The sequence below is a fragment of the Adiantum capillus-veneris genome, chromosome 27 (genome assembly GCF_014529385.1).
Source record: "Adiantum capillus-veneris isolate H3 chromosome 27, ASM1452938v2, whole genome shotgun sequence".
NCBI lineage: Eukaryota > Viridiplantae > Streptophyta > Polypodiopsida > Polypodiales > Pteridaceae > Adiantum > Adiantum capillus-veneris.
The window spans coordinates 37,005,684-37,149,862 of record NC_140957.1 but is presented as its reverse complement, the minus strand read 5'-3'; the positions used below and the strand labels follow the sequence as shown (position 1 = coordinate 37,149,862).

Genomic DNA, 144,179 nt, shown 5'->3' with positions numbered 1-144,179 from the left:
TTCTTCTTTATGGAGTTGAAGTGTGGGGAGGGAGCATCTCAAAGTCTACTTGGAAAGAGTTTGAGAATGTCGAAAAGCATTTTCTTACAAACTTTTTCCAAGTTAATAAACAAACACCATATATGTTCCTACTTCTTGAGTTGGGATCTCTTCCAATTGAGGTTATGGGCATGGAAAGGGTTGTGGAGTACATGATAAAGATGCTTCAAAACCCCTCACATTGACTTCCAACAATTGCATGTAAAGCAAGAAAAAAAGTTCAAAAGACGCATAAAAGCAAGATCTCGAGCATGGGATGGATGCAAGACGTAAAGAAGTGGTTTGGGAGATGGGATGCATTACACTTGCTACATGATGCTTCAATTGACTCCCAAGTGAATGAAGCTTTTCTACAATGCCAATGTATTACGGCTTGGGAGAAATCCGGTGGGTCACGCTTCATACATTGCACCACCCATATTGCCCCAAACTACAAAACCATGTTCTTCGTTGAAAGAGGAAACCGTGCTCACACTACATGCTTGAGCATATTCCCATGTTGGCGATATGCACTATTGCCATTCGGCTTAGCTTCCATTTCCTTCGATGCGAGACAGGGGGTTGGGGCAATGGAGAAGAATCAAATCGATTGTGCACATTATGCTCACTACAAGTTCGAGAGTCTGAGTACCACACACTACTAGAGTGCTCACCTTTTAGTCACATCCAAACTTGCTTCTCTCACATTTTCAGCCATGACTTAGACCTACACACTTTCCTCTCCCAGCCACAGTGTGGGCTCTCTATTGCAACTCTCATCACCACAATTTTGGAGGATCGAGAGTCATTCATCAACCATACACATACTACATCACATGTAACTTTGGTCCCATAGGTCATATTTTCCCATCGAGGATGATAATAAAATCTATCTATCTATCTATTTGTCCCCCCTACCACCCCTCTCTCTTGTTGCTTTCCTCTCTCTCTCTCTCTCTCTCTCATCATGCCCCCGGGGCAGTCACTTATCAAAAGACCCCTATATCACGTGCGTTCAAGAGGTAATTAATAATACCCCAATATACATACTATACTTACACTATGAGCCTATTTAAAAACCCCCACCCCCCTCTATATGTATACATTTTTATACATTTTGGTCTTTTAATAATCCTCTACGGTTAACTCACGTGATATCATACATATTCTAAAAAGTGACCGCCCCGGGATCATGCCCTTGCCCTCTCTCCCTTCCTAGAGTGATCTCCATCCTCCGCCACCACTCTCTCCCCGATGTCTTCCCTCTCTCTCTCTCTCTCTCTCTATGTGTGTGTGTGTGTGTGTGTGTGTGAGACCTTGCCACCATGCCCTTCCCTCCCATCCTTGTGTGTGTGTACTGTAGTTGTTGTACTATACATAATAAGAATAATTGAACTTTTCAAAAGACAACTGGATTTAGAACAAAGGAGATGATAAGTAGAAAACAATTCAGTCTTAGAATTTTTTTTATACAATGATTGTAGGAATGAAGCACCATTCCAATATACAGTTTATCAAAAGTACCTCCCAAGCAGTAGGTACATGTGTAATCCAGTGTTGGATAGCTTGCAAGCCAAAAAAAACTTTACAATATCTAAGATAGAGTCCATACCTGCATCCATCCAAACAAGACAACAATTCAGTTAGCCTTGGATGTGTTTTACAGGTATCAATGGACTATACCAGTTGTTATCCATGTCCATCTGACAAACTCTTTTCTAACTCACGAGCTTAGTCCATAGTATTCTTGTAAAAAGTGTTAGTTTTTTTACCTCTTCTTATCTTTTTCTTTAAAAGAACCCAAAGTTTTTAGTAAACTACTGTCATTTTGATTAGAAGCCCATCACCCCTTCTAATCCAAGTGTCAAAATCCCCCCCTTTTTACTTTATATATTTTCATCAGTTTTTATCAGTTTTATGAAAGCTCTACAGAATGAAGTTTTATCAAAGGTTCCATTTACAGTTCCTATAAAAGTATCACGCTAGTTTTTTTTGTCTGTTATTTATTACATATCCATCATGGCATATGTACTCCAAATCATCCCAGATTTTTCCAATCTCTTACCATAAACTTCTCTTCAAGCAGTTCAAGTGACAAAGAGCCCTAACCGGACCATGAAGTTTTCCTAAAAAGATATAACATGATTTTAAGTTCTAGTACATCATCAATATTCAAAGCTATAAAGAGGAGCAACAACCGCCCAATAAGCATGCAGAAGCAGTAGTGTATAACCTATCTTTAGTAAAGAAAAGACCAAGTATTGCATCAGCGTGCACTCGGGCATAGCACCCTTAAGAACCAGCGTGCAGTAGGAAAGGAAACCATCACTACCCATGTAGATGCCTATAGGTAATCAAGTTTAGTGCACAGTGCATAACAAAAACTAGTGCGCAGTAGGCAAGGAGACTGTCACAACTCATGTAAATCCCTATGGCCAATCAATTTTAGTGTATAGTAGGGTAAAAAAACCACCCATGTAAGTACCAGTGGTGGCTGTCCCATGTATAGGGCCCAACAAGGTTTCTTATTGATATTGCTACAAACTTTATGAAAAAAGACAGTCAATCACGAGGCGTTATGCTGCTCAATAAGCCATGCAAGTAAGATCGGTTACTGTCGACTGAACACTGTAATGTTAAAAAATCGGCAACCAAATCTCTTAAAGGATCTAATGTTTGCTGTAGAGTAACCACCCCCAACAAAATGGTTTATTCAAAGATTATATACCGCAAAGTTGGTACCAAGTGTCGAAACCAACTAAGAACAGTAATCCCGCGTATAATAGCAACCCGAAGCACCCAGTAGAAGGGTAAGCAGGTCATGCCAAAAAATATCAACCTTATATACCTTCATCGATCAACCAATACCATAGCCAGGATTCGTTTATGTAAAACAAAGAATTACATCAAGCATCATCATATAAAAAACAAGCTACAACGTTATTTACATAGAGAGATAACACCCTTCTTTAAAAATCTATCTACAAAAATATGCAAGGGCGGAGAAGCCAACCTAGAGACCTGCGTTGTAAGCTCCATATTTCAAAGTAACACAGCTACGCAGTTTGTACTTAATGTAAGCAGAACAACAAACGAAGCTAAGTGAGGGGTAGAGATGCACCCTCACCTGTTTAAATAGAGGAGGGAGGACGGCCGTCAGGTCAATGTGATGAGCAGAGAGCGCGATGAATGGAGAGACCCCTCACAACTAGCGCAGGCCGCTTAAAGGCAGCCGCCTAAAGGCAAAATGAGAGAGATATTACATGGCACCTTCACGAAAAGTATTTTTAGAGGCAGTAAACCGCCCGGTTTTGTAAAAAATCGCCTGGTCCCCTGGAAGGGTTAATACCCATGGTGGATTCCTAGTGTTGTGAAAAAGGTGTCCGATTAAGCTAATGATCCTTTAGGTAATACACTATGTGTGTGTGTGTGTGTGTGTGTGTGTGTGAGAGAGAGAGAGAGAGAGAGAGAGGGTGGAGAGAGTTGTCCCCCCTACCACCCCTCTCTCTTGCTATCTTTCCTCTCTCTCTCTCTCTCTCTCTCTCTCTCTCTCTCTCTCTCTCTCTCTCTCTCCCCCCCCCCCCCCCCCCCCTCTCTCTATCCCCTTATCGACCTCTCTCCCACTACCTCTTTCTTTTTTCTTTCTTTGCCTCCTATCACACTGTTGCTTGAGTCCCTCCAATCCCAGAGAGAAATGAAATGAAATGGATTGAAAATGTTATACCAAATGTCTTCAAAAGGCCAAAATGACCCATGAGACCAAACTGATACAATCTTGGTAGATCTAATACAATGTTTGTGTACAAAATGAAATGGGAGAGAAGGGGGGGGGGGGGGGGGGGGAGAGAGAGAGAGAGAGAGAGAGAGAGAGAGAGAGAGAGAGAGAGAGAGAGAGAGAGAGAGAGAGAGAGAGAGAGAGAGGGGGGGGGGGGGGGGGGGGGGGGGGGGGGGGGCGGGGAGAGGGGTCATCGAGGGAAGGGAAGGGTTGGCCAGCCGGGGGGGGGAGTGTAGTGTAGTGTCTTTGTGCTTTTGGATGAGTTTTTTTTTTTGGCCTAAGCCTCCCTTGCAATCCCTATACACTCTCCCCCTCTCACAGTTTTTGCCCCCCTTCTCTCTCTCTCTCTCTCTCTCTCTCTCTCTCTCTCTCTCTCTCTCTCTCTCTCTCTCCCCTTCTTAGCAAGATATAAGAAGTGGTTTGGAAGATGGGATACGCTTGCTACATGATGCCTCGATAGACTCCCAAGTGAATGAAGCTTTTATACAACACCAATGTATTACGGCTTTGGAAAAATCTAGGGGGTCACACTTCATACATTACACCACCCATATTGGCCCCAACTACAAAACCATGGTCTTTGCTAAAAGAGGAAACCATATCCATCCTTACATGATTGAGCCGATCCCCTTGTCATCGATACATACTATCGCATCCATTCCGATTAGCTCCCACTCCCTTCGATGCAAGAAAGGGTGTTGGGGCAATGGAGACAAGTCAAATCAAGTGTGCACATTATGCTCACTACAAGTTTGAGAGATAGAGTACCACACACTTCTAGAGTGCTCAACTTTTGGTCACATCCGAACTTGCTTCCTTCACATTTTTAGCCATGACCTAGACCTACACACTTTCCTCTCCCAGCCATAGTGTGGGCTTTTCATTGCCACTCTCATCACCACAATTTTACAGCATCAAGAATCACTCATCATCGACACACAAACTACATCACATGTAACTTTGGCTCCATAGGCCATATTTGACGTTTGAGGATGATAATAAAATCTATTTATCTATCTCTCCCTCCCCTGTTGGCCCCTCCCTTCCCTCTCTCTCCCCCCTTCCGTCTCTCTCTCTTTCTCTCTCATTTGACTTTGTATGCATACATTGTATTAGAACCACCAAGATTGTATCAGTTTGGTCTCGTATGTCATTTTTGCCTCATGAAAACGCTTAATATAGCATTTCATTCCATTTCATTTAATATAGCAGTTCATTCCATTTCGTTTCATATCTCTCTCGGATTGGAGGGACTCGAGGGGCGGTGTGGTGGGGGCAGAGAGAGAGAGAGAGAGAGAGAGAGAGAGAGAGAGAGAGAGAGGAAATGGGTTGGAGGGATCATGAGAGGGGGAGGGGTGAGAGGGTCTGATTATAAAAAAATCCGAAGGCACTAGCAAAATCGCTAATGTCTTGGATTTTCTTAGAGAGAGAGAGAGAGAGAGAAAGAGAGGAGAGTTTTAACGTCATAGAAAAGTAGAGAGAGAGAGAGAGAGGAGAGTTTTAACGTCATAGAAAAGTAGAGAGAGAGAGAGAGAGAGAGAGAGAGAGAGAGAGAGAGAGTTTAAGTAAGCATGAAAGGTAAACCACTTTCAAGCAAGAGCAATAGCATAAAGAGAACAAGAAAACGTTATCTTAGTGTGTGTATGGTCGAGGCTTCTCCTCGCTTCAAGGGATTATTAAAAAAGTGTGTTGACTTAGCTGACTCTCTTCCTTTTCACCTTTACTTGAAGACCACCAATTGCGCTACTTGGAATGATAGAAAGGAATGAGACAAGGGAGATTTATGCTATAAAAAGCTTGAGGGTTAGGAGAAAGGATAGGGAGAGTCGAATGAGAAGGAGAACATCAAGTTATGACAAACTTGATTAGGGGCTTGGCCATGGCTTGGAGAGGGTGTGCGTGTAGGAGATGTGTGTAGGAGGTGTGTGTGAAAGAGGCATAGCTATGACTTTCTCAAGCTTACTTTCGAGTTTGCACCTTGAAAAATGAAGGAGAGAAGTGTAAAATAAAAAGAAAAGCCCTCTTTTTATTACATTTTGGATAAGCTCCTTTGCTTATCTTGATAGCTTATCTTCCTTATCGATACTTTTAAAAAAAAACTTATTTTGATAAAAAAACTTATCTTGCTTTTCAAAACTTCTTCAACAAGTTACTTACTTACTTTATCTTTACCTTCTCTTTTCCTCTTTTCTTTATCTTTTTCTTTATGCTATTTTTCTTGAGATGAAAAGCTAATTTCTCATGCATTGGTTATGTCCATGTTTCCATGGTGTAACCTAAAGTGTCTCATGAGTAAACTTTGGTGCTTGGATTTATCCAAACTTTTTTTTTGTTTTTAAAAGTAGATGGCCTAGAGGCATTGGTCAAGAGTAAGGGCTTGGAAGAGGCCCTTACACTGTGAATGCTATGAGCTATAAAGAGGCCTTGTGTTGTGTGTTGGGTGTGTTTTCCCATTCCCCCTCTCCAATGTGCTCAAAGAGACGTCAATGAGATACAAGCAAAGTCACAAAACTTAGCTCCCTATGGGGAGTAGAATGCTCTCGACAAAGCACTAGCACTCTCAAGTGCTAGTCACACATGAACCATATGCATCCAAACTCCCACTGGTACTGAAATGCCTGTAAACACTTTTCCTTATGGAAAATGCTTGTTGATCTGTTGTGTTAAGAGAACTTGTGATTGTCATTGTGCATGTAAATCTGTAAATGAATGGCTATCTTTAAGAGGCCATCAACGGGTATGCTTAGGCAATAACACATAGAGAACATACATCATGGCCAAACACATGGAAATCTAGAAAACCACTCTAAAAAATTCATATAACTACAAATAGAAATCTAGATCCTGCCTCTTTTATTGTCGACAAGTTGTCTCTTTGTCTTGCTCTCTACAATCCATAGAGCGTGTGAAAATCCGTAGTCGATGTCGTCAAAGTCGATGCCAATGTGGGGTATCATTCCTCTATGATAGAGGCACCTCAACTATCCAGGTGAATGTCAAAGGATAAGCTGATGCCATTATCTGGGAAAACGGCTTGTCAATGTCAAGAAAATTGGGTGTCAATGCTGATTTCTGTCGTCGAATGGAAGTGCCATGCATGCTGGAGTCGCCAAAGCTGAAAATTAGAGTGTGAGTGTGAGTATCCAATGCCGAGAGGATAACTTGCGGATGTTGAGTGTGTGTGTGTGTGTCAAAAATCACACACCCTGCTTCTCTTTCTCCAATGTTGGAGAAGAAGCACCTAATCTCTTTGTGCTACAAACGGAGGCACGGTGTCATGTCAAATACCCAAAATATCACACTGCAAGCCATAAAACATAGAGTTGGCATACATGATGGATCGCACACGCACATAATGGAAGTTATGCACAATCTGAGAGACAGAGAGTGTAAGAGAGGGAGGAGGGACGCGTGCCAGTGCACCTCCTAGAATGGAGTGCTACACAAGCACAGTCAGAGAGGAGATGATAGAAGAGAAGAATGACACAGACATTGGGTTCAATCTCCCCCCGTGCAAGAGTGAATATTTTCCTCTTGCACGTATTCATTTATAGATTTCTTGAATGCTCAAAGTGAATACATACTGGCCACCCGGACATTAAATGACCATAGTTTATAAAGAGCACTTAAATCACAAAATGTACATAAAATGTATACCTTTTGCATAGTCCATTAACTATTGATGCTTTGACCACCTGTCAGCTGCAATAAATAGATAATGATCAATTTCCATTAAAGAGCACTCCATTAGAAAGCAATTGTCCTCACTTGCAAAGATAAGGATTTGCAAACCATACATGTCAAAAACAGTGGTTAGTATTGTGTGTCAGAAATATCACAGAGTAAAAGAAAATTTTTAAAAACTAAACAACATTGCTTATGCCTACCATCATCCACATAGTGCATATTCTAATGTCCCGTACCACTAGAATAAATAGTATATGTCATACCCTGATCAATCAGGATATCATTGGTCACACTCATCATCAATGTTCATAAAACTCAAGTCAAATTTTGCAAACACTATTGCGACAAGAAATCATCATATGCCAATTCCAAATCCAATTTCAAAGATAAGTCCAAATACCAATCACTTTCATTATTTATGCAAGTTAACAAAATCATACCAGTTAACTATACCAATTACACGTGCTGCCTAAATCGGTGAATCTGCACTAATGTTGCCTAAACAAGTGGATCTGCATTAAGTTTTGTGATGCCTAAATTGGGAATATGCACTTGATATTGTGTAAAATAATGAATCTGCAATTTGTCGGGTGTGCCGCCTAAATCAAGGAGTGGGCACCAAGACGAATATTTACACACTGCCTAAATCGACGAATCTGTGTGCACGTGACCAATGGGCTAGACAAGGCATAAAAACAAAAGATTCACTAATTATTTGATGGAAAATTGGAGTATGTTTGAGTAGCAAAAATACTTATAAACTATTATTCACTGTCTCAAAGTATCTTACCCAAATGCATTTAAAAATATGCAAGTACCTATGGGTTCTTGTGGAGAGAGTTATAGTAGCTGAAACAATCACAAAGTGGAACAAAGGGTTTCGTAGACAAAGTTTATGTAAAAGCCAAAAAGTTGCAACCAACAAACGCACAACAAAGCATAGTTAATGAGGTTAGAATGTGTCAATTTGATGAAATAAAACAATATGCCATGTTGTTGAGCGGAAATTAGTGCACGTCAAAGAATATTTGAAAAGAGTAGCGGTGTCATTTAACCTAGAAAGAAATATGAGTGTACAAAGAGATTGGAGATTTAATAGTGAGTTTGATTGCATACGGAGGACTTGTCTTTATTAAATCTATATAGGACACAATTTTAAAAGAAAAGGATTAAAGATATAGACAAACATTTCTTTTGATGGTAGGCATGACTTGTGACTAATTAAAAGCAAAATAGTATTGTTCTTATATGAATACCTCTCGAATTATCTTTGTAGCGTTTGACATAGAGCATTGCAATAAACTATTCACCCAACCATAGGAATCACATAGAAAATATTATTTGATTGTTCACACTTGGTTGGACATGGACTACCTGACAAGCACTATGGTACACCAAGCTCTATCTACACATGTAAAGTGAGATCCACGGTTCTATTTCCTATAAGTGACATAGCAAAAAGATATCTATTTAGGCACATAATCATTGTCTCTAGGTGGAGAAGTCTCATATATTTCCTCTCCATTTACATGTCTGCATTTTCTATAGGTAGAATCTGCATGTGCGATCAATTTTGAGTTTTTAAGTTACAATCAATGACATTATCAAAAACGCATTGTAGCAAAAACACTTTGTAATTGCCCTTCTTCAAGTTAGATTTTCTATTTTCGTACTCATAATTGTGAGTGGAGATTATTGGTACTCATAATTTTCAATGAAGATTATATATTATATATTTATTTAACCTTATGAATATCATCATAAGGTCAAAAATTATAAAGCTATGGAATAAAAAAAGGGTTAAAACACACTCCCAAAAAGAAAAAAATTCTACCAATATCTCTAAAGAAGAGCAATGCCATGACTTTTTGAAATACTGCAAACACGACTAGTAATTTAGTAAATAACATTTTAGTTTCCCCACCGACAACCAGATTAGTATGTCCCATATCAAAGGATACTAATCTCATCACCCATCTTGCAGAATATCAATCTCACCTTTGGGATAGATGATACTAGCAATTACAAATAACTCCAGTTCTAAAGAAATTCTAACTTCAAGTGACTTGTATATATTATTTTGGATGGTGAACCAACTTTGAAAGTAGGCACAAGATATTTGAGAGAATACCAATAACTAGAAGAGAGACCCATTGACGGGCACATCGGACCTTAATCGCAAGCTTGTTACTAGTCTTCAGCCATCCTATATTCTGAGCTCAACAAAAAAGCCTGCAAAATGGAACCCGTGTAAGAATTTATCTATACGATCAGTGTGCAGGACTTTTCTCATGCGATGAGTCGGTTGGTTCTTTTGATTGAAGATCCCATCAAGCTTCCACTATTGGTGTGGCACCTTCCACTATTGGTGTGGAACATCCCACAACCATCGCATCCAACTCCGAAATGAAGGTTCCCATCCATTTTCAAATCCACACCATCACAATCAGGAGAAGGAGTACTCTCTGCTCGAGCCGCCTGTTTGTGTAGGGACTGTACAAAGTGATCGAGATCTAAACATACAAGAATAGATCCCAAGGGATGAGGATCAAAGCTGCAAACTGGGCAATGAACATTAAATTGTGCATTTTCAAACAAGGTTCACAAAACACATCACCACAATTTAAGACTGCAGGACGGTATAGCAAGCCGTTGCACAAGGCACAACAAAGGTCATCCTTTGTTAGCTTTACCTACTTGGAGGTGTCTTCTACTTCTTGTGCATGTAGACATTTGTTGTTGCCTTGAAGGGAGCTTTGCATATCATGGGCATTTTCTATAACAAACCATGTATCAATGTCTGTTGACATGGTAGAAACGCCATCATGTTGATCTGAATCTTTGTGACATCGAGCTTCGCAGTCCCTTCTTGCGTATTCATCAAGGACTGCTTTCATAAGCATGAAGTGTAGCATCTTACAAAGTCTAGGAAAATACATGAAAGGACACCTGTAACAACCGGCTTGTACAAAAGCTCCAAGAAGATGTTGCACGTGAGGGACCCCATGGCTAGTTCCTTGCAGAGGCCAACTGATGAAAGCGGATGACTTTTGTAGTGAGAGGCATCATAGTTCGCCATTGCCAATTGTCTGCCTCTCGTGGATGGAGACGGAGGTAGAGAGAGAGAGAGAGAGAGAGAGAGAGAGAGAGAGAGAGTCGCAAATCTGATGAGGGTTGCATGGCGGCTGAAGAGGCTACAACAAGAGAGAGCGAGGGGAGAGCGATGACTGAACAATGGTGGTTGGTGAGAGAAAGTAGAGAGAGAGAGAGAGAGAGAGAGAGAGAGAGAGAGAGAGAGAGAGAGAGAGAGAGAGAGAGAGAGAGAGAGAGAGAGAGAGAGAGAGAGAGTAGGTTACTAGGAAGTTACAAGATCAAAACACCACTTTAACCATTAAAACACAGAGGTCACGAATGCTTAAAAAAACTCTTATCGAAAGCCATTATAATAAAAATGCTTGTTTACAAAAAATGGAGAGAGAGAGAAGATTAAACTTTGGGAGCTTGAGCTAGATTGCAATGTTTTAGCCAAAGGAAGACCCTGTTACCTGTCACCATCACCGTCAAAACAAACATGAAAATGTTAGTAAAAAATGGTGGAAGGCAGGTGTCATAGGATTATCCTACATGTCATAGATGCCAAGCTAAAAAAGAACATTCAAAAGCAAGGATAAGCTGTTACCTGTCACCATCACCGTCAAAACAAACATGAAAATGTTAGTAAAAAATGGTGGAAGGCAGGTGTCATAGGATTATCCTACATGTCATAGATGCCAAGCTAAAAAAGAACATTCAAAAGCAAGGATAAGCTACAAACGTGAGAGGAAGATTCCATTTGAGCAAAGTGGTGAGAGGGTGTGGTGAGATTTCTCTTTTTTGATAGCTTGTTTGTGAAATAAAAATGTCACCTTGAAAAGGACAACCAATCCTCCATATTTATAGGCTAGAGAGAAAGAAGGGGGAAACCTCAAAAAGAGAGGGAAGCCCAAAGAGTGCATGGTTAGGGAGGGGTGGAGTGGGGGTAATGGAATTTTGATGTTTTTTATAAAAAATTGGGGGGTGAGATTGAAGTAAAGGGTACATCCATCCAAAATCTTGTTACCCTATGAGCATCTTGGTCTAGGCTCTAAGGGGTGCACTAGATTAGTCTTTAGAGGTGGTTTTTGTGCTACTGAGAGAGACCCTCCTCCGCCCACACTAGGAGGGATGAGGATTTATCCAAAAGGGGTCACTAGCCCCCCCCCCCAAGGGGTCCTAGTGCCCTCCAAAGTCTAGCAAGTCCAAGAGGAGACTGGGGTGGTATGAGAATCGTGAAGCTGAAAACTCTGAAAGGAATCTTCTCACAAGTCTCCAAAGCTTAGCTCTCTCGAAACCATTTTTACAAAAAAAGTCCACAAGCATTTTAATGTCTTTAGCGGCTTTCGTAGCATTGGAGCTACAAAAGAGTATTGGTTTGAGCTGTGAGATAATGACCTTATGTGTCCACTCAGAAGGTTGGTTGCTAGATCGTTTGAGGTATCTTATGGGTGTGCAAGGGAGTTTATCTTCTTTTGGTGTAAAGCTTTTTGTGAGATAGCCAAATTGGGTAGACAGATGGAGGTTTAGAAATTTGGTAGAGTTACCAGTGGTGGTTTCAATGGGCAAGCATCTGGGGTAGATTTTGTGTTGCTCTATGAAGAATGATGGGTTTGTAGAGTTTATGAGTAAGATATCATTGTAATATCTAAAGGGATGGCCTAAAGTTGAGAGAATCTCTTTAGCATTATGTGTGTTGAGAGTGTCAGAGAGGAACTCAAACTCTAGGGAGTGGAGGTAGAGATTGCACCATGGGGGGGGCATGCAAGTCCCATTGAATTCCATTGGTTTGCCTATAAATTTTCCCTTGACATTGTAAAAACATGTTATTAATGAGCCAGTCCTTTATTTGGAGTACTTCCTTGAGGTTAAATGAAAGGCTTGATTTGTATCTATAGGAAGACCAAGTGCCTTCTATGCATTTGGAGGGGGATCTTTCGAAAGAGATGAACGTTTCTAAAGATTTGGAGAAGGCGTGGGAAATTAACAAGGTGAGATGATGGATTAGGCCTTGTACCCTTGAGTGTGGGATGTTCTCGAAGCATCTATTCACATCCCCTGAGTAGAATTGTGTTGCATGAGAGGGGAGGTTGAGGATGCAATCATAAACTGAATCTACAATCCGCCAAGATTGTAGATGAAGATGGTGACATAAAAGTGCTTTGTTGTTAAGTTTTTTGGCTCATTCCTTGAGTAGTGGTATGAAAGTTTTTAGCAAGCAAGCCATAAGTGTAGAGATTTCTAAGTAACAACAGGCAGCCCCACCTGTTATCCATCTAAAAGAGGCCTTATGCAGCTTGTATATGCCGGTGAGATAGGGGAGGGAGTGGTGTTCGAGAAAAGTGTATTGAGAGAGAAATGTTAGCACAATGGTGGTAACCCCCTCAATCTCGAGAAGATATGGTGTAAAATCGTTGCCTTGTAGGTGTTTTTGGGCTTTAAGAAGAACAAAGGCCTTACAAATGGTAATCACATTGCTCGGAGCTTTGCCAATGCAAGTAAGAAAGAATTTGTTCCTTAGTTCTTAATTTCTCTTGTGAGATCATTATGGATGTGGTGTTGTATTTTAGAAGGGAGGAATTTCCCACAATAAGATGAGAATGCATTAGTTAATTCTCCGTGTGTTAGGTTAGAAGGTAGAGTGATGCAAACAAATTTTATGAGATACAAGAGCTCTTGATTTAGCTCCTCAAAAGCTTCTATGAAGTTAGGTGGATTAGTTGTTGGTATCTGCCCAAGACCGTGGCCACAAAGGTGAGCGAGAGCAATACTCATAAAATAACAAAAGTTCGTGGAAATTACATGTTGTGCGGTGTTTTCCAAGTTACAATAACACTCATTGAGTGTGAGAGAGGTGAAAACTTCCTTTGCATTACAGAGTGTTACTTTCAAAGGGGGGTCAAAAGCCCAACTAAAAATGCATTCATCCCATAGTGGAGTGGTGGAAATGCCAAGCCCCAAAAAAAAACAAGCTAAAGAAAGAGGTGAGATTTTTGATATCTAGCAAGGGGTTGACAAAATGAAGGGGTACAAAGGTTCCCTTCGCGTTGCTCTTGGGGATGAACCGAAAGCGTCCATGGACATCTTTGGAAACCTGCATCGATCATAAAGGAGGGATTTAGCACTAGTTACGGATGCTTGAGTAAAGGTGGTTTTGGTTTTTGGAGTTGGGATGGGGGGTGGGGCAGAAGCTTGTGCGAAGAATGGTGGGAAAATGGGGGTGGGGTGTTGAGGGGTGCCGCTACTAGTGGTGGATGGCTGGGGAGGCTGTTTTCCATCTTGGAGGTGTAGTAGAGGTATTCGAGCGCTGAGAGGGGAAGTCCTTTCCTCTTCTGTGTGCGGTTTGATTCCCTTCTCCGCGTGCTTTCTTGGCCGAACGAGTATCATAGGGTGCCTTCGAATTTGGAGCAACCGCCGCATTCCCAAAAGTATCCACTTTCGAGGATGAACTGCAAGAAGGTGCCGTGACACTAAACAAAACAGAATGAGTGATAGCATCTTTTAGCTTTTGCCTGTAGAATACATGGAGGAGGAGAGCTTTAATCACTTCTTGGGCTTCTTTAGCTACCCAACTCATAAAGGCAATAGTAGACCGTTTAAGGTTTGAGCTTGGGAAGAAGAGAGGTAGTTGATTGAGAACCAGCCATAAAGCATGATCGAGCCACAAAACATTGTTATCCAGGCAATGATCCCCTTGCCCAATGTGCTCGCAATCGCACTTCAAAAAAGGTCGGTGCACACCATATTTCTGTAGTATAATTAGTATCTTGGTTTGTGGTAGAGATGACACCCTTGACCCCTACCATGCAACCAAAAGTTTCATTACAACGGTGTGGTTTGAAAAATGACATAGAGAAGGGGGTAGCGATAAGAGTGTTTTCAAAGAGGTTGGAGTTATTGCCCTCAAGAATCTACATAAGACCTTGCTTGACTGCAGTCTTATCATGATCATTAAGTAGAGTAAGAAGAAGATTCTCGAGGAGGGGAGCAAGTAAAGTAACATTACCAAAGGACCAAGCCTCGTGGTGAGCTTTTCCCAAAAACATTTCCAAAAGCCGGCTCAGGATGAAGGGAACGGTGTAGGTTTCAAAGGGCTTTGTGGTGAGTCTTCGACTAGGTGTAACGATGGTCAAGTCTTTGTTTGCAAATTGCTCCTCTTTGTCAAGATCCAGAGTTAAAAGTGAACTTCCGGTAGCGGTTGGTGGCGTTGTGATAATCTCTGAAAAACCATTAAGCAAATGCCTCTTTCGTTGTCGGGCTAGTGGGTCGTTTCACAGCCGCCGTTTTGTAGCCGCTTTGCATTACCCTCCATGAATCGACGCATCAAATTTGGTGCATGCTCGAGCCACTCTTTCCGCTCACGCTCCTCTGCATCAATAGTTGCGGACAGATTTGCAGCCAAGTTACGTAGGCGCAGGTGGGTTTTCCCGTGCCATGGCATACAAGCAAAACCATGCGGGAAGGTCAAGAGTAGATAGGATTGTGGTATCTTCAGCCTGCTGAGAAGTGATGGCACCATCAAGTTCAAGCAAAGTGGATTTAAAGCTAGGGTCGCTAATACAAAGGAGCAAACCCTGGACAATTATAGGGGGGGGGGGGGGGGGGGGGAATTTTGTGCAAAGTATCCTGGAGGCATAAGGCTCTCATCCCAACCTGAGTAAGCCACAGCTAGCTGTAAGGCATGGAAAAAGAAACTAAGATGATTCCCAGAAATCCAATGCTCGTAAAACTTTGAGTCTGCAAATATAGCAGTTGTGCAGAGATACATAAATTTTAAGAAAAGAATTCTTGATTGTGTTAGATACTAGGTAGAATAAGGGGGAACCATGCTTACAAACATAAACGTGTAGATTTTGCAGATAAAGGGAGGGAGAGAATAGAAGCACGCCATAGCCATAGATTTCCTTGCTGCAGGGAGGCAGATGCGCAGTTTGGTCAACCCAGCGTGCGAACAAGCCGGAGTCGTGTCTCCTTGTTCTGTCCAAGAGAAGGTGGTTCTATAGGGTAGGTCATAAAATAAGAATTGCGGTAGTGGAATGCCTTTGGAGATGCCGACACTGGCCACCATCTGAGGAGAGATAGCTAATTAACTGTTCGTATTTCGATCAGGCTTGTTAGAACCTAAAAAAAGCGAGACCTTCCTTGCTGTGTGCGTTCAGATCAATAAGGAGGAGGGGAGATGAGAGCTACCCGGGTGCCACAGAAGATGAGGTTGGACTGGCAAGAAGAGTGTAGGGAAGGCTAGCAGGTCCTAAAAGATTGAGTGGCATGGATGCTTTGATGAGCGCTTCAGCAGATCTTCTCGCGTGCTTGTCTCCTTGTTCTGCCCAAGAGAAGATGGTTCTATAGGGTAGATCATAAAATAAGAATTATAGTAGTCGAATGCCTTTGGAGATGTCGACGCCGGCCACCATCTGAGGAGAGACAGCTAATTACATGTTCGTATTTTGATCAGGCTTGTTAGAACCGAAAAAAGCGAGACCTTCCCTGTTGTGTGCGTTCAGATCAATAAGGAGGAGGGGAGGTGAGAGCTGCCTGGGTGCCACAGAAGATGAGGTCGGACCGGCAAGGAGAGTGTAGGGAAGGTTAGCAGGTCCTAAAAGATTCAGTGGCATGGGCGCTTTGATGAGCGCTTCAATAGATCTTCTTGCGTGCGTGCAACAAGAGAAGTTGAAGGGTGTTAGAACATTGAGGGCACGCCTTACTTAGGAAAAAGGAAGGGTAATAGGGTATGTATGAAGCACGTGTGCATCAAAAAATGGCGATGGCTAGAGAGAGTTGCAGGGAGGAAGGAAGAAACCGCCAATGTACGGAACTAATCCCTAGCTTTCTACACCTTGGGAGGGAGAGAGACTAGCTACCTATAGGCTCGCCTTCTCACAGCTATAAAGTATGTCCCCGAGTAACCCTTCATCGATTAGGTGCGGTGCCCCACTACCCAGAGAAGTGATAGGTAATAGCTTTCAAAGAAAAGGTTGAACCACAGGTGGGTCCAAACTCCAAAATGCCAGCCGAGTGACATTATTTTTCAAAAGGTTGTGTGTGTGACAAAAGGGTACCCAGCTTTCAAAGGAGAAAAAGTGTAAGAACTAGGGAACTAGGCCTTGAGATCCTCCTCCCAACCTCCCTTTATATAGGCGGGCTCCTAGCCCCTTGCCCTAGACGGATCCTCCCTCCACACTGCCTAGCCCGGCCCTTGGCCGTAGTCCGTGACTAACCTAGTTCTTAGGGTACAGGACCCTTGTCCTAACATTACTTCCCCCTTAAGGAAGAGTTTTCATCCTCGAAAACACAAGTAGTAATATCTTCTTAAGAATACTGATGTTCTCTTTATTGACGTCAGTTGTCTGTATGACCGATAATTGGTGCAGTGAGGAGGTTCAATGAAACCAAGAGCAATATCTTGATTTTCAACATTGTTGTCCGTTTGCAACCACTTGGGTCTAAATGGTAACTCCATTTATAACTCACTTGAGTGCTGTAAAGAAGTAACCACAACTAAGAGTCACTTGGGTTTAAATGGTAACTCCATTTATAACTCACTTGAGTACTGTAAAGGAGTAACCACAACTAAGAGTTGTCCAAAGGCATAACCAGTTTTCAAATCTTCTGAAGGTACTGGAATAATGCAAGGAAACCTTGGTGTAACTTTCCATGCAGTTGTGAGCCAGATTTCCTACTCTCCTGAGTATCTTGAAAAGTCCGTAGATAGGGAATGTCCTTGTGTTAGAATTCTGAATAGTTTGGAACACAAAGAACTACATGTTCATCCCTAATGCAGGTTACTTGCCAACATACTTTGTCAGCACACCTGGTAAGTCCTTGACGTATGAAAGTATTGACACAATCTCCAACCCCACCACAAGAGGTGTTCAAAGTCGAAAATCGTACTTAAGCAAATTCTAGAATAAGGAGAAAATCATCTATTCAGAAACGCGTTGTGCTAATGTATGCTCTTAGCAGATCCTTTAGCACAAGATTACTCTTTGTAATCTGCCTATCCCCTTGGATAACTGACAGTACTGAGGTGTGTTTTCCTCACGGTTTACAGACAGTCGTCCTAGATGACTGGTAAACAGGGAATCACAGTATTGTTTAACATTGGTGAAGAATCAACAATGTCCGAAATAACCATCGTGGTTAACTTGAAAAAATCCACAAACACCCAAAACAATCCATGACCTTTATTGGTGATTAGTGGATCCAAAAGTAATCTCATAGAGATAGTGCACATAAAGTGCAAAATGCTTCATAAGCAACAACCTGAGGAATATGCATGCCGTCCAAATCAGCCTTTGCTAAACACTAGGGCCCATAACACCTAGTGTGCATGCATTTAGCAAAAACTAACCCGAACCTGTATATCCATAATGAGCCTTGCCAATACTTATGGCAAAATGTGATGCGCGTAGCACACATTAAAAAAGAATGTAAATAGTTCTGAAAAGAAACTAAATACGTTCAGGTGCAATCTTTTGCAAGCCTTGCTGAAACGTCTGAATGGCAATAGAAGGTAAAACATTGATCACTTCTAGGTACACACAATGAAACTTTTTCATTTACAACTTATAGCCTTGCTATATGTATAAACAACCATCTGTAATGTTGTTTAGCAGAACTTGTACCTTAACAAGTCATTCTAAGTATCCGACAATTTCTGGCCATGAAATTGCTCCTGATACGTCGTGCTAAAAATGGTCTAGAAAACAGATGTGACCAGCACCTAGGGACTTTGTCGTGACACATAATTGAAATAATGGCACCGGTGTCAGTCCAGAGACTCATATTCTCCACATGTGGAATATGTCTCATGTAAGGATGTATAAAAAAGAACATCCTTCAAATACATGATGTACTTGTGTGTGGAGGTAACTCTAAACACTCTGTGAGACAAGAGTGAGAGGGACCCTCATTCATTGCTCCACACTGGCTAAACCGAATGCCTTGAGTTCCGAGACCATGTTGTATCCCATGTGACAACATGTGCCAAACTGAACCCTACAAGTAGGTTCGTAACAGCATAAGGCAGAAAGATAGATTGGACACTTGGCCCAAAATACTTTTTACCGACTTGCCCTTGGCATGGCTCTATAACATTCAAGCACACTTATACGTCTTGAAAAACCAAGCAAAGCATACTAAAAATGGAATAACACCAAATCAATAGATGCGTACTTGGAGATTTGTGCATAATGTACACTTACCTGTATTCAAATGGAGAGGAGCACGTCCCCTACCTTGAAAAAACAAACAGCATTGCACTGGGAACTCTGGGTGTTGTCTTTGCAATCCAAGCCCTTGGATTAGAATCTACGTATTCAAACCCTTGGTAAGACTCTTTGTAGAAACTGCTCAACTAGCTGATAACAGTAACCAACATAGTCAACCGTGTACAGAATGATTGGAATCAAGTCGAAAAGTGCTTGCATCCGCTACCACATGGTAGATTGCGGAATTCTTTCCTTGAAAGTATAACTGGGAGAGATCAACTGTGATCCTACATGAGCGTGGGATGATTTAATAAGCACTCGCGGAATTGTACCCCAAAACTAGGACACACTAAACATCCGTAATGACAAGACTCTTGCTTGTCCATTAACGTCGATGTGTACTTCCTTGGGTATATCTTGAAAACAATCACCCAAAGAATGCCAATAGTTGGGTCTTACCCTTGTCATGACATCGGCTCTTAGCCTGTTTGGCTCCACAACACAGCTTCGCAGTGGTTCACTTTTGATGCAAGAGTATAGCCAATTTTCCATGTTTTGTAATCTCAAGGAGATTAGCACATCCTACTGCTTCACTTGATGCAGGAGGCAAGTTCTTCGGCATGGCCGACTCCTTCTCCATGTCTCTAGAAGCTGCCAGAGGATGCTAGCCCAACATTACTGTCTGATTTCAGTTAAATTGCTCGACAAGGTCGATTATTTATGTCCTTTTGTATGTCAACAATCGCCTCAATTGGCTATCAGCAAGGCTTCAATTTATGCATCTTGCAGTGAAATTGCCCACGCTTGGCATATACTATGAGCATACACAATGCGGAAGGAATAGGCAAGGTGTTTGCAGGTGGATTCAATTTTGCAGGTTATGGCCTTATGTACTAGACGTGTGTATAGGACATATGAGGGCGTCTATGTAGATATGGCTATGGGCCGTTTTGGAATGAGTTTTTCTCCCAACTTTCATGACAACTGGTTGCAACAACAACGACCAGGTTAGCCGGGTCTCATCCAAGAGGGTGTACCAAAAAGAAGGGGAGGTTCTCTGTATGAAGGGCAAGAAAGGACCGGCCAACGGCTGAGTAAAGGGTAGGTGTAGGTGAAAGTGGAATCTATGACACCAAATGGAGTGTATAGGGCATTTAAGGTGTGAGAATATAAAAGAGGTCCTTACAGATAAGAGGTAGCCCTTTTAAAAAAATAGGAATAGAATAAAAATACTAGCTAGTGGGCTAGTGAAGGACTACTCTGACCGCTAGATGTTACCATATACATGTGGTAGTGATGTGTGTGAACACACTAGGACCGCCGGGGCATTTTTTCCCTCTTTAGGAGGTTTTTTCCCCCGTGCATTGTATATACGCCCATCACTCTAGGGCTATCTATCTTTCCATTGCACACTAAGGAATACACTCTCTATTGTGTGCCTTGAGCTTCCTTCGTCTTCTCCAAGCTGTGTGTGTTTCTCTGCAACCCTAATTCCAACAATTGGTATCAGAGCAGGTCACGTCCTCCCGGGCTTAGTCGCCAGCTGCTCCAGCACACGCCTGCTCACTTTCTCCGATTTCAGTGAGCTTTGGCAAGCGTTCGCAGGTCGACAAATATTTTGGGTGAGCTCGAAGAGCTCGGTCTGCTCAGAATTTTGATTTGGGCTCATTTCGGCCTCCGTTTCCACTACGGGCAGTACTGCACAGGCTATTTCGTCATTTTGTGCAGATTTTCTGTCAGTGCCGTTTTCTGCATAACAGGTGCCTTATAGTCTTCTACGGTTTGTGCTATATAGCACAAGTTGTTCCCGCTCCATTTCTCCTATTTTCGGGCAGTTTTCACATCAGGTGCAGCATTTACCATGGCTGACAACAACAACACAGATGTGTTCAAGATGTTTGCTGCTGAGGACAGGTTGGATGGGGACAACTACCCTATGTGGGCTTATATGATGCAACACGTTCTTGTGTCAAAAGGTGTCTGGAACATTGTGCAGGGCATTGATGTACGTCCTGGTTCTGAAGATGTAGGCGATATTGAGGATGTTGCAGGTCTTGCTGCAAGGATTGCAGCTGTTAGAGTTGTTTTGCCTACAGCAGAACAAGCTCGTTGGGATGTTAAGGATGCGCAGGCTCATGCATTGATTGCGTTGTCTGTGAAGCGCACCATTATTCCTCACATCCGTTCAGCAAAATCTGCAAAACAGGCTTGGGATATTCTAGCAGGTCTTTATGCAAGCCGCAATGAGGCTAAAATTGCTTTGCTGCGTAAAGAGCTAGAGTCGAAGATTATGCATGAGGAGGATGATATGGACACTTTCCTTGCTAGTGTCAAGGATATCAATGAGCAACTCATTTCTGCAGGTGAAGTCATTTCTGACAGTTCCCTTGTGCAGACTGTTCTTGATGCCTTACCAGATTCCTACCAGACTTTTGCTAGTACTTGGAGACTGATGACCCAAGGAAATCCTGAAGTTGTCAAGTTTGATGCATTATGCACATTGCTGTTGCAAGAGTCACTTTCTAGAAAAAACAGGACTAGGCAGCGTGCAGTTGAACAGGCTTTTATTGCTTCTCAAAGAAAGGGTGGTAACAGTAATGCAGCCACTTCTTATGGTTCTGCTGCGAGTGGCAAAAATTCTGTTCCTAATGCTTCTGCTGGCAGCACTTCGTCTGGAAATTCTGGTGATAAGGGCAAAAAGAAGATGCGTTGCCATTATTGTAAAGCCAATGATCACTTGATCAAGTCGTGTCCTAAGTTGAAGGCCAAAGAGGCTAAGAAGAAAGAGGGTGGTTCCACTGCAAATGCTGGTTCCACTACAAATGCAGCCATTGTTGAGTCTTCTGTGAAAGGAGATTTTGATGCTGATGTTGATGCAGAATGGGCTTTTAGCGCAGAGTGCACTTACAATCCTGCTGTCCATGATGCATGCTTGTCAGTTGCTGCAGATTCACATGTGTGGTATTTCGACAGTGGTGCTACAAAGCACATTACCTCACATCGTGAATTGTTTACCTCTCTCGAGTCTGTCCCTCATGGGAATTCAGTCACTTGTGCCAACAACGCCTCTTATCCAGTTCAGGGAGTTGGAAAGATTGTGCTCACTGCTGCTAATGGCAGTTCCTTCACACTTGTTGATGCACTTTATGTACCTGGGATCAAGAAGAATCTATTGTCTGTATCCGCACTTGCTAGACTTGGACTTGTAGTCAAATTTGTGGATGACAGATGTACAGTTCATGATCTCAGTTTTGGTGATGAAATTGTTGCATCTGGGCTTTTGTGCCGTGGGCTGTATAAGCTCACTTTGTATGACAAGTGTGGACAAAATTTTGCAAATGCTGTTGCAGATTCAAGGGCTATTTCAGATGCAAAACTTTGGCATGCACGTTTTGGTCATCTGAATTTTGCCAGTTTGCTGCGTTTGCAGAAATCTGATATGGTTGCTTCTTTGCCGCCTCTTGAAGCACCTATCAAACATGTTTGTGAAGGCTGTATTCTGGGTAAAATGCAGCGTTCTAAGTTTCCAAAGGATGGTTCAGTTAGGGCCACATGCAGGTTGCAGCTTGTGCATAGTGATGTTTGTGGGCCCATGCAAACTCCGTCCTTGGGCAATTACCTGTACTTCGTGACTTTCATTGATGATTACTCTAGGCATGCATGGGTATTTCCGCTTAAAGCGAAGTCCGAAGTTTTTATGTGCTTCAAACAATTTTTGGCTATGGCTGAAAATGTCTCAAAATGTACTATGGGCACCCTCCGTTCGGATCGAGGGGGGGAGTATATGTCTCATGAATTTAATGCATTTCTGGCTAGTCGTGGGATAAAACACCAATGTACAGTGCCTTATACACCTCAGCAAAATGGTGTTGCTGAGAGGAAAAATAGGTCACTAACGGAAATGGCACGATGTATGGTCAAAAGTCAACCTTTGCCGCATTCTTTTTGGCTTGAGGCCATCATGTGTGCCACTTATGTACTTAACAGGTGTCCTACGAAAGCTTTGCAGTCTATTACTCCATATGAAGCATGGCATGATAGAAAACCTTCTATTGAGCACATGCGTGTTTTTGGCTGTTTGGCATATGCTTTGGTGCCACAAGTGCAGCGCAGAAAATTGGATGATAAGGCTGTCAAATGTATTTTTGTTGGTTATAGTGCTGAAAGCAAAGGTTACAGGTTGTATCATCCGCAAACAAAACGTATTTTGGTTTCACGGGATGTAGTGTTTGTGGAAGATTCTGTTCAACCCTTGCTGTCATGTACTAGAGACAGTAATGTAAGCTCACAGGACATTTATGACACTTTGTTGCCTCTTTTTAGTGGTGGAAATACGAATGTAAGTTCCAATGAGGCAAATGTACAGCCTATGGGGGTTTCTGAAAATGTTTTAGAACAGCCTATTACTGATGCAGATGTACATGATGTACTTGATGAGGAAAGGGCTGAAAATGAGCAGGCTAGAGGTATGCCAAAATGGCTGGTGCACACTTTGCGTGACAGTAAATTGGATGCACCTTTATCTAGTCGTACTCGTTCAGGCTCTCGCCATGCATCTTATGCATCAGATTGTTATGCTTTGGCTGTGTCTAGTTTACATGATGTTGAGGAGCCTCTGTCTTTTGATGAAGCACAGAATTCAGAAAATTGGATTGCTGCCATGAAATCAGAATATGATGCACTTATAGAGAATGACACATGGACTTTATGTGATTTGCCTCCTGGCAAAAAGGCCATTGGTACGAAGTGGGTTTACAAGTTGAAACGCAAGCCGGATGGTGAGATCGATCGCCATAAGGCTCGACTTGTTGCAAAGGGTTATGCACAACAAAAAGGCATAGATTATGAAGAGACTTTTGCTCCCACTTGTCGTATGACTACTGTGCGTTTTCTATGTGCATTGGCAGCTCATTTTGGTTGGGATGTACATCAATCAGACATTGTTACTGCTTTCTTGAATGGTGACATATTTGAGGAAGTTTATGTAACGCAGCCTCGCGGTTTTGTCATAAAAGGACAAGAGGACAAAGTGTGCAAATGTAAGAAGGCTTTGTATGGGTTGAAGCAATCTCCTCGTGCTTGGTATGAGAAAGCTGACACTCATTTGGTTAAACGAGGCTTTCGTAACAGTCCAACAGAAAGCACATTGTATGTAAAGCGTGAGGATGATGTATTTCTCATTGTGGTTCTTTATGTTGATGATTTGCTGATCACTGGACCAAATGAGAGACATATTGCTGAATTTAAGGCTGATTTGAATGCTACTTTCAAGATGAAAGATTTGGGGCTGTTGCATCATTACTTGGGTATACAGTTTAAGCAGTGTGATGGTGGTATTGCCTTGTGTCAGAAAAGTTACATAGAGACATTGCTATGTAAGTTTGGACTTGAGGATTGCAAACCTATTGCCACTCCCATGGAAACAGGTTTGAAGTTGAGTCTACATGATGCTGGCGATCCTGCTGATGTCACTCTTTACCAAACTGCTGTTGGCTGCCTCATTTATGTATGCAACACGAGGCCAGATATTCAGTTTGCAGTCTCGCAGGTCAGCAGATTTATGCATAGCCCAGGGTCTAAGCATTGGCAGGCTGTCAAGAGGATTTTCCGCTACCTTAGTGGCACTTTACATCTTGGCTTGTTTTATCCCAAGGGGGGATCATTGCCGCCAGACTTACATGCTTTTTCGGACTCAGATTGGGCTGGTTGTTTTGACACGCGAGTGTCCACAAGTGGTTTTTGTTTCATGCTTGGCAGTTCATGTATATCATGGTTGAGCAAGAAGCAACCTACTGTGGCCACTTCGAGTTGTGAGGCTGAGTACAGGGCAGTCTTCACAGCTACGGTTGAGTGTGTATGGCTCAGACGCCTTATGGCTGACTTGGGTGTTGGACAGGACACTGCCAACACTATCTACACTGACAGTCAGAGCGCATTGGCAGTTGCGAGGAACCCAGTTTTTCATGCTCGCACAAAGCACATTGAGGTGCATTACCACTATGTCAGGGAGAGGCTCTCAGCAGGAGAGATCAGCTTGGCTTATGTGCCAACACAGGACAACCTTGCAGATCTTTTCACAAAGGCATTGTCTCGTGAGAAGCTTGAAGCTTTCCGCAAAGCTTTGGGCTTACTCCCCTTTGTGGACTGATCCTGTCCTCAGGGCATGGCACTTCCCTTTACTCATGTGCCAGCTCTCGTTCACCGCATCACTCCAGGGGGGATTTGTTACCATATACATGTGGTAGTGATGTGTGTGAACACACTAGGACCGCCGGGGCATTTTTTCCCTCTTTAGGAGGTTTTTTCCCCCGTGCATTGTATATACGCCCATCACTCTAGGGCTATCTATCTTTCCATTGCACACTAAGGAATACACTCTCTATTGTGTGCCTTGAGCTTCCTTCGTCTTCTCCAAGCTGTGTGTGTTTCTCTGCAACCCTAATTCCAACACTAGAGAGAGAGTAGGTTACTAGGAAGTTACAAGATCAAGACACCACTTTAACCATTAAAACACAGAGTTCAGGAATGCTAAAAAACACTCTTATTGGAAGCCATTATAAGAAAAATGCTTGTTTACAAAAAATGGAGAGAGAGAGAGAAAAAATTAAACTTTGGGAGCTTGAGCTAGATTGCAATGTTTTAGCCAAAGGAAGACCCTGTTACCTATCACCATCACCATCAAAACAAACATGAAAATGTTAGAAAAAAAAGTGGAAGGCAGGTGTCATATGATTATCCTACATGTCATAGATGTCAAGCTAAAAAAGAACAATCAAAAGCAAGGGTAAGCTACAAACCTGAGAGGAAGATTCCATTTGAGCAGAGTGGCGAGAGGGTGTGGTGATATTTCTCTTTTTTGACAGCTTGTTTGTGAAATAAAATGTCACCTTGAAAAGGACAACCAAGCCTCCATATTTATAGGCTAGAGAGAAAGAAGGGAGAAACCTCAAAAAGAGAGGGAAGCCCAAAGAGTGCGCGATTAGGGAGGGGTGGAGTGGGGGTAGTGGAGTTTTGATGTTTTTTATAAAAAATTGGGGGGTGAGGTTGAAGTAAAGGATACGTCCACCCAAAATCTTGTTACCCTATGAGCATCTTGGTCTAGGCTCTAAGGGGTGCACTAGATTAGCCTTTAGAGGTGGTTTTTGTGCTAGTGTGTGTGTGTGTGTGTGTGTGTGTGTGTGTGTGAGAGAGAGAGAGAGAGAGAGAGAGAGAGAGAGAGACGGTGTGCATGTGTGTGGTTGGATGACACCATGCATAGTCGCTGCTTATGGTGGATGATTGAGGTTGAGAAGAGTGAGTTGGTAGTAATTCCACGACGGCTTAACAACATGTGGCGAGGGATAGATAGAGTGAGAGATGGTGGTTGGGATGGATGGTGGGCGGCACTTGCAGCATGCCGAGGCCGAGACAACTGGGGGAGGGTGGTTGGGGTGAGTTGGGAAATCTGAACCGTACAACTTTCTTCCACCTTTGCATGCAAGTGGAGATGGGTGATGATGGCCCTTAGTCGACTCCTAGTTGTGTTGATGGTGGTTCAATGACGGCGTGAGGAGGTGATGCGGACGTTAGTGTCATGTGAGTTTGGACAGTAGAGTTGGCGACCATGCTGTTGGATGGCGTTGTTGAAAGCCGCAATGGCCTCACGAGTGGGGCTCTGAGCGTACACAGAGGGAGTAGGAGAGGCATCTCTTGCTGGTCTAGTGTCGCCTAGATTCCCCTTGTCAAGCTGCGTAGAAGTAGCAAAAGATGATAAAAGGAAAACACACTAGTATTATTATTCTTTTTTTTCTTTTTTCTACATCAAACTTGAGATATACTTAGCAAGGTCTCTTGGGGCTATTTCCTCCATCCTTTTGAAGGGACTACGGTTCGTTGGGGTTGCTTCTTACAAGGCAAGCATTGCAAAGGTCCCTTGCGACCTAAAAATTTATCCTCATTATACTTATTCTTCATCATCATCTTCTACAATCTTCTTTTACTATATAGACTTTGTGATCTAGTTAGGTATCCTTATTTATCATACATAACACACACGCATCCTATCATTACAAGCTTTGACTGCTTTGATCGTGCTTATGTATGTATATATATCTATATATTAATACTATATAGATTTTGATCATGGTATAAAATTATGATCTCTACTATCATAATTAGTTATCTTTCACTAATTACCAAGTGAAGGAGGATTAGCAGTAAGTTGTTCAAAGATTTGCGAGTAACAATTATTATCAAGGATGTAAAAATCAAATAAACTACAAAAATTTGGGTAGATGCACTTATCTTTGGTGCCTAATCGCATAGATCTTTGCTTGGATGCCAATTTTGGGATCTCTTTGATTAACTCTTTCAAGAAGGTAGCTCGGGGCTCTAATACCACTGCTACAAATGAAGATGAGGTGTCCCTACAAAATACCCAAAATAGCACATTGCGAGCCATAAACCATAGAATATGCATACTTGATGGATCACACACACACATAATGGAAGCTATGCACAATCTGAGAGATAGAGAGTGTAAGAGAGAGAGAGGAGGGACGCGTGCGCCAATGCACCTCCTAGAATGGAGTGCTACACAAGCACGATCCGAGAGGAGATGAGAGAAGAGAAGAATGACACAGACACTGGGTGCAATCTCCGCCCATGCAAGAGTGAGCATTTTCCTCTTGCACGTATTTATTTATAGATTTCTTGAATGCTCAAAGTGAATACATACTGGCCGCTCGGACATTAAATGGCCATAGCTCATATAGAGCACTTAAATCACAAAATGTACATAAAATGTATATCCTTTCTCATGGTCCATTAATTGTTGATGCTTTTACCACATGTCATCTGCAATAAGTAGATAATTATCAATTTCTATTACTTGCATAATCAAAACCAATGTCGAATATCGGAGAAGCATCGAGAGTTGAATCTGATGGAGAAAACGTTGAGTGAAAACTAGCTTATGTTGGGTTGCTCAAATGGAGATTTTGAGCGCATAAACGGTTTGAAAGGGGGGAAAACCGTAGGATGCTGGATGAAAATACTCCTCTCACAACAAACAAGCTGCAAGAACAATTGGAATCAAAATCCGTCCTAAAACTATGCGCATACAAATAAAAAATCTAGCTCTCTCTCTCTCTCTCTCTGTCAGTCACACACACACACCCTTGCTCTGAGCTCTCCACTTCACTACTGTGTGCTGGATTCAAGCTCTAAAGCTCCTCTGTTCAAGCTTTTGCACCGTCTGCAAAAGCTTTCTATAGTGTATAATATTGCTATTTCCTTCACTTAAGGCTACAAGCCTTAGCTCGTTTTTGAAGCTCATGCAAGCACGGGGATGGAAGACACCATCGTAGCTTTGCTACCACTTGTGGAGTGCACAGTGTGTGTAGAGTGCTAGGGAGAAGAAGAGCAGACACAGAGTGTTGGTGGAGCTCAATGTGAGGATTCTACCTCAATGCCCCATATTGTTCTACATTACCAATGAATACGATAAGGCTAGTATAGTCAGTATGTATGATGGGTGCCCACCCAGTTGGCTTGAACCCTAACATGACACACCTTTGTCATGATAATTTGGTTCTCATAAATATATCATTAACATAAAACATTTCCTTGAATGAAGTACCCCAAGAAGCTTTTAGCATTTTCCACTAGACAAACCTTCGAGAAGTTTCTAGCTTCTATACCTCATTCATATCCTGTGAGGTCTCATGCTACACATATTGTATCCCAATATTATTTACCCAAAAATGAACATGTGCAAAGGGCTTCCATCCACCCTTGTGCCACTTTCAAGCAATTTTCCAAAGGTTGGATACTAGGCTCTAGGTGGAACTCGCAAATCACTTGAAGGTTCATGAACAATTTCTGCAGGTCATTTATGTTATTCATGGTATGCTGTAAACAAATCTAAAGGACTCGTGTGGAAAGGTACACCTTGAAAGGGTTTTACTTTCATTTATGTTATTCATGATATGTTGTAAACACATCTAAAGGACTCACATGGAAAGGTACACCTTGAAAGGGTTTTACTTGCATACATTATTCAATGCTCGTTGAAATGTGTGGCAATCATAAGACTATGATACAGAGTAGGTGGACAAAAAGAGGACAACGGTTACCTGTAAGAAACATATTCATGTTTTCCTACGGAATGGGTTAGTACCAAGTTGTCTCCTAGGTATTGTGAACCATCTTAGAAAGCTCAAGAAGGTAGGTCAAATTGCCTTTAACTATAATTACTTTTTATTTTGAGATTCCACTTACTGTCTCTTGTAAGTCATTAAGAGAAATGCCTCAACACTTTGGATATTGTTGTTGACAAAGGCATATTGATGTTCATTATACCTCTAGGTTAACCCCATGGGCCAAAATTTATTACGGATTACATGAGTGGCATACACGATGTGAAGCGCGCCCTTCGCCCTTAGGGCCCCAATGGCTTCACTTGGGAGAACATTAGTGCCATCAGAGGACATTTGCCACATTCTTTCAACGAAAAAAACCTCTTCCACAAGAGGGGAATATTATCAAGACAAGGGTCCTTGGGAGACAAATCATAGAGGAGACTTGGCTAGAAAGGAGCTATGTATAAGGTAAACCTATACATAGGCAAATTGAACGATGTTTCACCAGTGTCAACTAAAGCTCTAGGGAGATGCTTGGAGACGAAGGCCACCTATGGACGTAGCATAGCCATTGTAATGATACACCACATACCCACAAAAAGTGCAATATAAATATATAATAGCAACAACATTGAGATTGTTCTAAAAGTTTGTTTTGCTTGATGAGAGACTTGTTCATCAACCTAATCTAGTTTGATTGTTTGGAAGCTGCTTAGACTACAAAACTATAGGAAAATTCATAAATCCTTCTTATCTATCAATGTGTTTGGAAAACATATAAAAGGACCTGTAAGAAGGTACACATGCAAGTTCTTCTCTTTGTTCACAAGCGGAGACAAATATTACGATCTGCAACAAATGGCCTTATTTTAATAATTATAATATAGTATGTTACTTTCAAAAGTGCTGCAATCATACTATTTTACACAAGACATACAATTTTTGTGAAGTTGCATACATGAACCTGCTTTTGATGTGTAATCTAATTGGAGTAATATCTGGTTTGTATTCTAATGGCGATGCACATAAATATCTTTCAGTAAGTCTCCTCATGAGGGTGACATTCAATTGGTGCCACATATAAACATCTTTCATCAAGTCTCCTCATGAGGGTGACATTCAATATAGCATAAATCGTGCATTGTGACAAACATCTTTAGCAAACATACCTCGCTTGGGTATGAACTTGTAGTTTCACCAAATGCACTCCTGTTTCTTGATTAGATAGGATCTTGGAGATTCTTCCTTTGCAATGTCTTCTAGGGGTCTCTCTCACCCATTTTGGCTGCCTACTTGATAGGTTCAAATTCACGTGCATGGATGAACAATGTCGTAAACCACCTTACCTTCATCCTCCACCTTTCCTTCCCATTCAAATCAAGGCATCTTTGTAGATACCTCGTAACAAAGCCCAAACCCAAAATTTTGCCCACCTATTTTTGAGGGACCTCAAATACTCCTCTGTGTGTGTGTGTGTGTGTGAGAGAGAGAGAGAGAGAGAGAGAGAGAGAGAGAGACGGGGGTAGAGAGAAGAAGAAGAAGAGAGAGCGCTCATGGTGGTGACCAGGACAAGGAAGCCGTGAGAGGTAGCAAAGCTGCAATGGGTCAGACGAAGATTGTTATGAAGCGCGCCCTTCGGGGCCTGTACGCTGGACGCCATATCCAGTTTGGAAACATGATCTCCGAAGACGGAGGTAATAAGTAAGTCCATTCTTGATCACTTTCTTCTGCAAGCATGCCCGTCTGTAGTGCATCTCTTACCAGTTCTTGAAGCGTCCCTGACAGCTTCTGTCTGGGGTAAATGCGGTTGAATGGATTTGTGTTGATATGAAGGTCCTCACGAATAGGCTCACAATGGACACCGCTCAGTGATTTCCTGCTGCTTCTTTGTTATGCATGGGTAAGAACTGGCAACCGGCTTGTGTACTGTACTACTTACGATGACCGTGTTGACATCTTCATCAAACGTCTTCTGCAAAAGACACTACCCCTTCACTTGAGCTCATTGGATTGGTTCCCCGTCAACTAGCTGAGAACGGATGTTAGAGTTTCACCTCTTGTCCTAAGGTAGCTCAGGTATATGGTAGCAACAGATTAGGGAGTGTGTGTTGTTTTGTCATGAGCACTTCTTAGGCTGTTCTAAACCCTAGAAGTAGGAGTTAGCTTTTCCACATGCACATGGGGTTAGATGTGCATGACATCCAGTTTGTAGGAGACATTATTAGCCTTATTGATAATTTGGAATAGCCCACAATATTGCGAAGATAATTTTGAGCATTGACCGATATGGATTGTTTCAGATTCCTTAGATATCTTTAGTACACCCATGTCCCTTCTGGAGGTCACGAGGCTGTCGATGCTGGTTAGCGTAAAAGGTAGCCCGATCTTTGGCAGTCTTTATGATTTTTTTAGCGATCACGAGCAATTCTTGCATGTCATGCAAGAAATTGGGTGCGGATTGCATTTCGATGCCTTTGAGTCTATTTGTGATAGGTGGTTTGGACTTATAACTATACATAAGCATGAACGGGCTTTATCTATAAGCTAAGTGCTCAGTTTTGTTATAAGCAAATTCAATCTGTGGGTGATGTTGTTCCCAATTAGATTGATGATAGGAGATATGCATGAAGCATGTCCTGCATTTTGTGATTAGTGCATTCGGTGGTCTATCTATCGGTTTCAGGACGGCATTGCACAAATGGGTCTCCAAAATCTGGAAGAACGTTTGCGAGAAATTACTAGTGAACTTGGGATCACAATCATTGACAATTTCTGTTGCTAAATTGGCTTTACATGACAGAAAAATAATTCTAAATGAATTATTGGATTTATAAGTGAGAGGGTTTTCTCGCTTGGAACACAAGGAAAAATAATTCTAAATGAATTATTGGTATTTTAAGTGAGAGGGTTTTTCTCACTTGAGACATCCGGGTACAGATATTTCTAGTGTGTCATTCAAAGTAATGACCGGAGCACTGTGAACAAGAATATCTGTAAGGCCACCAGCAACGGGTACTTCTGATGCGCCACATCTCTTTCGGGGAGTTGCTTTTTCGAGAACCGAGCTGCATCTCGAGTGTCGAGACCTCGAAGGTAATTCTTTTCATGTTATGATCTCTGAGTGTTTGTTTGCAAATGTACTACCACTTCACGAGGGAGTAGGAGTAGAGGAAGGCATGGGCCTCTGGAAGAGAAAAGCGCTCTGAGGAACTAGGGCCAAATCAGCCCAAGGGTTAGGTGCAGCGGAAGTGGAGGTTGAACTTTGCTCAAGATGTGTGCTCCGAACTGTGCTCAAGGGTTCTTTTTACTTAGGGAAGGGAGAGCTGTAACAGACTTGGACACTCCAAGTCAAGAATCAACCACGACAGCACCAAAGAACCACTTCAAAACAATTCACAGATCACAATAGATTTGCACTGGCCTGGCGGAGTTCCGTGCCTAGAGATATTGGCCCCAAAGACTGGTGCCCCTTTCGGTATTTCTTTTTATATTAATCAGTTCAAAGTACAAGAGAGTGGGTCGGGATTCACTCTCAGACTCTGCGTCCAGATGCTCTGAGAAGTGAGGCCCTCACCACTAATTTAAAGGTTACAAGGGATGCCCAAAAGCAGAGCCCCAAAAGCTTGAAATCAAAAGCAACTGCTCTATCTCTCACAGAGAGTCAAAACGTGAAAGCAAAAGCATTCTCTCTCTCTTTCTCATTGCATAGAGAAAAAGCAAAATTTGCGTCGCTCATTATTATTAATATTTTTTTTTTCAGTCTCCGTAATTTTCGGAATTTAGGGTTTTTGGCAAAAATTAGGATTTGCAGGAATTTTAGGGTTTCTGGCAGAAATCAGGGTTTCTGTTGTTCATAGCCACGTCATCACTTTGTGACATACCCCCCTCTTGAAAGCATTGTAATCGACCACGATTACGTCTGCAAAACCGACAAAAGCCATAAACCGTCTTAGCAGACACTGTTGTTAGTACCTACGTACTAGGAACACACTTCTAGCACATGTACAAAATCGACAGTCACATCACACGACATCACAGGACATCACCAGACATCACAGGACATCACATGACATTCGACATTCATTCGGATCTTAGACCATGATTTATCGGCTATGTAGCTAGCAATCACATCTAGGTCCAATCGGGACCTCATCGATGTCCGATTGACTAACCCCTATTGCAACCATGTCTATTCGAGATCAATCAGACCAAAATGCTGCAGTCATTTCGGCTATGAGTTCCTGCACTCACAAGAAGTCAAGAACAAATCAGTATCATAATCAGGAATTCGATTTTATAAAGTTATCCAGCAGAATACTGTCAGCTCTCAGTATCCCTGAAGCTCAAAGAGACATCAGTGACTTTAGTATCAAAATTAAGGCATCTGTTGACAAAGGAGCGGAGTAACTCCCCTCTTGTGCATCCCACTGCACTAGATCTTCGGCCAAGCTGAATTTCTGGGTTCCGTTTGGAGTAGACTATGCTAAACCAAAACATTGAGGTAAAGTTTCACAATCCGAGGAGTATCTGCTAGGTCCTCCTCCTCTGTCCACTTCGCATTAAATGCAGGAAAATTCTTCAACTTAACCAAGAACCGCCTTCAAGACTTTACCTTTCTTCGTATCCGTATGTGCCAAAATCTCTTCAGGAACAAGGGTCTCCTTGTTTTCTTCCAATGCGGGTTGCTCATCAGGTTCATCAGGCACATCACCCTTAACAGGTTTCAAGAGACTCACATGCAGTGCATTGTGAATCCTCCAAGTATGTGGCAGTTTCAATTGGAAGGAGACATCATTTATCTTTTTAGTTATCTGGAAAGGTCCGTAGTATCGCATACTAAGCTTTGGTAAAAGCCTCTCCTTTCCCTTTTTCTTTCTTAGGCGTGCCTTCTCAAAAGTAAGAGCACCCAATCATCCTCCTTCAGTTTCAAGTCGCGACGATGGGGATCCGCTGCCTTTTCCTGTCGTGCTTGAGACTCCTGCAAAGTCTTGCGAACCTTGGCAAAAGCCATATCCAAATCTCGCGAATATTCATCCGCTTCAAATATCTAATCTTTCGTGCTCAGGAAGGATGGAACCTTCGCAGCACTTTCAACAATCTCAAATGGCGTCTTCCTCGTTGAAGAGTGTATCTTGTTATTGTAGGCAAATTCCACCAAAGGTAAGTTCTTTTCCCATTGAGTCTTCTGATCCGAGATACAAGACTTCAATAAATCTAAAACCACTGAATTGGCAATTTCAAATTGCCCGTCAGTCTGCAAGTCGAACGATGACGAGAACTGCAAGTGAGGGCCAATGTTCTCCCAAACAAACTCATAAATCTGGGGTCTTTGTCTGAGACAATGGTCTCAGACGTGCCATGTAATCGGAAAATCATCGTGATCATTCTGTGTTCTTGGGAGATCAAAAATGAAATCCATTGCAATACTTTCCCAGGGGTGGGTGGGTATGGGTAAAGGCTGTAACAATCCCTGTGCCTTATGCCTGTCAAACTTGACCCTCTGGCATACCAAGCAACTGCGCACAAACTCTTCCACATTCTTTTTGAGTCTCGGCCAAAAGAAGTATCTCTCTACCCCCTTCATGGTGGTAGCAATGCCGCGGTGACCCGTAAAAGGTGGATAGTTGCATTCAGTCATAACCTTTGCCCTCAACGGTTGTGTAACGCACAACATAGTCTTTTTCATCAAGTAGCCTTCCCGAAGGGAGTATCCAGCTACTGTCTCCCCATCCCGTATCCGTGTGAAAATATCTGCAAAATCTGTATCTGTGGCATACTGATCGACCATATCCTCAAAGCTCCTATGATGTATCGCGGAAAAAGCCAGAACCAACGGTTTCCAAGACAAAGCATCTGCCACCACATTCTTTTGTCCTTGCACATGGACAATCTGGAAGTGAAACTGTGATAAGATGTTCGCCCACCGCATTTGCTTTTCCGAAAGTTGCTTCTGTGACAAGAAGTAGCGCAAACTCTGATGGTCTGTAAAGACAGTGAAATCCGCTCCGAGTAGGTAATGCAGCCACTGAGTAAGAGCATGGATAACTGCCAAAAGCTCTTTCTCATAAATCTGTGCTGTCATCTCCGGCCTAGAGAACAAACGGCTCTCGTAAGCTATGACATGGCCGTCTTGCATCAAGACCTCACCCAGACTACGACCATAAGCATCACAAAATACTTCAAATGACTTCTGCAAGTCCGGCAAAGTCAAATCTGGTCCTGTAGTCAATTTCTCTTTCAATGTCTGAAAGGCAATCACCTCTATGGATCCCCACAAGAAAGGGACTCTTTTTTGTATCAAGATATGCGAAGGGGAAGCAACTCTGCAAACTTTCGAATGAACCATTTGTAGTACGAACACAGTCCCAAGAAGCTTTCGAGTTCATGGACATTCTTCAAATCGGGCCAATCATGGATAGTGTCTATCTTGGCCGAATACACTTGCACTCCTGCTGCTGAGACAAAGTGTCCCAAAAAGTGTATCTCTGGTAGGAAAAATTCACTTTTCTTTGCATTAATCACTAACTTGTGATCTCGTAATGCCTGAATGACCTGAAGCATATGATCTCTGTGTTCTGCCTCATTCTTGGAGAAAACAATGATGTCGTCAAAGAAAGTGCCAACAAATAGCCTATACTCTCGAAAAATCCTGTCCATCATCCGGTTAAATGTCGCAGGAGCATTGGTTAAGCCAAAAGGCATCACCAAAAACTCAAATAACCCAAAAGTCGTCCGAAAAGCTGTCTTGTAGACATCTCGTGGCGCTATCCTGATATGATGATATCCACTCTTCAAGTCAATCCTGCTAAAGTACGAGGATCTCTGTAACCTGTCGAATATATCATCGATCCTAGGAATCGGAAATCTGTCCTTGATGGTGATTTTGTTGAGAGTGCTGTAATCGATGCACATTCTCCAAGATCCGTCTTTCTTTAAAACCAACAACACTGGAGAGCAATACGGTGAAGTACTAGGCTGGACAAGACCCTTTTCCAAGAGGTCTTTCACTGGGTTCATAATCTTTTCATTCTGTACTCGGCTCACACGGTAAGGTGGTCGATTCGGTGGCGTGCTTCCAGGTATCAGATCAATGGTTTGATCTTCAGGCCCTCTGAAAAGCAATCGGCATGAGTGTGGAGAAAAATCTTGGCGTTCTTTTGATCAGGTCAAAACATATTCAACCTTTATCCATCGTTCAGTTCTCTCCCAAAAGAATGAGTAAGAAACTGAAGTTCATCAAGTACAATCTCTTAGCCCTTCATTTATCAAAGTGGCTTTCTCGGCCCGGTAGTCAACCACGGTGTAGTTCTTGTGGTACCAAAGGATCCTGAGTAGAACGTCACTCGCGTGCCCTAAACACCCATGTCGTTGCAAACGAAGTTTGCCAATGCTCGGTGTAATGGCAACATCCCATCCAGGTGCCAGTCGAACTACCTTCGCCTGTGGCATCAGTCTGTCGGGTGTAATTTCCAAATCGAGCCGCCAATTCCAAGTGAAAAGAAGTTGGCCTAGGCTCCTTCAAAAGAGCTTCCTGATCCTTCACTTTGCCCCAAAAGCGGCAAAGTTTGTACTTTCATTCATTAGATTCGGTGCAGGTTCCACGCCATGTGGTACCAATTTTGTTTTTCTATCTGCCTTTTCTGCCACATTCCTCAGCTGCCCTCGAACTCTCAGGCCTGTCGTCGTCTTTATCATTCTGTTCTTTCTGTGCCTTTTTAGGGCACTTCGCGGAGATATGTCCATGTTTCCCGCATCCAAAGCACTTCCCCTCTCTAATAAAGCGAGCTCTCTCCTCAGGAGTAAGCTTGGGTCGTCCATCTTTTTCTCTGGGTTGCTCTCTTTCTTTCTACTATCATTCTCAAAAGTCTGTTCGGCTCGTTGTGTCATGGCCTCATCTGTGGGGTAGGTCAGACTGCTAGAGTGAATGGCAAAGCCCCGCTTTGCATGACTCATCAACTCCTGAATAGAAGCTGACTTCTGTTCCAAGCAGTGATCTCGGATCTCTGTAGGTAGACCCAAGGTAAACCGCTCAATCTGTTCTCTGAATGAGATCTTCTGGAATGAAGAGGCGGGTAGAAAAGAGCTCCAGAATCTTCACAATAAGCATTGATTGTATCTTTCTTTGTCATCCGAAGATGGTTCCAAGCAGCTCGTATATCTCGTTCATATTCTTGCGTCAACCAAGAAGAAAGCTTCTTAAATTTCAGCCATTTAACTGGCGCAGTCTTGTTTAAAAGAAGTGTGGGCCACCAAGTACGAGCATTCCTCTTAAAGTAAGAGGTAGCTCTCTGAATCTTGGAGTGCTCTGAATAGCGTCCTCCCGCGAAAGCGATGTCAAACTGCTGTATAAAAGACAAAGCCTGGAAGCATCTGAGTATTTTGAAAAAGTATCAAACTTGATTGAGTGGCCACCTTCCTTAATCTCTCGGACTTTCTTGCTTTTATCTTCGAGAAAGTCATACTGGTTAGCTTTGTAAAAAAATTTCTTCTTGTTCGCATAAAAGTTTCCGTCATTGGAATTTGAGCTGTCTGTAGACGAGTCCTCAGTAGAACTGTCAGTCTCTGGGCGAGATTTAGACTTCTTTGCCTTTCTCTTGCCCTTTCCGAAGTGTTGCTTCTTGCTTCGCTTTTTACCTTTTCTGCCTTCTTCGCTCTAATCCGAGGAGCTAGAAGAACTGTCAAAAGAAGAAGAAGAAGAAGAACTGGGTACTCCTTCAAATCGAACACGCTTCTTCTGTTTCTTTGCCTTGTCAAATGTCGACCGACGACCCAAATATCCCGAGAAGTCAGTGCCTTTCTTCTGCTTTTTGCCGTGCTTTTTGTCTTTCTTTTGCACGTCGAAAAGCTGAGCAATCCATGCATCAACCACGTTCTCCAGTTCCTTCTCCGTATGTTTCTTGGAGGCAGAAGGTTTCTTGTGAGCAGGTTTCGGGAGAGGTTGTGGTTCTCTGCCACTCCGTCTGTACCTCTTCCAAAGAGGTCTGGTTCATATGTTTTGCCATCTTCGGGTCCTTGGCAAAATTGAGCATCATCTTTGTTGCATCGCCAATCAATTGACGACGCTTCATCTCTTGTTGCTCCGCCTGAGTAGGCCTAGGCGGGCCATACTCCGTGCTGGAATCTTCGTTGTGATCCCTGCTCGCATCTCCAGATGCAGAGGGAGTCGACTGATCCTTGCGTGAAGCCATAGGTGCCGCGGAAAAAAAAATTGGGGATCGGATTTCCCGTAGAAGAGAAATCGGCCGTGCTCTGATACCACTGTAACAGACTTGGACACTCCAAGTCAAGAATCAACCGCGACAGCACCAAATAACCACTTCAAAACAATTCACAGATAACAATAGATTTGCACTGGCCCGGCGGAGTTCCGTGCCTAGAGATATTGGCCCCAAAGACCGGCACCCCTTTCGGTATTTCTTTTTATATTAATCAGTTCAAAGTACAAGAGAGTGGGTCGGGATTCACTCTCAGACTCTGCATCCAGATGCTCTGAGAAGTGAGGCCCTCACCACTAATTTAAAGGTTACAAGGGATGCCCAAAAGCAGAGCCCCAAAAGCTTCAAATCAAAAGCAACTGCTCTCTCTCTCTCTCTCTCTCTCTCTCTCATAGAGAGTCAAAACTTGAAAGCAAAAGCATTCTCTCTCTCTCTCTCTTTCTCATTGCATAGAGAAAAAAGCAAGATTTGCGTCCCTCATCATTAATTTTTATTTTTTTTTGAGCCTCCGCGATTTCCGAAATTTAGGGTTTGCAGGATATTTAGGGTTTCTGGCAGAAATTAGGGTTTTTGCTGTTCGTAGCCACGTCATCACTTTGTGACAAGAGCTTTCCGTTCCTTTAGTGAGAGAGTGCAAATGATCACAAAGAAAGTGGTGAACGTCTGGAATCCTGGAAAGAACTCTTCGCCAGCCCACTGTGAGACGTGGGTCATGCGACTTGAACTTCATAAAGCTCTGCAACGCTTGCTTCTTTGGGCCGCGCCGAAAGCGACAATGTCATCTATGGCTCCTTCAATGCTTCAACTTCGTCGATAGTCATGCGTCTACCTTCTTCAAGAATCTCCGAGGATGAAAATTCATGAAACCACTTCCAACACAAAAACATGAACATACCCATTTCATGTAAAGTGACTGGAAAAATTCTAGTCTTCCTAAAACACTGTGCATGCAATGTAGTTGAACATAGAGATGGAGTGCCAAACCGTTCATCAAACACACGCAAACAATGGATTTGAAACTTGTCTTTCTTATCTAAATCAATCAACTGTGGCAAATCACAATGGAAATGCCGATGCTTGATGCTCGATCCTTCTTGTGCTCTTTCTGAGACTGTGTCGGGCCAAGGAAGAGACATGGAATGTAAATTCCTTGAATGCAAACATTTCATCTTTTCATAAGTAATCCGCATACATCCGTGCTCATTCATGAGTGAATCGTGCTCATCGTACAATATGTCATGCCTACGGAAAGGGATCACATAAGGACGGTGACTAAAATACAGGAAAGCATAACGAATGAAAGACTCGAACAATGCGTGCTGACTAATCATTCGAACACATAATACTTCCTGTGGAGGTGCTTGGAACCTCGACTCAAGAGCCAAGATCGGTTCTTCGTGATCGATCGTATCTGCAACGAGGTTAGCTTCGCTAGAAAAAGCATCAACTAAACCATCATCCTTGTGAACAATCACATCTTTATCCTGCAAATTATCATGCTTGTGAATAATCACATCTTGATCATGCAAATCATCATGCTTATTATCTCGCTTATCATTATCATGCAAATCATTTGTGTCGTTCTTTGGAAAAGAAGAGACTGAGAGAGTCTCCTTCTCTTGATTCTTTTCAATCTTCGCCTGTACATTAGAAATGAGAGATGAAGAATGAACATCTTGCTCTCCACGAATGACAATTGGAGTCACTTTCGGCATTGAAAGTGAACGTATTTTCTGCCCAATCAATGAGAAGGTTATGCTCACGAAACCATCAAATGCCCAAAAGCATATCACATCTTGAAAGAGGAGACTAAAATTTTTCTGGGGAAGGAGGCTTGCTGAACAGTGAACAAAACATCAAGGCACTCTTGCGTGATGAGAGAGTCCATATCGAGAGAGAAGCCTGACACCTCGAAAGGAGATGTCTTGCTAACCTCCAAGCGGGCTCTTTCGACAAGAGAGTCACTAATCAAATCATGCATACTGCCTGGGTCAAACAATACGACAAAACGTTGACCCTTCACATGACCATAACACTTAATGAGAGACTCGTCAATGGGAGGATCATGAGAAACACTCGTGTTCTCATTTATTGCATTGACAGAGGAAGTGGGTTCTGTGGGTTCTTTAGATTCATTAGAGTCAAGCTTAGGACATGTTCTTTTAATGTGACCCTTGATGTGACAATGATAACAACGACCGTCCTTAGAATAAATGCTTTGTTCTTCCGACGTGATGTATCCTCCTAAAATTCCTTGTTTTGCCTTTTCATCTGGAGTGAGCTTAGGTTTAGCAATTGTGTTTGCTTTACCCTTAGGTTTATTTGGAGAGTTCTTTTCTGAGAGACTAGAGGAAGATTGGTTAGCAAAGTTACCATTCTTACCATTCTTTCGTTCTGAGAAGTTTGAGTGGTACTTGGAGAAGTCTTGTTTTCCTTAGGCTTTCCCTTGTTGTGCTTCATCTCCTGTGCGAGAGCAATCGCTACCACCTTGTTGAGGTCGATTGGGTCGAGTACCTCGACATCAAAATTGATATACTCGTCCAATCCATAAAGGAATGCCTCCTTGCGCTCAACATCCGATTTGCGTAATTGGGTGATGTCACGTGCACATCTAATCCTATGTGTATGTGGACAAGCTACTTCATGGCAAGCATTCAATTCAATTCAGTTAGCCTAGCTTAGGAAGTGATCTAGCACTTTTGTGAGTCTGTTCGCAGACCGTGCATGTCCAGACACTTAGAATAGATGCATATTCTCTAGTTGCACACAACATGATCATCAGATTTCCATCAGAACCCATTAGGAGCATTTTTACAGTGCATAGACCTATTTTCCCTATTTTAGCCAATTTTCACTTATTATTTTTAAGTGACTTTTGTTGTGAACTAGGTAGGGCAAATTTAACAAGCAAGTACATAAGAAAAGCTAGCACTAGCACTTTCTGGCAGAAGAGGCAGCGGGAACCAAGGTTCAACAGGCGCCTTCTCAGCTAGATCCCACCCAAACGGCAAACCTAGCGTTTTGTAACTTGCAGGCCTAGCGTTTTCAGCCATCCCAATCCAACGTTTTTGCATTGCAGCCTGGCGACAACAAGACCAGCAGAAGCCTAGTGTTGTTGCATCAAGAGGGAATTCAGCCTAGCGTTTTTGCATCAAGAAGGAATTCAGCCCTAGCGTTTTTGGATCGGCCTGACATCTCAACGTTTTGGAGATTCAGAGCGACAGAACCGCCAAAAGCACCAGCGTTTTCAGTTTTCAGCACATAGACATCGTAGTAAAAGCCCCGAATCTCGCAGATCTCACTTTCCTGCAGCTTGTGACATGTCCAGGCACTTAGAGTAGTTGCATATCCTCTGATTGCACACCCAGTACCACCCATCATATGCATTGTTCAATCAGAAGGTCCATTTTCCAGGCTAGTTTTGGGACTGTACAATTTTCTAGGCATTTTGGCATTTTTATTAATTAAATTATCAGTTTCCTGGGGTCGTGGGCTGTAGGGGAACTGCTTGACCCAACTTTCCTCAGCTATATAGGCAGACATGGGGCACCCAGTTTTAGCAGAAGAAGTTCTAGCAACTTGTAGTGCCCTTCTCAGCAAGACCGGCAGAGAGCCTAGCGTTTTCAGCCAACAAGATCCTCTGGCGTTTCCCGTAGGAGATCATTCCCAGCGTTTTCTGGCGTCTTTCCTGCAGCAGATCAAGCCTAGCGTTTGCAATTCCACAACGCCAAATGAGCCCAGCACATCAGCGTTTTCAGTTTTCAGCACTTAGCCACAGTAGATCCAGTCTCTACCCTCGCAAATCTCACCTACCCCCGCAGGAGATCCTTGCCGTACTGTGGAGTCAGCCACCGTTTACAGTTTCAGCACGCTTTTTTGAATTTTCAGCATCTGCGTTTTCAGCGCATCGTCGGCGAGGAGTCGTCATCGCCATCCTCGCCGGCACAGTGTCAGAGATCAGCAGAAAGTCAGTGTTTTGCAGATTTCAGCAGTTCAGCTGTAACAAACCTGGACACTCCAAGTCGAGAATCTACCGCGACAGCACACATAATCACTTCAAAACAGTTCACAGTTCACAATTGATTCGACACTGGCCCAGCGGAGTTCCTTGCCTAGAGATATTGGCCCCAAAGACTGGCGCCCCTTTCGGTATTTCTTTTTGTATTAATCTGTGTTCAAAGTACAAGAGTGCGGGCATGCGCTCACTCTCAGACTTTGCGTCCAGATGCTCTGAGTTGTGAGGCCATGTCCACATATTTAACGATTACAAAGGGATGCTAAAAGCATAGCCCCAAAAGCTGGTAAAAATCAAAAGCTAAAGCATGTTCAATCTTTTTATCTCTCAAGCCATACTTGGCAAGAAAGCAAAAGCTTTTTAAATAAAATCTCTCTCTCTCTCTAACTCCTTGCGTAGAAAATAAAGCAAGTCTTGCGTAGCTAAAAACAGTCCCAAAACTTCCACAAAAACAGCCCACGCAAAAGCTATCACGTCAGCTGTATGGTTCTCCGTGATTTGCGCCGCAAAACGCAGGTCTGTCTGTACGGTACAGCCACGTCATTATTTCAGTCCCTCCTTTTCCCGGGACCAGCAGGGCGTGGGTATTGAGCAGCCACGTCACCAGTTTGTGACGTACCCCCCTCTTGAAAGCATTGTAATCGCCTCGATTACGCCTACAAAACAGACCGAAGCCATAAACTGCCTTAGCAGACACTAATTTTAGTACCGACGCACTAGGAACACGCATCTAGCACATGTACCAATCGACAGTCACATCACACCACATCACAGGACATCACTAGACATCACAGGACATCACATGACAAATCACATTCAACATTCATTCGGATCTTAGACCATGATTTATTGGCAATGCAGTTAGCAACCGCTTCTAGATCCACTTAGGACCTCATAGATGCCCGATTGACTAACCCCTATTGCAACCATGTCTATTCGAGATCATTTAGACCAAAAATGCTACAGTCATTTCGTCTATCAGTTCTTGCACTTAAAAACAAGTCAAGAACAAATCAGTTTCATATTCGGGAATTCCATTTCAAAAAGTCATACAGCAGAATACTGTCAGCTCTCAGTATTCCTGAAGCTCAAAGAGACATCAGTGACTCTAGTATTCAAAAATTGAGGCATTTGTTGACAAAGGAGCGGAGTAACTCCCCTCTTGTGCAACCCATTGCACCAGATCTCCAGCCAAGCTGAATTCGGGGTTCCATTTGGAGTAGACTATGCTAAACCAAAAGCTTCAAGGTAAAGGTTCACAATCTGAGGAGTATCTGCTAGGTCCTCCTCCTCCATCCACTTCGCATCCAATGCAGGATAGTTCTTGAATTTAACCAAGAACCACCTTCTTACTTTACCCTTATTCTTTCTGTCCTTATGTGCCAAAATCTATTCAGGAACAAGGATCTCCGCGTTTTCTTCCATTTCGGGTTGCTCATCAGGCTCCCCATCTTCAGGCACATCACCTTTAAAAGGTTTCAAGAGACTCACATGAAATGCATTGTGAATCCTCCAAGTGTTAGGCAGTTTCAGGCGGAAGGAGACATCATTGATCTTTTCACAGATTTGGAAATGTTCGTAGTATCGCATACTAAGCTTTGGAAAAAGCATCTCCTTTCCCTTTTTCTTTCTCAGGCTTGCCGTTTCAAAACGTAAGAGCATCCAATCATCCTCCTTCAATTTCAAATCGCAACAATGGCAATCTGCTGCCTTTTTCTCTCTTTCCTGAGATTTCTGCAAAGCCTCGCGGACCTTGGCAAAAGCCGTGTCCAAGTCGCGCGTGTACTCATCGGCTTGAAAAATCTTATCTTTCGTGCTTAGGAAGGGTGGAACCTTTGCAGCACCTTCAATAATCTCAAATGGCGCCTTCCCCGTCGAAGAGTGTATCGTGTTGTTGTAGGCAAATTCCACCAAAGGTAGATACTTTTCCCATTGAGTCTTTATGATCCGAGATATACGACTTCAATAAATCTAAAACGACAATCTCAGATTGCTCGTTAGTCTGCGGGTGGAAAGATGACGAGAACTGCAACCGCGTGCCAATGTTCTCCCAAATTGCCTTCCAAAACAAATTCGTAAATCCGGGGTCCCTGTCGGAGACAATCGTCTCGGGCATGTCATGTAATCTGAAGATCTGGGCCACAAACAGTCTCGCTAAGTGATCCGGCTTGACTGTTTTCTTTACTGGAATAAAATGAGCCTGCTTGCTAAATCTGTCACTAACAGTCCAGATATCATTGTGACCACTGTATGTTCTCGGGAGATCAAAAATGAAATCCATTGCAATACATTCCCATGGGGGTGGGTATGGGCAAAGGCTGTAACAATCCTTGTGCTTTATGCCTTCAAACTTGACCTTCTGCCATACCAAGCAACTGTTTACAAACTCGTCCACATCCTTCTTGAGTCTTGGCGAAAAGAAGTATTTCTCTACCCCTTAGGTGGTAGCAATGCCGCGGTGACCCGTAAACGGTGGACAGTGGCATTCAGTCATAACCTTTTCTCTCAACGGTTGTGTAACGCACAACATGGTTTTTCTCATCAAGTAGCCATCGCGAATGGATTATCCCGCTACTGTCTCCCCATCCCGTATCCGTGTGAAAATGTCTTCAAAATCTCTATCTGTGGCATACTGATCGACCATATCCTCGAAGCTTCTATGATGTATTGTGGAAATAGCCAGAACCAACGGCTTTCGAGACAAAGCGTCTACCACCAAATTCTTCAGTCCCTGCACATGGATAATCTATAAGTGAAATTGTGACAAGATGTTCGGCCACCGCATCTACTTTTCCGATAGCTGCTTCTGTGACAAGAAGTAGGGTAAACTCTGATGGTCTGTAAAGACAGTAAATTTCGCTCTGAGTAGGTGATGCTGCCACACTGAGTAAGAGCATGGATACCTGCCAAAAGCTCTTTCTCATAAATCTATGCTGTCAATTTCGGCCTTGAGAACAATCGGCTCTCGTAAGCAATGACATGGCCTTCTTGCATTAAGACCGCACCCAGACTACGACCACAAGCATCACAATATACTTCAAATGACTTCTGCAAGTTTGACAAAGTCAAAACTGGTCCCGTAGTCAATTTCTCTTTCAATGTCTGAAAGGCAGTCACCTCTGTGGTCCCCACGAGAAAGGGACTCCTTTTTGTGTCAAAACATGCAAAAGGGAAGCAACCTTTGCAAACTTTTTAATGAACCGCCTGTAGTACGAACACAATCCCAAGAAGCTTCTAACTTTATGGACATTCTTCAAATCGGGCCAATCATGGATAGTCTCTATCTTGGCCGGTTCCATCTGCACTCTTGCTGCTGAGACAGTGTCCCAAAAAGTGTTACGTGTCTCCTCTCTCAGGATATGATATGATTTTGAGCATTAGATGGTTTCTTGAGCATAACCCTCTCATTGATTGGGCAGACAATACTCTCACTCTAAATGCCAAACTGACTCTCTCATGATCATTCGTGGTGGGGAGGGTCTGCATTCTTTACCTCCCATTTCTCATGTGCAGGCGAAGTGTGAATTACGAAGAGGAGCACAAGCGATATTCATTTATGCCTCTCCAGTTACCTAGAGTATTAAGGCTCCAGACATGTATTCAGCTTTGTTTACGAAGTATGAGCACTTCTTTTTGCAGGATGATCTTCCACCCCGTCTCCCTCCCGAGCGGCCGGAGGACCATTGCATCGAACTCACGGAGGGGGCACAGCCAGTCAGTAAGGCTTCCTATCGTTTGAACAAGACTTAGGAAGAAGAGTTAGAGCGGCAACTCACATAGTTGGTGGCCAGAGGATTCATACGTCCTAGTGTAAGTCCTTATGCTGCTCCCATTTTATTTGTCCCCGCAAGAAGGATGGTTCGTCTTGTTTGTGTGTTGATTACAAGGCATTGAACAAGATGATTGCCGTCAAGAACAAGTTTCCGATTGCTCGCATTGAGTATATTATCGATAGGCTCAATGGGGCAAAGGTTTTTGGTAAGGTCGATTTCAAAAGTGGATACCATCTAAGTCAGAGTATTCAAAGGCGACATCTACAAGACCGCTTTTCGCACAGAGTGAGGGCAATGGGAGTATGTGGTTATGCCTTTTGAATTGACAGGTGCCATGGGTACATTTATCTGTCGCATGGTAGGCCGTTTTGGCGATATGGTTGGTGATATGCTCATTTTTTTTGCATCGTGAGAACAACATGAAAAGGATATAGAAAGGGTTTTAACCCTTTAGATGAGTGTCATCTGTACATTGCAGTTACGAAATCTGAGTTTTCTCTCATTGAAGTTACTTATCTGGGTTATATCATTTCTGCAGAAGACGTCAAGCTAGATCCTACGAAGGTGGAACATGTACGTAATTGAGATTTGCCCAAAACTGCATATGACGTGCGTTCTTTTCTTGGTTTATGTCAAGCATATAGTTCGCACATAGAGCATTTTTCACGCATTGCCACATCCATGAGAGAGGTTTTGAAAGGAGTAAAGACTCGCCGACAGCCCGTGGATTTGCCCGAAGCAGCCATTGAGGCTTTCGCAGCTCTCGAGGTTGCGGTGATAGAAGCGCCGTGTCTTATCCTTGCCTCTTGGGATGTTCCCTTTGAGGTATGGACGGATGAGAGCCGTAGGCACTGTGCTTCAGTAGCATGGCCGTCCAGTTGCATTTCTTAGTCGGAAGTTGAATAGTGTAGAAAAGAACTATTCAGTTTATGACAAAGAACTTCTATCTGTCATTCACTCTCAAGCATTGAAGCATTTTTTGTATGGTAGAGAGTTCACAGTTTGCACAGATCACCAAGCCCTCAAGTGGCTCCAGTCTATGCCTAGTGCACATTGGAGTGATTGCCAAGCACGATGGTCACAATTTTTTGAGCAATTTGGAGGTTGATTGGGTATGTGCTTGGTAAAGCTAACCCTGTTGCAGATGCGTTAGGTCGCAAAGGATTGATCCTGGCTCTTTAGTCAAGATCCACAGTTTCTCTTTAGGGGGTGTCTTTCGGCAGCATGAAGAACTAGTATGCAGATTCCGAGTTTGATAAGCAATGGTTGCAGGTTCTTGCTTCTCAAGGGCCTAGCAACTATCTCATTCGTGAAGGTTTGTTGTATTTTCGTCACTGTCTATGTGTGTTGCCCTTTCTCAGGACAGCCATATTGCACGATGCTCATGACTCTCTCACGGGTAGGCACATGGGAATGAACACCAACTTGGAAAAAATAGAAAGATTCTTTGATTGGCCTAAAATGTGAAAGTATGTGTTTCGTTATGTCACAGAGTGCACCATTTGTCAAGAGGTAAAAGCTCCTCGGTATAAGTAGCAAGGCCTCTTGCTTCCGTTGCCTATTCCCGATGGACCTTTTCATGATATTTCTATGGATTTTGTGACTAACCTTTCACCTAGTGTACATTCAAGGAACACTCAATGTTTGACAATTGTCGACCGTTTCAATAAATTTTGCATGTTGATTTCTTGTAAGGCCACAATCACCGCACAAGATGTAGCACGGTTTTTCATAAAGCATTGGTATCCCCTCTGTGGTCTGCCAAAGTCAATTGTTTTAGATAGGGATGTTAAGTTCATGTTCAATTTTTGGCGCGCACTCTTTGAATTTTTTGGCACTAAGTTGAATTTTTCATCCGCTTTTCATCCACAGTTAAATGGTCAAACAGAAATTTACAATCAGTTGACTTTGATGTTTTGAAGTCATATGTGGATGATCAACAGTCTCATTGGGAGCTCTATCTCCCTTTGGTTCAAGCAATTTTGGACGACTCTTATTCCTCTGCCATGGGTAGAGCTCCGTACGAGGCAGCTTTTGGCCGTCCATTCCAGTCACTTTTGACTCGCTCGGTCAATCAAATGTCCGATGCCAATGTTGAAAGTCAGTCGTTGGATGAGATTTCTGAGAGTGTGAAGCTTCGGCTAAGCAAGGCTCAGAAGTCTTACTCACGACAGGCTAACAAGCATGATCAGGATGTTTCTATCAAGAAAGGGGATTGGGTTTATCTAAGGATCATGCAGCAACGTCTTAAACAAGTCGGGAAGAAGTGTCTTAAGTTGTCTTTCAAAATGTATGGTCCATTTCTTGTTATTAAAAAGATCAATGAGGTTTCTATGAAATTGCAATTGCCTAACTCATGGTTAATACACAACGTTTTCCATGTTTCTTGGTTGAAAGTGTTTCAGGGTACACCTCCAAAGGACATTTCCGAAGAAGAAGAGCCGGAGATCATCAATGAAGCTGAAGTCATGGAGCCGGAGCAAGTGTTGTTGCATCGGTTTCGCCATGACTCAAAGAAGCAAGTCAAAACAGTACTTTTTGAAGTTCAAAGATCGAGAAACCCACGAGGTAGTGTGGGTCGATGAAGAGATTACCCAGAGTTGTTGGCGGACTACAAGGAGCCATGCAGCTCGGTACGAGTACCTCACTTTGAAAAGAGGGGATGTCACGTGGACATCTTAACCCTATGTGCATGTGGACAAGCTACTTCAGGTCTAGGGTTCAGGTCATCTTAGGAAGTGTTCTGGCACCTTTGTGATCCTGTGAGCAAGCCGTGCATGTCGAGGCACTTAGAGTAGTTGCATATCCTCTGATTGCACACCCAGTACCACCCAGCATATGCATTGTTCAAGTAGAAGGTCCATTCTCCGGGCCAATTTTGGGACAGTACAATTTTCCAGGCATTTTGGCATTTTTATTAATTAAATTACGAGTTTCCTGGTGTCTTGGGCTGCAGGGGAATTGCTCAACCCAGCTTTCCTCAGCTATATAGGCAGACATGGGGCGCCCAGTTTTAGCAGAAGAAGTTCTAGCAACTTGCAGTGCCCTTCTCAGCAAGACCGGTAGAGAGCCTAACGTTTTCAGCCAACAAGATCCTCTAGCGTTTTTTTTGCAGCAGATCAAGCCTAGCGTTTGTAGTTCCACAATGCCAGATGAGCCCAACACATCAGCGTTTTCAGTTTTCAGCACTTAGCCACAACAGATCCAGCCCCTAGCCTTGCAGGTCTCACCTATCCAGAGCAGATCCTCGCCGTACCGTCGAGTCAGCCAGCGTTTACAGTTTCAGCCCCTTGCTTTCAGTTTTCAGCATCTGCATTTCCAGCGCATCGTCGTCGAGTCGTCATCATCGCCATCTTCGCCGACACAGTGTCAGAGATCAGCAGAAAGTCAGCGTTTTGTAGATTTTAGCAGTTCAGCCCTAGCGTTTTCAGTTTTCAGCCCGTCCTCGTTGTCGTCATCATTGCTGTCGACATTGTCAGCAAGTCCATTGCATCTAGACCATTGTACCAGATTTGTGCAATCTATACCATAGACCTCTCTCGCCATACAGAGGGGGGCCCTTGGAGGAGGGTGTGAGAACTATCTAGTGTCGTATTCTTCTCTCTCTCTCTCTCTCTCTCTCTCTCTCTCTCTCAGTCTCAGCACCTTCATTCATAGTAGCATTCACTTTGTTTGTGATCATTGCACTCTCTCACTAAAGCAACGGAAGGCTCTTCCTTCCATAAGTAAAAGGAACCCTTGAGCACGGCTCGGAGTACTCATCTTGAGCAAGGTCAACATTCACTTCTGCTGCACCTTACAGTACCCGTCTCGTCGATATCATCGTCTTTGACGTAGACCAACAGTACCCGTCGTCGACATCATCGTCTTTGACATAGACTAGCAGTATCCGTCGTCGACATCATCGTCGTCGACATAGACCATAAGCACCTCGTCTCCGACATCATCGTCATCGACATAGAACCTCAGTACCTTTGTACCCCTTCAGACCTTAGTACCTAGTACTTGGCATCAGTAGCATGAGTACCCATTAGCATCAGCATCATTGTAGTAGCATTTGTGCAGAATAAAGAAAGTACTTGCTTTGGCAACAGAGCAAGGGGGCCCTTGAGGGTTGGGACCCGACATCCTTGTTTCGTCTCTTTTCTCTTTCTTGTCTCTCTTTCAGTTCAGTTCAGTTCTTTCAAGTGAACTAAAGTGTCTCTTGTGTTTGTGTGCGGGGTACTAGATTCGAGCTAAATCCTTATTTTCTTTCGCTACACCTGACATTGGTATTAGAGCTCAGTGTGTGCTTCGGCTTCGCGAACTCAAGGAAAGGATCAAGAACTACCAAGAATCCAAGAACCCAAGAACCATCAAGAACCCAAGTTGAACCAAAGAACCCAAAGAACCTCTCCAAGTTTTTTTTTTCTTGAAGAATCTTTGTGTCCCGATCATGGACTTATTAGCTCCCATCTTCATCACCATGCCTTAGAAGGAAGCTCGACATCGGATACACGAGGACCAAGATCTTGAGTACCATGATCTACTTGCCTCTTATGCGGACATGGATGGAGTATCACCTTGATCTCTTTTCGCTATCCCTGCATTAGGCATTCTGTTCTTGGCATCTAGTTGCATCCATTTTCCTCGTCATTGACCCTTTGGAGAGGCCTCTAGAACCAAACTTCAGTCCATGAGCACCGGAAATGTTTTCACCACATATTTTTTGGGTGTCAGTAATGACCAGCTAGAGTGGAGTCGGTATCTGGGAAGAAGCCCAGACTGGCATCAGTATCCAACACGAAGCTCAGGCTGGCGTATCTATGGCGGCGGTCGCAGAAATTTGTTGGCTAGTAACCCTTATGATAGGTGTTTTCATCTCTAGCAGTATCCATAGAACCCACAGTACAAGCAGAACCCACAACATCAGAAGCATTCATCATTCAACATCAGAAGTACAAATAGAAGTTCGGCAGCTGTGCCTCACTTTGAACAGGGGGATGTCATCTGCGCACTTCACTTGCGCACGTGGACATGCTTTTGCCATGGTCTAGCATCAATCATGGCCTAGCTTAGGAGTGAGCATGACACTTTGTGAGCCTCTAGTAGGACGTGCATGCCCACCGGTCAATGGATTGCAGACCCTCTCTTGCACAGTACAATCATTTCAGCATGAGCATTTTCCATAGCATAGAACCCTTTTCGCCAAAGTACACTTTTTACTTATTTATTAATAAGTGACTTTTGTTGAAAAAGTAGGTAGGGCAAATTGCTAAAGAAACTATAAAAGAAAACCATTGGGCACTCAGTAGAGGCAGAGGAGCAGAAGTCCAACAACAGAAGTCCCAGCAGCAGCTAGCGTTTTGCATCCACTGCAAAGCCTAGCGTTTTTGGGCAGTTTACAACATCAATGTTTTTGCATCCCTTTAGCCTCATTGCATCCCCAATTCCATTCTTGGCAACAGATCCTCGTCGGAAAGCCATCCCTCGCGACAGAATTCAGTTTTCAGCCTTAGCGTTTTTTAGCCTCATCGTCGCCGTTGTCGTCATCGTCGTCGTCACGGCACAATACCGCATTTTTAGCCCCTTACATCAGCGCCAGTGTCAGCCCTACAGATCAGCCAGCGTTTTCAGTTTTCAGCCCTTAGTAGGCGTGCGCAACAATTGTCAATGCCACGCAACGGTCGTCGTCACCACGACAATCGTCGTCGACCTCATCGTCATCGACATAGTCTCAGATTTCAGCAGATTCTTAGCGATAGTAGATTTCAGCCCTAGCGTTTCGAGATTTCAGCCCTAGCCTAGCATCGTCGTATTACGGCGACATCGTCGTGTCCGTGGACGACCGTTGTCGTCGTCAGCATCGTCGTCGTTGTCGACATAATACCTCCAGCATCTCAAGCACCCTGAGCATCTCAAGTATTCACAGCTTGACGAGCATGACCCCGTCGTAGACCTCCTTGTCCTCGACATAGAACCCGCATGACCTCATCGTCGACTTCATCGTCTTCGACATAGACCAACAATACCCGTCGTCGACTTTGCTGGTCTTTGACATAGACCAGCAGTATGCGTCGTCGACATTATCGTCGTCGACATAGACCATCAGCACCTCGTCATCGACATCATCGTCATTGACATAGAATCTCAATACCCCTTCAGTACCTCAGTACCTAGAACTCGGCATCTATAGCATCATTACCCAATGTATCATCGTACTTGTAGTAGCATTTGTGGAAGAATAAAGAAAGTGCTTACTCTGGCAACAGAGCAAGGGGGCCCTTGAGGGTTGGGACCTGACATCCCTGTGTCGTCTCTTTTCTCTCTTTCAGTTCAGTTCAGTTTAGTTCTTTTAAGTGAAGTAAAGTGTCCCTTGTGTTTGTGTGCGAAGTACTAGATCCGAGCTAAATCCTTATTCTCTTCCGCTGCGCTTGACATTGGTATCAGAGCTCTGTGTGTGCTTCGGCTTTGCGAACTCAAGGAAAGGACCAAGAACCACCAAGAATCCAAGAACCCAAGAAGCATCAAGAACCCAAGTTGAACCAAAGAACCCAAAGAACCTCTCCAAGTTTTCTTTTTCTTGCAGAATCTTTGAGACCCGATCATGGACATATTAGCTCCCATCTTCATCACCATGCCTTTGAAGGAAGATCGACATCGGATACACGAGGACCCAGATCTTGAGTACCAGGATCTACTTGCCTCTTATGCGGACATGGACGGAGTATCACCTTGATCTCTTTTCTCGATCTTTGCATTAGGCATTCTGTTCTTGGCATCTAGCTGCATCCATTTTGCTCATCATCGACCCTCTGGAAAAGCCTCCAGAACCAAACCCGAGTCCATGAGCACTGGAAATGTTTTCACCACATATATTTTTTGGGTGTCAGTAAAGACCAGCCAAAGTAGAGTTGGTATCTGAGAAGAAGCCCAGACTGGCATCAACATCTAAGACGAAGCTTAGACTTGCGTATCTATGGTGGCGGTTGCGGACATTTGTTGGCTATAACCCTTATGATAGGTGTTTTCATCTCTAGCAGTACCCGTAGAACCCACAATACCAACAAAACCCACAATACCCACAGTCACCTGTTTTGGAGGAATTTTCATTGGTGATGCATCCACAACATCAATAGCATTCATCATTTAGCATCAGAAGTACAAATAGAATTTCGGCAGCTGTGCCTCACTTTTAACAGGGGGGGATGTCACGTGGGCACTTCACTTGTGCCAAGTGGCATGCTTCTGCCACGGTCTAGCATCAGTCATAGCCTAGCTTAGGACTGAGCATGGTGGCACTTTGTGAGCCTCTAGCATGACGTGCATACCCAGGCGGGTCAATAGATTGCATACCCTCTCTTGCACAGTACAGTCATTTCAGCATGAGCATTTTTCAGAGCATCGAACCCTTTTCGCCAAAGTACACATTTTTCACTTATTTATTAATAAGTGACTTTTGTTGGAAAAGTAGGTAGGGCAATTGCTAAAGAAACTAAAAAAGAAAATCGTTGGGCACTCAGTAGAGGCAGAAGAGCAGTAGTCCAACAACAGAAGGAGCCTCTCAGCAGAAGTCCTAGTAGTAGCTAGCGTTTTGCATCCACTGCAGAGCCTAGCGTTTCTCGGCAGTTTTCAGCATGAGCGTTTTTGCCATAGTACCATCCCTTTAGCCTCTCGCATCCCCAATTCCATTCCCGGGAGCAGATCCTTGCCGGAAAGCCATCCCTCACGATAGAATTCGGTTTTCGGCCTTATCATTTTTCAGCCTCGTCATCGCCGTCGCCGTCATCGTCGTCGTCACGGCACAACACCACATTTTCAGCCCCTTACATCAGCCCCAGTTTCAGCCCTTCAGATCAGCCAGCATTTTCAGTTTTCAGCCCTTAGTACGCACGTGCAACAGTCGTCATCTCCACGCAGCAGTCGTCTTCGCCACGACAATCGTCGTCGACCTCATAGTGATCGACATAGTCCCAGATTTCAGCAGATTCTTAGCGATAGCAGATTTCAGCCCTGCATCTTCAAATTTCAGCCCTAGCCTGGCAATGTCGTCGTCACAGCGATATCGTTGGGCCGTCGTCGCCATCAGCACTGTCGTTGTTGTCGTCGTCGACATAGTATCTCCAACACCTCAAGCATCTCAAGCACCCTAAGCATCTTAAGTATTCACAGCATGACGAGCATGAGCCGCATGACCCCGTCGTACACCTCCCCGTCCTTGACATAGAACGCGCATGACCTCGTCGTCGACTCCATCGTCTTCGACATAGACCAGCAATACCCGTCGCCGACATCATCGTTTCGACATAGACCAACAGTACCCATCGTCGACATCATTGTCTTCGACATAGGTCAATAGTACCCGTCGTGGACATCATCGTCTTCGACATAGACCAATAGTACCCATCGTTGACGTCATCTTCGTCGACATAGACCATCAGCAGCTCGTCGTCAACATCATCGTCATCGACATAGAACCTCAGTACCCCTTCAATACCTCAGTACCCAGTACTCGACATCAGTAGCATCAGTACCCATTAGCATCAACATCATTGTAGTAGCATTTGTGCAAAAATAAAGGAAGTACTTGCTCTGGCAACAGAGCAAGGGGCCCATGAGGGTTGGGACCCGACATCCCTATGTCGTCTCTTTTCTCTCTCTTAAATCTAGCTTTCAGTTCAGTTCTTTCAAGTGAAGTAAAGTGTCCCTTGTGTTTGTGTGCGGAGTACTAGATCCGAGCTAAATCCTTATTCTCTTCCGCTGCACTTGACATTGGTATCAGAGCCCTGTGTGTGCTTTAGCTTCGCGAACTCAAGGAAAGGACCAAAACGTACCAAGAATCCAAGAAACCAAGATGAACCAAAGAACCCAAAGAACCTCTCCCAGTTTTTTTTTTTCTTGAAGAATCTTTGAGTCCCGATCATGGACTTATTAGCTTCCATCTTCATCACCATGCTTTTGAAGGAAGATCGACATTGGATACAATAGGACCCAGATCTTGAGTACCAGGATCTACTTGCCTCTTATGTGGACATGGACAAAGTATCACCTTGACCTCTTTTTGTTACAAACTGGTGACGTGGCTGGCCCCTGGACACACTTTGAGTGGGGCAGCAGATACACACACACACATCCCCCGGCTGGCAGCACCGAGAAACGCGGGAAGGATGTTGATGTGGCAGTTCCGGGTTTCACGCCGTGACTCCCGCTGACAGGCTGACGTGACATGTGTACGGAAATTCCGTGATTTGCGGGCAGCTGTACGGAAAATGCTTTTACGCAAGCTGAAAACTCTACGCAAGCTAATTGAGAAGCTTTTGGGAATATATGCTTTATTTTACAAGCTTTTAAAAGTTGGTAGCTTTTGAGGCTCTGCTTTTGGGCATCCCTTGTAACCTTTAAATACGTAGGTAGGGCCCTCACTCCGTAGAGCATCTGGATGTAGAGTGAGAACCCTCTCACTTTCTTGTACTTTGAACTCATATTAATACAAAAAGAAATACCGAAAGGGGCACCAGTCTTTGGGGCCAATATCTCTAAGCACGGAATTCCGCTGAGCCGTGTCGAATCAATTGTGAACTGTGAACTGTTTTGAAGTGAATGTCTGCTATGTCGCGGTAGAATCTTCACTTGAAGTGTCCATGAATCCGGCCTGTTCAATCCAAAAAGGGCGGTAGACTTTACTTCAAACCTTGATTTAGCTTTCACCCATTATTAGTCGTCTATTTTACCTGTACTTTCAAGACACAAGAGAGGGGAATGGGATACAGATGCTAGAATGCACCTGTATGAGAAGACCGACACCAGATTGGCCCCTAACTTAGGCACCCCTTTCGGTATTTCTTTATTGTTTAAAAGAGGGAATAAACGCTGTGGTTCTTTCCAAGCTGCCCCGCACAACCTTGGCTGAATTTTGACTGTTCTGGCCTGATTTCGGCAGCATAACTGTACTAGAACCCTTCACAGTCAGTATTCCCACGCATTGATTGACTTTCCCGACGCATACCTGGCGAGAATCTGCAGCACGCTGAATTCTCTGTTTTCAGCCCTGAAAATGCGCCAGATCGCCTGTACAGCGGTCCCCTTGCGTCCCCGAACCTCCTGGGGGTATTAGGGTCCGTTTAGGGCCAAAACCCTAAACCTGCAAAAATACACAGCAGGCTGTAATTTACTGTTTTGGGCTCCGTTTCGCGTGCCGGTCGCATCCGTAGCAAGTCCTCGAGCTCCCGCACCTGTAGGGCTACTTGCCCTTTGAATCGGACGAGATTTCTTGCGTGAAACCTCTCCGAATTCACCTGTACCTACGGGGGGGATTAGCCGCTTGCTAATCCAGTACCTGTGCAAGAGGCTCTTGCCTCGGCAATCGCGCATGAACCCACACAACTGTACATTGGTCAAATGAAGAGCCCACTAGAGGGGCATAACATACTGCCAAAGGGGAGAGAGAGGGCAGTGCGTAGCGTGCAGGGCATCACTCCTGGCACCGCACTGTGCATAAGAGGGAAAGCAAGCACTCCATAGCTCTTTAACCTGTGACAAAAACTGAAAATGAGCCTCTCCCAGCTTAAAAATCAGCGCCTGCATGAGGAAAGTGCACAGAATTGTGCCACTTGGCACATTTATAAGCATTTTCCCGTTTCGGGGTTGCCGCCTAAAAATCTCCCAACCGGCTGCCCAGTTGACTTCACGGCAGAGTAAGAAAATGTTCCCTTTGTCATTCCGGAGGTAATCACGTCAACACATTTTCAGGTCCCAAAATAGCAGTTCCCTAAATTTTAGGAGATGCTGCCATTGTATCTTTGTAGGTCATCCGACCCTCTTTGTACACTGCGGCCACATCCAGAACTGAAATGTAGCCTCTGTAGCAAAGGATTCCACTTTGGCTAGTCAATGACCCCACTTGGCTAACCATAGTCCTTGTCCAACCTTAGTGCTCTCTTGCCCTCAGGCCTGGACTCCCTTTGAATAGTTCCACACTAGCTATGCAATGCAGGGCAGTTAGATTTCCCGAGGGGTGTTTCCAAAAAGTGAAAGTAAATAGATAATAAGAAAGAAAACAACAAAAAGGATAGATAGTAGTCACACGCTGGTGACATACCCCCCTCTTGAAATCTCAAACGTCCTCGTTTGCATCTATGTCGTACATGCTTACTGTCAACACTGATGTATTCAACACCTGTCGACACATATACGACACATACATGCTCATTGTCAACCTTGGTGTATTCAACACCTCGTCGACTCATGTATTGCCTGCGTGTGAACCCTGTCCCAATGACATAGTGGTAGCTTCGCACTCTGCCATTGCTTTGAGTCACTAACTTTCCAATGACAAAATGGTAGCTGTACATTTTGCCACTGTCTTATAGTACACGTTTGGATCCCGTAACACTTTCGAGCATACCCAAACCGACAGTTTAAGAATGCAGTTACACATGTACTCTTTAATAGAAGCAATTACTGTATTCTTGACAAACTTACAAGAGATACTCACTTCTATAGCACTAAGCACACTTTTGGACATTCCATAAGAGCAATTGCCAAACTGACAATCTGTATAGCTCTAACATTCATGTAACAGGTATTTCATTTGAGCTCACTTTAAATACCATGTACATCATTTGTTTCAAAAGCCATTGTCACACTGACAATCCATGTAGCTCTGAAACTCATGGGGTCAAGGTAGGTTGCAATTCGAAGGCTTCAAGGTAAAGTGATAACACAGTTGGTGATTCTACAAGTTCACCTTCTTCCATCCACTTAGCATCCATTGGTGGATAGTTTCTGAACTTTACCAAGTAACGCCTAGCAACCTTGCCTTTCACTTTCCTTTCTTTGTGTGCCAAAATCTGTTCCGGGACCAAGATCTCGTCAAGTTCCTCGACTTCCGGCTGATCTTCAGCTGGCATATCTTCTGGCACATCACCCACATAGGGTCTGAGAAGACTCACATGAAACGCATTGTGAATCTTCCAACTGTCAGGCAATTTCAGCCTATATGCAACATCACTGATTATGTCGCATACTTGAAAAGGCCCATAGTAACGCATGCTGAGCTTTGGAAACAGTCTTTCCTTGCCCTTCATCTTCTTTAACCTTGCCTTTTCAAAGCGTAAAAGCACCCAATCACCAAGTGAATATACCACTTCACGACGGTGACGATCAGCTGCTTTCTTTTGCTTTGCCTGAGTCTTTTCTAAGGCCACTTTGACCTTCTTGTACATTTCATCCATGTCCTGAACATACTTATCTGCTTCAAATATCTTGTCCTTTGTATGCAGTATGGGAGGAACTTTCTTGCCACCTTCAACTATCTCAAAGGATGCCTTGCCAGTTGATGAATGCACTGTATTATTGTATGCATACTCCACCAATGGCAAATACTGCTCCCACTTTCCTTTATGCTCTGACACATAACACTTCAGCAGATCTTGGACAATAGAATTTGCCTCTTCTGACTGCCCATCTGTTTGAGGATGAAATGACGAAGAGAATTTGAGCGTGGTGCCCATATTCTCAAACAAGCCTCTCCAAAACAAACTCGTCATGCGTGGATCACGGTCGCTAACAATCGACTGTGGCATGCCATGATACTTGAAAATATTGCTCATAAACAAGCGTGCCATCTGATCTGGTTTTATCTTCTTCCTGACAGGAATAAAATGAGCCTGTTTGCTGAATCTGCAAATAATGGTCCAAATACCATCGTTTCCTGTCTGCGTTCTCGGAAGATTAAAGATAAAATCCATAGCAATACTTTCCCATGGTTTATCTGGGATAGGTAGTGGTTGCAATAGCCCTGGTGCCTTTTGCCTGTCAAACTTGACCTTTTGGCATATTAGGCATTCTCGCACAAAGGCATCCACATCTCTTCTCAATGTAGGCCAGTAGAAGAAAGTCTCAACCGCTTTAACTGTAGCATCGATACCATGATGCCCTGCATATGGTGGGACATGACTCTCTTCCATCACTTTGCGTCGCAATGGCTTTGTGACACACAATCTGCCATGCATCATCATGAACCCATCTTTGAGAAGATAGTGTTCATGACGTTGTCCTTGCATTAGCTGCTCAAAGACCCTTGCAAAATCTTCATCATTTTCATACTGTCCTCTCATATCATCAAGTGCATGATGATAAGGAATCGACACAGCTGAAATTTGTGGCTTCCTTGACAAGGCATCAGCCACAACATTCTTCTTGCCTTCCACATGCACAATCTGAAAATGGAACATGGACAAGATATTTGCCCATCGCATATGCTTCTCAGATAACTTTGTCTGTGTCAAGAAGTATCGCAAGGTCTGATGGTCCGTTTGGACAACGAAATCTGCACCTAGCAGGTAGTGTTTCCAACTTAAGAGCGCATGAATCACAGCCAGTAACTCTTTCTCATAGACCTGCATGGTCATCTCTGGCCCTTGCAAAATTCTGCTCTCATAGGCTACTACCCTGCCATCTTACATTAGCACTGCACCAATGCTACTACCGCAGGCATCACACTGGACCAGAAATGACTTCCTAAGATCTGGCAACACAATGACTGGATCCGAAGTCATCTTTTCCTTTAAGAGATTAAAAGCTGAAATCTCTTTCTGTGTCCATCTAAAGGTGACTGCCTTCTTTTGAAGAGCATGTAAAGGTGAAGCAATCTCATCGAAATTTCGGATAAACCTTCTGTAATAGGAGCATAGTCCCAAGAAACTTCGGACATCGTGCACCGTCTTCAAATTTGGCCATGACTTGATCGCTTCAACTTTTGCAGGATCCATTCTGACACCATCCTTTGAGACAATGTGTCCGAGAAAATGAATCTCTTCCAGAAAAAAATCACTTTTCTTTGCATTGATGATCAACCTATGACTGCGAAGCTCTTTGAACACAATGGCCAAGTGATGCCTATGCTCCTCTTCATTCTTTGAGTAGACTATCATGTCATCAAAGAATGTACCAACAAACTACTGGTGTGGACGGAAAATTCTGTCCATCATCCTATTGAACGTAGCAGGAGCATTTGTGAGACCAAAGGGCATCACTAAAAATTCGTAAAGGCCAAACGTCGTTCTAAAAGCAGTCTTGTGCACATCCTCTGATCTAATGCGGATCTAATGGTACCCACTCTTTAGATCTATCCTGCTAAACATAGCTGCTCCTTCTAATTTGTCCATAATATCATCAATTCTAGGTATAGGGAACCTATTCTTGATGGTATTCTTGTTCAGTGCACGGTAGTCGATGCACATACGCCATGAGCCATCCTTTTTCTGCACCAACAACACCGGAGAACAGAATGGAGATGAACTGGGCTGAATCAGCCCCTTTTCTAACAGCTCCTGTACTTGGCCCATTATCTCTTTCTGCTGAGCCGCACTAACCCTGTACGGAGGCTTATTTGGTGGGCTACTGCCTGGCACCAAATCTATCGCATGGTCCTCGGGTCTCTCTGGCGGTAATTGAGACGGTAATGAATCGGAAAAACAGTCACTATACTGTTGTAAAAACATTGACCTTTCTTTATCTAGCACAAATAAATTTGATTCATCACAATCTGACACTTCACATGCAAAAACCAAGTACGCAGAAAGATGCTTTTTCATTACAGAAGTAATAGCAGAAGCTGATACAGTGGGAATAGACTCCCCTTTAAGCTTTACATCGAGAATGTGAGTCTTTCCCCTGCTCTGTACAGTGATCTTTTTGTTGTAGGCATCCATGATTCCCTGTACACGAAACAACCAAAGAATACCTAACAACACATCACATCCGTCCAGTGGCATGATGTAAAATTCTTCAGCATCTACATAGGACTGGATATGTAGGCGCAATTTTCCAATGATGGGTGCCACAGCCTCTGTATGGCTAGGACATGCCAAACCTGCCTCTGCTGTATACCCCATCTCTTTAGGTCTGATTCCCAACTTTGAAGCCAATTCTGGGGAAATGAAGTTGGCTTTGGCACGTGGATCAAAGAAGATAAGCACTGTTTGATCCCTGACCTTTCCCCATGCTTTGCAAACATCACTTGCATCTGAATTTGGCTTGTCGCCCACCATATCTGGCACTAGACCAGCATGGGCTTCTTTCCTTTCTTGTCTTCCTTGCCATCAGAACCATCTGGCCTTTTCTTTGTAGGACAATTGCAAGCAATGTGGCCAGGCTGCTCACAAATAAAGCATTTGTTCTCTGTCCTCAGGACCTTCTTTTGCTCTTTTGTCTTGCGAGGAAAACGCCTTTTCCATTTCTTTGCTGGCCCCTTTTCTGATTCAGCCGTAGCTTTATCTTTCCCTGCGTTTGCTGACTCTTGAGTCCCTTTAGGAGCCTCATTGGGAACGTGCTTCTTGGCTGAATTTTTCTTGCCTGATCCTGCCTTGACGCCAGTGTTAAATTCACAATCTTCTCCCTTGAGCAAACCATTGCCAGTGTTTGCTACCTCGATGAGTTGCGTCAAAGTAGTGACTTTTGTCTTCGTACAGTACTTTCTCAATCCTTTAGGTAGGCCACAACAGTATTTTTCAATCCGTTCTGTCAATGGCACAAATCTGTAGGAAGTTACTGGAAGTAGAGATTTCCAAAACTTCCGATTGTAATCATCCAGATTTCTGCAAGTGGCAGCATTAAGCTGGTGCCATTCTGTCATGACATCTGCTTCAAAGTCATCAGATAACCATGCTGCTGCAAAAATCTGCTTGAAGTAAATCCATGTGGACGGAGCTTGCCCTTGAAGCAATAAAGTTGTCCACCATTGTCCCGCATTCCCTGCCAAGAAAGTGGCTGCCTTGCGGACCTTCGAAGCCTCTGTAAAGTTCCCCCCTTCATAGGCCTTGTCAAACTACTGGAGGAATGAGAGAGCCTTCTTCCTGTCATCAAACCCTGTAAAGGTCGTGAAAGACACACCTTTGCCACCTTCTTTGTACGGAGTTGGCCTCTCCAGCGGCGTCAAATTGTCATATGGAAGTGACTGAAACATGGGAACACTGTTAGGGTTCATTTGTGTTCCCTGGCCGCAATTAAGTTGACTTGGAAATGCCATATTTGGCTGCTGATTTGTAATTCCAGCCATACCAAAATTTGCCTGTGGCATCCCAAATTGGCCCTGAGTGCTTTGAAACCCTGGTAGCATGCCCGTGACACCATACATGGGGTTAGGCATCAACGTTTGAGCACCCCCGAACACTGTTCCTGGCGTGTAAAACTGATTTCCAGGTGCATGACCAGCCATGCTCTGGAATACCGATCCACCTCCAAAATAGCCAGGGTGTACTGAAGGTGGTGGGAAGACTTGTTGCATAGCCTGTAGGTTGCTTCCCTGCCCATTAGAACCAGCTATAGGCTGCTGAAAGGTGGCGGGCTGAACTGGTACAGCTTGAAAGACTGGCATCTCAGCCACCTGTTCTTGCACCTTAGGCATAGATTGTGGAGACTGTATGTTCTCCGTCAAGTGTACAGGTGTTTCCATTGACTGTGCGGTATGAATCACCTGTGCTCGAGCCTTAACAGGCTTTTGAATATGATCCAGTGACCCAACTTGCTGAGACGGAACAGGAGGTTGCAGAAAGGCTAAAAACCTCGGGTTCTGCATTACTTGTGTGAACATAGCCACAGCAGTAGCCAACTGGGTCCTGAATATATCATCATCTGTCTGTGGTGGTCTTGAGGACTCACCCACTTCATGTGTCTGTTGACCCTGTAAGGAAACCTCTTTAGTCACATCATCTGGTCTGTCAGCCATAATTGCTATTTCCTGTGTCTGATCTATGATCCCCTGTGTCTTCAAGCCCAACCTGACCAAGGCTCACTTCTATGGGAAAAAGTGATTTAATCCCGTTGATGGAACCATGAAACCGGCCTGTTCAATCCAAAAAGGGTGGTAGACTTTACTTCAAACCTTGATTTAGCTTTCACCCATTATTAGTCGTCTATTTTACTTGTACTTTCAAGACACAAGAGAGGGGAATGGGATACAGATGCTAGAATGCACCTGTATGAGAAGACCGACACCAGATTGGCCCCTAACTTAGGCACCCCTTTCGGTATTTCTTTATTGTTTAAAAGAGGGAATAAACGTTGTGGTTCTTTTCAAGCTGCCCCGCACAACCTTAGCTGAATTTTGACTATTCTGGCCTGATTTCGGCAGCATAACTGTACTAGAACCCTTCACAGTCAGTATTCCCACGCATTGAGTGACTTTCCCGACGCATACTTGGCGAGAATCTGCAGCACGCTAAATTCTCTGTTTTCAGCCCTGAAAATGCGCCAGATCGCCTGTACAGCGGTCCCCTTGCGTCCCCGAACCTCCTGGGGGTATTAGGGTCCGTTTAGGGCCAAAACCCTAAACCTGCAAAAATACACAGCAGGCTGTAATTTACTGTTTTGGGCTCCGTTTCGCGTGCCGGTCGCATCCGTAGCAAGTCCTCGAGCTCCCGCACCTGTAGGGCTACTTGCCCTTTGAATCGGACGAGATTTCTTGCGTGAAACCTCTCCGAATTCACCTGTACCTGCGGGGGGGATTAGCCGCTTGCTAATCCAGTACCTGTGCAAGAGGCTCTTGCCTCGGCAATCGCGCATGAACCCACACAACTGTACATTGGTCAAATGAAGAGCCCACTAGAGGGGCATAACATACTGCCAAAGGGGAGAGAGAGGGCAGTGCGTAGCGTGCAGGGCATCACTCCTGGCACCGCACTGTGCATAAGAGGGAAAGCAAGCACTCCATAGCTCTTAACCTGTGACAAAAACTGAAAATGAGCCTCTCCCAGCTTAAAAATCAGCGCCTGCATGAGGAAAGTGCACAGAATTGTGCCACTTGGCACATTTATAAGCATTTTCCCGTTTCGGGGTTGCCGCCTAAAAATCTCCCAACCGGCTGCCCAGTTGACTTCACGGCAGAGTAAGAAAATGTTCCCTTTGTCATTCCGGAGGTAATCACGTCAACACATTTTCAGGTCCCAAAATAGCAGTTCCCTAAATTTTAGGAGATGCTGCCATTGTATCTTTGTAGGTCATCCGACCCTCTTTGTACACTGCGGCCACATCCAGAACTGAAATGTAGCCTCTGTAGCAAAGGATTCCACTTTGGCTAGTCAATGACCCCACTTGGCTAACCATAGTCCTTGTCCAACCTTAATGCTCTCTTGCCCTCAGGCCTGGACTCCCTTTGAATAGTTCCACACTAGCTATGCAATGCAGGGTAGTTAGATTTCCCGAGGGGTGTTTCCAAAAAGTGAAAGTAAATAGATAATAAGAAAGAAATCAACAAAAAGGATAGATAGTAGTCACACGCTGGTGACAGTCCAAGTTTGTTACAATGGTATCAGAGCGCGGCCGATTTCTCTTCTACCGGGAAATCCGATCCTTTTCTCCTGGCACTTATGGATTCCAACAATGAACGGTTGACTTCCTCTGCATCTTGGGATGTGGGAAGAGATCACGAAGAAGATTCTGATGAAGAGTACGGCTCGCCTTAGCCTACTAAGGCGGAGATTGAAGAGATGGAACGGCGACAATTGGTTGACGACGCGACAAAGATGATGATCAACCTTGCGAAGGATCCGAAATTTATTAAACTTTTGACTCAGACATCCTTCGACAAAGTGCACAACCAGTGGCAGAAAGCCACAGAGCCACCCCTCAAACCGACACTCTAAAACCTCCTACTCCGAGGATGTTTACAGAGCAAGAATTGGAAGAGGTGGTCGATACACAGATTACTTAGCTTTTTGACGCGAACAACAAAGCCAAAAAGCACGACAAAAAGCCGAAGAAAGGAACTGACTTCCCGGGTTATTTAGGTCGTCAATCTACTTTTGCCTCGGCAAGAAAGCAAAAGAAGCATGTGCGATTTGAAGGAGTATCCAGTTCTTCTTCTTCTTCTTCGTCTTCTGACAATTCTTCTAGCTCTTCAGACTCGAGCAAAGAAGACAGGAAAAGGAAAAAGTGAAGCAAAAAGCAAAGCTTCGGGAAGGGCAAGAAAAAGGCAAAGAAGCGTAAGTTTCGCCCAGTTTGTGAGAGTTCTACAGAGGACTCGTCTTCAGATAGTTTGGACTCCGACGATCACAGATTTTACGCGAAGAAGAATCATTTCTATAAAGCCAACCAGTATGACTTCCTCGAAGATAAAAGCAAGAAAGTTCAAGAATTTAAAGAAGGTGGACAGTCAATGAAGTTTTTCTGGATTCCGAGATGCTTCGAGGGCTTTGGCCTTCATACAGCAGTTTGATATAGCTTTCTTTGGAGGGCATTACTCAGAGCACTTAAAGATTCGAAGGACTACCTCTTTCTTCAAGGGAAATGCTCGAACATGGTGGTCCACTCTTCTATTGAGCAAAAAAAGCGCCAGTTAAATGGCTGAAATTTAAAAGGCTTTTATTTCTTCTTGGCTGACTCGGGAGTATGAACGAAATATACGAATTGCTTGGAATTATCTTCGGATGACCAAGAGAGATTCTTTGGATGCATACTGCGGGAGATTTTGGAGCTCTTTTCTACCCACTTCTTCATTTAAGAAGATCTCGTTTAAAGAACAGATTGAGCGGTTTTGCTGCGGACTTCCTACAGAGATCCGAGATCACTGCTTAGAACAAAAGTCAGATTCTATTCAAGAACTGATGGGTCATGCGAAACGGGGTTTTGCCATACATTCAGGCAGTCTGACTTACCCCACAGATGAGATCATGACTCAGAAAACCGAACAGACTTCTAATAATGAAAGTAGAAAGAAAAAGAGTCCCCAAGACAAGAAAGATAAGGATGCACGACCTCCGCTCACTCTTCGGGAGAGGGCCAACTACATCAAAAAGGGAAGTGTTTTGGATGTGGGGAACATGGGCACATCTCCGCGAAGTGCCCTAAAAAGGCACAGAAAGAACAAGATGAAGAAAGGCGAAAGAGTTCGAAAGTAGCTGAGGAACGTGGACGAAAAAGCAAGATGAAAGCAGCACAGAAAGAACAAGATGAAGAAAGGTCAGAGAGTTCGAAAGCAGCTGAGGAACGTGGATGAAAAAGCAAGATGAAAACAGGATTGGTTCTCGATTGCATGGGTACTGACCCAAGCATGATTGGCGAAAGTACAGAACTTTGCCGAGCTTGGGGCAAAGTGAAAGATCAAGAAGCCTTGATTTTCTTTGATGGAGGAGCCAAGGCCAACTTCATTTCACTTGAATTGGCGACGCGGCTCAAGATTACACTGGATCGGATGGGACCACAAACAGAGGCAGTTCTAGTGGCACCCGGCAGGGACATGGCCATTACACTTGTCATTGGCAAACTCCGGTTGCATTGTCAGGGGTATTTGGGGCACGAGGACTTCTACATAATGCCCTTGGAAGGTTGTGATGTTCTCCTAGGAGTCCCTTGGTACCATAAGAACAACGCCGTGGTTGATTATCGGGCAAAGAAAGCGACATTCACCACTGAAAATGGCCGAACCATTGTACTTGATGTAAAACTTACGGGCGAGTCTGTCCCTATTGTATCGGCTTCGGTCGTTTCAAAATTGACTATAGAGCTCTCAACAAAATCACCATCAAGAACAGATTTCCAATTCCTAGGATCAATGATATCCTTGACCGACTATAGGGATCCTCTTGTTTCAGCAGGATCGATTTGAAGAGCGGATATCATCAGATCCGAATCGCACCAAGAGAAGTCTGTTATAAGACGGGCACCACGTGCCAATAGAAAAGAACAGACGAACAGACTTTTAGCACTTCAATAACAACTGAACTGAAAGAGAGAGACGACACGCGACACGAAGTGCCGGAATTCCACCCCAGAGAGTATTGTCCCCAAACCTTGGCACCCCTTTCGTGTTTCTTTATATTGCATCAACGCAGTACAAGCCGGTACTCCATACTCTGCACCTTCTCTAGGAAGCATGGCAGAGAATGAGCCCTTACCTCATATTTAAAGGCCCTAGGCTCCAAAAGCAGTTTACAGTAAAAAGCCTTCAAGCTCAAAAGCTTCTGGTCCAAAAGCAAAGCCAAAAAGGTGCCAGCGCAAATCACGAAAATCCGTACAGCTTGCCACGTCATTAGCCAGCGCAAAACGCGGAAATCCGTACAGCCTGCCACTTTATCACGTCAGCGCAATTTTTGGAAATCTGCCACGTCATCAGTTTGTGTGTGTGTGTAGGTCTTGCTTTATTTTAATCCTTTGTTACTTGGGGCCCAATCGAACGGGGTCCCCATAAGTTGGTAGGACATCTTCTTCTGTTACTTGTTCTTCTTAGGGTTTAGGCCCCTCGGCCGACATCTGCAAGTTGGCTCCCTTCTTTAGGGCTTTGACACGTCAGCAGTTTGTTACATGTCTATAAGACAACTTTTCGGACGACCTTCGGTTTATTCGAATTTTTGGTGATGCCTTTTGGCCTTACCAATGCTCCAGCGACCTTTAACTGAATGATGGACAAGATTTTTAGAGAGTACAAATCTTTTGTTGGCACTTTCTTTGATGACATTATTGTCTTCTTCAAGGATGAAGCAGAACATAGAGAACATCTGCTACAGGTCTTTCAAGCATTGCGAGATCACAAGTTGGTGATTAATGCAACGAAGAGCGAATTTTTCCTACCAGAGATACACTTTTTGGGACATATCGTCTCAGCAGCAGGAGTGCAGATGGAACCGGCCAAGATTGAGACTATATGTGATTGGCCCGATTTGAAGAATGTTCATAAAGTTAGAAGATTCTTGGGCTTATGTTCTTACTACCGACGGTTTTTTAGAAAGTTTGCAGAGGTTGCTTCCCCTTTGCATATCTTGACACAAAAAGGCACAGAGGTGACTGCCTTTCAGACGTTGAAAGAGATATCGACTACATGACCAATTTTGACTTTGCCGGATTTGCAGAAGTCATTCGAAGTATATTGTGATGCTTGTGGTTGTAGTCTGGGTGCGGTCTTAATGCAAGAAGGCCATGTCATTGCCTATGAGAGCCGATTGTTTTCAAGGCCAGAATTGACAGCACAGATATATGAGAAAGAGCTTTTGGCGGTTATCCATACTCTTACTCAGTGGCGACATTACCTACTCGGAGCCGATTTTACGGTCTTCAAAGATCATCAGAGTTTACGCTACTACTTGTCACAGAAGCAGCTTTCGGAAAAGCAGATGCGGTGGGCAAACATTTTGTCACAGTTTCACTTCCAGATTGTCCATGTGCAGGGACATAAGAACTTAGTGGCAGATGCTTTGTCCTGGAAGCCGTTGGTTTTGGCTATTTCCGCGATACACCATAGAAGCTTCGAGGATATGGTCGATCAGTATGCCACTGTCTCAGATTTTGCAGATATATTCAGTCGAATACAAAATGGGGAGCTAGTAGTGGGATGTTCCATTCGGGATGGCTGCTTGATGAAGAAAACGATGTTGTGCGTTACACAGCCGTCGAGGGAAAAGATTCTAACCGAATGCCAGTGTCCACCATTTACCGGTCATTGCGGCATTGATACCACCTTGAAAGGTGTGGAGAAATACTTCTTTTGGCCGAGACTCAAGAAGGATGTGGATGATTTTGTACGCAGTTGCTTGGTATGCTAGAAGGTCAAGTTTGACAGACATAAAGCACAAGGATTGTTATAGCCTTTACCCATACCCACTTGCCCCTGGGAAAGTATTGCAATGGATTTCATTTTTGATCTCCCGAAGACACAAAGTGGGCACGATGGTATCTGGACTGTTATTGACAGATTTAGCAAGCAAGATCATTTCATTCCAGTGAAGAAAACAGTCAAGCCGGATCACTTAGCGAGACTGTTCATTGCCTAGATATTCAGATTACATGGCATGCCTGAGACAATTGTCTTTGACAGAGATTCCCGATTCATGAGTTTGTTTTGGAAGGACATTTGGGAGAACATTGGCACGTGGTTGCAGTTCTCATCATCTTTTCACCTGCAGACAGATGGGCAATCTGAGATTGCAAATTCAGTCGTACTCGATTTATTGAAGTCTTACATTTTGTATCAGAAGACTCAATGGGAAAAGTATTCGCCGTTGGTGGAATTTTCTCACAATAACACGATTCACTCTTCGACGGGAAAGGCGACATTTGAGATTATTGAAGGTGCTTGTAACAGACTTGGACACTCCAAGTCGAGAATATACCGCGATACCACAATAAATCACTTCAAAACAGTTCACAGCTCACAATTGATTCGACACTCGCCCGACGGAGTTCCGTGCCTAGAGATATTGGCCCTAAAGACTGGCGCCCCTTTCGGTATTTCTTTTTGTATTAATCTACGACTCAAAGTAGAAGCGAGTAGTCGGGACTCACTCTCATACTCTCCGTCCAGATGCTCTGAGAAGTCAAAGCCCAAACTACTAATTTAAAGATTTACAAGGAATGCCAAAAGCAGAGCCCCAAAAGCTGAAAATCAAAAGCCTTGCCAAATAAAGCAAAAGCTCTCTCTCTCTCTCTCTCTCTCTCTCTCTCTCTCTCTCTCTCTCAAAAGCAAAACAAAAGAGCTCTCTCGCTCTCTCTCCAATTGCGCAGACTTAAAGCAAAAGCTGTCAGCAGATTTCCGTGAAAAGCGCCGCAAAAAGTGGACGTCCGTACAGGCTGCCACATGGCAATTTCCGCAACTTTGTGCCGCATTTTTCGGGGCTGCTGTATAACCAGCCACGTCAGCATTTCAGCTGTGTGTGAGTACTCGCCAGCCACGTCCCCAGTTTGTGACATACCCCCCTCTTGAAAGCATTGTAATCGCCCTCGATTACGCTTACAAAACATACAGAAGCCATAAACTGTCTTAGCAAACACTTACAGTTACTACCGACGCACTAGGAACACACATCTAGCACATGTACCAATCGACAATCACATCACACGACATCACATGACATCACATGACAAATCACATTCAACATTCACTCGGATCTTAGACCATGATTTATCGGCAATGCAATTAGCAATCGCATCTAGATCCACTCAGGACCTCATAGATGCCCGATTTACTATTCCCTATTGCAACCATGTCTATCGCGATCATTCGGACCAAAATGCTGTAGTCATTTCGTCTATCAGTTCCTGCACCTTAACAAGTCAAGAACAAATTAGTTTCATATTATCGGGAATTCCATTTCATAAAGTCATACAACAGAATACTGTCAACTCTCAGTATCCGTGAAGCTCAAAGAGACATTAGTGACTCTAGTATTCAAAAATCGAGGCATCTGTTGACAAAGGAGCAGAGTAACTCCCCTCTTGTGCATACCCACTGCACCAAATCTCCGGCCAAGCTGAATTCGGGGTTCCATTTGGAATAGACTATGCTAAACCAAAAGCTTCAAGATAAAGTGTCACAATCTGAGGAGTATCTGCTAGGTCCTCCTCCTCCATCCACTTCGCATCCAATGTAGGATAGTTCTTGAATTTAACCAAGAACCGCCTTCTCACTTTACCCTTAATCTTTCTGTCCTTATGTGCCAATATCTGTTTTGGAACAAGGATCTCCTCGTTTTCTTCCACTTCGGGTTGTTCATCAGGCTCCCCATCTTTAGGCACATCACCTTTAAAAGGCTTCAAGAGACTCACATGAAATGCATTGTGAATCCTCCAAGTGTCAGGCAGTTTCAGTCATCATTGATCTTTTCGGAGATCTAGAAAGGTCCATAGTATCGCATACTAAGCTTTGGAAAAAGCCTCTCCTTCCTCTTTTCCTTTCTCAAGCGTGCCTTCTCAAAACGTAAGAGCACACAATCATTCTCCTTCAATTTCAAATCACGACGATGGCTCTGCTGCCTTTTTCTCTCTTTCCTGAGATTTCTGCAAAGCCTCGTGGACCTTCGCAAAAGCCGTGTCCAAGTCCCGCGTGTACTCATCAGCTTCAAAAATCTTATCTTTCGTGCTTAGGAAGGGTGGAATCTTCGCAGCACCTTCAATAATCTCAAATGACGCCTTCCCCGTCGAAGAGTGTACCGTGTTGTTGTAGGCAAATTCCACCAAAGATAAGTACTTTTTCCATTGAGTCTTCTGATCTGAGATATAAGACTTCAACAAATCTAGTACCACTGAATTAGCAATCTCAGATTGCTCGTCAGTCTGCGGGTGGAAAGATGACGAGAACTGCAACCACGTGCCAATGTTCTCCCAAATTGCCTTCCATGACAAACTCATGAATCTGGGGTCCCTGTTGGAGACAATCGTCTTGGGCATGCCATGTAGTCTGAAAATCTGGGCCACAAACAGTTTCGCTAAGTGATCCGGCTTGACTGTTTTCTTCACTGGAATGAAATGAGCCTGCTTGCTAAATCTGTCAATAACAGTCTAGGTACCATCGTGACCACTTTGTGTTCTCGGGAGATCAAAAATGAAATCCATTGCAATACTTTCCTAGGGACGGGTGGGAATGGGCAAAGGCTGTCTGGAATGAAATGAGCCTGCTTGCTAAATCTGTCAATAACAGTCCAGATACCATCGTGACCACTCTGTGTTCTCGGGAGATCAAAAATGAAATCCATTGCAATACTTTCCAAGGGACGGGTGGGTATGGGCAAAGGTTGTAACAATCCCTGTGCTTTATGCCTGTCAAACTTGACCTTCTAGCATACCGAGCAACTGCGCACAAACTCGTCCACATCCTTCTTGAGTCTCGGCCAAAAGAAGTATCTCTCTACCCCTTTCAAGGTGGTAGCAATGCCGCGGTGACCCGTAAAAGGGGATAATGGCATTCAGTCATAACATTTTCCCTCAATGGCTATGTAATGCACAACATGGTTTTCCTCATCAAGTAGCCATCTCGAATGGAATATCCCGCTACTGTCTCCCAATCTCGTATCCGTGTGAAAATGTCAGCAAAATTTGTATCTGTGGCATACTGATCGACCATATCCTCGAAGCTCCTATGATGTATCACGGAAATAGCCAGAACCAATTGTTTTCGAGACAAAGCATCTGCCACCAAATTCTTCTGTCCCTGCACATAGACAATCTGGAAGTGAAACTGTGACAAGATGTTCGCCCACCGCATCTGCTTTTCCGATAGCTGCTTTTGTGACAAGAAGTAGCGTAAACTCTGATGGCCTGTAAAGACAATAAAATCCGCTCCAAGTAGGTAATGCCGCCAGTGAGTAAGAGCATGGATAACCGCCAAAAGCTCTTCTCATAAATTTGTGCTGTCAATTCTGGCCTTGAGAACAATCGGCTCTCGTAAGCAATGACATGGCCTTCTTGCATTAAGACCGCACCCAGACTACGACCACAAGCATCACAATATACTTCAAATGACTTCTGCAAGTCCGACAAAGTCAAAACTAGTCTCGTAGTCAATTTCTCTTTGAATGTCTGAAAGGCAGTCACCTCTGTGGGTCCCTACGAGAAAGGGACTCCTTTCTATGTCAAGATATGCAAAGGGGAAGCAACCTCTGCAAACTTTCTAATGAACCGCCTGTAGTACGAACACAATCCCAAGAAGCTTCTAACTTCATGGACATTCTTTAAATCAGGCCAATCACGGATAGTCTCTATCTTGGCCGGGTCCATCTGCACTCCTGCTGCTGCCGCCGAGACGACGTGTCCCAAAAAGTGTATCTCTGGTAGGAAAAATTCACTTTTCTTCGCATTAATCACTAACTCGTGATCTTGTAATGCCTAAAAGACCTGGAGCACATGTCCTCTATGTTCTGCCTCATCCTTGGAGAAAACAATGATGTCGTCAAAGAAAGTGCCAACAAATAGTCTGTACTCTCGAAAAATCCTGTCCATCATTCGGTTAAATGTCGTAGGAGCATTGGTTAAGCTAGAAGGCATCACCAAAAACTCAAATAACCCAAAATTCGTCCGAAAGGCTGTCTTGTAGACATCTCCTGGCGCGATTCGGATCTGATGATATCCACTTTTCAAGTCGATCCTGCTAAAGCACGAGGATCCATGAAGTCGGTCAAGTATATCATCGATTCTAGGAATCGGAGATCTGTTCTTGATGGTGATTTTGTTGAGAGCTCTATAATCGATGCACATTCTCCAAGATCCATCTTTCTTCAAAACCAACAACACTACGTGACTACAGTGAAGTACAAGACCCTTTTACAAGAGGTCTCACTTAGTTCATAATTTCTTCGTTCTGGGCTCGGCTCACACGGTAAGGTGGCCGGTTCGGTGGTGTGCTTCCAGGTATTAGATCAATGGTATGATCTTCAGGACGAGCGGGTGGTAACTCGCTTGGCAGGCCCTCTGAGAAGCAATCTGCATGAGTGTGGAGAAAATCTTGGCGTTCTTTATCAAGTTCAGAGATATTTGTCCTATTCTCATCATTCATCTCTCTCAACAAGATCGAGTAAACAAACAGATTGGATTTCATTAATTTTGAAATGGTCGAAGCCGATACAATAGGGACAGACTCGCCCTTAAGTTTTACATCGAGTACAATGGGTCGTGCATCCTTTTCTTTCTTTTCTGGGTTGCTCTTCCTCTTTCTACTTTCATTTTTCGAAGTCTGTTCAGTCCTTTGCGTCATGATTTCATCTGTGGGGTAGGTCAAACCGCCTGAGTGAATGGCAAAACCCTGTTTTGCATGACTCATCAGTTCCTGAATGGAAGCCGACTTTTGTTCTAAGCAGTGATCTCGGATCTCTGTAGGAAGACTCAAGGTAAAGCGCTCAATATGTTCCTTGAACGAGATCTTCTTAAGTGAAGAGGCGCGTAGAAAAGAGCTCCAGAATCTCTCGCAATAAGCGTCCACTGTATTTTTCTTGGTCATCCGAAGATGGTTCCAAGCAGTTCGTATATCGCGTTCATACTCTTGAGTCAGCCATGAAGAAATAAAAAGCCTTTTGAATTTCAGCCATTTAATTGGCGCTGTCTTGTTTAATAGAAGTGTGGACCACCAAGTTCGAGCATTCCCTTTGAAGTAAGAGGCAGCTCTCCGAATCTTGGAGTACTCTGAATAACGCCCTCATGAGAAAGCTTTGTCAAACTGTTGTATAAAAGACAAAGCCTTCGAAGCATCTCTATAACCAGAAAACGTGTCAAATTTAATTGACTGTCCACCTTCCTTAAACTCTTGGACTTTCTTGCTTTTCTCTTCCAGAAAGTCATATTGGTTGGCTTTATAAAAATTCTTCTTCTTTGCGTAAAAGCTGTTGTCGTCAGAGTTTGAACTATCTAAGGCGAGTCCTCTGTAGAACTGTCAATCACGGGGCGAGATTTAGGCTTATTTGCCTTTTTCTTGCCCTTTTCGAAGCTTTGCTTTTTGCTTCGCTTTTTACCTTTTCTATCTTCTTCGCTCGAGTCAGAGGAGCTAGAAGAACTCGAAGAAGAAGAAGAAGAAGAAGAACTGGGTACTCCTTCAAATCGAACACGCTTCTTCTGCTTTCTTGCCGATTCAAATGTAGACTGACGACCCAAATAACCCGGGAAGTCAGCGCCTTTCTTCTGCTTTTTGTCGTGCTTTTTAGCTTTGTTCTATGCATCAAAAAGCTGAGCAATTCGTGCATCAACCACCTCTTCTAATTCTTGCTCTGTGTACATCGTGGGAGTAGGAGGTTTCTTTAGAGCCGGTTTGAGGGGTGGTTCTGTGGTCTGCCGCCACTGTGAGTGCACCTCATGGAAAGAGGTCTGACTCATATCTCTTCAAGCTCCGCCTGAGTAGGCTGAGGCGGGCCGTACTCCTCGCGTGAATCTTCGTTGTGATCTCTTCCCGCATCTCCGGATGCAGAGAAAGTCGACTGATCTCTGCCTGAAGCCATAAATGCCGCGTAAAAAGGATCGGATTTCCCGTAGAAGAAAAATCGGCCGTGCTTTGATACCACTATAACAGACTTGGACACTCCAAGTTGAGAATATACCGCGACACTACAATAAATCACTTCAAAACAATTCACAGTTCACAATTGATTCGACACTGGCCCGACGGAGTTCCGTGCCTAGAGATATTGGCCCCAAAGACTGGTGCCCCTTTCGGTATTTCTTTTTGTATTAATTTGCGACTCAAAGTACAAGCGAGTAGTCGGGACTCACTCTCAGACTGTGTGTCCAGATGCTCTGAGAAGTGAGAGCCCCTAATTTAAAGATTTACAAGGGATGCCAAAAGCAGAGCCTTAAAAGCTGAAAATCAAAAGCCTTGCCAAATAAAGCAAAAGCTCTGAGACCGGCCCGTGGTGGGGCGGTAGGCGTTGGCTTTCACCCGATATTCTTTACAGAGCACTTTGCAAAGAGAACCAATGACGGGAATTAACACTTGAATACACACACGTCTCGGAAGCTAGAATGCTCTGAGCAGACGCCGACAACTTGTAGACCCCAAAATTGGGGCCCCTTTCGGTATTTCTTTATTCTTTGAGAGGGTAAATTACAAAGTAAGGTCCTGGGAATCCTTTGTCTATATCCAACTAGATACCACTTGATTTGGCCAAATTTTGGCAGCATAACAGCCCCAAAACTTGCGCGAAACCAATTCCCCTGCTGGAACTCACTTCCACTGGCATAAACCCTCTGATTCCTGCCCAAAAACAGTAAATTCAGCATGCTGTATTTACTGGTTTTTGCCGTGTTTTCAGTCAGCCCCAAACAGTCCCCTAACTGTCCTCTGCCAGTAGGGCACTATTCCCAATGGTTTTGGCATCCGTATGGCTGAAAAACAGTCAATTTACAGCGCATACACAATGCTGAAAACGCACCTGTACGGTGAGGTTATGACCCTCACCGGTGCCTGCTTTGGAGTAGCAGTTAGCTACCCCTGTTCCTGCTCAAGGAGGCTCTTGCCTCAGCACAAAAGCATGAAACCACACAACTGTACATCAGTCAAGAAAAACCCTCTTGTGGGGCATCACATAACTGCACATAGGGGAGAGAGAGAGAGCAGTGTGTAGCGTGCAGGGCATCACTCCTGGCACCACACTATACATAAGAGGGAAAGAAAGCACTCCATAGCTCTTAATCTGTGACAGGTTCTCAATGAAGCATCCCCCCAGGATAAATCGAGCGCCCCCTTTGCTGCCCTTGACATGTAATGCATCTGTGAACAAATAGATGCAAAAAGGGAAAGATCTTCATGGCTGCCAAAACCTGCGTATCGCTGAAAACGCAGCAAAACAGCCCTGCATCTGATGCCTTCCAATGCTGAAAATGAGCTCCTTGGTCCAAGGTAAAGTCAAGCTCAAAAATGGAGAGAAATGGTTGAAAATCAGAGTTGACAGCCTCCAGTTACGAGTTCTGTTTTCCCAAACTTGGTAAAGTGATCAAAAAGTGCCACTTGCATGCAATTTCCCCGCATTGGGCTTCCTGCTTAAAAATCTCTCAACTGGTGCATTAGTTGACTTTGCGGCAGAGTAATAAAATGTTCCCCTGGTCATACCGAAGGTAATGACGCAAACACATTTCATGGCCCAAAATAGCAGTTTCCTAAATTTTAGGAAATGATTCCATTGGGCTCCCTGTGGTCATCTGACCATCTATCCTCATTGGGACCGCATCCAAAAGTGCAATGTGGCCCAATTGTCGGATACTTTCTGTTGGTAGTCACACCTCGACTTTAGGCCTTTATTGAGTTCACTTCCTAGTATCCACCAACTTGCTAAATGCGACGGGGGGACCTATATGATCTTGCTCTGAGCCTAGACATCCTCTTACCATACAAATTCCAGTGCCGACCACTATCCATCTGCGGGTGAAACTACCGTTCACATTGGCCATGCAATGTCCGACCGTTTGCTACTTCAAGAAGAGGGTCTCAAAAATAAAACAAAACCCCTTGGAAAGAAACCAACAACTAAAGTTAGCAGTTGCCACGTCCTCGTGACATAGTTAACAGTTGCCACGTCCCTGTGACAAGCTCGCTCTCTCTCTCTCTCTCTCTCTCTCTCTCTCTCTCTCTCTCTCTCTCTCTCTCTCTCTCTCTCTCTCTCTCTCTCTCTCTCTCTCTCTCTCTCTCTCCAATTGCGTAGACTTAAAGCAAAAGCTGCAAGCGGATTTCCGTGAAAAGCGCCGCAAAAAGAGGACGTCCGTACAAGCTGCCACGTGGCAATTTCCGCAACTTGTGCGACACTTTTCGGGGCTGCCGTACAGCCAGCCACGTCAACATTTCAACCACTTTTCTCCGCGGGATTTGTTGATGTCAAAACGGGTGTGTGTGTGTGAGTACTGGGCAGGCACGTCACTAGTTTGTGACAGTGCTTCGAAGGTTCCATCCTTCTTAAGCACGAAAAGTAAGATTTTTGAAGCCGAGGACTTGAACACTGCTTTTGCCAAGGTCTGGGAGGCTTTAGAGAAATCTCAGAAAAGACACAAAAAGGCAGCAAATCGACACCGTCGCGATTTGAAACTAAAGGAGAACGATTGGGTGCTCTAACGTTTTGAGAAGGCACGCTTGAGAAAGAAAAAGGGAAAGGAGCGGCTTTTTCCAAAGCTTAGCGTGAGATACTATGGACCTTTCTAGTTAAAAGAAAAGATAAATGATGTCTCCTTTAGGCTGAAGCTGCCCAATACTTGCAGGATTCACAATGCTTTTCATGTGAGTCTTCTGAAGCCTTTTAAAGGCAATGTGCCCGATGATGTGGAGCCAGATGAGCAACCCGAAGTGGAGGAAAGCGAGGAGATACTCGTTCCAGAAGAGATATTGGCACATAAAGATAGAAAGATATAAGGTAAAGCGATAAGGTGGTTCTTGGTTAAATTTAAGAACTATTCCGCATTGGATGCGAAGTGAATGGAGGAGGAGGACCTGGCAGATACTCCTCAGATTGTGAATCTTTACCTTGAAGCATTCGGTTTAGCATACTCTACTCCGGTAGAGCCCCGATTGTCAGAAGACGGGCACCACGTGCCAATAGAAAAGAACAGAGTGAACAGATTTTGAGCACTTCATTAACAATTGAACTAAGAGAGAGAGAGACGACACGCGACACGGAGTGGCGGAATTCCACCCCAGAGAGTATTGGCCCCAAACCTTGGCACCCCTTTCGGTATTTCTTTATGTTGCATCAACACAGTACAAGTCGGTACCCAGACTCTGCACTTTCTCCAGGAAGCATGCCAGAGAATGAGCCCTAACCTCATATTTAAAGGCCATTGGCCTAAAAAGCAATTACAGTAAAAAGCCTTCAAACTCAAAAGCATCTGGTCCAAAAGCAAAACCAAAAAGTTGCCAGCGTAAATCACGGACAATCCGTACAGCTTGCCACGTCATCAGCCAGCGCAAAATGCCGAAATCCGTACAGCCTACCACGTCATCATGTGAGCGCAATTTTCAAAAACCTGCCACGTCATCAATTTGTGTGTGTGCATGTCCTGCTTTGTTTTTAATCCTTTGTCACTTGGGGCCACATCGAACGGGCTTCCCATAAGTTGGTAGGACTTCTTCTTCTGTTACTTTAGGCCCCTCGGCCGACATCTGCAAGTTGGCTCTCTTCTTCAGGGCTTTGACATGTCAGTAGTTTGTTACATCTCCCCTTCTTGAAAGAGAGTAATCGTCCGCGATTATAGCATATTTGCAAAACAACTCAAGTTAGCTCAAAAATTTTCGAGGGACATTCCGAGGGACAATCAATTTGCTCTTTTTATTAAGGAGTTAGCTTCTCCTTTCTGCTCTTTTGATCAAGGAGTTAGCTTCTCCTTTCGGTTGTTTTGATCAAGGAGTTAGCTTCTCCTTTCTGCTCTTTTGATGAAGGAGTTAGCTTCTCCTTTCGTCTAGATCGGAACACTTAATATTCCGGTGTCGTAAAATTAGCCATCACACCCAAACCGTACTGATCTTCCACGAGTGTCTTGATGCACTAAAAAATTACATACCAAGGCAATCTCATCCAATTAGGAATATTTAGTAATTGGCACATCTCAATGCAACACAAATGCTTACATATGCATGTTACAAGACACAGAAACATAAAGTCACCGATGAACACTCCTCCCGCATAACCTAACAAGGTCCGGGCTGGGAGATATTCAACGACTGCCTCATCACTCCTCCCGCATAACCTAAAAAGGTTCGGGCCGGGAGATATAGAGGCCTTTTACAACCCCCCCCCCCCCCCCGACCGCAGCCTGCGTTGTTTGGAGGTGCTCAGAGTAACCACTGCTCAGACTTCTTAATACTCCTCCCGCATAACCATCCAGGTCCGGGCCGGGAGTGGGAGTCACAACAACAATTATTTTACAAGCATGCAACCAAACGCTCCCCAGGCATCGGCCTGCGTCGTTTGGAGGTTTCCAAACATACAACGAAACGCTCCCTTGGCATTAGCCTACGTCATTCCGAGGTTGAAACAATACCAAAACAGTATTTCTCACTTCTCCACCCGGGAGTAAAAATCACCAATCATTGAAACCAGTATTTAAAACCAGAGTCAAACAATTCAAATCGGCACCAAGACAAGTTCAAAACAGATACCATCCATTTCAAACAAGATCACCAAACAAGATCAAACAGAACTCAAGCTTAAAAAGCAATCTCGATATTAGTCGAGCTCGAAATGTCGACTGACTTTTCATCCTGAAATCTGTACCAAAAATTAGGGTTAGGTTCATTCCATAAGGTCGTGGCCGAGCACAACATGGTCCATTAGCTCTTGGACAGACATTGTTTTCTTTGGCGGCGATGGTAGTCCCAAGATAGCAATCGCACTGGACCTCCAAGGTCATCTGATCGTGAAGAGACATCTACTGAGAGGTGTCGAGAAATTTCAACTTATAATCTGTTAGGGTTTCCATGGCAAGCATTTTAGGATACCCCACTTTGCCAGAAGCTGCACTCCGAAGGAAGATGTCAGAAACAATATAACTTCGGGCAAATATGTTTTTTCTTCAAAGCTTGCCAAGTCCTTGGAAGTGTGCTGCTGGGTAGCTATAGACATTTGCATGGTACTGTCTTTGAGAAAAACAGTAGCTCAAAACAAATCTTGGATCCTTCTCTTGCAAGTGATCTATCACGTGACACATCCAACCCTATGTGTCCGTGGACAAACTACAACACCACAAGGGTTCAGTCAATCCAATCAGTTTAGATTCAGAAGTGATCTGGCACCTTTGTGAGTCTGTTTGTAGACCGTGCATGCCTAGTCACTTAGTGTAGATGCATATCCTCTCGTTGCACACAACATGATCATAAGCATTCCCATCATAATCCATCAAAATCCTTCAGGGGAATTTTCCAGTGCATTTAGCCTATTTTCCCTATTTTTGACATTTTTCACTTATTATTTATAAGTGACTTTTGTTGGAAAGTAGGTAGGGCAAATCTAGTAGGTTTGTATATAAGCAAACCTAGACTAGCACTAAATGGTAGAAGAGGCAGTAGGAGCCCAAGCTCAACAGGCAACTTCTTAGCAAGAACCCCTTGGTGGTTTCTCCTCCAAGCAAAGAAGACTTTCCCTAGCGTTTTTCATCAAGATCCCTTGCCACAGATTTCCCTCTTGGCTAGCGTTTCCTCAGCAGATACTCATCGCCAAGAAGACCTCGGCCTAGCGTTTTTGATTCAAGCCAGCATCGCCAAAGATCTACTTCTTGCTAGCGTTTTTCCTCCATCGCCAAGAAGACCTCGGCCTAGCGTTTTTGATTCAAGCCAGCATCGCCAAAGATCTACTTCTTGCTAGCGTTTTTCCTCCATGCAGCCCTAGTTTTTCTTAGAATCCCCAAATCGCCCCCATTCCCATGGCGTTTTTCAGCAGATAAGCTCCGACAGATTTCAGCCCTAAAGACCAGCAGATTTCAGCCCTAAAGACCAGCATATTTTCAGCAGTAAGGACCAGCAAACCTGGGTTTTCCATAGCGTTTTCAGCAGTAGCAGAATTCAGCCAGCAGCGTTTTTGGACAGCAGATAGAAAGCATCAGATTTCAGCCATTTGCGTCTTTGGACAGCAGTACAAAGGCGTCAGTTTTCAGCCCTTAGATTGGTCTCGCCACCCCCGTCGTTGTCATTGATCTAGCCTAGATTGCATCAGTCACATGTATCCACCTTGTACCAGTTTGTGCAATCAATAGTAGACCACTCTCGCTGACGAGAGTGGGGCCTTCGGAGGAGGGTTTTACAACGTCCCTGGTGTCGTATTTCTCTTCTCTCTCTATCTCTAAGTCTCATACACTTGCAAGCACAGTGTCCATTCACTTTGTTTATGATCATTGAACTCTCTCATTAAGAACGGAAGGCTCTCCCTTCCATAAGAACAAAAAGAAACCCTTGAGCACAGTTTGGAGCACTCATCTTGAGCAAAGTTCAAACATTCATTCCGCTGCACCTTACATTGGTATCAGAGCTTTGGCAGTGTTCTGTATCACTCAAGGAAAGAACCACAAGAATCACAAGAATTTTTTTTGCTTGTTGTGGTCGCACGAACCCAAGTTCGCTTGGGTGTGTCGATTCCTAATCGTGTTTTTGAAGAGTGACAGGAATCCAGGAAAGAAGGGCTTGTCAAGCCTCCCCTTGTGCCTCTTTTCACTCATTGAGAGCGGACCGTGCACTTAGTGGCCGGCCAATCGACGTAAGGTGGAAAAAAGCAACCTTGGTGTGAGCGTAAGGCCGCCAGGGGTGCGCCCGCAGAAAAGAGCAGAACTCGGGTGAAGAGAAGATCCTTCTCAAACACAGATTGCAAGCGAAAGAAAACCTCAAGAACCTCAAGACCCTCAAGAACCCAAGTTCCTCGTGAACTTAAGAACCCAAGACCACCAGAACCCACAAAAACCCAATACTTCAGTGGATGGTCATCACTCGAAGCGGAATGGATACTTTGCTTGGAGGTGATGAGCATGAGAGAGGCGAAGAAGAATTTTCCCCACCAGGAGGTTTTTCCGACCCTCCTCCGTCCCCATCTACGTCAAGGATTGCACTAACTCCTATGAAGGAGTTGCCGCAGTTGTTGATGGACAAGAAGTTAGACCGAAAAGCAGAAATAGAGTGTGAACACGAAGAAAAGATGGCAGCCATAGAGCATCAATACACAGAAAGAGTGGCAGCTATATATCGCGAGAACAAAGCAAGACAAGCAGAATACGACCGCGAGACCAAAGCACGACAAGAGAAGAGCGATCAACAAATGAAAGAAGTCTGGCGACTCTTTTCTCAAGTCCAGGCACATATGCAAGAGATTTGGGAAAAGGAGACTCTCTCAGTCTCTTCTTCTCCAAAGCATGACACATAGGATTTGAATGACGATGATTTGAATGACAATGATAAGCATGATGATTTGGATGATAATGAGGAGCATGATGATTTGCATGATCACGATGTGATTTCTCACAAGCATGATGAGTTGCATAAAGATGACGTGATTGTTCACAAGGATGATGAGTTAGCTGATGCTTTTTCTAGCGAAGCTAACCTCGTTGCAGGTTCGATCAATCACGAAGAACCGATCTTGGCTCTCAAGCCTAGGTCCAAAGAACCCTCATCGAAAGTATTATGTGTTCGCATGATTAGTATGCACGCATTGTTGGAGTGTTTCATTCGTGATCGTCTCTTGTATTTCCGTCAGCATCTTTATGTGATCCCTTTTACTAGGCATGACATATTGTACGTTGAGCACGTTTCTCTCATGAATGAGCACGAATGTATGCGGATTGTTCATGAAAAGCTGAAAAGTGTGCATTCAAGGATGTCACATTCCATGTCTCTTCCTTGGCATGACACATTTGTAGAAAGAGCACATGAAAGTATGAGCACCAAGCATAGGCATTTCCGTTGTGAATTGCCACAGTTGATTGCTTCAGATCAGAAGAGAAAGATTCGATCTCATTGTTTGCGTGTTTGTGGTGAACGGTTTGGCACTCCGTCTCTTTGTTCATCTACATTGCATGCACAGTCTATTAGGACGACATGATTTTTTCCACTCACTTTACATGGAATAGGTATGTTCATGGTTTTGTGTTGGAAATGGGTTCAAGAATTTTCAGCCATGGAGATTCTTGAAGAAGAAAGAAGCATGACACTCGACGAAGTTGAAGCATCAAAGGAGCCACAGAAGACTTTGTGTCGTTTTCGGCGCGGCCCAAAGAAGCAAGAGTTGCAGACCTTTATGAAGTTCAAGTACTGCACGACCCACGCATCAGAGTGGGCCGGCGAAGAGTCCCTTCCAGGATTCCGGATGTTATTGGTGCTCTCCCTCGACGCCATACAGTTGGGTACCAGTACCTCACTTTGAAAAGGAGGGGATGTCACGTGACACATCCAACCCTATGTGTCCGTGGACAAGCTACAGCACGACAAGGGTTCAGTCAATCCAGTCAGTCTAGATTTAGAAGTGATCGGGCACTTTTGTGAGTCTGTTCGCAGACCGTGCATGCCCAGTCACTTAGTGTAGATGCATATCCTCTGGTTGCACACAGCATGATCATAAGCATTCCCATAAGAATCCATCAAAATCCTTCAGGGGAATTTTCCAGTGCATTTAGCCTATTTTCCCTATTTTTGACATTTTTCACTTATTATTTAAGTGACTTTTGTTGGAAAGTAGGTAGGGCAAATTGAGTAAGTTTGTATATAAGCAAACCTAGACTAGCACTAAATGGTAGAAGAGGCAGTAGGAGCCCAAGCTCAACAGGCAACTTCTCAGCAAGAACCCCCTTGGTGGTTTCTCCTCCAAGCAAAGAAGACTTTCCCTAGCGTTTTTCATCAAGATCCCTCGCCACAGATTTCCCTCTTGGCTAGTGTTTCCTCAGCAGATACTCATCGCCAAGAAGACCTTGGCCTAACGTTTTTGATCCAAGCCAGCATCGCCAAAGATCTACTTCTTGCTAGCGTTTCTTAGAATCCCCAAATCGCCCCCATTCCCATGGCGTTTTTCAGCAGATAAGCTCCGACATATTATAGCCCTAAAGATCAGCAGATTTCAGCCCTAAAGACCAGCAGATTTTCAGCAGTAAGGACCAGCAAACCTGCGTTTTCCATAGCGTTTTCAGCAGTAGCAGAATTCAGCCAGCATCGTTTTTGGACAGCAGATAGAAAGCATCAGATTTCATCCATTTGCGTCTATGGACAGTAGTACAAAGGCGTCAGTTTTCAGCCCTTAGATTGGTCTCACCACCCCCCTCGTCGTCATCGATCTAGCCTAGGTTTGCATCAGTCACATGCATCCACCTTGTACCAGTTTGTGCAATCAATAATAGACCACTCTCGCCGATGAGAGTGGGGCCTTCGGAGGAGGGTTTTACGTCTTTGGGGTCGTAATTTCTCTTCTCTCTCTATCTCTGTCTCATACACTTGCACGCACAGTGTCCATTCACTTTGTTTATGATCATTGCACTCTCATTAAGAACGGAAGGCTCTCCCTTCCATAAGAACAAAAAAAAACCCTTGAGCACAATTTGGAGCACTCATCTTGAGCAAAGTTCAAACATTCATTCCGTTGCACCTTACATGATCTCAATGGCTTATGCCTTGTAAGACATGAGCGGTGAAGACGGGAGCGCGTCCGATGCGCGATGAAGTAAGGGTTGCTGTGGCTAATAAGTTCGGGAGCTTTGTCTGCTCTTTGTGGGACCGGTATGCTTTCAGAAAAGCACACGCTTGATGTTCTAATACCATTGTCACAAGACTGGCACCATGTACCAATAGAAAAGAACGGACTGAACAGACTTTTAGCACTTCATTAACAATTAAACTGAGAGAGAGAGATAACATGCGACACGAAGTGGTGGAATTCCACCCCAGAGAGTATTGGCCCCAAACCCTGGCGCCCCTTTCGGTATTTCTTTATCTTGCATTAACACAATACAAGCCGGTACCTAGACTTTGCACCTTCTCCAGGAAGCATGCCAGAGAATGAGCCCTAACCTCATATTTAAAGGCCCTTGGCCTAAAAAGCAGTTACAGTGAAAAGCCTTTAAACTCAAAAGCATCTGGTCCAAAAGCAAAACCAAAAAGCTTCCAGCATAAATAACGAAAAATCCGTATAGCTTGCCACGTCATCAGCCAGTTCAAAGCGCGGAAATCCGTACAGCCTGCCACGTCATCATGTCAGCGCAATTTTCGGAAACCTGCCACGTCATCAGTTTGTGTGTGTGTTTTTTTTAATCCTTTGTCACTTGGGGCCCCATCGAACGGGGTCCCCATAAGTTGGTAGGACTTCTTCTTTTGTTACTTGTTCTTCTTAGGGTTTAGGCCCCTCGGCCGACATCTGCAAGTTGGCTTCCTTCTTCAAGGCTTTGACATGTCAGCAGTTTGTTACACCGATTTCAGCATGGGTGGAATTTGGTGCAACGGGTTTGCACAAGAGGGGAGTCACTCCGCTCCTTTGTCAACAGATTGCCCCGATTTTTGATAATAGTCACTGATGTCCCTATTGGGTTTCAGGGATACTGTGAGTTGAGAGTATTCTGCTGTAATGAGTTTAAGATTTGGAATTCCTGATAATATGATAGTGATTCGTACTTGACTTGTTTAAGTGCAGGAACTTATAAACGAAACGACTGCAGCATTTTGGTCTGAAAAAGTCTCTATAAACATGATTGCAATAAGGATTAGTTAATCGAGCATCTGTGAGGGCTCGACTGGATCTAGGTGCGGTTGCTAAATACGTTGCCGATTAATCATAGTCTGAGATTTGGATTGAGTTTTTGAATGTGATTTGTCATGTGATGTCTTGTGATGTGACTCTCGATTGGTACATGTGCTAGATGTGTTTTCCTAGTGTGTCGGTACTAACAGTCAGTGTCTGCTAAGAGAGTTTATGGCCTCTATCTGTTTTGCAGGCGTAATCGAGGGCGATCACAATGCTTTCAAGAGGGGGGTATGTCACAAATTGGTGACGTGGCTGGCCCGTGGACACACTTTGAGTAGGGCAGCAGATTACAGGCACACCCCCCCCCCCCCCCCCCCCCCCCCCCCCCCCCCCCCCCCCCCCCCCCGACTGGCAGCACCGAGAAACGCGGAAGGATGCTGACGTGGCAGTTCCGGGTTTCACGCCGTGACTCCCGCTGAGACAGGCTGACGTGACATGTGTACGGAAATTCCGTGATTTGCGGGCAGCAAAATGCTTTTACGCAAGCTGAAAACTCTACGCAAGCTAATTGAGAAGCTTTTGGAAATAGAAGCTTTATTTTACAAGCTTGTAAAAGTTGGTAGCTTTTGGGGCTCTGCTTTTGGGCATTCCTTGTAATCTTTAAATACGTGGGCAGGGCCCTCACTCCACAAGCATCTGGACGTAGAGTTTGAGAGTGAGAACCCTTCCACCTTTTTGTACTTTGAACTCATATTAATACAAAAAGAAATACCGAAAGGGGCCATAGTCTTTGGGGCCAATATCTCTAGGCACGGAACTCTGCCGGGCAGTGTCGAATCAATTGAGAAGTGTGAACTGTTTTGAAGTGATTGTCTGCTGTGTCGCGGTAGAATCTTGACTTGGAGTGTCCAAGTTTGTTACACTTTTCCTGATCCTTGCATTAGGCAGTCTGTTATTGGCATCTAGTTGCATCCATTTTCCTCGTCATTGACCCTTTCGAGCAGCCTCCAGAACCAAACTTCAGTCCATGAGCACCGGAAGTGTTTTCACCACAGATATTGTTTGGGTGTCAGTAAAGACCAGCCAAAGTAGAGTACGTATCTGGGAAGAAGCCCAGAGTGGCGTCAGTATCTGAGACGAAACTCAGGCTAGCGTATCTATGGCGGCGGTCATAGGAATTTGTTGGCTAGTAACCCTTATGATAGGTGTTTTCATCTCCAGCAGTACGTGCAGAACCCATAGTACCAGCAGAACCTACAGCATCCGTAGTCACTGGTTTTGGAGGAATTTTCATTGGTGATGCATCCACAACATCAAAAGTATTCATCATTCAGCATCAGAAGTACAGATAGAAGTTCGGCAACTATGCATCACTCTTAATAGGGGGGGATGTCACGTGCGCACTTCACTTGCGCCACATGGAGATGATTCTGCCATGGTCTAACATCAATCATAGCCTAGCTAGGACTGAGCGTGGCACTTTGTGAGCCTCTAGCAAGATGTGCATGCCTAGGCCGGTCAATAGATTGCATACCCTCTCTTGCACAGTACAATCATTTCAGCATGAGCATTTTCCAGAGCATAGAACCCTTTTCGCCAAAGTACACATTTTTCACTTATTTATTAATAAGTGACTTTTGTTGGAAAAGTAGGTAGGGCCAATTGCTAAAGAAACTATAAAAGAAAACCATTGGGCACTCGGTAGAGGTAGAGGAGCAGTAGTTCAACAGCAGAAGGAGCCTCTCAGCAGAAGTCCCAGCAGTAGCTAGTGTTTTGCATCCACTGCAAAGCCTAGCGTTTTTGAACAGTTGTCAGCATCAGGGTTTTTACATCCCTTTAGCCTCGTCGCATCCCCAATTCCATTCTTGGCAGTAGATCCTCGCTAGAAAGCCATCCCTCGCGACAGAATTCTGTTTTTAGTCTTAGCGTTTTTCAACCTCGTCGTCGCTGTCGCCGTCATCGTCATCGTCATGGCACAATACCGCATTTTCAGCCCCTTACATGAGCGCCAGTTTGAGCTCACAGATCAGCCAGCTTTTTGAGTTTTCAGCTTCAACAAACTTGTACACTCCAAGTCAAGATTCTATCGCGACACATCATAGATTCACTTCAAAACAATTCACAATTCACAATTGATTCGACATGGCCCGGCGGAGTTCCGTGCCTAGAGATATTGGCCCCAAAGACTGACGCTCCTTTCGGTATTTCTTTTTGTATTAATCTGAGTTCAACGTACAAGAGAGTGGGAGGGTTCTCACTCTCAGACTCTGTGTCCAGATGCTATGAGTTGTGAGGGCCCTGCCCACTTATTTATAAGTTACAAGGGATGCCCAAAAGCAGAGCCCCAAAAGCAGTAAGCTTAAAAGCCTTTTAAAATAAAGCATCAAGTTCGAAAAGCTTCAAAAACTGCCAAATTTAGCATACGTAAAATTCAGCCAGCTTTTCCATACGCATTGTCACGTCAGCAGCTCGGCGCAAAAAGCGGAATTTCCGTACAGCACTGCCACGTTAGCACCTTTAGTGTTCTTTGGAGAAACTCAATCATAAAGTGAAGAAAGCCGATCCCAAATCAACATCGCATCTTTCATCTTTCGTATGTGGCTAATACATGATGGTGTACTGTTGAGGATAATGAAAGACCGGATTCGAGCATTGGCACGCTCTCATAACTTTGCTACCGCAAGGTCCTTTGACTTTTGAAAGTTGCTCGAGACAAAACCTCCAAGCTCATAAGAGTCAAAGACCGGTATCATGGTAGCTTTCCAAATGTCATAGTTGTCTCCATTCAATTGCCGATCCGAGGGAAAAATAGGAACGGTAGGTATCTTGATTGGTTGATCACCTACGCTGGAGAGAACTGGGACCAATCTCCCCCCTCCTCGTTGACTGTTGGTTCATCACCGCCGATCTCATCCTCATGATGTACTTCGTCATCACGGGCTGAACTTGTTTCAGAGTCATCACTCTTCTCCATGGTGTTGGAGAAATTAGGCATGTGATATGGCTAGGTCGAGGTAGAAGAGAAAATCTGCATATCTGTCCACTACAGCCAAGATCAACCCCAAAAGAGTGAAAAACGCAGAAAAAACAACAAACCATCTCTTTTCGTCGCGAAAAATCAGCATCAAAAACTCGCACAAATCACCAATCCAATACAAAAGCACTCCGTGGCTCTGATGCCATGTCAAAGGCGCAAGGGAAAAGGGTGAATCGGGTGATAAACTTGTCTGCAAGTGCGAGCAATCCTCCTCTCTGTACCGGGCAACCAATAGATCTCAGATCTATCGCGATGGATCTCCTCGTTGTCAAGCTCCTGGCATAGGAACTCATTGCACGCAATGCCACACCAAGAGGGTGTGCACACGGCAAGGATGAGGGAGCGCTAGCTGTAGGAAGGGGGATCGTTGAGGGAGAAATGCTAGAGAGAGATCGATGGAGGTGAGAGAAAGTGCTAGAGGGAGAATATGGCGCACACAGAAAACTCTATCAACATCAAGATGCTAGAGAGAGAGAGAGAGAGAGTGTGTCCAAACGCTGGATCTTTGCACTAATAACACATGCCAAAAGTACAAGGGGAGGGGTTGTATATATAGGCAAATCCCAGATTTTCCCTACCTACTGCAAAACCCTACGATCCCAGATAAATGGTCTAAAATGCTAACAAATATGTGAACTCACTAAAAGTGACCTAGCACACATATTTAGTAGCAGAATTGCAGAAGACTCTAGACTCTGACCCTGGGAAACCCTAGGAACGAGGGTCTTGCCTCATGCCAGCCTACCGGGTGAGCAACACCGTGAAGTGCACCACCGTGAACAGGTACGTCTACCTAAGTACGACCGGGCATAGCCACAAAACAACCCTCACTCCCTAATCTGCTCTTGGGAGATACCGGAGCTACCACCGGACATTAATCTAAACTCTAACAGAAAGATGCTAGAGCTTGAGAGTTGAGACTCGAGAGGGTAGAGCTTGAGCCTTGGCCCTTGAAAGCTTGTGTGCATTGTGAAGGTAAGGGGTGGGGTGAGGGGCATTTTATAAGGGGGAGGCTCAGAAGATAGAAAAACCAAAATCTGAAAATTTGGCCGTTCCGCGCCATCCGTTTCGGTATCACCTGCTTGTTCGGAACGGCTGGCCGTTCCGAAATGTTCCAGAGATTGCCAGAAACTCGAAATGCCGTTTCGACATTCCTCCCCCCCTAGATGGGCGTTCCCCAGTAACACTCTCTTTTGATGAAGCAACGCTGGCACTTTTCATGGAAGGGTCATAGATTGGGAGTTATTTAAAAAAAGTTATCATGCCATCGCTTTTTCACTATTCTCCAAATTTAGGTCAGTTTGATTGACTTCAGGGAAAAGCATGCATGCCCGTTGTGTGTATTATTAAATATGGGCATTAAAGATTTATTCTAATCCTTTCATCTTTAGTTCAAATTACAGTCGGGTGGATGAGCTCCTTCAATTGTAGCTTGATTATTTAGATGTAGGAAATCGTTTCTCCTACATATGTCTCTTATCTTCATCTCTCTAAAGTTCTCTTGTTTTGCTATTGTGCTGTTAAGATGGTGAAGCACATTACAAGTGATATCACAGCATGAATCAAGCTCAAAATTTGCATGCATCTGATCTGTTATCCACCTTTAAACATACATCTTTTGTCTCTTTAGTCACGTCACGGTCTTCTTCTCGTAACCATGTGACCTAACTTCTCATTTGTAGAGGAGTGATAATTTTTTTGCTAGTACTTTGGTAGAATGCCTGTCATCGCTTTCCCGAAACTTCTCCTCGGTTAATTAGGAAGGCAAGATCTCACATTCATCCTTTTCGTCTGCTTCTATACGTGCAAGTTAGTTAGAACAATCTCCATTTTGTTCCTAATGTCATCTTTCTCCCTTTTCGTCTGCTTCTAAATACTTGAGCCGATTATAACTGTCTCCCTTTGGGACAATGCTCAATTTTAGTCCCGTGTCCTTGAGTTTATGTTCAAGGTCTTTTTTGGCCTCCCTTCAATCATAATATAAACCAAACATTGGCTCCAAAAATGCTCCTTCCAGACATGTGCAAGTCCCATGAGGTCTATGTCGTCTGGGTACTCTAATGTCACATCAGGAATGATGGTCATTGACTCCCCATCAGTTAACTGAGGAGCAAATTTTGCTGCTGCTCCTATTTTCTGCATTCAAATTTTTGATTTCTTCAAGAAAGGATTTTGTGCCTAAACTATTCATCTCTTGTTGTCAGTTGTATATGTTGCTATAATCAAGAGACTTCTCAGTTCTTTGCAAATATTTATGCCAAAACCTCATTTATTTCTGCCTTGTACTTGAGCCACTCTTTCTACTTTTGTAAATTTGTTTGACTCGCATCAGAATTAATGGTGTCACTACACCTGCTTTTTGGTGCAGACACTCCACCTGAAGACCGTAGTCACCATAAATAAGTGAAATAAGTCGGTGGTGCCAATTTGTTATTTGATTATCAAAAATCACCTCGCCTAGCTTGCTACTTCTTTTCAGCAACTTTTATAAGTCTAGACTCTATAATTGTAGACCGGGCGTACTCTAGAAGAATGTCCAAATCGGTCATGCCATCCTTGCACTGACGCAAAATCTCTTTTTACTCAACTTTGTGCATGTACTTGAAAGAGTAGTCCTCGCTTTCTGATGTAGGCGAGACCCATTTCTCATTCAAAATAGCACAATCTTCATCTGATTGTGACGCACTCTTGGCAAGAGATAATCATATGGTAAAAGACGATAGCTTGGGGTACATTGCTCCCACTTTGACGAATCTAGCTCAGAAAATGGTTTGCTGGAATATTTGTTGCTGTTGGTTGTAGGGGAGGACTTGTTGAGGGGATTCTTCATGGGTGGAGAGTGTCTCATGCTATTTTCCTCTTCCACACTCTTGTTGCTGGTTGCATGGCAAGACTTGTTGTGGGCATTCTCCTTGAAAGAGTGTCTATTGTCAATGCACTGCACCACGCCATCGGTGCTGGTGACATGGGAGAACTAGTCATAGAGATTCTTGTTGGAAGAGGGTCTGTTGTAATTTCCCCTTTTGTCCTCTTCTTGCAGGTAACACGGGAAGATTTGTCGCTGGGAGTCTTATTGGTAGAGTCTTTCATATTCATCTTATCCTAGGCTCATGGTATAAGGAGATTTGCAATGGGGACTTCTCTTGCTTTTCAAGTCCTTTCCATAACCACTGTGCAAGCAGCTTTGAGGTTGGGCAAGTGTTGCTTGATGGCCTCGTTCTCCTGCTCAAAGTTTGCCTCCGAAAAGTAGGAGGCTGCCTTTTGCTCTTTTGATGCTTGCCTTGCTTACTCACAAACCCTTTAGCGAGCTTACAAGGATAAGGAGGGAGTCTATACCGAGTTCAAGAAAGTCATGCGAGATTGCAAAGCAGGAAGCATCAATGTCCTTGAATTAGTGGCGGAAGCGAAGTCCTTGTTAAACGATCGTCATGACCTCATTTTGGAGTTTAAGGCCTTTGTCTCTGAAGGCAATGTCACATGAAAACGTGTTCCGCTCCTTCGAAACGAAATGAAACATGAAATGCTTGAAACGTTTTGAAACAAACTTGAAATAGGGAAGGGAGGAAGTGTTACATCCCTAGACATCAAGATGGGTGCTTGAGCAATGCCTTGCTGGTGTGAACTCGCCTTCTGCAGGTGAACACACCTTTAGCTGAGGGGAGGTTAAAGAATCCTATAAATAGGACTGTGGGCTCATTTCTGATCTATGAGGCACTAGGCCAGAGTAGCTGCAGGCTCCCAGGCTTGGGGGTGAGCTAGTGAGGCTCTATGGCTAGGAGGAGAGTCGGATGTCCTTAATGTGGATGTTTGGCTTGTAACCTGTTATGTATGCAGGATGGATCCTTGTGATGGCTCTTGTGTATGAAGCTTTTAGGATTAAAATGAATCAAAATGCTCATGCATCCTGAAGTCTGATTCAGTAGAGTATCTATAGGCGATGGTGTAAGTTAACCAGAACTTCTCTCTAGGGTAGTCATACTTAATGAAAAGCAGGATGCCATTGGATGATTGATTATGGTACAATACAAGACTGTACGGTGTGTAAGTACCCGTTGCTCATCTTTTTTGTTATGGTGGTACACATTTTTACAATTGTTTCATGAAACAGACTCTGTGTAGCTGTTGTCACTTATTCTTGTTTTTCTTTCCTCCTAGAGAAAATTGATAATAAAGGGTCTTTGATGTTAGTGCAACCTTAGTAAAGTGTGCAAGCCTTATTACATAAACTGGACTTTGCAAGCCTTTAAATTGATAATTGTCTTTGGTGAGGACAGGTCCCGCAGATCTTGGAAACCCAATAGACAGAAAAAGCGGCTTTTTAGCTTTGGACTGGATGGATATATTCGATTGGATGTAACCACTCATGCTCTCAGGTGCATGGATCGAGTGGGTGGGCTGGATGAGTATTTGCTCAAACTTCCATTAAAAGAAATTCATTCTGAGAAGCTTCTTGAGCTAAGAAATCGCATAGCGCGACATTATGATAAGAAAACGATGGTTCCGAAAGGTCTAGAGGAGAAGATCAGGGCTGTGATGGAGTGGAGTGTGGAGCAGAAAACCAAGAAGGCAGATGGCGTGGCCGAAAAAGGAGACAAGACAGATGACGAGAAGGTTGCTGGCTCAATTCTGGAATCGAGTGAAGAAGACTATTTGGACAAGTTGTTTGCCAAGTTTACCGTGAAGCAGGAGCAGGAGCCACCACCCACGCCTCCAGAAAAGAAGGAATCGTCTCCTCTTGAAGTAGCTCTTAACAACTTAGGTGATTCAAGTACCAAACCAACTCCTCGTCGTAGCCCTGAAGAGTTTCCAGACACTCTTTTCAGTTAATAATCTTCGTAAGGATTTATTTTGGTTTTGAGTCGTTTTCAAGGCGGCAAGCATTTGGTCACATTGGTTAAGCTTGAGCAAGAAGAGGTGCAGACATGATAAGCTGGGCAAATTAAATGTCAAAAGAGCTAGAGTAGAAGGTGGTCATTTAGCATTTCTCACTAATTTTCTTGTGAGGCTACGGGTCCCACATGCCACGGCACTCTTACCACATGAGTCGGCTTAGCAATCTTTATGTGTTTGAAGTTCATGAAAGGTAACGTTGAAGCTAACATTTCATTGCCGAATGTTTACTTGCACTGCCCAATGTCTTGGGGGTACGATGTGTGTGTGTGCACACATATGGATGCGTGTGTTAGCGCATGCATCCAATGTTGGGCATCAATGAGGTAATTGGGGATTTTATATTATCTTCTATGAGCAATGGGGCTCATGATTATAACGCATTATGGATGACTACCGTGAGTGGATAACTTGTCGTGAATTTGGGCTTTTCTTAGATTCATCTAGGTATATGTCAGCTTTTGGTGAAGGCTCACAGGTTCTTGTTAAATGTTATAAGGAGTCCATATTGACAACGACATGCATTTATACATTTGATGAGCTGTCTATGACAAGGGCCATACTGGTGTAACGAGTTCCAATCAAGGACCATTCTAGTCTGTTCATTTTCATCCAAAGGAGGGAAAAAGAGAAAAAGTAAGTGCGTGTCTCGTGTGTGCAGTATATGTGTGTGTGTGTGTGTGTGTGTGTGTGTGTGTGTGAGAGAGAGAGAGAGAGAGAGAGAGAGAGAGAGAGAGAGAGAGAGAGAGAGAGAGAGAGATTGCAGTATTTTTCATTGATTCATTCAATTAATGCTTCACATAAAGCACAACATGTTTGAGAGAGGAATGTATTATATTTATGTTTGTAAGTTTAAATGCTGCTGGGATGTCGATTCATCCAATTAATGCTTCACTTAAAGCAGAAGTTTGAGAGAGGAATTTATATTCAGGTTTCTCATCTTTCTTCCTTGTTTTTATCAACATGTTTTTCTTGTGGGTCTTTAAATACCGTGGAGAAAAGGATCTGGGCCTTGCTTTGCAGAATTTCTTTTATATAGAGTGATGCTTCCATTTTGTAGGAAAAGGTAGAATACGAGAGCTCGGTCTCAACATGATGATGACAAATCTATCATGGTCTGTATTTGCTATCAGAATTCTGTTAGACATACGTTAGTTTGATTGGAAACATGCAAATTTGCAATCTAGTAGATCTGATATGTAGTGCGTAGATTGCTTATACAAGTGCATGAGAAACCGGATAGCTGTAATTGTAGCATATGTTCCAAGAGATATCAGTGTGTGAGGTGTCTTTATCCCTATCCTAATAGACTCCTTTTTGATGACATGACTCGACCTAAACACCTGTCGTTTGCAAAGCAGGTAAATCCTTTGTTATTAAATCAAGCATTATCTGTCAGTATGGATTCAAACCATTACAGCATGCACAATTTAGCCACAGAATAAAGTGGACTAGTCGGTAGGTATTTGCATGAGCAGGCAATCAAGAATTGGGCTCTATAAAAGTTGTAAATATATTTTTAGAGATTTGAGAGATTTTTTGAAAGATCTCTCTCTCTCTCTCTCTCTCTCTCTCTCTCTCTTCCCCGCCTGCGAGGCCTGTGGTTGAAGCTTTCTGCTCATGAAGCTCTAAAATCCAACATCTTTTTGGTATTTTCAATTCTCTTTTGCTGTAGAGGTGGAATATAATAGTTTAGTGGTGTGTTGTAAAGAGTGCTTGGTTGGCATTAGGTTTCTGAGCTTTTTTTCTCGTTAATGATCTCTTCAACTTTGCTAAATGACAACTTTCTAAACTTACAAATGCAAAGAGAGCTAGCTTTGTCGTCATTAGAAAAAAAATTCACGAGTGGTTTGAGTTTTGTAACGGGACATTAGATAATAGCCAAAAGAGCAAACCATTGTTCAGTAGTCAATGTAGCCTTGTAAAGAAAGGTGTATCAATCTTTCTTGCCATCTTCTTCGGGTGCACGTACCATCATTTGCATCTTCAAGTTGTTTTGACCAATTTGTGTTGAATATGACCTCGAGAAACGAAGGGGAATATTTTTTGCCTCCTAACCAAAGAGTTTCAAAGTTATGAACAAACATCACTAGGTTGCGGCAAATGGTTCTCTTAGGGGGTCCATTAGATACTAGAAGTAATGTCCGTTAGCACATGACTTTATGACTTCAAATGCTTTGAGATCAATACAAGATAGGGAGCAACGTTTTACCTTAGCGGTTGAAAGAATCTTTCACGTAGTGCTTGCCTCCCACTTGTAAATTCTATCAGCCCATATATCATCGGATAGCTCTTGACAAGTAGAATCTAGATTTTCACTAAGGTGAACATAGACCATATCGATTTGGTATATCATGGTGTGGATACTTTTTGTAAGGAGATGTAAGAAGCTGTAGGTCTCACGAAGAATCTTAGTATGCATATGATGGGAGTGGAAGGGTCAAACTTATGGATATGGTCGTGGCTATGGAAATAATGAGAGCTTTGCAAGTGGTAGAGAAAGAGGAATGCATGGAGAAGTGGATACGTTCTAGTGTTAAATTGTGTTGAATGGGGACATAAAAGTCCTCAATGTGACAATACAAAGAAATGGGTGGTGACATTTTTCCTTCCATCACAAGCTCCTTGTGATCACGATTGTGGTATTAAGATCAAAGGGGAAGTAGGACCAAATGGCTTCACGGTTGAAGAGAAAGACAAGACAAGGGTGGTGACTATAATCCATTTGGAGAAAGATAAGGATGATTCAGGATGTATGGTGGTACCTTTAGGATAGGGGGTTTTAAGGGATCATGAGATGAGTGACGTAGATTTTACACACAAGAGAGGGAAACATGTGATACATGTATAAGTAAAGAGAAGAAGAGAAGACTTAAGTAACATTATAATGCATCCAAATTTCCCTTAAGAGAAGGAGAATATAGCTGAGGTGTAATTTGGTGAGAAGAAATTCCTTAAGTTAAAAGTGGCAATGGAAGCATGTGGTCAACCTTATGGAGGAGCTTGCAAGGGAATTTGTGAGAGTCTTTTCAAATGAAGTACCTAACATATGTCCTACGGTGGATGCTTATCATACGAGGAAGTACACTGGAGAGGTTTACATTTATAGAGGGGCACAACTATGGGTTATCATTCACTCGGTTTATATTGATGGAGGGGCATAGGTATGGGTTATTACTCAAGCTTGTGTATCAAAGTTATAGGACTCAACATGGTGAAGAACTCAAGTTTTTGTATAAAGCTTGCAAATCAAATAAGGTAAGGTGTTTGGGCATCATAAAGGACTTGGAAGTGGAACTCTTTGATGTTATAGTGATGGGTCAATTGTCATGTTATACCCATAGGTATCCCTCTCATCCTTGAGAGGCCATGGCTACATGCAACCAAAGCTGTACAAGATTGGGCATGTAGGTACTCCCACTTCCTACAATTGAATGAGTGATAGGAAGAGGTTTGATATGGCTTGTAAGAAATATTTGGATGCTGATTTTGATGAAGAAGATGATGAAGAAGAGGGCAATGGGGATGATGACAACGAGGTGGTTGATAATGGTGATAGTGATGTGGATGTTTCTTTCTTGTTATTAGAAGAAGAGGATAAGAAAAAAAAAAAAAACTCATTTACCTTATGGAAAGGGAGGACACTTTTCAATGCTATGAGAAAATTGAAAAGATTTTGCAGCCTAAAGTCCAACCTTATCCTAAAAGGAGCCGATTCAACGTAAATTGTTTCCAGATTTCACTAGTCATGAGAAGGGTAAGTACCTACACACGATATAACAGTTCCCAAATTTATTCATCATTGATTATGAGGAAACAAGAGGCTTTAAGAGAGAAAAAAAGGGCATTACAATAGAAAAAGAAGATAAACCCATTTACCAAAATTTAAGGAGAACGGGGTAGGCATAACTAAACACCTTAAAGAAGAAAGCAAACAAGATTCTTAAAGATTGCTTCATTTATCCTATGAGTACTGTTGAATGGGTGAGTTCAGATGTTCTCACACCCAAGAAGGATAGAAAGTGGAGAATTTTTGTTTATTATAAGCCTGTAAATGTAGTCCTGACAAGAGATCCATATCCTCTCCCTTTCATAGATGACGCACTTGATTCTATTGCAGCCATACGAGATATAGTGTATGTGATGGTTTTTCTTAATGTTTTGAACCCACTTTGGTTTTTGAGGATCAAAGGAAGACCACTTTTATCACTACACAGGGATACTTTTGTTATCGTGTGCCTCCTTTTGGTCTTATGAATGGATGTTTTAGTACCAAAAGTAGGTAAATAATGTATTCTCTCCCTGTATAGACAAATTGTGAGGTATTTATTGATGTGTAGCTCTAGAACAATCGTTCTTCAAACCTTGAGATTATATTCAAGAAGTATGACGACAGTGATGGTCAACTCAATCCAAAAAGTGTCATCTTGCTCAACCAAGAGTGAGTTTCTTGGGACATATAATCTTGAAAAATGGGGTTGAAAAATCCTCACAAAATGAAGGGAGTTTTCTCAGTCTCACGAGATCCCTTTTCTCATTAAGCTGGATGCAATGAAGAAGAAGCACATGGAAGCTCCTAACATTGACAATGCCTATTTATTATTTTTTGAAGGTGAAGCTTCAAAAGGCATTGTGATTTATGATCCTCAAGAAAATTTGGTGACCAAAAGGTGTTTGAAGCTTACAACACAAATGAACTGTGAAACCTAATATGCTACTTTGGATAAAGGACCACATCTTTGCCTTGAGCTTGGCATCCATGGTGTGAAGGTAAAAGGTAATGCTTTCTTGGTGGTTAAGCAAGTACATGGGTTGCGGATGTGCACCCAAAAGTGTACAAAAGGGGGAAATGAATGCTAGAACTATTAACGCTATTGAAATAAGTGAAATAAAAGGAAAATGCAATGGGAAGGACTTAGTAGGATGAGCTAGTCCAAAGGGGTCACCATTTTTGTAAAAGAATTTTCTCAAAAGCCACTATCTTGTCCAAAAAGTGATTGTGTAAATATCTCAACCCTATTCATAGATGTCCTGTTCAACTTTGTGTATGTAGAACATATTTTTTTGAGCTAACTAGCTTTAATATAATATAGAAATGGTTGGGTAATTTTCTAATAATTTTGTACTATTCATAGAATCTTAAATTATAATCGCAATTTAGTTCGTCATATATGAACCCCAGTTTCATAAGCCCACAAAACCCTCACACACCTTGCAAATGCAACATTCTCCCATCGATTACGACTAGGATTAAGAGTAAGATTAAGACTATGATGGAATTTAGAGTGGGTTAGTAGATTAGGAATGTGGGTCGAAAATGTCCCTTCTACTTTTGGTTCTAGTTAGGTGCACCTTTCCTTAAAGAGATTATAAAAACCTTGAATTTTCTTTATTTTTGTTTTCTAACTTCCAATACAGGTGGTCAAATGTCAACATCAGCACTGGGCGTGCCCTAGGAGTGAAATTTTTATTAGTAGTAGACGAGCGTGACACAAAAATCATGCTCTATTGCTCAAATGATTTGTAAAACCTCATATTATTTTGTGTAGAGTCTTACCATACACTGAGAAAAATTTATCGAGCGAATGGTAAAACCGAGCAGATCCACCATAAAGAATGCAATTGAACACTAGTTTCATACAAGATATCCTCCCCTATGTCCATGCTTAGGGTGTGGACCTATGGTTGCAACACATCGAGTGCCTGATTTAATTAAAATTTTGTCCATGCTTAGGGTGTGGACCTATGGTTGCAACACATCGAGTGCCTGATTTAATTAAATAACTTTTGTTCAAACTCTACCATATGAGTTGACAATAGGTCACTCTAAGTGAAGCATGTAAATCCTACTCGCCCAAATGTAGGCACACCACTTACTACCACTCTCTCTTCTTGATTTTTCATGGAGCTGCGACAATCAAACATCACAAACATTCCCTATGACCCTCCTCCAAGGCTACCAGGCCCATAGTACTGGACCACTGCTACGTAATAGAGATTTTTGAAAAACGGCGTGATGATCTAGAGCGATGAGAAAGGGCATAGGTAGATTTTCAATCATTGAGTGGTGGTTTGCTTGTTGAGTTGGCGTGTTTGCTTGTTAGGTTCACTTCTTGAGATTGACAACCTCAAAGAGTCTTCGTGTCCCATCCGAGTCGCTTCCTTGAGTATTGATATATTATGTTAGTGCCAGAAAACTATGCTGTAGACGTTCGATCGCGACGAATTGCGAACATTTATAGAGTTAATCTACTCTATGTTCCTTTTATATATATAATCTGTGAGAAACACAGTAAAGGTTCGACTAATGAGGAAAATTGTGAGATAGCCCATTTAGGTTCAGATCCTTTTCAAGATTCCTTTTTACCAAACAATTAGAAGATTTCCTTGATTAAATCACATCTTCCTCCCTTATCCAATCTCTTCCTAGATCCATTTTCCTTCCTCCATTCCTGTCAGCATCAGGCCTACCCAGACTAGGCTGATTTCCATATGTATCCGTGGGTCCTCCCAACAGGCTGGGACTCACTCCCATCAATCCCAATTCAAGGGCCTTGAATGAACCAGAGCTCAAAATATAGACAAAGGGTTATCAGTCCTAGCCAGAAAAGACCATCCCCCATTGCATCCCATAGATAGACACCTGCGTCGATCTTTTTCCAAACATGTGAGGTAAATTTTTACACTTAAAACTTCTATTTTATGCTAGGGCTATCCGCGTCAAATCTTCTCGGTAAAGTTTTAATCCTAGTTGAAATTTTCCTTAGGCTCATTGACTTATAATTCCTTAGTTCCTATTTCCTTTTAATGACTACTCAAACAAGACCTTAAGAAAATAGCAAGTCTCTTGGGAGATTAAGGTTTTGTCTCGATGTAAGTCTTAAGTTAACCCCGTCTTGAGCAAATCCCATTTGTTTTCTTTACATCATTTGCCATCCATGGGAAATCTCCATGGAAATGATGTGAGTTTTATGTTCAAGCAACACGGTCATCTTCTCTATGAAGCTATCCCCTTACTCCCCCCTTCTTCGTAATTCCAAAACAAACATAAAAGTAGACAAACTACAATGCATATGCTCTCTATGTTGACCTTTGCCTTGGTGTGAACCATGAGTTGTGAACACAATACCTTAGAATGTGTCACTTGTAATCTTAAGGCAAATAATCTTAAAACTTCTTTTGAATGATTATGCAAGATTAGATGATTGTTTATGCAAGAGTAGAATCCTTCAATGAATGGTAGTGCAAGAGTAAAATGCAACATTCCTAAGAGAAGAAATACTAGTTTCGTGCAAAACGCTCATGCAATGGAGTATGAATGATTAACAAATTCTTCTTTAAGATAGGATTTAGGCTTACCTCTGCTTTCGTGGAGATGATTAATCACATAGCAAGGAGATGGTCAAAGATTTTGGATTTTCCAATTGACAAGAGGGGATATAACCTTACTTGGAGTAGGAACCCTCTTGATGTATGTATTGTAGAGTCTTTCCCTTGCTTTGCGAGATTATTGAAGAAGTGTGTTGACATAGTCATCTCTCTCCCTCTTCACCTTCACTTGAAGACCACCAATTGCTTTGAGAGATTATTGAAGAAGTGTGTTGACATAGTCATCTCTCTCCCTCTTCACCTTCACTTGAAGACCACCAATTGCACTAGTTGGAATGAGAGAAGCGAAGAGAGATAAGGGAGATTCAAGCTATGGAAAAATTGAGGGTTAGGAGAAAGGAGACGGAGATTGTAATGAGAAGAAGAAGATCAAGTTATGGCAAGCTTGATTATGGCTTTGGCCATGGCTTCTCTTGGAGGGGGGATGTACATAAAGAGGTGTGTGTGAAAGAGGCTTAGATATGGCTTTCTAAGCTTTCTCTACAATTTACTTTGTAATTTGCATCTTGAAAATGGAGGAGAGACTTGTGTAAAATGAGAAGAGAAGCCCTCTTTTTATGCTTCTTTTTGATAATTTCCTTTGCTTATCTTGACAGCCTATCTTCCTTATTGATTGTGGAAAACCTAAAGTCTATCATGTCTACACCTCTTCAATGCATTGTAACATTGGGTGAGTCAAACCACAACTATGGAAAGATCTGCAAAGCACTTTAGAGAAAGTGGGGATAACATGCTTAATGAGAGAGAAAGCCAAGGAGTTGCACTTACAAGAACCTTGAAGCGTCAAATCCATTCCAACGAACAAAAAGTGGGGGATTACTGTGAGGAAAATGAAGGAAACACACTCTTTCAATGGAGTATAATGATGTAACCACCATGGTAGTACTAGAAAGTGGGACGAGCATTGCCATAGCAATGAAAGCTGTATAGGAATCCCAAGGATGTCCTAAAATTAGGGAGATAATAATGAAGCTATAATTGGTAGATTGTCATAGCAGACAACCCATGGGATTGTTGCAAAACATGATAGTCAACTCATGTGGATTGACTAATAGCACACAATTGGCATTGTAGATTTTGGAAAAAAAATTGAACGACAAAATCATTTTGGGATGACCTTTTATGAGACAGATACAATTGATCCAAGGCTGAGGAAATGGTTACCTATACTTGAAACAAGTTAGTTCACACATGTAAATATGAAAGATCACTCTTAGAAGAATATTCTAAAAATACCAATCCAAGAGCTTGATTCAAGAACATTGGCTAAAACAAAATTGCCATCATGGCTGAACAAAGACACTCCTATCTAGATGTGTAGAGCTTCAAAGGATGATAGTTTATTATGAGAATATTGCAACTTGGATCGGGATGTAAAGAATGCAGATTATGTACCAGAACCTTTTCTTGAATTTTTTTTCCAGACATTATTTGGACTCAAATTTTGGCTACCATGGATGTTAGCATCAACGAGTCTACACCTACCCTATTCTACAATGAAGCAGGCTACGACATTGTTCCAATTCAAATGGTAACCATTGTGCCATTGAATAACCAAAAACTTTTCTTTGATCACTATTATAATAATATAAATGGCCAAAGGAGAAAAATCTTGCCACATAAAAATCGACTCATAAAAAGAGCACGTTAGAGAAAAAATGTTGCTATGAGGAGGACAAGAGAAGTTTTTTGGATTTCTAATCAGCATCAAAGACGATAATAGAGATTAAAAAAAAAAGAGAGAGAATAGACAAAAAGGAAACCCAGATATACCAAAATCAGAGGGCAAGACACAATTTTTGATTGACGCAAAGGATTGTATGAAAGGTAAAATCAACGATAGATAAGAATGTGAAACCAAAATAAAACAAAAAGTGCAAAAGCAAATGAGACAAAAGAAAAAGAACTCCTTCAATGACAAAAACAAAGCAAAAACCTAAATACAAGGAACTGAAAAGAACCTTGAAAGAAGTCTGGACCATCACTGTGAAATGGAGTCTGACAATGATAAACAAGGGACTACTAGTTCTCCATCGCACTACAAAAACCATACAAGATTGAAGGATTGTTGTAGAGAAACCGATAAGACAATATAGGGAACCTGGGAAATCCTTTGAAGGTCAAAAGTCACCAGAAAGATTGAGGTAGCAGGTCCTAGGGAAGAGTCAAAACTAGCTCACATGGAGACGGATTTGTCTCAAGAAGAAGAGAAAATCCTCATAAAAAATCTAAATGAATATAGGGATGTTTTTGCATGCTCTTATAAAGATCTCAAGGGAGTAGGTCCTGAAATTTATCAACACACTATCCCTATGCGAGATGATGGAAAAGCAAGTAGATAGAGGCACTATACCTATAATGAGACATTTGCCAGAAATATCAAGGAGTAGATTGAGAAACTCACGGAAGTGGAATTCATATATGAAATTGAACATACCGACTGGGTGTCACAAAAGAAGTGACAAGAAGTTGAGATTGTGTGTAAACCTTGAGAAGGTGAATGTTGTGACTATACAAGATAACTACCCTCTTCCTATCACCAATCATGTTTTGGAAAGAGTGGCTAGAAAATAACCTTATAGGTTGTTGGATGGACTCTTTGGTTACAACTAGCTAGCCATTGATCTTAAAGATCAACACAAAATGACTTTTTCCATTGAATGAGGGATATTTACTTATAGAGTCATTCCTTTTGGGTTGACAAATGCTCCAACAACATTCCAAAGCCTAATGAGCCATGCTAAGTAGAAATATTTGTTATTTGGGACACAAATAATATGCGAATAATGGGCGTATTATTCGTTCTCCCATATTAGATGCCTGAATTATACGGTGCCACATCAGTAGAGATGGGGTGCCATATAACTTCCGAGTTTTTTGATTGAAAACATTTTGATCAAATTTTCTTTTGATCTAAATAGTTTTTGATCAAAAAAATGGGCAAAAACGGTTGCGTTGGTCACTTGGTACATTTTCCACTTGAGTAGGTAATCAATTTTTGGAGCAAAAATTACAAATAAAAAAACTCTTGATTTTTGGAATCAGATCGCAAATCAATAAGCTAATTTAAAAATAAGATTTATATTAAAAATAATTTAAGTTCATTTTTTTAAAATTTTGAAAGGTAATTTTTTTTTGTTTCATGGTTAAATAGTATAAGCCTTAATGTATGTTGTGTAGAGCTTGGTCTATCACTCTATGCAAGGTGTTTGTTTATAGGAGTCATTTTCCATGTGCTCAGTTAGCTAACACTTGAATTAAAGTGAATCAATCAAATAATTTAGGGTATAACCGTTGTTTACAGAGTGTACTCTCACATGAGGCAATTGGTTTAGAAATATAACATAATAAAGGTTAGTTTTACTTAGTTTAATGTTCAATTTTGATGTGCAGAGATGCATATATAGATAGACATTAATGTGTTTTGTGTAGAGCCATTCATATTATGCTCTCATTGGAATACAAATTTAGGAATAGCATGTTTAAAGATATTGATATTTAATTATTTTTATTTGGATTGCAAGATCTATCGTACTGTGTGAGAGCATACATATGCTTGCACTGTAGATAGAATAAGCTAAAAACTTGTGATGCTATTAATACACATCTTGAATACTACATAAAAAGCTAAATTATGCTACCCTTATGGCCTCAAGACCATAGGGTCCTTTGCAAGTGTATACTGTAAGAGAAATTTGGAATTGAACTATAACCTATGTACTTATGCAAAGGGAAGGATACAAATAATACTAACAATAGTTTGTAAATTGCAAAGGAGAGCATTGAAAAGAGAATCAACATTGGCATTGTAGGTGCTCATTTGAAACAATAGATAGATTTCCAAGTCTTCAATTTCATGTTTTTCTTGAATTTAAGTCACATGAACACAAAAATTTCTTTTGTATATTATTAAATTTGATAACACATTTACTTTTCTCGTTGTTATTAATAACCACTTATATAAATTTGGTTGTCTCACAAAATCCTCAAAGTATTGGATGCAATGGTGCTTTCAAGGGGCAAGAAGCCTTAGTCACTCCCTTAATTGGGAAATTGAGGCTCCATGTCCAAAGCTATGTGGACAAGGGGATTTCTTTATCTCTCCTCTGAAGTGCAAGGATGTAATCCTAGGGGCACCATGGTTTGATCGCATGGCTGCCAATGTAAATTCCCTGAAAGGCAAATATTCTTTAGTTTCGGGGAAAAAGATATGTACATAGATGCTAAGGAGTTGGGTAACACCATACCCATTGTACATACGCAAGCTTTCAATAAGTCAATAAAGAGCTCTATTTCCGTGTACATGATTTTTGTTAAAGATTCTCAAAATGAACCAATGATTCTCAAAATGATTTTTGTTAAAGATTATCAAAATGAACCAATGCTTTAGCAAGAGAAAATATAAACAATCACAACGAATTAGAGTCATCCAATTTTCTCAAGGGATTTCAAGATGTTTTTATTGACGACATCCCTTGTGAACTACCTCCTAAACGAGGCAATGATGACCATGCAATTGAACTTCTTCTAGGAAGTTCACCGCCTAATAAACCTCCTTATAAAGTTTCTCAAGCTAAAAAAGAGGAGATTATGCGGCAAGTGCATGAGTTATTTGAGAAGGGTATGGTTAGGCCTAGCTCATTTGGTTAGGCCTAGCTCATCTCCATTTTGTTCACCGGTTTTATTAGTGCAAAAGAAAGACAACACATATCGTATGTGTGTCGACTATAGAGCACTAAATAGGATCACTATCAAAAATAGGTTTCCCATTCCACGGTTGAAGACCTCTTTGATAGGCTACAAGTCTTGACCTACTTCAGTAGGATTGACCTAAAAAGTGGCTACCATCAAATAAGGATAGTAGATCAAGACATTGTAAAGACCACATTTTGCACTACGTTTGGTCTTTACGAGTACATTGTCATGCCTTTTGGCTTGACGAATGCACCAGCCACATTTAACCGCTTGATAGAGAAGCTATTCAGGCCTCACCGAACCTTTAGTGGAGTGTTATTTGATGATATAATCATCTACTCTAACTCACTAGACGAACACAAGCAACACCTCCAGGTAATATTTCAAGTCTTACAAGAGAATAAACTTTATTTTAATCGAAAGAAAAGTGAGTTTTTCTTACAAGAGATCCAGTATTTAGGTCACATTATCTCTCAAAATGGCATCCAAATGGATCCATCAAAGCTAGAGGTAATAAAAGGATGGCCTAACCCAAGGAATCTACATGAACTAAGAAGCTTTATAGGTATGTGTGCATACTATAGATGCTTCATAGAAAAGTTATCACAAATCGCGGGACCATTACATGACTTGACAAAGAAAAATGTTAGGTATACATGGTCTGCCAAGGAGAACAATGCTTTTGAAAAGCTTAAAGAAAAACTTATCTCCTAGCTTGTGCTTACACTGGAAGATCTCTCAAAGCCATTTGAGGTCCAATGTGACGCTTGTGGTGATTGCCTTGGAGCTGTGATTGCCTTGGGCATGCCATAGCCTATGAAAGTCGAAGGCTTGACCCTGTTGAGCAAGCTCTAGGCATATATGAAAAGGAACTCCTCGCAGTTCTACATGCCTTAGACTCCTGGAAGCACTACTTATTGGGGACTCGTTTCATTTTGCGGATGGATCACCAAAGCCTTAAGTACTCGTGACGCAGACCAAGCTCTCTGACAAAAAATGAAGTGGGAAAATTTCCTTTCTCAATTTCTCAAGACGACCGAGAGTGAATGCGGTTTCCATAGCAACTCACAATGATCTATCTTCCATGATAGATGAATACACTTTGATCCTGATTTTAGAGATGTGATTTCATCCCTTGCACTAGGGAAGAAAGAATAACCATTTACCTTACAAGATGGTTATCTTTTCTATGGAAATAGACTATGTGTTACTAACTCACTATGTGAGAAAATAATGTATGAATCTCATGCTCCTCGTTATGCGGGGCATAGAGGGATTCAATCTACCCTAAAAGGGATAGAGACATATTTCTACCGGCCTACCATGAAAGAAAGCATACAAGAGTATTTTTCAAAATGTGTGGCAAAGTTTGATAGAGGGAAGCAACCTAGATTGCTTCAGCCTTTGCCAATCCCTAATTCACCATGGGAGAGCATATCCATGGATTTTATCTTTGGATGCCCAAGTCTATCCATGGGAATACAGGAATATGGATGATACACTACAAGAGGTTGTGTGCTCTTGTGACGCTTATAGGCGACGAAAATACACTGGGTTTTTTAAACCCCCGACGTCGCTAAAAGCGTCTCTATTAGTGTCTATAAGAGAACGTCGCTATAGTAGTCGCTATTGACGTCGCTACAAGCATTGCTATATGCGTCGCTATATAGCGACACATATAGCGACGCTGCAGGGCCATAGATAGCGACGCTTATAGCGACACTGTAGAGCCTAATATAGCGACGCCCGAGATTAAATTTTTTTGGGGGCAGGGCATTTGAATGTTTCATTGGTCTATTTACCTTTGAAAAAAAGTGCAAAGGTAAATATAGACCCAAAATAGTCACCCACAAAGACAATATAATCATTAACTCCAACATCCATAGTACGTATTGTTTGCAAAATAAAGATACAAAAATGACAAGCGTGAATTGATGGAAGTAAATAAATGACAATTGTACACAGTAGCAAAATCACTTGATTGTTAATCATTGCAAATGTAATAGTTACAAACCATTGTCATTATTTAAAAAATATACATGGTTTTCAAAAATACATAGTTACATGGTCTCATGATACATAAGCTAGGACAAAAAGAAACTAATGCTATCTAGCTATGGCTAAACTGACGTCGTCTAATCAGACGTCTCATCGCGTCCAAGCGGCATATCTGTCGGATTCTGCAAAAAAAAACAATAAGATAGCCCATTGTAAGTATAAACATATAGCGAGCGACGTTTATAAAACAATACAATAAATAGAAAAGAATAAACCCTAATACTAACCATGCTGCCGCGAGAACTGAGAATGTCCATCAGGGCGTTTAAGCCCTTCCTGCCTGCGTACTCGCGCTCGTACGGTATGGGATCACGTCCTGTCATCGACCACTCTCAAAACATACAAAGATTTCATTATGTTAGAATTAAAAAACTCATAAACCCTAAACTATCGAACCTAGATGCAAAAACACTTACAAAATCGGCCTCAAATGATGCCCACCCGCCGCTCCCCAAGTGGTGCGAGCTCCCTGTCTCTACTCGCGCTCTGGCAGCCTCCTTTTGTTGCTTTTACTTGTCGGGATTCTCGCGCGCTTATTTCTTCGCATGCTTCCAATCTTCTTTGACCAGCCAATCTGGTCTGTTCCATCCATGCTTGATTGCTTTTTGCACTTCGGAACGCTTATGCTTGCAGTATTCGCGCATTCGAACCTTCATCACATCTTCATTGAAGCGGTCATCCCGTGTTGGAACGGGAAACTTTTCATGAAGCATGCTGATGACTTTGTCTTTTAATTCATTCAGTACTTCACTCCAGGTGTTTAGTATGTAGTGTCTAAACACCTGAGAGCAAAGACCGCGCATGCGCGAAATCACCTTCTTGCCGTCATCATCCAAGATGATGCCGCCGCTGAAGTCGACGGAGTAAGGCAAGCCCTTTCGCCGCTGACGCGTGAACATGGGTGTCTCGACAAGGGTCTCTAGCGGTGTGTCAACGGGGGTACGGATGCCAGGTGTCTCCACTGGAGTCTGAGCCCCGAAGCGAGGAGTGTCTTCTGGAGTGACTCTTGGAGGAGTAGCTAGTGGTGTGTAGCTATGGGGAACGGCAATCAGCCGCGCAAAACCTGGTGTCAATGGCGATGCCGTGGTTGGTGTCGAGACGGGCAAATAAGGGGAGGGTAAAGAGCCTCGTCAAACACGAGGCGGTGTCGAAGCATCGGTGGCGCCACCCCCACAACAACCGCCACCGCCACCACTAGAGCGCCGGTGCCTAGACGAGTGTGAAGATCATCTCGTTGACACCGAAGCTTCGGAGCGCGCTGAGGACTCCGAAATAGAGGGAGATGTGGATGGAGTAGGAACGTGCGATGGTGCGCCAGAGCGATGACGCTCCACGTACCACTGTCTTTGCTGGGGTGACAAAGAAGAAAGAAACTCGTCATCATCCATTCCTGCATTAAACACACGAACATTTAAACTAAATATTGAATGAATGGAGTAGAAAACATGGACAAGTAGAGAGAGAGAGAGAGAGAGAGAGAGAGAGAGAGAGAGAGAGAGAGAGAGAGAGAGAGAGAGAGAGAGAGAGAGAGAGAGAGAGAGAGAGAGAGGAGGAGGAGGTGCTCGTCGTCTCTGCTAATGAGAACATACCTAGAGCATACGTACCTGGAGTGGACGAAAAGACCATTAAATACAATGACGCATATAAATACAATGACGCAATGACGCAAATACTTAAAGAGCCGGAGAATCGTACAAGAACTTAAATGTGCATGTAGCTTTGGAATGTTCAAAGGCTAGCAGCAACAAAAAGCGTTCTTCTTCTATTCAACTTGAGTGATGAAAGAGGCAATTAGTGCATAACTCTGAATTTACAAAACGGAGCCATCTTGTTCAAATACAATATTTATGGATTTAAGAGATCTCTCTCTCATCCTCACATAGCTCAGCATAACTTCCTATATATATATATATAGAGCTCTCCGTTTAAATAGATGTCCTCTGTTTCATTTTGTAGATCCTCTGCATGCACCCCATAGAGAGTAGCAGCTTGATGTTCATCTGGCACCACCTCCATGGCTTTTGACTGGGCATCTTCTCCGATCTCCTCCATTGATGCCGCTGTGATTGGCACATGGTAGCCTTCATACGTCCGTGCACTACGAGGGGCTACCTCTATGACGTACCACCAGTTTGATGCAGACTTTATGGGATGAAATATCACCTGCCAGAGCCACATAACTTACATGAGAGCTTCCAAGCACATAAATTTTGAAACACACGTTAAGTATTTACATACTTACTTGTTCACAATGCTCAGGTAGTACGAAAGTGTCTCTTAGGTCACTCCATTTCTTAGTTGAATCCACCTCAAGAAAACCAGACTCTCCTCTACGTACAGTAGTGTTCCGACCCTCCATGATTATCTTGAACCATTGCACGTCAAACAAGTCGACAAAAAATCCTCTATAATCGATCCTCAAAATCTCTTGTAGCGTGCCGAAGTAAGTGAGTTTTGCCACCACAGGATCTGCATCAGAGGACCGTCGTCGACTAAACTGTTCAAATTTTGCCATGATTCCACAATCTTGAGTAAAATGTTTTTTGTTGATCCGTTCCACCCTAAAATGTCGACCTTTACACCATGCTGCTGTGTATGACTTATACTACAACCAACAAAGATTATGAGTGGCCGTTCAAATATGTAGAAAGTTACTAGTCGTAGATTGCAAACTTACCTTGGTCGCACAACCCCTAGAGTACTCCCACTCTTCCTCAGTCACTTCTTCACCGCACTGTTGTGCGCTTTTCAGTTGGTTGTGCAACCATCTTAAGCTCATGAATGTTGGTAGGATCTCCAGACCCGTCGGATAGTGCATCGGTGGTCGTCTTCCCCGTCTCCACTCGATTCTTGCCCTTTGTCGCTCTTGCTTTGCATCCTCATGTTGTGAGATCCACTTCTGCATGACTGGATTGTGAAGCATGCAAAATCGGTTCATTTTAGCCTCTAGATCTTCCGTCATCTTCTTCTCAACACCGAGATTGCACATGCCAATTCCAAATATGCGCTCATCATCTATGGTTCGCCATAGCGTGTCCCGGGCTTTATCAAATCCATCTAGCCACTCTCCAATGTACACTAGGGACTCTGATACCGGCCAACCTTCTGCCATGCTACCCTCCGGACGTGCCTTCTGACGAACATATCCCTTGAGCGTTTTCATGAATCTTCCATCTTCATTGCACCAGAAAGTTATTGAAGGAACACAAAGTATTGTATTGTAAAATGTCTCCCTTGATGGGGGAAACCTATAATACAAAGCCTTTTGGAGGGGGGACCGGCTCCATGTAAATCCGGTCCTCAATTGTTGTCAATAGTTTAATTTCTCTCTCTTTTTGAAGTATTGTTCATGCCTATCTAACTAGGTGTTATGTTTTTGTTGCTCTCTCCATCCAAGCACTCTTGCCATGCTCATTAGGAATCTATTCTTAATGAAATGCTCACTATGTCTATATTATTTTTTGCTACACACAAGTTACTAGACCATTAAATGTTACACTCATCTTCCTTGACAAGGATGCATTTGATTGCACGATGCACAAAAAAGGCTTTGGACGTGGTCACAACATCATACTCGTCGTCGTTGATGTAGAGAGAATGCATTGGCTAAACAATGACTCTTTAACACTATAATAGTTGGTGTATTTCTTTTCTTGACTAAAGAATTCCCTAAACCCAAAAATACTTCACAAAAAGAGCACATGTTTGGACGGTCTCTGATGCTATTAAGCGGCTCGAAGTTAGAACATGTATTTCATACCATCTAGCTTTTTCAAAAATCACCTTCTCTAGGGAGGCAGCATGCTGATACTTGACTAAGCCAACGAATACAAACTCTAATGGTTGATGTGCCACCCCACATACTCCATCAATTAATTTACCAAATTGGATAGCACGCCAAGCACTAGATATAAGAGTTTTGTATGTTGTACCTATGATACAAAGACCAACACAAATTTTAGAGATATTCTCACTACGAAGAAACTCAATCCCTTCCAAATTCTTTCCAATGGACTTGATTGTCCATGATAAAGTGAAGTGAAATTATTTTGTGCAATGATCCATTGCACATATCCCTTAGTGATTTTTGGAAGTGGTTGTTTCTCCTTTGCTTGTTGTAGCTCAATATTAAGCCATTGAGTATAGCTTGTGAAGAGAGATTCGTAGATCTCATCAGTAATGTTATTTTGAGACTTAAATTCTTCCCATGAGGTAATTTTTGCTGACGGATCTAGCTCTTTAAACACCATCAACATTCGAGCCACAAAAACCTTGGTGTGCTTTAAGTTCATTGCACGTGTAGAGAGGTCGAGCATGTCTTCTTGATGCGGTTGCCTAAGTAAGCATATCTTCTCTTCTATCAACTCCTATTGTAGCACTTTGACATCACTATCTTCTAGAACTTTTAGGAATCTAAAGGTTGTTATGCATGGTTGTTTCCCACCACGAACAATTGTTTCCTGATACTTCTCCAAGATATTTACCCATTGGTTGTAGATTTCATCATCATACATGACCATGTGTCCTTCTATTTTGGCAAATAATGATGGTTGAACGTGATGTTTGGCACATTTACAAAGGCATTCAAAAGAAACAAAAAAGAAAATAGCTTTATTCAAGACGTATCTGTAAAGAAAATGAGCATAGGGAAGTGAAACTTACATCTCAAGATGCTCGCATCACATGACCAACAGGAACTCCTACCTTGGGTTTTGTTGGTTTAGAGTAGGCAATCCATTGACTACAACCATGCTTTAAGACCTCCGCATAAGGTTGATGCTTCAATGTTGTATTCTCTCCATGTTCTCCATTTTGGATATTCCAACAACAATCTCTTTGGGAGCATCTACGACTATCCTTGGAATTCTAAACTTGTAGAACTCTTGCATGGAAGCATACTGAGTTCTCTTGTTGTGTAAAAAAGCTCTAGTTGCTATGATGAAATGTTGGCCAGAGAGAATCTAATAGTGGTATGTAGCTATCTTGTCTCCATGCACTTCAGCTATTTGGAGAGACATTTTTGTAATTGGATTATACGGGATCAGGTCTGCTGGAGTGGAGACTGGTCTAGAGTGCCCTGCAAAATTCTTCAAAAGATATTCCACATACATATCTGACAAGGGTCTGCATTAATAGGCTTCTAGTTCAAGGTTGCATTGGTCAATTGGAATCAATTGAGCAAAAACTCCAAATTTAAAATAGTGTGCAATTCTAACATATCCATCCTACCCACTCTTAGAAGTTTTTGCAACTTCTTTACCAAGATCTTTTTCTTTTGGTTGGACAATAGAGTTTAGCACAGCTAAGGAGGTTGAGTCCACAACCACTACCATAGAGGGGGTTTCAATTGTGGGGTTTACAAGTACATTGGCATGTACTACTTGTTGAGTCTCTAAGGGTATAATTGAAAGATCTTATTGGGCCGCATCTGTACTAATTTCTCCAAGTAAGGGATTCTCACTCTCCTTGAGAGTTTTAACTTGACTTAATTTACCTATATCATCATTATTTCGCTTCTTGTTCTTCTTTGTGTTGCTCAATTTACCCAAATACTGAGTGACTTTCTTAAAGCCCTCAATATATGTGTCTATGAAGTTCTCACTTGGAGTTTCCTCTGTAAGATCTACCCACCTTGCTTTTGATATTGACAGTCCATCACATGTAAACTTCACCAAGCCTTGAGCAAAGGCCACAGGGTCCAACAAGTAGGAATCATAGTTCAATAGCTTTACTCCAAGACACGGAGACATATTAAGATTTGAACAATCTTTCTTTAGCTCCTTAATAACCCCATAGTCTTTGAAGGGCAATTTCTCTTTATCTTGAAAGAATAAATGGACCCTCTCATCACTTCCACCATTTGGTAAGTGAAAATCTAGATACCAAGAACTTCGTGTTGAGGCTCTTGCATCAGCTGACTTTGACATTATCTTAGGTGCCATTTTTTGTAAAAATAATAACATATATTTTTTCAAGATGGATATTAATACATCCCTATAGACCTAGGGCCATAGAGTCTCCTGTATGTTATTGAGGAACCCTATGGCCCCAGATCCAAAGGGTGCCAACAAAATGGTTCTACAAGCGCGTCCAGACCACCCCATGGCCCTAGGATCATAGGACATCTTATGAAACTAGAGGAACCTTGTGGACATAGGGTACCAAAGTAGTAGCCCTTGAATGTCTTAGATGCCTCTCTAGAGCCTCTACAATGGCACCCTATGGCCCTATGTCCATAAGATGCCCTCTAATGGACTTAGAGTTCATATGTCCATGGTGCCCATGTAGGTGTCCTTCCGTAGCCTAAAGCCCTTTAGAGCTTCTAGATTGGCACTCTTTGACCCTAGGGCCACATGGTGTACTCTAATCTATTAAGAGTTTCTATATACATGATTGCTATATAGGTGTTGTTGAGTGGCATAAATGTCCCTAAAGAGCTTCTACATTCACACAGTGTTAACTTCCTCATATTCTAGCCATGCACACATCAGTCTAGAGGTGCACACAGATTAGGACCACTAGGTCATAATGTTGTCTTTATTGGTCAATGCCTATATTTATGGGTGCGACATATGTGCACAAAATTTCTACATGAAAATGTATGTAGTGGAAAAAACCTCATTTCCTTCTAGTTTATTTCAAAATTGTGACCAATGTATAAGCTACATTTTAGACTTATAAACTTGTTTAGGGTTTAGGGTTTAGGGTTTTATATTGTCCTAAATTTATATTGAAAAACTTAGACCCTAAATTTATAAACCCTAAACCCTAAACCCTTGTGAGCCTAGACTTACTAGAATTTCAAAAGTTACAACTTACATTGTCTATATAGAATTACATATACTAGGGTTATATTATAGGTTTCCCTATATTGTAAAGAGATATCCTATAGCCCTAGGGACATAGAGCATCCATGGTGCACCATAGAGTGCCCTTTAGTATGATGTGAGATCCTATGGACTTAGGGATATAAGGTGCCAATGTATAAAGTTAAGGCCGTAGGTTGATCTCTAATGCTCTTTGAGAGCTTCTACATTGACCCCTAGCCCATCCTCACCCTTAAGGCCATGAATTCCTCTCTAGTATGATGTGAGGCCCTATGGACATATGGTACCAATGTATAAGCTCAAGGGCCCAAAGACTCTTTAAGAGCTTCTACATTGACACATAGTCCACCCTATGGCCCACGGGCCATAGAGCTCCCTTGTTATAGAATTGATATTTTATTATCTATTGTAGCTGACAGGTGGCAAAAGCATCAACAGATAATGGATTATGCAGAAGGATATTACATTTTATGTATATTTGATTATTCAAGTGCTCTGTATGAGCTTTGGCCATTTATGTCCGGTTCGCCAGTTTGTACTCATTTTTGGGCATTCAAGAAATCTATAAATAAATACGTGCAAGAGGAAAATGCTCACTCTTGCACGGGGGGAGATTGCACCCAGTGTCGTCTTATTCTTCTCTCCTCTCCTCCCTTCTCTCTCACCGTGCCGACGTAGCACTCCACTCTAGGACGTGCCCCTGCACGTGCTCTCTCCCTCTCTCCCGCTCTCTATCTCTCTTAGTTCGTGTGCAACATTGGTTATGTACTCGTGGATGTGCCAGGTATGCGGTTCTATTTGCTTATGGCTTGCAATATTCTATTTGCTCTATTTTGCAGGGCCTTCTACACTCCCGGCTGTAGCAGTGGTATCAGAGCATTGTCTACGTTCCTACATATGCAAGTAAAGTTATGGAAACCTCTAAGAATTAGAGCTAAGTGGTTTTCTTATTCCTTTCTTAAATTTATATCATTTTTTCCTGTAGCATGGTGAAGTATACCAGGAGAAAGTGATTAAAAGACTGAGATTAGTGTTGATTTTAAGCCATTTAGTGGCATTCTTAAAAATACTATAGCAACTTCAAAATTTGGATGAGAACAAAGCTAAATGATTGTCTTTTTTAGTGTATTTTAGGGACTGAGACCCATTTGAGGCTGACTTTGAAGTATGTATATATTAGAGATGGGTTTGATAGCCATTCAAAACTGCTTACAAATAGGGCTTAGAGCTGAGAAAATAATAATAATAATAACGAAGTAAGATTTGAAAGCAGGTAGGGTTGTTTTAGAGAAATATTTGCACTATGTTTTGCCTTGTGTTAGGGGAGGTGATGGGGATTAAAGATGCTCGGAGTTAGATATTGAGAGAGGAATGGGGAATATAGATTTCAATAGGGCTCGGTTGATCGAGATAACCACCTGGAGACATGTGAGAGAAGAATTGTCCAATTAACAAAACAATACATAAGTGCTGCAGAGAACATCCCCTGGATCTGCAACATTGCCATATGAGTACCGACCGTGCTAAGGACCACAGAGGCACAAACAATGACAGCCGACAATACAAATGCCAACCTGCATTGCATGGCTAACTTGCCCATCAATCCCTAAAATGCAGCGCATGCTTTCACTACAGCTGTAGCCTAAGCTGCATGTGCATAATGCCAACACTCACGGCACTTTACAAGCAGCAATTGGTGTCTGCCTCCCTGCACCACTTGTGAGTGCATCTAAACGGGAGTAACAAAAAACAAAGGCATTTTGAGCAACCAGCCACCTCATTTTTGTCTTTTTTTTGTGAACTATAGACCACCAGCTTACTCAACCACTACACAGATGCACACACATAGAACACCATGTGCATGGCACTTGCATATGCTCGCATAAGGGGCTGCATTCAGAGACCAGTGGGTGCATTGATTTACACTGGCCATTGCATGGTGCACCTACCACAAGGTCGAGTACTAGCTCCCGTTCAACACACCACCTTCTTCTGTGGTACACACCCCTCGACCATTCATTGTAACAGTCACAAACTTTGCATGGTTGTCCACCCGAACAACCCGCCCCAATTGCTGGCCGTTATCGCTTTCCTCGTTCTGTAGCTTACCTTGCAATCTTGATTTTCACTACAAAAAAAAAAGAAGGAAAACTCCTGCAGATGCCGCCCCTGCTCACTGATGAGGTTAGTGATAGAGTGCTCGCTAAGGGGTGTTTCTCACTAAAAGAGTGACACTTTATCTCAAATGGACCTGTCACAGGAAGAACAAAACCTACATGCAATCCGCAAATCCCATATGGCAAGCATATGATGAGCGTGCATGTAACCAGCTGCCGTGTTGGCTGCCAAAGTAATGACCATTGTCCAGCTTTGACAGTGTACTCGAAGAAGGGAACTGGCCCTGCACCTCCAAGATCGTGATGGGTCCACTTCCACTCTCCTCGATCACAGTAAAGCTACAAGATCAGCTTGCCCTCCCCAATCCACAACCTCCAAGAGTGTGCTGCTTGAGAGGGGATGAGAGGATCCACACACAACGATGCTTACCATTAGATTTCACAACACACATATGTATACGGAGGATATTTACACATGTACTTTGATTTATTTGGCCTCTCTCTCCCCCTCGTTTGCTGAATCTGACGCCCACACAACAGTGGTCAGCCCTCAACTACTTGCATAAGCGGAAATTGATGAAGATCCTCAGTGACATGTGCCATACTGTCTCCTACAACACCTGCTACCGGGCATCCTCGGTAGGACGATGATGATGATTATTTTACTCTAAAATTTTGACCTTTTTAGTTTTAGTTCTTCTTAAGTGCTTCACTATACTTCCTTTTAATTTTACACCTACACATTGTATTAGATTTATAAGGATTGTTGATTAGTTTGGTCCCATAGCCCTTTGGAAGATGGGTAATAAGACATTTCATTTCATTTTGCTCTTTCCCTAGTACACCTACCTATAGAGGTGGACATTAACGACACTCTTCAGTGCTTGCTACTATATTTTAGTCGACATACTCTCGTTGCCAATCTTTCTCACGCATTGACGATGATGATACTGATTTTCATCACAATACTAGGCTCTAGGTTTTATGCTTTCAATTGTACTTCATTTTGTCTTATTTTTGTTTGTACCCAAGCATCAGAATAGATACACAAGGGCTGTATCAGTTGTTCTCACACTTAATTTTACATTTTTAAGACGGTTAATATCACTATTCATTTTATTTTCTCTCTTTTTTTCCGCGTAACCAAACCGTGGACCCTACCTTTGTATTTGATTGTCCCCAACCTGGCAAGTCAATGACATCTTACCCTCCACACACACTCACTCGTCCATTTCGATGATATATGCATACACACTCACACAAACACACACACACACACACACACATACTGTAAGTGTTCTATACGATCTTTCATAGCTTGGAGTTAATGTCCGTGGCTACACGGTGTGAGATTTGTGTGTCTATATTTAAGGTGGAGATAAGCGTTGCTATATTTAAGCGGTGTGAGATTTGTGTGTCTATATTTAAGGTGGAGATAAGCGTTGCTATGCCTCTTGGTATTTCACTGTTTGTTGTATCCATTCAATGATGACCATCGACAGTAGTTCTTACAAAAATTTTCACGAGAAATTCTCTTTGAGAGAGCAATGATGGAAATCAAACTTTGATCAGAGTAATCATAGAAATGTTTGTTGATTGAGTTAGGGGATTTAACATTTGCGAGTTTTTCATTTCAAGTTTTTTTGACAATTTTAGCAATCTTTAGAGTTTTTAAACCAAATATGTGTCATAGCATAAAGTATGTATTTAATGTAATTTTCAATCATCATAAGACTCCATATATGTGTGGTTGACGGAGAGAGAAACTATAAATTCTAGAGAGATGGTATTTATGCGCGTTACCATTGGAAGAAGAGATCATAAATCCTTGAGAGAGAGAGTGACTTCTCTTCTAGAGAGAGAAAGTAAAATCATAGAGTTGTATATCACTACGTAGAGAAAGAGAGAGAGAGACCGAGAGGGCATAACGATGTGAAAATGTAAACAAATAAAATCACCATTTCACAACTCATGCCATTAGAGTCAAATATGCTCGCAGCGCATCTGATCAGAGTCAAATAATCCACATCATATAAACATGCGATAATGTAAAAAATCATGCAAAATAGAGACAACACTATTTTCAAAGTTAAATAATCCACAACATATATAAATGTGATGAAGTCAAAAATCATGCCAGATAGAGACAATACTATTTTTCCCAAGCTTGAGCTTTTTGAAACAATGTAAGTTTGAGGATGTAAGTACATTCGCTACACTACCACAGGATAAGATCAAAATTAGAGTACAAAAAAGGATAGTCGCCATAAATGTAATGGTCACTCTAAAAGGCAAGTAATTAGCTCCCAAATAGCTTGCAAGTTGCTTCATGTATTTTGCTTGAAATTTGAAATCCTTTGCTGCATAAACAAGATAAATAATCACAAGTGTAATAAACCAAAATAAATATAGAAAAACACTTTAATATCATAGATCAATATTCTAGTTGAGTGAAAGATGCATACCAAACCAGTGGTAATTAAATGGAGGGAGAAATCCTCCTTGGTTGTCCAAGAATAAAGGTGATGTCCATTGGTGAGAGGGTTGGCTGATGAATAATCATGTGCTCCTTAGGTTCAAGTCTGAGCACTTTTGTGTACACATAGTACATATGTTTGCATGCGAAAAAGGATTTGTTGGTATTCTCTTGCTTTTGAAAATGCGGACACGTGCATGTTGGACTCTGTTTTATATGAATCTCATAACTATTTTCAGTGAGAACTCGGAAAACTACATGCTCTTGAGACCTTTTCACTTCATCCAAAAATATAATTGTCATACTATTACATGCTTCCAATTTCTTCATGGCCTCTTTAGAGATTCCATGCCTCCACTTTTTCTTCCTCGAGCTGCCACCACCTTCTTTGCAGTCGCCAGCAAGAGGTTGTGGATTTACCATTGAATTCTCTGTCCAAAATCCACTCTGATGCAACACGGAAAGTTCTTGTGTGGAGATTTGTCCCTCTTGCTATTGGCCAAACATTTGGAGCAGGAGGTAAATCTTTGACTTGTCTTTTGATTGATTGAGTATGCAAAATATCATGATTACAAAACCATAACCATTGCTCAATTGTTTTACCCTTGAACATTCTTTCGGACCATATACATGGAGAAACAAGACCAATTGAGCGACTATGCAAGATATTGTCACAGTTTTTTCTCCCTACTATTCCAAAACATTTTCTTTGACTTTGAATGGGCATTCTCCTGAGGGCCCACTGAGTGCGTGGCACATCATTCTCAAACACATTGTTTCTTTGAGAGGACAAAGGTGTGGTTGTTTCTTTTTGAGATCCAATATCATCATCACTGTCACTAATTTGCAGCGGAATGTTAGAAATACCTGGTCCTTGGGTATCAAACTTGATTTTTTTGGGTCAACCGCGATGGTTTCGTTGCTTAGATTCCATGACATATTCCGGCCGATGGGAGCTACTTGTTCCTGTTCTGCCCCTCTTTTTTCCTTGTACTGTTTCTTTGTCTCCATGCAAAATTGGTTGTGCATACATGGGAGTCCCTGCAACAACCTCATGTAATAGATGGGCCACGTTGGTTGGAGTTGGAGTTTGCTGAGATTCAACTTGAGAAAGCAAGGTCTCCATTGTGGGACCCGTTCCTATATAACGCCCATTAGTATATCCCAAACGCTTTGCACATTGAATATATGAGTTTATAACATCTGTTACACATGCATCATACAAGGATATTTTTCTCTTTCCACCTTCACCCGCTAACCAACTGGCATGTACACTTTCTGATAAATTAACATTGGGAATTTGTGCCCGCTCCCACGGACTTAGACCACCCTATGAAATTCAAAAAAACATGAATTAAAATTTATAAATTTCATGTATGAAAAGCTTTTAAATTTTTCTAAAATATAAATTGTCATAAAGGTACTTACATCTGTTCCAATTCCTCCCCAGTGTGAAATTCGTTGCTCCCACTATTTAAACCATCTTCTCACTCTTGCGATGCTCTCTGTAGATAGATGCTATCTCCACCATTTTTGAATTGAAAGTGCCTTTTGAGATGCAAGCTTAATGGTCTTACAAGCTCTCCATTCCTCACACATATCAATGTGTTGATTTGTTAGATGTTGAGGTATCTAGTTTTTAGCATATTTGTGGAGACTCTGCTCCCAATGAAATAGGCATGACCGTTCACATCCCTCCATGATATTATCTGGCCCGCCATTGAAGACTGTTCGAATAGCATTCCAATTTGCACCAGCCTCATCAGACATAAAACCTGCAAAGTCAACTGCACCATGTCTGTACTTTTCCATTGTTGAATTAAGGTTCTCCCAAAAAATAACTTGAGTCTTTGCATCCTCCTCTTTAGTTTCACATATAGCAATTATTTGTAGTGATTGTATGCTGCAAGATATTCAACATAAACATTTTCACACATCTTCTTTTATTTAATGATAAAAAAATATGAGATAATTAAATACTTAAAGATTAGTACCTTGGATCATAAACTAAGCATGACATTGTTGCCCATCTATCTATTCTATGGGTAGAATCAAAATGTACCCACGCATTTCTTAAGTCACCAGTTTCAATTCTTTTCATCCGATTTACTAGATCAATCCCAGAACCTGGTCCTTTAGTGGACATTTTAAATAGGAAGCACTTGTCATCCTCTTCACCCTGTCCAAGAAATCTACTCCCATGGAAAAAAGGAAACATGCACTTTTTTTGAAGCATGCATGCATCCAATGTTGGGCATGCATGCATCCAATGTTGGGCATCAATGAGGTAATTGGGGATTTTATATTATCTTCTATGAGCAATGGGGCTCATGATTATAACGCATTATGGATGACTACCGTGAGTGGATAACTTGTCGTGAATTTGGGCTTTTCTTAGATTCATCTAGGTATATGTCAGCTTTTGGTGAAGGCTCACAGGTTCTTGTTAAATGTTATAAGGAGTCCATATTGACAACGACATGCATTTATACATTTGATGAGCTGTCTATGACAAGGGCCATACTGGTGTAACGAGTTCCAATCAAGGACCATTCTAGTCTGTTCATTTTCATCCAAAGGAGGGAAAAAGAGAAAAAGTAAGTGCGTGTCTCGTGTGTGCAGTATATGTGTGTGTGTGTGTGTGTGTGTGTGTGTGAGAGAGAGAGAGAGAGAGAGAGAGAGAGAGAGAGAGAGAGAGAGAGAGAGAGAGAGAGAGAGAGAGAGAGAGATTGCAGTATTTTTCATTGATTCATTCAATTAATGCTTCACATAAAGCACAACATGTTTGAGAGAGGAATGTATTATATTTATGTTTGTAAGTTTAAATGCTGCTGGGATGTCGATTCATCCAATTAATGCTTCACTTAAAGCAGAAGTTTGAGAGAGGAATTTATATTCAGGTTTCTCATCTTTCTTCCTTGTTTTTATCAACATGTTTTTCTTGTGGGTCTTTAAATACCGTGGAGAAAAGGATCTGGGCCTTGCTTTGCAGAATTTCTTTTATATAGAGTGATGCTTCCATTTTGTAGGAAAAGGTAGAATACGAGAGCTCGGTCTCAACATGATGATGACAAATCTATCATGGTCTGTATTTGCTATCAGAATTCTGTTAGACATACGTTAGTTTGATTGGAAACATGCAAATTTGCAATCTAGTAGATCTGATATGTAGTGCGTAGATTGCTTATACAAGTGCATGAGAAACCGGATAGCTGTAATTGTAGCATATGTTCCAAGAGATATCAGTGTGTGAGGTGTCTTTATCCCTATCCTAATAGACTCCTTTTTGATGACATGACTCGACCTAAACACCTGTCGTTTGCAAAGCAGGTAAATCCTTTGTTATTAAATCAAGCATTATCTGTCAGTATGGATTCAAACCGTTACAGCATGCACAATTTAGCCACAGAATAAAGTGGACTAGTCGGTAGGTATTTGCATGAGCAGGCAATCAAGAATTGGGCTCTATAAAAGTTGTAAATATATTTTTAGAGATTTGAGAGATTTTTTGAAAGATCTCTCTCTCTCTCTCTCTCTCTCTCTTCCCCGCCTGCGAGGCCTGTGGTTGAAGCTTTCTGCTCATGAAGCTCTAAAATCCAACATCTTTTTGGTATTTTCAATTCTCTTTTGCTGTAGAGGTGGAATATAATAGTTTAGTGGTGTGTTGTAAAGAGTGCTTGGTTGGCATTAGGTTTCTGAGCTTTTTTTCTCGTTAATGATCTCTTCAACTTTGCTAAATGACAACTTTCTAAACTTACAAATGCAAAGAGAGCTAGCTTTGTCGTCATTAGAAAAAAAATTCACGAGTGGTTTGAGTTTTGTAACGGGACATTAGATAATAGCCAAAAGAGCAAACCATTGTTCAGTAGTCAATGTAGCCTTGTAAAGAAAGGTGTATCAATCTTTCTTGCCATCTTCTTCGGGTGCACGTACCATCATTTGCATCTTCAAGTTGTTTTGACCAATTTGTGTTGAATATGACCTCGAGAAACGAAGGGGAATATTTTTTGCCTCCTAACCAAAGAGTTTCAAAGTTATGAACAAACATCACTAGGTTGCGGCAAATGGTTCTCTTAGGGGGTCCATTAGATACTAGAAGTAATGTCCGTTAGCACATGACTTTATGACTTCAAATGCTTTGAGATCAATACAAGATAGGGAGCAACGTTTTACCTTAGCGGTTGAAAGAATCTTTCACGTAGTGCTTGCCTCCCACTTGTAAATTCTATCAGCCCATATATCATCGGATAGCTCTTGACAAGTAGAATCTAGATTTTCACTAAGGTGAACATAGACCATATCGATTTGGTATATCATGGTGTGGATACTTTTTGTAAGGAGATGTAAGAAGCTGTAGGTCTCACGAAGAATCTTAGTATGCATATGATGGGAGTGGAAGGGTCAAACTTATGGATATGGTCGTGGCTATGGAAATAATGAGAGCTTTGCAAGTGGTAGAGAAAGAGGAATGCATGGAGAAGTGGATATGTTCTAGTGTTAAATTGTGTTGAATGGGGACATAAAAGTCCTCAATGTGACAATACAAAGAAATGGGTGGTGACATTTTTCCTTCCATCACAAGCTCCTTGTGATCACGATTGTGGTATTAAGATCAAAGGGGAAGTAGGACCAAATGGCTTCACGGTTGAAGAGAAAGACAAGACAAGGGTGGTGACTATAATCCATTTGGAGAAAGATAAGGATGATTCAGGATGTATGGTGGTACCTTTAGGATAGGGGGTTTTAAGGGATCATGAGATGAGTGACGTAGATTTTACACACAAGAGAGGGAAACATGTGATACATGTATAAGTAAAGAGAAGAAGAGAAGACTTAAGTAACATTATAATGCATCCAAATTTCCCTTAAGAGAAGGAGAATATAGCTGAGGTGTAATTTGGTGAGAAGAAATTCCTTAAGTTAAAAGTGGCAATGGAAGCATGTGGTCAACCTTATGGAGGAGCTTGCAAGGGAATTTGTGAGAGTCTTTTCAAATGAAGTACCTAACATATGTCCTACGGTGGATGCTTATCATACGAGGAAGTACACTGGAGAGGTTTACATTTATAGAGGGGCACAACTATGGGTTATCATTCACTCGGTTTATATTGATGGAGGGGCATAGGTATGGGTTATTACTCAAGCTTGTGTATCAAAGTTATAGGACTCAACATGGTGAAGAACTCAAGTTTTTGTATAAAGCTTGCAAATCAAATAAGGTAAGGTGTTTGGGCATCATAAAGGACTTGGAAGTGGAACTCTTTGATGTTATAGTGATGGGTCAATTGTCATGTTATACCCATAGGTATCCCTCTCATCCTTGAGAGGCCATGGCTACATGCAACCAAAGCTGTACAAGATTGGGCATGTAGGTACTCCCACTTCCTACAATTGAATGAGTGATAGGAAGAGGTTTGATATGGCTTGTAAGAAATATTTGGATGCTGATTTTGATGAAGAAGATGATGAAGAAGAGGGCAATGGGGATGATGACAACGAGGTGGTTGATAATGGTGATAGTGATGTGGATGTTTCTTTCTTGTTATTAGAAGAAGAGGATAAGAAAAAAAAAAAAAACTCATTTACCTTATGGAAAGGGAGGACACTTTTCAATGCTATGAGAAAATTGAAAAGATTTTGCAGCCTAAAGTCCAACCTTATCCTAAAAGGAGCCGATTCAACGTAAATTGTTTCCAGATTTCACTAGTCATGAGAAGGGTAAGTACCTACACACGATATAACAGTTCCCAAATTTATTCATCATTGATTATGAGGAAACAAGAGGCTTTAAGAGAGAAAAAAAGGGCATTACAATAGAAAAAGAAGATAAACCCATTTACCAAAATTTAAGGAGAACGGGGTAGGCATAACTAAACACCTTAAAGAAGAAAGCAAACAAGATTCTTAAAGATTGCTTCATTTATCCTATGAGTACTGTTGAATGGGTGAGTTCAGATGTTCTCACACCCAAGAAGGATAGAAAGTGGAGAATTTTTGTTTATTATAAGCCTGTAAATGTAGTCCTGACAAGAGATCCATATCCTCTCCCTTTCATAGATGACGCACTTGATTCTATTGCAGCCATACGAGATATAGTGTATGTGATGGTTTTTCTTAATGTTTTGAACCCACTTTGGTTTTTGAGGATCAAAGGAAGACCACTTTTATCACTACACAGGGATACTTTTGTTATCGTGTGCCTCCTTTTGGTCTTATGAATGGATGTTTTAGTACCAAAAGTAGGTAAATAATGTATTCTCTCCCTGTATAGACAAATTGTGAGGTATTTATTGATGTGTAGCTCTAGAACAATCGTTCTTCAAACCTTGAGATTATATTCAAGAAGTATGACGACAGTGATGGTCAACTCAATCCAAAAAGTGTCATCTTGCTCAACCAAGAGTGAGTTTCTTGGGACATATAATCTTGAAAAATGGGGTTGAAAAATCCTCACAAAATGAAGGGAGTTTTCTCAGTCTCACGAGATCCCTTTTCTCATTAAGCTGGATGCAATGAAGAAGAAGCACATGGAAGCTCCTAACATTGACAATGCCTATTTATTATTTTTTGAAGGTGAAGCTTCAAAAGGCATTGTGATTTATGATCCTCAAGAAAATTTGGTGACCAAAAGGTGTTTGAAGCTTACAACACAAATGAACTGTGAAACCTAATATGCTACTTTGGATAAAGGACCACATCTTTGCCTTGAGCTTGGCATCCATGGTGTGAAGGTAAAAGGTAATGCTTTCTTGGTGGTTAAGCAAGTACATGGGTTGCGGATGTGCACCCAAAAGTGTACAAAAGGGGGAAATGAATGCTAGAACTATTAACGCTATTGAAATAAGTGAAATAAAAGGAAAATGCAATGGGAAGGACTTAGTAGGATGAGCTAGTCCAAAGGGGTCACCATTTTTGTAAAAGAATTTTCTCAAAAGCCACTATCTTGTCCAAAAAGTGATTGTGTAAATATCTCAACCCTATTCATAGATGTCCTGTTCAACTTTGTGTATGTAGAACATATTTTTTTGAGCTAACTAGCTTTAATATAATATAGAAATGGTTGGGTAATTTTCTAATAATTTTGTACTATTCATAGAATCTTAAATTATAATCGCAATTTAGTTCGTCATATATGAACCCCAGTTTCATAAGCCCACAAAACCCTCACACACCTTGCAAATGCAACATTCTCCCATCGATTACGACTAGGATTAAGAGTAAGATTAAGACTATGATGGAATTTAGAGTGGGTTAGTAGATTAGGAATGTGGGTCGAAAATGTCCCTTCTACTTTTGGTTCTAGTTAGGTGCACCTTTCCTTAAAGAGATTATAAAAACCTTGAATTTTCTTTATTTTTGTTTTCTAACTTCCAATACAGGTGGTCAAATGTCAACATCAGCACTGGGCGTGCCCTAGGAGTGAAATTTTTATTAGTAGTAGACGAGCGTGACACAAAAATCATGCTCTATTGCTCAAATGATTTGTAAAACCTCATATTATTTTGTGTAGAGTCTTACCATACACTGAGAAAAATTTATCGAGCGAATGGTAAAACCGAGCAGATCCACCATAAAGAATGCAATTGAACACTAGTTTCATACAAGATATCCTCCCCTATGTCCATGCTTAGGGTGTGGACCTATGGTTGCAACACATCGAGTGCCTGATTTAATTAAAATTTTGTCCATGCTTAGGGTGTGGACCTATGGTTGCAACACATCGAGTGCCTGATTTAATTAAATAACTTTTGTTCAAACTCTACCATATGAGTTGACAATAGGTCACTCTAAGTGAAGCATGTAAATCCTACTCGCCCAAATGTAGGCACACCACTTACTACCACTCTCTCTTCTTGATTTTTCATGGAGCTGCGACAATCAAACATCACAAACATTCCCTATGACCCTCCTCCAAGGCTACCAGGCCCATAGTACTGGACCACTGCTACGTAATAGAGATTTTTGAAAAACGGCGTGATGATCTAGAGCGATGAGAAAGGGCATAGGTAGATTTTCAATCATTGAGTGGTGGTTTGCTTGTTGAGTTGGCGTGTTTGCTTGTTAGGTTCACTTCTTGAGATTGACAACCTCAAAGAGTCTTCGTGTCCCATCCGAGTCGCTTCCTTGAGTATTGATATATTATGTTAGTGCCAGAAAACTATGCTGTAGACGTTCGATCGCGACGAATTGCGAACATTTATAGAGTTAATCTACTCTATGTTCCTTTTATATATATAATCTGTGAGAAACACAGTAAAGGTTCGACTAATGAGGAAAATTGTGAGATAGCCCATTTAGGTTCAGATCCTTTTCAAGATTCCTTTTTACCAAACAATTAGAAGATTTCCTTGATTAAATCACATCTTCCTCCCTTATCCAATCTCTTCCTAGATCCATTTTCCTTCCTCCATTCCTGTCAGCATCAGGCCTACCCAGACTAGGCTGATTTCCATATGTATCCGTGGGTCCTCCCAACAGGCTGGGACTCACTCCCATCAATCCCAATTCAAGGGCCTTGAATGAACCAGAGCTCAAAATATAGACAAAGGGTTATCAGTCCTAGCCAGAAAAGACCATCCCCCATTGCATCCCATAGATAGACACCTGCGTCGATCTTTTTCCAAACATGTGAGGTAAATTTTTACACTTAAAACTTCTATTTTATGCTAGGGCTATCCGCGTCAAATCTTCTCGGTAAAGTTTTAATCCTAGTTGAAATTTTCCTTAGGCTCATTGACTTATAATTCCTTAGTTCCTATTTCCTTTTAATGACTACTCAAACAAGACCTTAAGAAAATAGCAAGTCTCTTGGGAGATTAAGGTTTTGTCTCGATGTAAGTCTTAAGTTAACCCCGTCTTGAGCAAATCCCATTTGTTTTCTTTACATCATTTGCCATCCATGGGAAATCTCCATGGAAATGATGTGAGTTTTATGTTCAAGCAACACGGTCATCTTCTCTATGAAGCTATCCCCTTACTCCCCCCTTCTTCGTAATTCCAAAACAAACATAAAAGTAGACAAACTACAATGCATATGCTCTCTATGTTGACCTTTGCCTTGGTGTGAACCATGAGTTGTGAACACAATACCTTAGAATGTGTCACTTGTAATCTTAAGGCAAATAATCTTAAAACTTCTTTTGAATGATTATGCAAGATTAGATGATTGTTTATGCAAGAGTAGAATCCTTCAATGAATGGTAGTGCAAGAGTAAAATGCAACATTCCTAAGAGAAGAAATACTAGTTTCGTGCAAAACGCTCATGCAATGGAGTATGAATGATTAACAAATTCTTCTTTAAGATAGGATTTAGGCTTACCTCTGCTTTCGTGGAGATGATTAATCACATAGCAAGGAGATGGTCAAAGATTTTGGATTTTCCAATTGACAAGAGGGGATATAACCTTACTTGGAGTAGGAACCCTCTTGATGTATGTATTGTAGAGTCTTTCCCTTGCTTTGCGAGATTATTGAAGAAGTGTGTTGACATAGTCATCTCTCTCCCTCTTCACCTTCACTTGAAGACCACCAATTGCTTTGAGAGATTATTGAAGAAGTGTGTTGACATAGTCATCTCTCTCCCTCTTCACCTTCACTTGAAGACCACCAATTGCACTAGTTGGAATGAGAGAAGCGAAGAGAGATAAGGGAGATTCAAGCTATGGAAAAATTGAGGGTTAGGAGAAAGGAGACGGAGATTGTAATGAGAAGAAGAAGATCAAGTTATGGCAAGCTTGATTATGGCTTTGGCCATGGCTTCTCTTGGAGGGGGGATGTACATAAAGAGGTGTGTGTGAAAGAGGCTTAGATATGGCTTTCTAAGCTTTCTCTACAATTTACTTTGTAATTTGCATCTTGAAAATGGAGGAGAGACTTGTGTAAAATGAGAAGAGAAGCCCTCTTTTTATGCTTCTTTTTGATAATTTCCTTTGCTTATCTTGACAGCCTATCTTCCTTATTGATTGTGGAAAACCTAAAGTCTATCATGTCTACACCTCTTCAATGCATTGTAACATTGGGTGAGTCAAACCACAACTATGGAAAGATCTGCAAAGCACTTTAGAGAAAGTGGGGATAACATGCTTAATGAGAGAGAAAGCCAAGGAGTTGCACTTACAAGAACCTTGAAGCGTCAAATCCATTCCAACGAACAAAAAGTGGGGGATTACTGTGAGGAAAATGAAGGAAACACACTCTTTCAATGGAGTATAATGATGTAACCACCATGGTAGTACTAGAAAGTGGGACGAGCATTGCCATAGCAATGAAAGCTGTATAGGAATCCCAAGGATGTCCTAAAATTAGGGAGATAATAATGAAGCTATAATTGGTAGATTGTCATAGCAGACAACCCATGGGATTGTTGCAAAACATGATAGTCAACTCATGTGGATTGACTAATAGCACACAATTGGCATTGTAGATTTTGGAAAAAAAATTGAACGACAAAATCATTTTGGGATGACCTTTTATGAGACAGATACAATTGATCCAAGGCTGAGGAAATGGTTACCTATACTTGAAACAAGTTAGTTCACACATGTAAATATGAAAGATCACTCTTAGAAGAATATTCTAAAAATACCAATCCAAGAGCTTGATTCAAGAACATTGGCTAAAACAAAATTGCCATCATGGCTGAACAAAGACACTCCTATCTAGATGTGTAGAGCTTCAAAGGATGATAGTTTATTATGAGAATATTGCAACTTGGATCGGGATGTAAAGAATGCAGATTATGTACCAGAACCTTTTCTTGAATTTTTTTTCCAGACATTATTTGGACTCAAATTTTGGCTACCATGGATGTTAGCATCAACGAGTCTACACCTACCCTATTCTACAATGAAGCAGGCTACGACATTGTTCCAATTCAAATGGTAACCATTGTGCCATTGAATAACCAAAAACTTTTCTTTGATCACTATTATAATAATATAAATGGCCAAAGGAGAAAAATCTTGCCACATAAAAATCGACTCATAAAAAGAGCACGTTAGAGAAAAAATGTTGCTATGAGGAGGACAAGAGAAGTTTTTTGGATTTCTAATCAGCATCAAAGACGATAATAGAGATTAAAAAAAAAAGAGAGAGAATAGACAAAAAGGAAACCCAGATATACCAAAATCAGAGGGCAAGACACAATTTTTGATTGACGCAAAGGATTGTATGAAAGGTAAAATCAACGATAGATAAGAATGTGAAACCAAAATAAAACAAAAAGTGCAAAAGCAAATGAGACAAAAGAAAAAGAACTCCTTCAATGACAAAAACAAAGCAAAAACCTAAATACAAGGAACTGAAAAGAACCTTGAAAGAAGTCTGGACCATCACTGTGAAATGGAGTCTGACAATGATAAACAAGGGACTACTAGTTCTCCATCGCACTACAAAAACCATACAAGATTGAAGGATTGTTGTAGAGAAACCGATAAGACAATATAGGGAACCTGGGAAATCCTTTGAAGGTCAAAAGTCACCAGAAAGATTGAGGTAGCAGGTCCTAGGGAAGAGTCAAAACTAGCTCACATGGAGACGGATTTGTCTCAAGAAGAAGAGAAAATCCTCATAAAAAATCTAAATGAATATAGGGATGTTTTTGCATGCTCTTATAAAGATCTCAAGGGAGTAGGTCCTGAAATTTATCAACACACTATCCCTATGCGAGATGATGGAAAAGCAAGTAGATAGAGGCACTATACCTATAATGAGACATTTGCCAGAAATATCAAGGAGTAGATTGAGAAACTCACGGAAGTGGAATTCATATATGAAATTGAACATACCGACTGGGTGTCACAAAAGAAGTGACAAGAAGTTGAGATTGTGTGTAAACCTTGAGAAGGTGAATGTTGTGACTATACAAGATAACTACCCTCTTCCTATCACCAATCATGTTTTGGAAAGAGTGGCTAGAAAATAACCTTATAGGTTGTTGGATGGACTCTTTGGTTACAACTAGCTAGCCATTGATCTTAAAGATCAACACAAAATGACTTTTTCCATTGAATGAGGGATATTTACTTATAGAGTCATTCCTTTTGGGTTGACAAATGCTCCAACAACATTCCAAAGCCTAATGAGCCATGCTAAGTAGAAATATTTGTTATTTGGGACACAAATAATATGCGAATAATGGGCGTATTATTCGTTCTCCCATATTAGATGCCTGAATTATACGGTGCCACATCAGTAGAGATGGGGTGCCATATAACTTCCGAGTTTTTTGATTGAAAACATTTTGATCAAATTTTCTTTTGATCTAAATAGTTTTTGATCAAAAAAATGGGCAAAAACGGTTGCGTTGGTCACTTGGTACATTTTCCACTTGAGTAGGTAATCAATTTTTGGAGCAAAAATTACAAATAAAAAAACTCTTGATTTTTGGAATCAGATCGCAAATCAATAAGCTAATTTAAAAATAAGATTTATATTAAAAATAATTTAAGTTCATTTTTTTAAAATTTTGAAAGGTAATTTTTTTTTGTTTCATGGTTAAATAGTATAAGCCTTAATGTATGTTGTGTAGAGCTTGGTCTATCACTCTATGCAAGGTGTTTGTTTATAGGAGTCATTTTCCATGTGCTCAGTTAGCTAACACTTGAATTAAAGTGAATCAATCAAATAATTTAGGGTATAACCGTTGTTTACAGAGTGTACTCTCACATGAGGCAATTGGTTTAGAAATATAACATAATAAAGGTTAGTTTTACTTAGTTTAATGTTCAATTTTGATGTGCAGAGATGCATATATAGATAGACATTAATGTGTTTTGTGTAGAGCCATTCATATTATGCTCTCATTGGAATACAAATTTAGGAATAGCATGTTTAAAGATATTGATATTTAATTATTTTTATTTGGATTGCAAGATCTATCGTACTGTGTGAGAGCATACATATGCTTGCACTGTAGATAGAATAAGCTAAAAACTTGTGATGCTATTAATACACATCTTGAATACTACATAAAAAGCTAAATTATGCTACCCTTATGGCCTCAAGACCATAGGGTCCTTTGCAAGTGTATACTGTAAGAGAAATTTGGAATTGAACTATAACCTATGTACTTATGCAAAGGGAAGGATACAAATAATACTAACAATAGTTTGTAAATTGCAAAGGAGAGCATTGAAAAGAGAATCAACATTGGCATTGTAGGTGCTCATTTGAAACAATAGATAGATTTCCAAGTCTTCAATTTCATGTTTTTCTTGAATTTAAGTCACATGAACACAAAAATTTCTTTTGTATATTATTAAATTTGATAACACATTTACTTTTCTCGTTGTTATTAATAACCACTTATATAAATTTGGTTGTCTCACAAAATCCTCAAAGTATTGGATGCAATGGTGCTTTCAAGGGGCAAGAAGCCTTAGTCACTCCCTTAATTGGGAAATTGAGGCTCCATGTCCAAAGCTATGTGGACAAGGGGATTTCTTTATCTCTCCTCTGAAGTGCAAGGATGTAATCCTAGGGGCACCATGGTTTGATCGCATGGCTGCCAATGTAAATTCCCTGAAAGGCAAATATTCTTTAGTTTCGGGGAAAAAGATATGTACATAGATGCTAAGGAGTTGGGTAACACCATACCCATTGTACATACGCAAGCTTTCAATAAGTCAATAAAGAGCTCTATTTCCGTGTACATGATTTTTGTTAAAGATTCTCAAAATGAACCAATGATTCTCAAAATGATTTTTGTTAAAGATTATCAAAATGAACCAATGCTTTAGCAAGAGAAAATATAAACAATCACAACGAATTAGAGTCATCCAATTTTCTCAAGGGATTTCAAGATGTTTTTATTGACGACATCCCTTGTGAACTACCTCCTAAACGAGGCAATGATGACCATGCAATTGAACTTCTTCTAGGAAGTTCACCGCCTAATAAACCTCCTTATAAAGTTTCTCAAGCTAAAAAAGAGGAGATTATGCGGCAAGTGCATGAGTTATTTGAGAAGGGTATGGTTAGGCCTAGCTCATTTGGTTAGGCCTAGCTCATCTCCATTTTGTTCACCGGTTTTATTAGTGCAAAAGAAAGACAACACATATCGTATGTGTGTCGACTATAGAGCACTAAATAGGATCACTATCAAAAATAGGTTTCCCATTCCACGGTTGAAGACCTCTTTGATAGGCTACAAGTCTTGACCTACTTCAGTAGGATTGACCTAAAAAGTGGCTACCATCAAATAAGGATAGTAGATCAAGACATTGTAAAGACCACATTTTGCACTACGTTTGGTCTTTACGAGTACATTGTCATGCCTTTTGGCTTGACGAATGCACCAGCCACATTTAACCGCTTGATAGAGAAGCTATTCAGGCCTCACCGAACCTTTAGTGGAGTGTTATTTGATGATATAATCATCTACTCTAACTCACTAGACGAACACAAGCAACACCTCCAGGTAATATTTCAAGTCTTACAAGAGAATAAACTTTATTTTAATCGAAAGAAAAGTGAGTTTTTCTTACAAGAGATCCAGTATTTAGGTCACATTATCTCTCAAAATGGCATCCAAATGGATCCATCAAAGCTAGAGGTAATAAAAGGATGGCCTAACCCAAGGAATCTACATGAACTAAGAAGCTTTATAGGTATGTGTGCATACTATAGATGCTTCATAGAAAAGTTATCACAAATCGCGGGACCATTACATGACTTGACAAAGAAAAATGTTAGGTATACATGGTCTGCCAAGGAGAACAATGCTTTTGAAAAGCTTAAAGAAAAACTTATCTCCTAGCTTGTGCTTACACTGGAAGATCTCTCAAAGCCATTTGAGGTCCAATGTGACGCTTGTGGTGATTGCCTTGGAGCTGTGATTGCCTTGGGCATGCCATAGCCTATGAAAGTCGAAGGCTTGACCCTGTTGAGCAAGCTCTAGGCATATATGAAAAGGAACTCCTCGCAGTTCTACATGCCTTAGACTCCTGGAAGCACTACTTATTGGGGACTCGTTTCATTTTGCGGATGGATCACCAAAGCCTTAAGTACTCGTGACGCAGACCAAGCTCTCTGACAAAAAATGAAGTGGGAAAATTTCCTTTCTCAATTTCTCAAGACGACCGAGAGTGAATGCGGTTTCCATAGCAACTCACAATGATCTATCTTCCATGATAGATGAATACACTTTGATCCTGATTTTAGAGATGTGATTTCATCCCTTGCACTAGGGAAGAAAGAATAACCATTTACCTTACAAGATGGTTATCTTTTCTATGGAAATAGACTATGTGTTACTAACTCACTATGTGAGAAAATAATGTATGAATCTCATGCTCCTCGTTATGCGGGGCATAGAGGGATTCAATCTACCCTAAAAGGGATAGAGACATATTTCTACCGGCCTACCATGAAAGAAAGCATACAAGAGTATTTTTCAAAATGTGTGGCAAAGTTTGATAGAGGGAAGCAACCTAGATTGCTTCAGCCTTTGCCAATCCCTAATTCACCATGGGAGAGCATATCCATGGATTTTATCTTTGGATGCCCAAGTCTATCCATGGGAATACAGGAATATGGATGATACACTACAAGAGGTTGTGTGCTCTTGTGACGCTTATAGGCGACGAAAATACACTGGGTTTTTTAAACCCCCGACGTCGCTAAAAGCGTCTCTATTAGTGTCTATAAGAGAACGTCGCTATAGTAGTCGCTATTGACGTCGCTACAAGCATTGCTATATGCGTCGCTATATAGCGACACATATAGCGACGCTGCAGGGCCATAGATAGCGACGCTTATAGCGACACTGTAGAGCCTAATATAGCGACGCCCGAGATTAAATTTTTTTGGGGGCAGGGCATTTGAATGTTTCATTGGTCTATTTACCTTTGAAAAAAAGTGCAAAGGTAAATATAGACCCAAAATAGTCACCCACAAAGACAATATAATCATTAACTCCAACATCCATAGTACGTATTGTTTGCAAAATAAAGATACAAAAATGACAAGCGTGAATTGATGGAAGTAAATAAATGACAATTGTACACAGTAGCAAAATCACTTGATTGTTAATCATTGCAAATGTAATAGTTACAAACCATTGTCATTATTTAAAAAATATACATGGTTTTCAAAAATACATAGTTACATGGTCTCATGATACATAAGCTAGGACAAAAAGAAACTAATGCTATCTAGCTATGGCTAAACTGACGTCGTCTAATCAGACGTCTCATCGCGTCCAAGCGGCATATCTGTCGGATTCTGCAAAAAAAAACAATAAGATAGCCCATTGTAAGTATAAACATATAGCGAGCGACGTTTATAAAACAATACAATAAATAGAAAAGAATAAACCCTAATACTAACCATGCTGCCGCGAGAACTGAGAATGTCCATCAGGGCGTTTAAGCCCTTCCTGCCTGCGTACTCGCGCTCGTACGGTATGGGATCACGTCCTGTCATCGACCACTCTCAAAACATACAAAGATTTCATTATGTTAGAATTAAAAAACTCATAAACCCTAAACTATCGAACCTAGATGCAAAAACACTTACAAAATCGGCCTCAAATGATGCCCACCCGCCGCTCCCCAAGTGGTGCGAGCTCCCTGTCTCTACTCGCGCTCTGGCAGCCTCCTTTTGTTGCTTTTACTTGTCGGGATTCTCGCGCGCTTATTTCTTCGCATGCTTCCAATCTTCTTTGACCAGCCAATCTGGTCTGTTCCATCCATGCTTGATTGCTTTTTGCACTTCGGAACGCTTATGCTTGCAGTATTCGCGCATTCGAACCTTCATCACATCTTCATTGAAGCGGTCATCCCGTGTTGGAACGGGAAACTTTTCATGAAGCATGCTGATGACTTTGTCTTTTAATTCATTCAGTACTTCACTCCAGGTGTTTAGTATGTAGTGTCTAAACACCTGAGAGCAAAGACCGCGCATGCGCGAAATCACCTTCTTGCCGTCATCATCCAAGATGATGCCGCCGCTGAAGTCGACGGAGTAAGGCAAGCCCTTTCGCCGCTGACGCGTGAACATGGGTGTCTCGACAAGGGTCTCTAGCGGTGTGTCAACGGGGGTACGGACGCCAGGTGTCTCCACTGGAGTCTGAGCCCCGAAGCGAGGAGTGTCTTCTGGAGTGACTCTTGGAGGAGTAGCTAGTGGTGTGTAGCTATGGGGAACGGCAATCAGCCGCGCAAAACCTGGTGTCAATGGCGATGCCGTGGTTGGTGTCGAGACGGGCAAATAAGGGGAGGGTAAAGAGCCTCGTCAAACACGAGGCGGTGTCGAAGCATCGGTGGCGCCACCCCCACAACAACCGCCACCGCCACCACTAGAGCGCCGGTGCCTAGACGAGTGTGAAGATCATCTCGTTGACACCGAAGCTTCGGAGCGCGCTGAGGACTCCGAAATAGAGGGAGATGTGGATGGAGTAGGAACGTGCGATGGTGCGCCAGAGCGATGACGCTCCACGTACCACTGTCTTTGCTGGGGTGACAAAGAAGAAAGAAACTCGTCATCATCCATTCCTGCATTAAACACACGAACATTTAAACTAAATATTGAATGAATGGAGTAGAAAACATGGACAAGTAGAGAGAGAGAGAGAGAGAGAGAGAGAGAGAGAGAGAGAGAGAGAGAGAGAGAGAGAGAGAGAGAGAGAGAGAGAGAGAGAGGAGGAGGAGGTGCTCGTCGTCTCTGCTAATGAGAACATACCTAGAGCATACGTACCTGGAGTGGACGAAAAGACCATTAAATACAATGACGCATATAAATACAATGACGCAATGACGCAAATACTTAAAGAGCCGGAGAATCGTACAAGAACTTAAATGTGCATGTAGCTTTGGAATGTTCAAAGGCTAGCAGCAACAAAAAGCGTTCTTCTTCTATTCAACTTGAGTGATGAAAGAGGCAATTAGTGCATAACTCTGAATTTACAAAACGGAGCCATCTTGTTCAAATACAATATTTATGGATTTAAGAGATCTCTCTCTCATCCTCACATAGCTCAGCATAACTTCCTATATATATATATATAGAGCTCTCCGTTTAAATAGATGTCCTCTGTTTCATTTTGTAGATCCTCTGCATGCACCCCATAGAGAGTAGCAGCTTGATGTTCATCTGGCACCACCTCCATGGCTTTTGACTGGGCATCTTCTCCGATCTCCTCCATTGATGCCGCTGTGATTGGCACATGGTAGCCTTCATACGTCCGTGCACTACGAGGGGCTACCTCTATGACGTACCACCAGTTTGATGCAGACTTTATGGGATGAAATATCACCTGCCAGAGCCACATAACTTACATGAGAGCTTCCAAGCACATAAATTTTGAAACACACGTTAAGTATTTACATACTTACTTGTTCACAATGCTCAGGTAGTACGAAAGTGTCTCTTAGGTCACTCCATTTATTAGTTGAATCCACCTCAAGAAAACCAGACTCTCCTCTACGTACAGTAGTGTTCCGACCCTCCATGATTATCTTGAACCATTGCACGTCAAACAAGTCGACAAAAAATCCTCTATAATCGATCCTCAAAATCTCTTGTAGCGTGCCGAAGTAAGTGAGTTTTGCCACCACAGGATCTGCATCAGAGGACCGTCGTCGACTAAACTGTTCAAATTTTGCCATGATTCCACAATCTTGAGTAAAAATGTTTTTGTTGATCCGTTCCACCCTAAAATGTCGACCTTTACACCATGCTGCTGTGTATGACTTATACTACAACCAACAAAGATTATGAGTGGCCGTTCAAATATGTAGAAAGTTACTAGTCGTAGATTGCAAACTTACTTTGGTCGCACAACCCCTAGAGTACTCCCACTCTTCCTCAGTCACTTCTTCACCGCACTGTTGTGCGCTTTTCAGTTGGTTGTGCAACCATCTTAAGCTCATGAATGTTGGTAGGATCTCCAGACCCGTCGGATAGTGCATCGGTGGTCGTCTTCCCCGTCTCCACTCGATTCTTGCCCTTTGTCGCTCTTGCTTTGCATCCTCATGTTGTGAGATCCACTTCTGCATGACTGGATTGTGAAGCATGCAAAATCGGTTCATTTTAGCCTCTAGATCTTCCGTCATCTTCTTCTCAACACCGAGATTGCACATGCCAATTCCAAATATGCGCTCATCATCTATGGTTCGCCATAGCGTGTCCCGGGCTTTATCAAATCCATCTAGCCACTCTCCAATGTACACTAGGGACTCTGATACCGGCCAACCTTCTGCCATGCTACCCTCCGGACGTGCCTTCTGACGAACATATCCCTTGAGCGTTTTCATGAAACGTTCTAAAAAGAACATCCATCTGGAAGGTACTGTGCCGGCTATTTCCACCTCATCAACTATGTGAACAAGAAGATGCACCTGAATGGTTAGCATGGTAGTAGGAAAATGTTTCTCAAACATACACACAACCTCCGCAGCGTTTAGTTTGGCGAATGGTATGGAGTCTACGTTGATCTCCTTTTGTGAGATCCATTGTACCAACTTTGCAAGTTTGTAGATTGTGTTACGGATGTCAAGAGACAGACATCCCTCAATGGAAACCGGTAAAATAAACTGCAAAACACGTGCAACAATGATATTAAAGTACGTCCACACACGAATTTGTTACACAATTCTCACTATGATATACTCCACTATTAACATACCTGACACATTTTATGCCAGTCGTCGTGTGACTTCAAACCGGTAAGCTTTCCTTCTTTACCAAAACACGTTCGGAGCGAGTGCATTACGCCAGTGGGAGTCCGCAAAGATCGAATGGTCTCTTTTACTTTGCGTTCTTGGGCTCCTGTGAAAATCCATGGTGCTTTAGGGAGTTTTATCGATCAATCGGGCGCTGTTTGCGGCCAATATTGCTCCATACGATCCACATTTCTAAGGTCAACTCTGGCTCCCAAAGTATCTTTCTTGTTGGTCAGATGGTCCCATAGTAGATTACCCACATTCTTGAATATGTGCATTGGATCAAGCAAGTGATTGATCATGAGTCGGGGCCAGTATGGTAACTCGTACCATAGAGATAGTCTCTTCATCCCGGGGGGCTATCCGTCATCACACATCTCCTTCTGCTCTAACCATGCTTGTGCAGACATCCTCGGTGGCTCTCTTCCCAAAAAGCCGTCGTGAGAACACATGATTCTCTGGAAGATACGCTTGATGAACTTCGTAGGTTTGCTTCTTCAGTGAGGGCGCCCTACGTGCATTCAGTCTAGGTCCACATGTGACACATGCTCTGTATCCGTTTGTTTGAAGCCCTGCATGTATACACATGATAATAGATCAACTTGAAGATTTATAGTGTCTGAGTGAGGAGTGTAAATAGATCACCTGAGCATTCTGTTAATCTGGGATAGTCATGCATGGTCCACATTAGAATGCCTCTGATCAAAGCATTCCGTCGACCTGTGTGTCGGCTCATATCCACCACCTCTATGCCAATCCACAATTGTTGTAGCTCTTCCAATAGTGGACGAAGATACACATCCATATTCTTCACTTTATATCGGACACTTCTCCATGTCTATGTATTCCCCTCTGAAAAGAATGCAGTCATTAGGACAAGCGTGGATCGAATTGTAATCCATCCCCAAGTTTTGCAAAATCTTTCTTGCTTCCTCTCAAGAATCTGGAATCACATTATCAATTGGTAGTATGTGCTCTTTGAGCAATCTAGACAACATAAAAATACGGTACAATTGTGTAAAAATCTATCAGATCATTATACATTTAGAGTTTTATTAAAGTAAACTAATTGTAATAGATCACCTGAAAAGCGCTGTGATGCTAGTGTCACTCCATCCAAACTTTGTCTGCATGTTGAGAAGAACCAGGAGAGCTTTCAATCTAGACACACGTGCTCCATTATACAATGGTGTATCGGCTTCACTTTTCATAACATCATAGACAAGCCTTTCTGAATCCATGATCGTCTCCATCATTTCATCAATTTCGGGCTCAAACATTGCCTTGTTGGGAATGTGGTTTGCATGATCATCCCCCGAGCTATTAGAGGCTACATCTTGTGGCCTCACATATACTGCTTGACCAAAGCGCCTGCGAACACGTCTATTGGGTTCCAAGATTGCTGCATGTTGGTCAGCATCAGAGTCCGACGAGTTATAATTGGCAAAAACTCGATCTATAATAGATGGATTGAACTCACCAAATTCGCGAATGTGCTGCAAAGAAACGCGTCTTGTCCATCGCACAGCATGCTTGCAATGGTTACAAGGACATAAGATCCTCGTTGAGAGATAGGTGTTTTGGTTGGACGGCCCCACATCCTTGTCACTACTCATAATGAGGGAAAAAATCTTATAACCTGGACAACAAATTTAATCTTCTATTGACATTTAGAATCTTATATCTCTCTCTCTCTCTCTCTCTCTTTGTTCACACTGTAAACTACCTCACATTCTCTAGTCATGTCCAATCCCCGCACACCTCGGTCTACAGGTGCACGGAGATCAGAACCACCGGGTTATAATCTCGTCTTTATTGTCAATGCCTGGTTGGACGGCCCCACATCCTTGTCACTACTCATAATGAGGGAAAAAATCTTATAACCTGGACAACAAATTTAATCTTCTATTGACATTTAGAATCTTATATCTCTCTCTCTCTCTCTCTCTCTTTGTTCACACTGTAAACTACCTCACATTCTCTAGTCATGTCCAATCCCCGCACACCTCGGTCTACAGGTGCACGGAGATCAGAACCACCGGGTTATAATCTCGTCTTTATTGGTCAATGCCTATATTTGTGGGTACAAGAAATCTACACACCCACGTCTACATGATACTGCATGTAGTGGAAAAAACCCCTTTGCCTCTTCTCTAGCTGTAGCATTTCACAGCATCTTAACATCTTTTCATAGTAGATCTTTGTTTGTAGCATGTAGGTACGTCATTCTTGCAATGTAGCTGATGTCTGCTCAAGGCACTTAATTCTTATTCTAGATTTGACGGGATGTGCGTGGTGTGTGTGTGACCCTTGAAATCATCATCTTGCATCACTAATTTCTGTGTATGCTCAATTTGCTCTTCCATTAGCTGAACATGACGGTTTATTGTATGGTAGCAGCAGTCGAACATGCATGTGGAATTGCTAGTCCGCATGGACTATCGAGGCTGTGAGCGCAGGAAATTTTCTCGCCATTTCTTCTAACCTTATCTTAGACGATTTCCTCGTCATTTCTCCTAACCTTAATTAAATAACCTAAATCTAATTTAATATAACAACCCTAAACCTAAATTAATAAACCTAAATCTAATCTAAAATAACGTAAATCTAAATCTAAATCTAATCAAACGTAAATCTAACTAAAAATAAACCTAAATCTAATCTAATTTAACTTAAATAAACCTAAATCTAATTTAATGAAAGTCTACATCTAACCTAATCTTTAACGTCTTTTGGGATAGTTTCCTACGACGTTAAAACTCTCTTCTTCTTGTGTGTGTGTGTGTGTGTGCGCCAATAAAAAGAGAAAAATGGTATAACCTTTCTATCACCCAAGTGTGGTAGATTGGTTATGCCATTTTCCTCTTGAATAACAAGTCTTGGTTTCAACTCCTCGTCGGCTAGATTTTTAGGTCTCTTTAATTAGTTTCCTACGACGTTAAATTAAACTCTCTTCTTTTTGGGTGTGTGTGCACGCCAATAAAAAAAGGAGAAAAATGGTATAACTTTTCTATCACCGAAGTGTGATAGATTGGTTATGCCATTTCTCTTATGAATAACATGTCTTGAGTTCAACTCCTGTCGACTAGATCTTTAAGGTCTCTTGGGATACTTTCCTACGATGTTAAGACTCTCTTCTTCTTCTTCTTCTTCTCTCTCTCTCTCTCTCTCTCTTTTCCTCTCTCAATGTGTGTGCATTTTTTTATTATTCATGTATGTGTGCATTTATTTGGTTTATGCATGCTCTCTCTCTCTCTCTCTCTCTCTCTCTCTCTCTTTTCCTCTCTCAATGTGTGTGTGCTTTCTTTGATTATACATGTGTGTGTGTGTGTGTGCGCGCATTTTTGGTTTATGCATGCTCTCTCTCTTTTCCTCTCTCAGTGTGTGTGTGCTTTCTTTGTGTATGCATGTGTGTGCGTATTTTGTTTATGCTTGTGCTCTCTCTCTCTCTCTCGTTCTCTCTCTCTCTCTCTCTCTCTCTCTCTCAAAAACACAATGTGTGTGTGTGTGAAAGAGAGGGAGAGAGAAAGAGGGGACGGGACCATGAGAGTGAGGAGAGGGAAGGAGCATACCTGGCTCTCCTTCCTCTCCTTGTGTGTGTGTGTGTGTGTGTGTGAGAGAGAGAGAGAGAGAGAGAGAGAGAGAGAGAGAGAGAGAAGGAGAGAGAGAAAGAGGGGAAGGGAACATGAGAGTGAGGAGATGGAAGGAGCATACCTGGCTCTCCTTCCTCTCCTCGTGTGTGTGTGTGTGTGTGTGTGTGGAGAAGAAAGAGAGAGAGAGAGAGAGGGAGAGCGTTACGTTGCTTGATTGAGCGCGCGTCGAAAACTCAGATCTGAGATGTGAAATTTTAGACGCTCTCGGTTATTTTTTTAGCCCTGTCTTCGGCGTCGCTATATGCGTCGCTATAGGCGTCGCTATGAGCGTCGCTATGTTACAGGTAACATAGCGATGCTCATAGCGACGCCGTGCATTTTCAAGTTTAAGCATCGCAGTATGAGCGTCACTAATGTTAAGCATAGCTTGTAGTGGATAGTAGACAAGTTTACCAAATAAGCACATTTCATACCTGTCAAAAAGACTATCAAAGCCCATCAAGTGGCAATCCTCTTTATATCACAAATCCTCAAGTACCTTGGCTTGCCAATGTCCATAGGTGTCGGATAGAGATCCTAGAATGACCAATAATTTCTAGAAGGGTCTCTTTGAGAATTTAGGGACAAGGCTAAACTTCTCTTCGGCCTATCACCCGCAAACGGATGACCAAAGTGAAATAGCTAACCTAACAATTCTTGTCTACTAAAAGCCTATGTAACGGAAGTAGATCAAAGGTCCCCATGGGAGAAGTACTTACCCTCTATGGAGTATGCTTACAATAACACTAGACACACTTATAAGGGAAAAGCACCTTTTGAGGTGATAGAGGGAAGATCCAAAAGTCCCCTGCTACTTAAGGTACACGGAAAAATCTTCGCTACAAATGAGTATAGCCGAGATCTACAAGAATCTTTCCAAAAGATTAAGGATGCTATCTCTATATCACAACAGAAGCAAAGGCTGCTGCTAATAATCACATAAGAGCTCAATCCTTTAAAGAAATTGATTGGGTCTTGCTTAAATTTCCCAAGGCATACGACGCACAAAAATCCTACGGGATACCAAAAGCACTATGCTAAGTTAGCAAAAAGGTACTATGGTCCCTTCCAAAAATCAATGTGATGGCCTATCAACTCAAGGCATACGACGGGCAAAAATCCTACGGGACACCAAAAGTACTATGCTAAGTTAGCAAAAAGGTACTATGGTCCCTTCCAGATTCTTAGACCAATCAATGAGATGGCCTATCAGTTGAAGTTGCCTAGTCATTGGCTCATACACAATGCTTTCCATGTGAGCCTACTACAACCTTACAAAGGAGAGCCACCTCAAGAACCAACTAATGAAGACCCATTGAAGATCAAGGACCAAGAAGAGGTGCTCTAGCCCAAGTCTATTCTTTGACATGAAGACAAGGTATTGAGAGGTTGACGGTATCTTATTAAGTTTAAGAACTATCCTTTTGAAGATGCTAGATGGATGCAAGGCATACAATTAAAGGATAACCTAAGCCTTGTGAATGCTTACAATGATTCCTTAGAGTAAGCAAATGTAAAAATGTTTAAATGAACAAATTTTTTTTCTTATAAAACTATCTTTCTTTATTGTGCACAAATGTTAAGAAGTATGCATGCTTAGGATCATGCTTTCGGAGACGATGCTAGAGAGGGGGAACGGGGGAAAATGCCCAACACAAACAAAAGGGCCTCTCTATAGCTCAGGGTATTCATAGCACCCCTATCCTCTCAGAAAACACCTTCAAACACACAACTCACACTAGCAGACCACCGCCTGCTTGATTCCTATTGCTCACACACTCCACAAACCACCACACAAGATACACCTACTATCACTACCTGTCTCCAACCTTACACATGCACACAGCCACTCAATATCACTCTCTCACTCAAAACACCATCGGTCCGGGGGGGCATACACTTCCACACAGATGGCACCGAGGAGAACCATAAAAGCAGGAGAAAGAGAAGGGGGGAAGGGGAAACAACAGCACAACGAGGCAACAACGACTCGATTGCACTTCCACAAAACACCTGTACAAACTCACACTGCCATCACCATGACCATTTATACAAGGGAAATGCAAAGGGCTTGACATGCACACTCCTCTGTCCAGAAGCTCCACTTTGCACGCTTCCAACGGGCTCCACAAGCCAAGAAAAAACTCAGAAGAAGCCCTTAATTTGATC

The 144,179-nt window shown here is 42.3% G+C and overlaps 1 protein-coding gene and 3 pseudogenes across 1 annotated transcript; 1 reads left to right on the top strand and 3 right to left on the bottom strand.

Moving 5' to 3' along the window:
- Nucleotides 1–9,906: 9,906 nt before the first annotated feature.
- On the bottom strand, nt 9,907–10,559 carry LOC147421787 (E3 ubiquitin-protein ligase PRT1-like; annotated as a pseudogene).
- A 2,993-nt stretch (nt 10,560–13,552) lies between these two features.
- LOC147421786 (uncharacterized) lies at nt 13,553–16,167 on the bottom strand (annotated as a pseudogene).
- Nucleotides 16,168–30,338: 14,171 nt separating this feature from the next.
- Nucleotides 30,339–93,590, top strand: LOC147421784 (Ribosomal L28 family). Its single transcript, XM_086502918.1, has 2 exons — nt 30,339–30,584; nt 92,539–93,590. Exons 1-2 carry the CDS (start codon nt 30,484–30,486, stop codon nt 93,089–93,091), a joined length of 654 nt encoding a protein of 217 aa, XP_086359044.1. The 5' UTR covers nt 30,339–30,483; the 3' UTR covers nt 93,092–93,590.
- Nucleotides 90,360–92,527, bottom strand: LOC147421785 (paired amphipathic helix protein Sin3-like 1; annotated as a pseudogene).
- Nucleotides 93,591–144,179: the final 50,589 nt, after the last annotated feature.

What these genes read in the sequence shown, in the direction of transcription:
- LOC147421784 (XM_086502918.1), top strand. Translation starts at nt 30,484, where the DNA reads ATGGGTCAGACGAAGATTGTTATGAAGCGCGCCCTTCGGGGCCTGTAC. An exon ending in TCCGAAGACGGAGGTAATAA is followed by an intron (nt 30,585 to 92,538) that starts GTAAGTCCATTC and finishes TGGTGAGGACAG; the next exon opens with GTCCCGCAGATCTTGGAAAC.